The sequence below is a fragment of the Halichoerus grypus genome, chromosome X, assembly GCF_964656455.1.
Source record: "Halichoerus grypus chromosome X, mHalGry1.hap1.1, whole genome shotgun sequence".
Taxonomy (NCBI): domain Eukaryota; kingdom Metazoa; phylum Chordata; class Mammalia; order Carnivora; family Phocidae; genus Halichoerus; species Halichoerus grypus.
The window spans coordinates 4,632,010-4,776,188 of NC_135727.1; the positions used below are offsets into that span (position 1 = coordinate 4,632,010).

Below are 144,179 nucleotides of genomic sequence, written 5' to 3' on the forward strand. Positions count from 1 at the left end.
GTGGACAGGCCTGCAGGTGACGAACTACTAGTCAGCTTGTTTTGAGAGTTGTATTATTCCTACCACAAAAGAAGAAGGATAAGCTTCATTGCATTATCAAAAGTAGATGAGAAAGTGCTAGGACCATAGTTAGGGAAAACTATTATATTATCAAAAATAGATATGATTCCAAATTATTTGAAGGGCTGTCCCAGGAAGAGAGATTCTTCTATTTCATTCCCGATGGCAGAGCTAAGGCTACTCACTGGGAACTCGAGAGACGCAGAATTCAGCGTGATGCCTGTGCACATTTGTTTCCACGACACTCTCCTGGGCTGCAAAACAGGGATGCCGGAACGCCACAGAGCCCATGAGGCTGCAGGGAGGACTCAACACAGCAATGTCGAGGAAGAACCTTGGCAGAGTATTTCAAATACTCAGAGTTTTCAAAGATACACTTAATCTTTTAAGAGTCCTATTCAGATTTCCAAAAAATGGTTAATTTTAGTTTACTGCTAGAACTATTTAGCATTCTTAGAATGCACATAATTTCCAACCGGCTATACTATTCGACAACAGTTTTGAATTCTTACCGCAAGAGACACCGACTAGGGCTTACTCGCGCCAATGTCTCAGCCTCCCTTAACGCCGGCCGCTGTGGTCCGCAACCAGAGTCTGAAGTCTCACGTCTACGCACCCTGGCTCTTCTGCGGAAGCTCTCTGGACTTTAAGAAAGACAGCTGTGGCTTAAAATTGGCACTGTTAATACACTTAAATGTCCCATGTTGTTGAGTTTTGGGAGGGGCCTGCAAGGTTGCTAGTAAGACAAAGAGCATGTGAAGTTGAGCCAGGAAAAGAAAAGACACCCAAACACCCCTCCCCCCCCACACACAGTTACACCCCTGAAAACAGAGTGCTATTTTAGTTAATACATTTATTACAGCAGGTCTTTAGTCATTATTGTCATGAAAACTTTTTCATGACATTTCACAAAATCCTTTAAGCTATTAGTATTAGCTTTTCTCTTTTTATGGAGTGACACTTTGTTAATTTATGAAATATTTACAGCGTTTACAAAAAGCAAGAGAATGTCTAATAAAATTTCTTATACATACAAAATTTATACACGATACTACTGTATTTGAGATGTCTTATTTGGTAGACCAATTAAGCTATGACATAAAATAATTTACAAAGATATATATTTAATCTCTTAATTCATTGAAAACAAAACCATATTAGCTATAAATAGTCCTTTACAAATCACTGTAAAACATTAATTGTTTTAACTCTAGCCTTAACTTTTACAAATATACTTAACTAAATGAATTAGTTCAGATATCAAATAGAACTGCATTTGAAACTTCATTTACCACTAGTACTATTACCAAAAACAAAAATAAAAACAAAAACAAAACAAAAAAAACTCCCCAAAAACCTGAAAAAGCAAACTGCCGGGTACATTTCAAGTAAAAATTTGTAGAACCAGTTTAATGCACGCTTGGGGGGAGGGGCATCCAACACCATGTAAATTGAAATACAATACTTTCAAGAATACGCTCAACAAATGTACATCTGCGGCTTTTATTTCAAAGAATGATGCTCCAGCAACAGCTCATACATCCAAGATGGTCAACCCCACACTTTGGCAGATAAGCTGGTCTGACTAGAGCGACGTTTGCGAAAACATTCACCAAAGCAGCATAATGCCCCCGACATCCTCAAACAGTGCTATATAAGGGGGTTTCCACAACCTGAAAATGGACCAGAATTTTAGGCAAGCTCATGGAAGAACTTAGAAAATAGAACTGGCAAAAAATTTTTAAAAAAATCATATTTGACTGGGCCCCATCAGTGTAATATAAAAATATGCTCCTCTTGAAAATTAGGGGAAAACACTTCAGATTCCAAAATTTCAAAATAACGAAAAACTCATCTACACAGCTATTTCTCTTTAAGCCACCACTTACGATGGTATAAAGTTTGGCAATTATTTAAACACCTTGCTTTTGGATGATACCTCAGAAGATGAGCTCGATCTGGTTTTGGCAATAACATCTTTCACATTTGGGCTCGTTTTACTCCAAAGCAACTATTAGAAGCAGCCTAAGGAAAATCTGGTTCACAAACATATTTTTTCACTTAAGTTTAAAATCATGTCATTCCAATTAAGCCCACAAAATACGTATTGTATACACAGTATTTCGAAGGAGGTAAATTCAATTTCAATTTTATCTTTCAAAAACTGTTCTTGAAAGGTGTCAGGATTTTCCAAAACCCCATCTTGGCTCCTTTCTTCTGATTGCCCTGTAGACACTAGTTTTCTTGTAATATGTATTCTAGAAGGCACATATTCAAGAGTTTAAGATTATGTTAGTTCAAGTTCTACACGGAGGCAATTATTTTAATCTACTTTGTACAGAGGCCCTAAATGAACGTCAACCATCTCCTTTATTCAGAGCTCTAATGCGGCACCGGGGTTCCCTCTCAGAAGTGAGTGTGCACGTGGGGCATCATCTGTGAAGGACCAGAAGGCGAAGTCGAGGGATCGGAGAGCTTGGCCGAGCTGGCAAGCTGCAGTTCCTCGAGCCGCTGTATGTATTCGTCGCGCAAGGCCAAGAGCTCCACGTACCGCTGCTCCACTGGATTGGGCTGCTAGAAAGAAGCACAAATGGGTGTTACAAGAAACCCTCGTACTGACCTTTAATGTACAGACGCCAAAAATACAGAAAAGTTCAAGGGTAAAACACCCAGCTCTTCGCCACCAAGAAAGCAGCTCCTGTACACGTGGGCTTGCCATCTTTTTAAGGTTTATCAACCCAGACACGGCTCCGGTCTCCTGTGTCCCCCGGCCCCAGGCCCACTGCCCTCTTTCGTTCCCAGAGGCAACAACTCTTCTCAAGTTGGCGTGTGGCCTTCTTTCCTGTGCAGATTTATGATACTTTTCCTATACATGAGTATCTGGAAACAAAATACGCTATTATTGTCTATGTTGTGAAAGTTACATTAATGGTGGTATTCTGTATTTATCACCTGGCATTTTCACCCATGTTTCTGAATTCGATCCCGGTTGAGTCCCACTGAATGAATAAAGCACAGCTGATCTCTGCACTCCCCCAGTGACAGATACCCGGGGATGTCCAGTGCTCCCCCTACTACGCGCAATGCTGTGTTGTCCTCGTGCACATCCGCTAATGGTTCTTGAAGGCAGTTTCCCGGGGGTGGGGGTGGGGCCTGCTGGGGAGGACAGCATGGTCTCTTCAGCTTTATCACATGCTGCCGAACGTTCTCTGAGGAGGCGGTATGACCTTACACTCCGTCACTAGTGATGTCTGGTGCTCCACGTCCTCATCAGCGCTTGGGATACAAGAGTAATTGTTTTCTGGTTTGGGCCAATCTGGTGACTATAAGGTGGCATCTCAGGACAGCTTTACTTTGCACCTCTTTTCACGTGCCAACTCATAGCTGCGAGCTGCAGGGCCGACGCCCGTTAGCTCAGGGTCAGTCTCGGGTCTGCCTCTTACCAGCTGCAGGACTTAACCTGGATGCCTCCATTTCCCCACCGCTGAAATGGGACTAAAAACGGCACAGACCTCACGGGATTGCTGGGAGAGCGAGGGCAGCCAATACGGTCAGTTCTGCTTCATTGATGAATGGGGGGTCTCGCGGCGGTCCGGAGGTTAGAAGTCAGGTTAGAACAGAAAGTGATGCTCCCGAGCGTGCGGACTTTTTACACCTTTGTACTGATGTATGAATTACAGACAGGAATGTGTACAAAGCTTAAAATGTTCAGCTCAGTGAGCCTTTACATAGACATACACTAATGTGATCACCCACCCAGGCCAAGATACGCGATAGGACAGCCCCCGGAAGACTCCCTCACCAGCGTGTTTTGAGGTGATTAAAGGCAAGCTCCTAGAAAGCTTGAGCAGTATACGAAGACATTAAGAAAAAGGCCAAAAGTCTACGGAAGTGCATTCCTTCAGCGCTAGTGGCTTCTGGAACCATCCTGCTTTCCACCGCGTTAGGCTATGAGCCCCAACATGGAAGCTGTGGAGACAACGCACTGATGAAGCAGGCCGCACCCTGGCCTGGGTCCGTAATGTGGAGGAGAGCAGGCTGCACCAGAGCCTCGAGGAGACAGCAGGAACCCTGGGGGTTAAGACTGTGTCTGAGCTTCCTGGGGCTGCCATAACAAATGAACACAAAACAGGGGCGGGGCGGGGAGTGCTTAACACAACAGATAATGTATTTTCTCACAGCTCTGCAGGGCAGAAGCCTGAAATCAGGCTGTCAGCAGTGCTGTGCTCCCTCTGGAGGCTCCAGGGTAGGCTCCTTCCTCTCCTCTTCCAGCTTCGGGGGGGCTCCAGGCTTCCTTGGCTTGTGGCTGCATCCCTCCCACCTCCTCTGTTTCCACAGCGCCTTCTCCCCATAAGTGTCTGTGGCTCAAATCTCCTTCCGTTTTCTCTTGTAAGGACACCTATCACGCGATGTAGGGCCCACTCCAAATCCAGGAGGATGGCATCTTCAGATCCTTAACTTAGTAACATCTCTAAGGACCCCTTTCCGAAATAAGGTCACATTCCCAGGTTCAGAGTGGACATGTCTTTTAGGGGGACACCATTCGACCCACCACAAGCTGCCAAGGAGTGGTCGACAGAGGCCAGATAAAAATGCCACAGACATGTGACGGTGCCCGCGTTTCTAGTGGCACTGGTGTTTCTTTTTCTTTTCTTTCTTTTTTTTTAAAGATTTTATTTATTCATTTCTGAGAGAAAGAGAGCGAGAGATAATGCACACAAGCAGGGGGAGCAGCAGAGGGAGAGGGAGAAGCAGACTCCCCACTGAGCAGGGAGCCCGATTCTGGGGCTCGATCCCAGGACCCTGGGATCATGACCCGAGCTGAAGGCAGATGCTTAACCAACTAAGCCACTCAGGCATCCCTTTCTTTCCTTTCTTTTTTTAAAATTGTATTTTTAAGTCAACTCTACATCCAATGTGGGGCTCGAACTCACAACCCTGAGACAAAGGGTTGCATGCTCTCCCGACTGAGCCAGCCAGGGGCCCGCACTGGTGTTTCCATTAGAGCTCTGGTTACAAATGTCCACAGGTTGGAAGAGGTCTCCTCCTTGCTCCTAATCCTATTCTTCCTGTAAGCCCTGTTTCTTTACTGTGACTGCAGAATGTGAAGTTTTTCAGAAAGGCACATGTGGCATTAGAACAGGAATGCTTGGGGGCACCTTGGTGGCTCAGTCGGTTAAGCGTCTGCCTTCAGCTAAGGTCATGATCCCAGTGTCCTGGGATCGAGTCCCGCGTCGGGTTCCCTGCTCAGTGGGAGGCCTGCTTCTCCCTCTCCCTCTGCCCTCCCTGCGTGTGTGTTCTCTCTCTCTCTCTCTCTCGTGCTCTCAAATAAATAAAGTCTTTAAAAAAAAAAGAACAGGAATGCTTGGTAGAGTGTGTGACACCCAGTGGATGCTGTGCACAACCTGCTAATGTCTTTTGTCCATTTTTCTCTGTATATTCAGCTGAGGGCAGCCACTGTTCTGGGCACTTGGGATCCATCAGTGAACAAAGGAGGCCCAAATCCCCATTTTTATGGCATTTTCCTTCCAGCAGAGGGAGACAGACAAGCAAAGAATACCACAAGTCTGAGTTCCAGGGGGTGTTCAAAGGTGAGGAACATTCTGGAAAGGAAGCAGACCAGGGTAAGAGGTGCAGGACTGGTGGGATGCCGCTCAGGCCTTGGAAACCACTGCAGGGACCTGGGCTTTGGTGCCGGGTGAGATGAGCAGCTCTGTGGACAGTTTTGTGTGGAGGGGCGGTGGGATGCGGGATGTACTTTACAAGGATCGCTCTGGCTACCATGTTGAGAACACACCAGAAGGAAGGAAGGGTGGAATTCAGGCGTCCAGCTAGAAGGCGAGGCAGCACCAGGCCGGCAGCGGGGGGACTGGTACGGAGGGTCTGGGGTCACATGGGCTTTGAAGGCCGAGTCCAGCAGGCTCTGCCGACAGACTGCAAAAGGGGTGCAAGAGAGAAGGGAGTCGAGGAGGGCTCCCCGGTTTCTGGCCAGAGTGACTAGGAGGGAGTTGCCAAGAACCAACATGGGAAAGATGGCAGGAGGAACAGGTTCTGCGGGACCAGGAGCCCCATTTTAGACATGTCCACGTTGATCTGCTGTGCGAGGCCAGTTTACCATCGCCGGTCCTTCCCTCTGCCCTCTGCATCAACCTCCCGGGGCTCCCCCCGTGCGCAGTCCGCTTCTGGGCTCGACCCCTGCAAAGAGCGGGGCAAGCTCCTCCTCGATATCCTCCTCCGAAACTGTCCTGGCTATTTTTTAAATTTCCCTTTTTTCAGATGACTATTAGAATCAGTTTGTTATTGTACCAGCAAGGACAATTAGACAAGAAAAAGGAATCAGAGGTAAAAAACCATTTCTGCAGATGACAAGGCTATATAATTAGAAATCTCAAGAGAGTAGACCAAAAAATGATTCGAAATGAAGAGAATTCAGTCTGGTGATGGGTACAAAATATCCAGAAGCCATTAGCCTATAGACAAACACAAACCACTGAGAGGCTACAAGGAAAGAGTCCAAAAGGCAAAATCACAAGAAATGAAGTTTAAAGTCAAGCGGCTGCAAAAGCTACAGCCCGGCCTCTCCCCGGGACCGAACGCAAGTCCAGAGTGTGCTCAGCGCAGCACACGACACGGGCTATGGAAGTATCTCGGCCTTCAAACAGCTTTCAGAGTCCCACTCCTTTTGGCGTTCCCCTCAGAAATGACTGAAGCACCACACGGGTCAGCCTGTTCCTATCTGACTGTCCCTGTTCCCATCCTTCGGCGATCACTGTGCAAAGATGTGAGCTCGCCGGTGCGGGCCTGCTTAACCGCTACCGGAGGGCGGCAGCTGCTGAAGGATACATAATAGGAGGCGCCCCGGCAGCCCAAGGCCTCATTCAGGCTTATAACAGGACTCATGGAACACTTTTGCTTCCGGCATGAGCAATTCCCTCACCTTAATACATGTACCAAACGGGCTTCCCGATAGCTCTTCAAATGTAAGCACTGCTCTTTCCGTCCACTCCGCTCAGTTTTTATGTCACAGCAATGGTTGGTGGTTTTTGCTTTTAAAAAGCACACTGACCCTGCCTTCTTCTAGGCCAGAGCTCATTAGAGGGACGGGCTGTGTCTGCTAGTGTACTGCAGGGCTGTGAATGCGACAGGTACCCAGTAATGGTTTGTATACCAACTGGGCCACACAACTGAACAACAATTTAACTTTTAAGTGGTTAAGTATATTCCTTGAGGTTTACTAATTTAAAAAGTCCTATGTGATCCGATTTAAATCTATTTCTGAATGAAATAATGTTCTACAGGAGATCTTTAAGGAAATGTAATGCATTTAATTCACACCTTCCATGATGACATTTCTCCCCGAGCACTACCATCACCGGCTTATGTTTTCTAGGCACCCCCATCAGCCTGGGAGCTCTTAATCTGTGTGTTCCACAGCCCCTCCCCTCGCCGCCCTGAAAATACAAAGATATGTGTAGTACCCTCCACGTTCAGAAAAATCTATATAGAAAGGATAAGTTACTTTCTTTTTGGAGTAAATTTCACAGATCATAATACAGACCAATTACTGTCTCAAAATAGAAACCTCTATCAAAAAATGTGTGTTCCTAACTGGCCCAGTTCCATTTCGCTAACCTCCATAAAAATAAGGGGGTAGATACACTCTAGTAAGTTATTCTAATAATGTTTCTTCCTATTTGACTTGTCACACAATTATTACCTTTATATGTTCAGAAATGAATTGCTCTAAATTCCCTGTATTTTAAGAATTTCTCCAAGTACAAATGGGTGAGGGGAGATTAGAGAATCTATACAGAAATTGGTGATACTTTCTAATTACTAATGTTTTAAAAAAAGTCACAATAAACACAGAAAAGGGTCAATTTATAGGAGACACTGCACATTTACATGGTGTTTTTTTTTTTTTTTTTTAATTAGAAAAGGAACATGTCCTCTGTAACAGCAGTTAGAACCCTGGCAAAATTCCCATTTCCTCTTTACTTGATATTCCAAAGGCTAGAACTACTGCTAAATAAATTCCCTCACTGTGCTTCTCAAATCTCAAACTAAACAAGTGAGTGTTCTCAAGCCCTGGACTCTGTCACTTTCCGAGAGATTACACGTTTCCACCATTACTGAATTGCAGAAGCCTTCCATGCGATCAGCAGAGACCTTGAAACGAGAGTGCCAGCTTGAAGCAGGCATTCCCCAATGCACAGCCTGGCGTGCAGCCAGCTGCCTGAGTGGGATAAACAATCTAAGAGACAGAATGCAGCACCCGGGCCCTGCTGTTGCCCCGCGATTTCGAGCGGGATTAAAGCTGGCGCTTATGCAAGACTGGCCTGTGAGAACAGGTAGTTGGCCGTCCAAACTGCAGGAAAATGTGCAAACCTTTACAAAAGGGCAATTGCAAATACTGAATATTTATAGCCCTGAAAACACATCACAAACTGGAGGCACTTCCGAGCCCTTACACACAGGCTGTGTTTCTCTTCTGATTTTGGATAGAGTGGAGGTGGGAGAATGGAAAGCCCGAGTGTGTCCTTAACAAAATGGGGACTCTTTTGCTTCAAAAATCATTGTTTCTCTTTTTGATTGATAAATGGCCAACTGAATGTACTATCCACTGACGGATCAATTATCTTTATTTTAGAAGTAAATATCCTCAGTGAAATGCACTCTGATGTTAGCTGACCCGGTACATACAGAAGAAAATGTTTTTTTTTCCTTGAGGATCATCAAAGTCTACTCACTGGAAAGAATTTTCTTGTTATGTGTAACAATGTCCACTAATTGAAGGAAATCCTTAGCAATCAAGACTCAAAAATTTTCCAGAGCTTCCAATCATTTTACATTTTAGTAAAAAAAAAAAATTACATTATTTATAAGAATATAAGTTTAACACCAATCAAAATAAGTAGCTCAGTAATTAAAACAATTTTTAATTAAAGTTGCATTTGAAAGTGTGATTTTTTTATTTCCCCCCTCATAATATGAAAAAAACAACAACAACAAAAAACCCACTACCGAGTAACATTAATCTAAATCCAGAAGTCATAATCAGTAGACATCACTGCATTTTAATAATGTCACTTCACTTACTTGTTGCTTGATTCTGGGGTTCCATCTAATGTAGTAATTCACCCAAAGTTCCAAGTGACGCATACTGGCAACTGGATATAAAACTCGATTGATTTCTTTAGTATAGAAGGGATTTTTGAATTTGTCCTTATTACTGTTTATCAGTGACCATAAAGATACTGTTCGTTCTGTAACTTTCTATGGAGAAAGAGAAAGCGGAAAGCCTAAGTAAAAACACACAAGTACACAAACCATTTTTCAGCCTCAACTTGAATCACACATTTACATTATCCCCATAATAGCTCAAAAAGCCTCATGGGCCAGTGAGTGTTCAGCAGCCACTTACTGATATTTGCATAGATAATGGCCTAGCTTGAGAGCCACTATGCCATTAAATGCAATTCACTGACCTAAGACGACTATTCCTGGCTAGGTAAAAGATTTATGAACAGATGGGCAGTATGCTCTTTACAATTCAGCAGAAAGAAAAATTATCATAAGATCCCATCGGCTTTCTTCATTTTTGTATTTGTTAGAACTGTAAAATCTTAACCTGTGCCTGCTTGACAGTAGGTATCTAGATATAAAGGTTTTTTAATCAACCACCCAGATGTTCGCTCTCTATCATGCCAACGTGCAGATATTTGAAAACACCTGGATAACTTCACTGAATCTTTACTTTCTCATTTCGTGTCCATCAGCTCATACAGATATTCACATTTTCATTGTTTATTAGAGATTTTTACCAATTTTGAGCGTAAACTAGAAAAAAACCCCAAAGCTTGGGAAATAAAAGGTACAATTATTAAAATTACCGAAGGCAGACTTTGAAACTCTTCCCAGTAATGACTTCGATAAGAAAGGACCAATAAGCTAAACCTGGCCGCTAAAAAAGAACAGCTTAAAATAAGTGACTGAAGAAATGTCTTTAACATACATATTTCATTAATGTGAACAAGAAATACGGCAGCATAAATTTGTCTTCCTTGGAATCCACCTAAAACTTCATTCACTTGTACAAGCTATACTGTGGGGAGTTCATTTGCATGCTTGCTTTTATTTTTGTACACAGACATAGTTTAAAAAGTCAAATAGCCTGGCCAGGTTTGTTATGAGAAAAAACCAAACCAAACCAAACCAAAAACCCAGCTATCTCTCACCTCCCCACAAGCAACTGTGTTTGATTTTTTTTTAATTGATCTATTTGGCTATCTGGTACTTAAGCTCCACATCTCTAGATAATATGCCTTCCTTGCTCCAGGCACTCACTTGGTCTGTCCCGCCTCATACTCCCAGCACGCACCATAGCTCTCATGAGACTGACATCTAGTGCCTGGATCCCTATGATGAAGCAAATGCTACTCTCAGGCAGGCCCCGCAGTCCCTTTCTGTGATTTCTTCTCCCGCACGAATTTTTTTGTCTTCCCTCGATTTAACAACTATCTGTTCTGTGTGCGAACTTTTCTTGGCATTTATCATGAATTCACCCCCCAACTCTTCCTTCAACGTCTCAAACTTGTGTCAAGACCCTCAGCACCTCTGGCGCCCCCAGTTTCTTCCTCAGAGGAAAACAAGCCACACTGCTGGCCCCCGCGCCTCGTGCCCGGCCTGCACCTATGATCTCCTTTCCGTTTCGCCCTGAGCATCCCCTGTTGCCTCTCTCTCCTAAGTCCCACAGTCTTCTTTTTTTTTTATTAAGATTTTTATTTATTTATTTATTTATTTATTTATTTATTTATTTATTTATTTATTTATTTGACAGAGAGAGACACAGTGAGAGAGACAACACAAGCAGGGGCAGAGGGCGAGGGAGAAGCAGGCTCCCCGTGGAGCAGGGAGCCTGATGCGGGGCTCGATCCCAGGACCCTGGGACCATGACCTGAGCCAAAGGCAGACGCTTAACCACTGAGCCACCCAGGCACCCCCCCCCCCAGTCTTCTTTCTTGTTTGCATGGAGCCGACACTCCAGCAGCTTCCAGAGAAAGGGGTTGGTGTGGGAGGGAACTCTTGATGCCACGCATATCTGAGAATAGCTTTGGTCTACCTAAAAGCCTGGTTGACAGTTTGGTGGCTAGAAAACTCTAGGTTGAAACCATTTTCCTTTAAAATTCTGAAGGCAATGCTCCACTGACTTCCAGCTTCTGATACTGCTATTGAAGATTTTACCTTCTTGATCTGTTTCTTTGCAAACGGCCCATTCCTTTTCTCTCTGGAAGCTTGAAGGATCTTTTCTTTGTCCCTGGTGTTTTGAAACTTCACAAAGATGGGCCTTACTTAGCACGGGCCTATTTTTGTCCACCATGCTTGGGCACGCGGCAGGCCTTTCAATGTGGAAACTTACATACTTCAATTCTGGGAAATATTCTCAAATTATTTTGGTGATTTCCTGCTCTGGGGTCTCTCCAGTTTCTCTCTCTAGAAGCCCTATTATGTGGATATTGGACTCTAGGACTGATCTAGTTTGCTGATCTTTCCATCTTCTACCTCTGTTTCTAATGCTCTTTCTGGGAGATTTCCACTTCATCTTCCAACTCTTCTTCTGAGTTGTTTTGTTTTTTTGTTTTTTTAAAGATTTTATTTATTTGACAGAGAGAGCACTAGCAGAGGGAGAGAGAGGGAGAAGCAGGTTCCCTGCTGAGCAAGGAGCCCGATGTGGGACTCGATCCCAGGACCCTGGGATCACGACCTGGGCCGAAGGCAGACGCTTAACCGACTGAGCCACCCAGGCGTCCCTTCTTCTGAGTTTTTAACCTCTTCTCATTTCAAGTTGTTTTCTGATCTCTACATATTCTTTCCAAACAACATCCTGTTGTTATTTCACGGTACCAATATTTTCTTATCTTTCTTGGCATATTCGATGCTAGCTGCCTGTCTACGTCTCCCCCCTCCCTACCTGGTAACCATTTTCTCCAAGCTGCTTTTCTCTCTCCTGGCTATCTGCTATTATTTAAGAGTGGAGCACTGAAGAGCCGACCAGAAGCTTTGGGATCACGAGGCTCACTGACATGAGCTTCACTGTGGGGAACCCTGGGTGTTGCTATCTTTCGGTCCTTCCTCTTGGGCTAGTCGGTTTCCCCAGGGATGATTTTTTTAAATTGAGGTGGGGTTCACGCACTGTAAAATTCACCACTTTAAAGTCTACAATTCAGTTGTGCCACCACCACCTCTCTCAAGTTCCAAGAGCTCTTCATCACCCTCGTACCCACTAAGCAGGCATTCCGCATTCTCCCCTCCCTCCAGCCCCCGGCAAACACTCATCTGCTTTCTGCCGTGATGGCCTTGTTATTCTGGACATTTCCTAGAAATGGAATCCTGCCATCTGTGAGCTTTTGCGTCTGGCTCCCCTCGCTGAGCATGTTTTCAAGGTTTGTCCACGCTGTAGCACGGGTCACAACTTCCTTCCTTTTTACGGCTGAATAATAGTCCAGCGTACGGCTAGGCCGCATTGTTTATCCTGTCATCAGCAGACGGACCCTGGGGTTGTTGCCACCTTTTAGCTCTTTGAACATCTGTGTGTGATTTTTTGTTTCATCTCCTGTTTTCATTTCCCTTGGGTATGTGCCTACGAGTGGCATTGCTGGGTCACAGGACAAACTCTCTGCTTAGCTTTCTACCACAACAGCAGCGTATGAGGGCTCCGTTTTCTCCCCCCACCCTCGCCAACGGAGAAGGTTCTTCCGTGCTCCCACCCAGAACATAAGGACCTGTTGCCAGAATGCTGGGAGTCAGTAGGGAGAGTGAGCTCCTGTCTGTTCACCTCACCCCCTGATGACACTCAGGTCCCCAGCCCAGAGAGCCACTCTCATGCTCTCTCGAGAAACCTCTGTCAGAGTCATCAGCTCCAGAGAAGAGGAGACAGGGTCTGGGGAAGCTAACTCCTTATTCCAAACAGAACTGCAGGTTGCCTTATCTTTCCCCCTTCGCCCCAGACCCCGAGTCATCTGGGGCTCTACGCGATGCCAGGTGGGGCTGCTTCTCAGCTTCCCCGCTGCTGGTTTGAGACTCCGTTTCTCAAGCTAAGTCATCTACAAACTTTTCGGCTTCCCAAATTTGGTTGCTATGTCTCCTTTCTCATCTTCCCTGTTCTTAGAGGTTTATGCCTTTAAAACAATGCCCTTTCCTGACGTTTTTATGGTGTTTTGGGAGGGAGACCTTCCATACCTTTAAAGTCATTCCTACTCTCCGAAGGCAAAGTCAGTGTCTTACCCCTGCAGTAAATGCCAGACACTCAACAAACCCTCTGCATTTCCCACAAACCAAGCTATATATATATATTTTTTTTAATTCATGGAAGACTAGACACATTCAACTCAACAGATTACCATTTCCACTCACCTGTTTTTCTCGAGCAGATTCACAGTTGTATAAGAAAGTACCAAATCGGCAACTATACAGATGATCCAAAATTGTAATCAAAAATCGTTCGTTGAATTCAAAAGCTGTAGGGAACTAGACAAAAACACACCAACAAAGAATGAAAACTTGGGACTGATCTTTTATAGACTGAAAAGAGGTGTATACATGATGCCCCCTTGTAGCCTTTCAGGAAGGCCAGCAGAGGTTGCTACCCGCACACACCCTACATTTCTTGGTGCTCTGCACAGGACTGAGGAGTTTGAAGGAGTGTCAAGTATAGGAATCAAAGGAAAACAAGTAGATTTTCTGGGTTCTCCTGAGCGTACAGGGTAGTTTCTTCATTGACGGTGTCCTATGTGCAATAAGCCAGTACAGAGGGAATGGAAAAGACGACTTGGGACTGTCAATTCCATTAGGAGAGAGGATGCAGTGAAATATTTAAATTTTAAAACATTATGGAAAATCCCAGACATAAATAGCAAGAATAAAACCGTAAACCCCATGTACCCATCACCCGGCTTCAACAATGACTTACATAGGGCCAGACTCGTTTCACCTCTATCTCGGCCCTGTGTACTGTGAGGCAAATCCCGGACATTAGATCAAAATACTTAAACGTGAAATCAAATGTATTTTTATCCTGTACATATCCCTTACCTGTTTCGACATCTGCCATACACAATCAATAAACTGGAGAAAAATAGGAGATCGGTCAGCGTCGGCGTGGTTTTTATCACCATGACCTATTCTCTGAAATGAATGGATGAAGACCATTTGTTTTCATTTATGGGTACAAAACTGAGAAAGCATATATAACCCACAAAATGTGACAATACAGCTCATCAATCTGCTTTCCAAATGCCAAGTTTCTCAGAGAGTAAATGGTATATGTTTTTCCTTGGCAATATAGAAATGTGCAAAGGTTTTGAAATAATGGAAATCCAGTATAAACATCTATAACATCCCAATGCCAACTGGCAAAGCATCATTACATTCACAGCTATTTCTACCAGCAGCTGCAGGTAGACTGGGCCAGCTCAGCCTGCAGTTAGGTTAGCTAGTGCTAAGGGACCAACCCTCAAGTCTGAAGCCTCGAAACGATGTCCAAAACAGTGTGATTATTAGGAAGTGAAGTTTTTTCTCTCTTAAAAACAAGACAAAAGCCTCACCGTTTATTTTTATTAACAATGGTTCTTTCTACTTGAAAATGTTATTCACACTACTTAGGAAACATGGATGAGGATCATCTGAGGGAGCTTGTTAAAAAGGCTTTTTCAGGGGCACCTGGGTGGCTCAATTGGTTAAGCATGTCTGACTCTTGACTTCGGCTCAGGTCACGATCTCAGGGTTGTGAGATGAAGCCCTACATTGAGCTCCACGCTCAGTGGGGAGTCTGCTGGAGGTGCTCTTTCTCCCTCTGCCCCTCCCCCTGCTCGTGCGTGTTCTCTCTCAAATACGTAAGTAAATAAATCTTTTTTTCTTTTTTTTTTTTAAAGGCTTTTTCAAAGTATATCTGGAAATAAGACCTGGAAATATGAATTTTAATAGGTTCTCTCAATTTTCAAAAGGTGCATCAGAGAATAGTAACAGTAATAATAAAACCTCAAATAATAGTCTAGCATCTCTGTAAAATGTATTTGGTTCTAATGGCTATAATAGCTGAGAAAGAACGGTCATTCTACCTTCCTTCTTTCACATAATTTCAATTTTAACATTTCCATGCAGGCTCCTGGCATGACTTTCGAGTCAAAATGTAAATAGTGCAGATGGATAAACCTGTCTCCTAAAACAACTTTCACTGCGCCCCCAAGGAATCACACACACTTTTCATTTGACTCCTCAGATTTTCTTTTCAAAAGCAAATACATAGCTTAACAACTAGTCTAAATCTCAAATGGCAGTGATGTGACATTTAAGAAATCGACTTTTTTGTTCACTTACAGATGCAAATTTGTGTCCAAAACTTATCCATTCTTTTTGCACCAATATTTCAAACCCGTCGATGCTCCGATAGAAGCTGTCCAGCATGAGCATGGCCAGGGACGTGAGCTGCGCGGTCCTGTCCCAGCCGTCGCTGCAGTGCACAAGCACCGAGCTCTTCCCTGAAGAAACTTTGTCTGCTACTTGAATGGCTCCCGTCAAAACAAGCTGGCAAAGAACACGCGATTAGTAGGTAGCTGTAAGATACTGCTGACATTTGAAATTATCGTTTTTAACCCCAGAAAAGGTCATGTTTTCAAAAAACTGCTACTGTCTAGGACAGAAAGCCTTCTGCAAATGGAACAGCAGGAGCTGTGGGGCCTGCTGCTCTTCCTCTGGGGCAATGGCATTCTAATGAGACTAGGTTATTAAAAAAAAAAAAACCAAACTCAATGCACACAAAGCCAAACTGCATTTCAAACTCCTTTAAAGTTCATGTGATTACATTAGAGTACTGAGGGCTGTCATTGCCAAGTACCACAGCCTGTGGCTTAAACAACAGGAATGTATTATGTTGCTAAAAGCCAGAGACCAAAGTGTGGGCAGGGCCAGGCTCCCTCTGAAGGCTCTAGGGAAGGACCTGTTCCAGACCTTCTCATAGCTCTGGTAGAGTTCCTTGGCTCGTGGCAGCAAAATTGCAATCTTCACACGATTTTCTCCCTGTGCCTGTGTCTCTGTGTCCAAATTTCCCCTTTGAATAAAGACACCAGTCTTCCTGGATCAGGGGCCCACTCTACTCCAGTATGACATCATCTGAACTCATTGCATCTGCAAGGACCCTAGTTCTAAAAAGGTCACACTCTGAGGTCCTGGGGGGTCAAGGTTTCAATAGATGAAATTTTGGGGGGACGGGGTTCAATTCAACCCATAGCAGTGATCATTTTAGAAAAATCACTGGCCCAACAGGTCTAGTCTAGACCTTAAAGGCCTGACACAAGGGAAATCACCTTTTAGCCTTTAAATTGACAAAATATGAACTATTCTGTGGCTTGGAAGTAGAATACCTACGTCAAGATAAAGTGACAGCCTTCTGGTAAACGTTTGAGACGTAGAAATACTACTAAATTTATGTATACAAAGAGTTATTGCTAGGATGTCATTTTTGGATGATTTAGGTATTTATGGAGTTATCCTTTATGAAGCATGGAATTTACCCATCATGAGTGTGCAGTCTGATGAGACGGCATAAATGTATACAGCTGCGTGGGCATCAGCGCAATCCACTTGTAGAGGGCTTCCATTGGCCGCAAAGTCTCGTGTGCCACCTGAGGTCAATTCCTGCTCCCACCCTCAGCCCCCGGCAGCCATGGATTTGCTTTGTCTCTATAGTTCTGCATTTACTAGAAATGTCATCTAAATGGAATCATATAATAGGTGATCTTTCATGTCTGGCTGCTGTCGCTTAGCATCATGTTTTTAAGGTGCATCCGTGTTGTAGCCTGCGTCCGTATTTCCTTCCTTTTTATGGCCAAGATGTATTCCATTGTATGGACCGGTCATATGTTACTTATCCACTCCTTAGCTGATTGACACTTGGTTGTTTCTAGCATTTGGTTACTATGAATGACGCTGCTATGAACTTTCGCACCCACAGATTTGTAGGGACTTAAGTTTTCATTTCTCTTGGGTAAATACCGAAGAGTGAAATGGTTGGATCATACAGTAAATGTATGTTTATTTAACTTTTTAGGAAACTGCTAAGCTGTTTTCAGAAGTGGTTGGACCATTTCACATTGCCACTGTCAGTGTATGAGGGCTCCATGTTTTCACGTGCTCATCAGCCATTCACATACATGATGCCATTTCTGGAGCCCCCCAAATCCTAACAGCTCTGCAACAGTCATGTATTATGGTCATTTTCATGGATTCAAGGCAAAATCAGACTAAGTGAAAGATCTAGTATAAAGAACTTTAAAGACACGTACTTTCTGTTATTTTTTTAACTTGATTTACTTATTTTTTTTAAGTAAGCTCTACGCCCAATGTGGGTCTTGAACTAATGACCCCGCTATCAAGAGTCCCATACTCCACCGACTGAGCCAGCCAGGTGCCTCTGAAGCTATGTACTTTCATTATTTTGACATAAACAGTAACTGCAGATAAGTGGACAAAGTAGTGCCGAGAAGGACAGGTGAGGGGACCTGACGGCACATCAATTATTCGTACAGAAGTCATCGCTTTTAAACTGACTAGAGCAGCTTTAGTTCTTCAAGCATTTTAAGTATCTCCTCAAAATCCTGTTTATAATTTTAATTTGAGGCACTTCTGAAGAAAGGGCTGTTGAGCAGCAACAGAAATATAGCAGATTACTTGAATTCAACTTAAGGAAGCTGAGCTTCTGCTGCCCTCTTACAGAGGGCGACTTCACTCCAGACACTTCCCTTATGAAAAGGGGATACAGTCTCAGCCCGTCATCTTTAAAAATATTAGATGTTTTCCAATAAAGTATGAATTCCCACCATTGCTTCTCAACAGGAATGCTGCTAGTTATCTAGTGAAATGAAATCAGATTTTCAAAAATACCACTGGAAACTGATAATCAGATGGATTTGTGACTGACGGGGAGGCAGTGTATGGCACGCTGGCTCAATGGCCTGGAGGCCTGGGTTTGAAACCTCCTTCCACCACTTTTGACATGTCACCCACTGAGCCAATCACAGAACCGTGGTTCCTTTCTCTCTGAAGCGAGGGGAGAAATGGTATCCCCACCACCAGCTTGTCTTGGCCTAAAAGAAAGAATCCCCATAAAGTGATGACATGGGGCATGGGTTCAAATGAATGTTGGCTGCCGGCTAGCCACATTCTAAGAAACACAAAATAACAGGAAGGGCTATCGGGCAAGAGTGTTGAAAAGGACAGAGAGAAACTGTAAGCTCCAGAAACCACAGAGACATTCTACCCTGCTGGGGCTCCGTTGATGGACTAGGATGAGGATATGGGACATATGCCAAGGTGGTGGTGGTCTCCTCGCCTGCAAAGCTTGCCCTGTTTTGCACAGAGTGGTGGGACCATTTCACCTGAATGCAGGTTAGTGGTGGCCATGCCATGTATCTGTCAGCAGTCCTGGGGCTGCAAAATAGTGTGCGAGGCTGAATAATGGGTCAACCAAAGATGTCCCGGTCCTAGCCCCTGGAAATCTGTGAACACTGCCTTGTATGGTAACAGAGACTTTGCAGATGTTATCAAGATAATGACTCTAAGATGGAGAGATTATCCTGGATTATGCAGGTGGCCCTAAATTACATCCCATGTATCCTGATAAGAAGGAGCAGAGGGAGATTTCACAGAGAGCAGGCAATGGGATCACAGAAGCAGAGAATGAAGCGATTTGGCCACAGCCAAGGAATGCCAGCAGCCACCTGAAGCTAGACGAGGCAAGGAACAAGACTCTCCCCCTAGAGCTTCCAGAAGGAGCACAGCCCAAATGTGCCCCCACCCCTGCTGATTCCCACTCGATCTTCAAGGTCCAGCTCAAGGCTACCCATATCTCTGCTCCCCCTTTTTTTTTTAATTTTTTTTTTTATTATTCTGTTATGTTAATCACCATACATTACACCATTAGTTTTTGATGTAGTGTTCCACGATTCATTGTTTGCGTATAACACCCAGTGCTCCATGCAGTACGTGCCTTCCTTAATACCCATCACTGGGCTAACCCATCCCCCCCACCCCCCTCCCCTCTAAAACCCTCAGTTTGTTTCTCAGAGTCCATAGTCTCTCACGGTTTGTCTCCCCCTCCGATCTCCCCCCCTTCATTTTTCCCTTCCTACTCTTCTTTTTTTTCCTTAACATATAATTTATTATTTGTTTCAGAGGTACCGGTCTGTGATTCAACAGTCTTACACAATTCACAGTGCTCACCATAGCACATACCCTCTCCAGTGTCTATCACCCAGCCACCCCATCCCTCCCAACCCCCCCACTCCAGCAACCCTCAGTTTGTTTCCTGAGATTAAGAATTCCTCATATCAGTGAGGTCATATGATGCATGTCTTTCTCTGATTGACTTATTTCGCTCAGCATAATACCCTCCAGTTCTATCCACGTCGTTGCAAATGGCAAGATTTCAGTCCTTTTGATGGCTGCATAATATTCCATTGTATATATATACCACATCTTCTTTAGCCATTCATCTGTCGATGGACATCTTGGCTATTTCCATAGTTTGGCTATTGTGGACATTGCTGCTATAAACATTGGGGTGCACATACCCCTTCGGATCACTACATTTGTATCTTTGGGGTAAATACTCAGTAGTATAATTGCTGGGTCGTACGGCAGCTCTATTTTCAACTTTTTGAGGAACCTCCATCCTGTTTTCCAGAGTGGCTGCACCAGCTTGCATTCCCACCAACAGTGTAGGAGGGTTCCCCTTTCTCCGCATCCCCGCCAACATCTGTCGTTTCCTGACTTGTTAATTTTAGCCATTCTGACTGGTGTGAGGTGGTATCTCATTGAGGTTTTGATTTGGATTTCCCTGATGCCGTGTGCTCCCCCATCTTCTAGCACAATGTGACTTATGCCTGAGAAACCCTGAGTCAGAGGTCACTAAGGTGTCTATCTGGGCTCCCTAGTTATAGCTGGCCTCGCCAGAGAACACCGACAGTTTCTTTCATTTCTTTCGTATCTCCCTCTCTTTGGACAAGCCTATAAAAACTTACAGGGGCCTTTTACAGCATTTTCCATATTCCATAGGTCCTAACTTCCATACTGCATCTTATGCAGATGGCCTTGACTCCTAATTTCCTCAGATACCTGAGCCATTGAAGAAGACCTACTTCTGACCAGTCTCTCTCCTGTCTAGCTCAGAGTAGGAGTCTACTCTTCCCAACTAGGCCTCACCCAGGCCTGTTCCTGGGCTTTTGTCCAGACTGCCTCTTTCTCTAGAATGGGTCCCCTCGTCCCTTCTGCTTTCAAGCCCCACCAAATCCCAAAGGCCCTGTTCCTTCCACATGTGCATGTCACCTCTTCAACCGTACAAACCTCTTCAAAGGCAGGAAGTATGTCTCATACCTTTTTCCATTCATAGGATCTAGCGTGCTGCTTTGCCTATAAAGAGTGTAATACTTTCTAAAAATAAATGTTTTATTTTAGAGTAGTTTTAGATTTATAGAAAAGTTATAAAGGTACTACATTTGCCACAACCTGTGAACCAATATTGACATGTTATTCAGTTATTAATAAACTTCTTAACTTATTGTTAATAGAGTCCATACTTTATTCAAGGCTCCTTAATTTTCACCCAGTGTCCTTTTTCTAATCCAGGATCCCATCTAGGACCCCACATTACCTTAGCTGTTACAATTAATTGGTTTTGCAATTCATTTTTGAGAATGACAAATTAAGAAAAAAGGAAGTTAGACAGGCCAAATAAAAATATGATTCCTATCAAGTTTGAAAGTAAAATTTGACTAGAAAACAATTTATATTAATAATGCACCTATTTAACATAGGCTCTTTGTTTGTTTACACAACAAAAAGGTACCTTCTAAAGGTATTAGTTCCCTCAAATAGCTTCAAGTACTTTAAAAGACTGGAAGTTTTTGATGCTTTTATCAAGATGAAGGATTGAGTATAATCTAAGCACAAAGTTCATTCTTTAAAGTAAGTCAATCTGAGATAAGTTTCAATAAAAAAAATCTCTCTTTAGGTCCTTGAGGGTCATACCCAGTAATGGTTGGATAATAAATTGGCTGTTTCTAAACAAACCTGCATGGAAGACCGAACTAACTTACTACTGACAAGATGGAAAGTGCCATCTCTACAAACTCTCAAACTGTTCTGGAGTGATGTTGTGAAATCTTTAACTTAAGGTAAGCATTTTATGAAGAGGTACAAAACTGTCAAATGTAGAACCCTATACAACAATTATTTCATCTGTCACTGCTCAATTTTAAAATTGAAGGAATTAGGGGCGCCTGGGTGGCTCAGCCATTAAGCGTCTGCCTTTGGCTCAGGTCATGATCCCAGGGTCCTGGGATCGAGCCCTACATCGGGCTCCCTGCTCCGTGGGAAGCCTGTTTCTCCCTCTCCCACTCCCCCTGCTTGTGTTCCCTCTCCCGCTGTGTCTTTCTCTGTCAAATAAATAAATAAAATCTTAAAAAAAAATAAAATTGAAGGAATTAAAAAAGATTCCTGTCCCACTAAACAATGACTTTCTTGTTTAGGTATGTACTTTTCTCAAAATATACTTGCCTTGATATGTTCTAACCAATGAGTAGACTCCAAACTGGACAACCAGTGAGATTCTTCCACATTAGGATAAACAATGTCTTTGACTTTTTTTAAAGATTCCCGCATGACATGAATGTTATGAATGTCTAAGAAGAAAAGTTCGGCGTTATGATATGCATCATCACTTTCATATCCTCCTCCTGTTGCCTGAGAAACAGCAAGACACACAAACAGTCAGTTGGGTTTTCTATTTCATCAGAAAACTTACACAAATATTTCAAGTTACTGGTCCTCCAAATCTCAACCTAAAACCTTCCAGCTTGGATGCAGTGATTGACGTGACCGGACTTCCCATCCAACACTGAGCCTCAACAACATCAGTCACACTCTGAGCTCGGGGAAAAAACAAACAAACAAACGAAACAGCAGGCTGGCAATTTCCTGGGGATCTGTATTTGCAAGAAAAAAAAAATCACTTCAAAATGTTCCATAATTACTAGCTCTTCTTCTGGATCTGGAAAGGCAAGAGCGGTTCTCAAGGGTCCTTTTCCCCTATGGGTTTTGTAGCAGTACTCTTCGGCAGCGGGAGAGGGGCGGGGCGCGGCGCTAACTCGAACAGCGCTCAGCTTCAGCCTCTCTTTGCTCTGTGATTTGAGGCAAAGCACTCAACCTCTCTGAGCCTCAGTGAGAACACTAGGTAGGCTAAACAGGATTAAAAGGAGTCCTACTCTGTCACAGTTAACACCAGCCACCATTTAGTGAGCCCCAGTGAAGTCCCAGATACTAAGATTCTTGCTTTACATCCTCTTATCTAATTCTTACAGCAATGCCGCTGGATAGGTATCACTATCCCCATTTTGTCAATGAGGAGAGATGCTATTTAACGATCCCCAAAGGTACATAGTAATCAATCAGTAGAATTCCAGGTGTCCGAGTTCAAGGCCCAGACCTTTTCTAGTGCACCATGACCACCTGTCTGCCATGCAAACACCAGGGACAGAGAGCTGCACTGCGCCGAGTAGGCCCTCAAAGAGCAAAAGGTTTCAAGAGGAGACAAGCTGGTCATCATCTGCCATGGCGTCTGTGAGGAGTGACTTGCCAGGACAGGCATCCAGACCCCTTCCCAGCATGGCGAAGATACCCATTTTCCATGTATAGCAAAAGAAATGGAATGGCTGCATTCTGCCTCATGTTTTAAAATGCCATGGAACATGTGGCCTCTGGCTCTTTAAGAAAAAGTTAAATAATTCAGAGACTTGCCAAGAAAGCAACGTTCTCCAAGCTGAAATGGAAGGGGAAGGCATTGGACAAATGTGCTGTTGCTACATTTTGCCTCTTTTCTTTTTATTTATAACAATAGAAAGAATATATAACCTGTAACTCAGAACAGAAGGGCCAATGCAGCCCATGGTTTTTTTCCAGGGTTAAGTCACAATGGTTTCCTGCAGGATAGAAGTAAGGCAACCACTTGAATTTCAAACCTAAAGACCTATGTACAAGCCAGAGGTCTTGGTCTTCCCAGACTCTAGGTAAGAAAATAGGTTTTATTTAGAAATATATTTTTAAAGCTTGTCACAAACAGCATCAGTATAAGTAGACAAAACACATTCAAACTTGTTGTTTTTAAAAAAGTTAGTAGCTAATGAATAAATAGACAGATGAGCCCTATTTCCCTCTTCTTGGTTATCCATGCCTCAGGGCACATAACACCTTGCGGCTCTGATCAGAGGCCGACAGAGGTGCCCCTATCCACCTGGCAGTCACTTTCGTAACCTGCAGGCACATAGCCTGGGAGCAAACAGCGAGCCTCAGTTTTGCCAGAGCTGCGAGTCTCTAATGCAATGACAAGTCACCCTCCCATGGATGACCTGCTTCTCTACCCATGTGGTTTTTAAATAGTTACAGTGATTTTCAAAGATTCTCAATGCTGGAGTTTCTTTCATAAATAACTGAAGATAATATGCAGAAAAATAAAAGGCAAAACAGACTTTTTGCCCCTTGCCTGGGTTTTGTTTGTTTACTTTATAATGGTGTAATGTTGATTATTACGTTGGGGGTGGGGGCTGTAAATTTCTAAATATCCACAAGGGAGGAACGATCAGGTCCAAAGAGAACAGAAGTCAGAAGGGTAAAAATCAATTAGCCAAGCATAGATTGAGTTCCCAAAAGTTCAAATTCTCCATCTCTGGTTAGTTTTGAAGTCTTTTCAGTTTCCTTCTCTTCAACAAAATGGAACAACCCTGATTATCTAGTATGACGACATAAAGGTTCAAGGGCCTGTTGCTATGGATATAGATGACTAGGGGAGAGACACAGCTGAGGGAGGAGGGAACGGGAGCTTGGTTTTTAAAGAATGCTGCAGAGATCTTCAAAGCCTAGGTTTTTTCCTTAATTTTTTCCTTCCCTTCATTCCAAGAGCACTAGTAACACAGGTATATTTCCTGAGTGTTAAAAAAAGGCATTCAAGAATTCTGCTTGGAAGCTGGGGGGGAAAAAAAGAGATTCTACTGCTATCACAATAAGCTTTAAAGTTAATATGATAAAGGTAATCATTTTATACATTTTCATATTTTAAAATAATCTTTCTAAATACCTCATTTTAATGTTACATCATATCTATTTCAGGTTAAATGTATACATGCAAATATTGCATTTTATACATGTTTTCAACTCCAAATTATATATGAGGGATGGAACAGAAATACCTAACATTACAAATAATGCAAGAAGATATTCATCTCTAGACTTAATTTCCTAAATGTTTTACTTCTACTTCCTAATTTACTCGTCAACAACACTCCCTGATTGCTTTACCTATAATTTCAAAATCATTTCCATTACTGAAACAAAAATCAACTGCAATAACAGATAGCTGGGCCAAGAGCACACAGGGAGCAGAAGGGACTCCGCAGATGTGAACGTGTAAGACACACAATCCGTGTGCAAATAATGGCGAGTGGAGCTGCACACGCATGCCATTTTACACACCCTTCCATTGAGGAAGCTGCTGCATCTCGCCGAGCTGCTTGAGGACTTGTTTTGCTTTCAGGGTCTTGTCTTGTGCAATGACTAATTGAAGATGCCAGAAAAGTGACCTCGGATAAGCAAAGTATTCACGATGATGACATTTAAGCCTATGGCTGATGAGAAACAAGAACTCTGAAAGGCGCAATGGCGGTGAACAGCCCAGGGCAGGCCCACTGTGGGCACTTGGCAAGTGACAGCTGGAAATGATAGGAGAGGGAAAAACGAAACAAAGAGGAGAAGTTGAATGTAAAAAGCATAATAACCTGGGGTTGCTCAGTGTACAAATGGCCTTATACATTGCGGCAGATTCTGTGGAAGCTTCTGAAAGCGACACTACCTAGTCACTGATGTTCACAATGATGACCCCGATCAACTTCAGGGGCACTCGGCATACTCTGCATACGAAAGCCAAGAAGACAATGGAGACAGATTTTCTTTGAAAACAATAACACTGTGTGCACATGACTATAAAATCCATGTACAGAGATCTACTCATTTCTTCAATTATCTTCTATAAATGAGAAGACCCATTCATAAGGATAGTGAAGAGACCGTCTGGATAAAGCTACAGATTGAGGATTTTAACAATTTTGGCTTCCCACAACTCCTCGTAGATGCTTCAGCAGTATATATATCAAGAGGGATCAAGAACAGCCTAAAGAGCTCCAAAGAGACTCCAACTTTTGCCAAAATTGAAGTTCATTACAGTTCTACACCCACCTAATTTACCTAAAGGTTATTCTCATTTGATCTTAATAGATTCGACTTTCAAGATACATTTTGTGATTAAAACTACTTCCTACCTCAGCAAACCAGTTTTCCCATTTCAACTAAGTTTAACTATTAATGTAAGCCCACATGTTGACACACTGTGCAGAAACATTCACATAAAGCATGGCATGCTAGCCGTAAGATAAGCATCTAGCGTGTCACTAAATATACTCACCTTGTTGGCCACCGCATTTACATTGGGTCTTGCATCATAGATTGTGAGTTTAGAAATTTGTCTGTTAGTCTCCCTGATAACATCGAGATACTTCTCATCATCTTTATTCCGTTTACCACTCATACCGACAAGAGGCTGACTGCAACGCACGATGACTGTCTTGTTTTCTGGATGAATCCATGACAGCACCTATGGTGAGTTCAGAAATTTTAAGCTATCAAGAAAAAAAACAAACCTCAAAACCGTTAGAAATATAAAAAAAAAATAATAAAGCACAAACAATCATGATGAAGTGAGTCTGATTTGGCCAGAAGAGAATACTTGTTTACGTGTGATATCACAGTGTGTGCACAATGAGGACTATTCAGAGACAACTAGAATAACCAATTGCTTTACTAGTCTTTTCTTAATTAGCACCACATCTCGTAGAGGTTAAATGCTTACCTAAAATAAAGTTCTATCACTTAAAGGAAATAAAAGGCTTCTGATACTACTTCAGTTCTGTAGCCTGCGCTGGATTTCTCAGACAGAAACAAGCTTTAGCAAGAAGTGAGACCTAATGGAAATCATCTCTGCTACAATGTGTTTCTATAAGACCAGCTCACTTCTACAGGTCATCTCCCCCACAGTCTCAATTCTAGAATCTCACATAGTGGGGAGAAAAACCCAAGGGAAGCCAAAAAAAAAAAAAAAAAAAAAAAGCTCTCAGGATGACCACAGAGCTGCCAGAGGTCCCACGATGAAGCTTGGAGAGCCGCACTTTGCACACAAGCCTAGCACGGGGGTTACCCGGTTTCTAAGCTTGCGGCGCAGGAGAAACACCACCTGTAAAAGGTAGCTAACAATGTAATACAATAAAAACTATAGAAGTGTCCACTTTAAGTGGGTGAGTTGTTTGGTAGGTGAATTAGATCTCAAAGCTGTTAAAAAAAAACAAAACAAAACAAAAAGGGAGCCAGGAGTTGACTGTGGTGGGCAACAGTGTGGGCTCTGGGGGAGGCACATCTCTGTTGTGGCTGTAACCTGGGCACGGAGCTCATAGCCTCTGTCGCTCCCCTCTCCTCCTTCATCAAATGGGGGTGGGGGAACATGACTCCACGGCCCTGCTGGGAGGATGAGCGAAGAACACATGTAAAGTACATTCGAGGGGCAGGCCAGGTGGCCTGTGAAGTCAGATAGGGAAAATTGTGAAAAGCAGACGCAAGAACTGAAGAAGCTCACTTACTACAAGGCCAAATGCGTTGTCATCTCTGAAGTCACCCCCTCCATGATGGCAAATGATAAGCATTGATGTTCATAAAAACTGATGTGCATAATAGTGACAACAAGTTAGTGAGAAAAGATTATACAGTAGCGTGAATGAGTACTCATTCACTGAGTCTTTGTGCCATGCCAGAGACCAGTAAAAACACCACTGTGGCCCCTAAGAATCCAAAGGCTCAGAACTGGGAAGCCCTGGGACCAGCACTGGTCTCCTGGACCTCCATTTTCCAACCAACAACGTGGAGGTGACACCGGCCCAGCCTGCCTCCTGTGGCCCTTGTTTCGAGACAGGTAAGAGACAGGAGATTCCTTTTATGCATGTATGTATGTATTTTTAATTTTTCAGGTTTACTGAGATATAAGTGATCTACAACACTGTAAGTTTAAGCTGCACAACATGTGGATTTGATACAAGATCACCTTTAAAAGAGCACACTGCTACACATACAAGAGGCTTGTTATTTGATAAACACCCGCACCAACTTTTAAATTTAAATCAGGTCCTAGGCAAGAAACTGCCGTGTGCCACCACAGTGCCCTCCCTCCCTCCATCCCTCCTCTCCCTGCCTGGGAGATTTAAGGCTGGAATCACCATGCCATTAAGAAATGCTACTCTTGTAAGCTGTTTTGCTTCTTTCTTTCTTTTTCTTTTGGGATCGCGACTATCCTCTTAGAAAGGATGCTTGCTGTTTGACTCACAGGTATAAAGAATGATCACTTCATAACACCAACTACCATGACTGCTTTCAAAGTATATGGTACTATATTAGGTTGTTCCGATTAAGGTTAGTATCTAGAAGCCATAGACAATTAAGGATGTACACACATATTTAGCCACCAAAAGATGTTGATCGCAGCACTGTTTATAATAGTATAAGATTAAAAGGAACCCAGATGTCTCACAACAGAAAACGGATATAATACGTCAGGGTACACCGAAACCCTTGCACACACTCATCTCTTTCCAAGACGATGCTACGCAGAGAAAGCGGACTGAGGCACAAATTACAGAATAATTTCATCTTTTTTAACAAAAATATGTCTGCATAGAAGGAAGTTTGGAAGAACGTAGACCAAAATGTTAACTGTGGTTCTCACTAGGGGGCAGACTCCTGTTTTGCTTATCGGCATTTTGTAACGTATCTAAAATAACTATGTATTACTTATATGTAAGGACTTCTGTAACTTTAAGACAAACCTGTTTGAGAACACAGGGATGCATATAAGAACAGATGTATGCATTAATGGGAACACTGATGCACGTGGATCATTTTGTTATTCAACAATATCTTATAATCGTTTATGTCCTATTTATGCACAAAATAACAAGAGTGCTTTCTCATCAATTCCTTTTGTATTTTTATATGGGCTTTTAAAAAAGAACTGAATAGCAAATATTAATGATTTCACATTAAAATCAAATACATTTTCTGGGGTATAGTCAAGAGTCAGGGGGTTAGAAGGTGTATCAGAAAGACTACATTATCTACTATTAAATATTCTTTTTTTTTTTTAAAGATTCTATTTATTTATTTGAGAGAGAGAGAATGAGAGAGAGCACATGAGGGGGGGAGGGTCAGAGGGAGAAACAGACTCCCCGCCGAGCAGGGAGCCCGATGCGGGAATCGATCCGGGGACTCCAGGATCATGACCTGAGCCGAAGGCAGTCGCTTAACCAACTGAGCCACTCAGGCACCCTATTCTTAAATATTCTTAAGCATGGTAATCTAAAAAGATATAGACATGATGGAGAGCTTAGCCTTTATTAGGAAAAATAAAGGCAGACTGGTGGCCATTATGAAGTAAGAAGGATCAATAAAATGGCTAAATAAGTAAAAAGTTAAGCATTCTATTGGCTCTACAGTAGACTTTCGTTCACTCAGGATAGTGGAGAATAGTAGGTCCACAGTGGACTGGGCACAGCTGTTTCATCTCCTCTCCTGCCCCAAATCCCATGAATTCACACACACACACACACACACACACACACGCACGACACGGTCGATGTTCAACTGAATGAAGGCGTGAACAAAATCGATCCACACTACCCTAGCCTAGTTCTCCTATAGGCGAGACAGGGGTGGAGTCTATAGCTATGGCATGGAAAAGTATGTCACAACGGAGCAGAAGAGGAGTAAGTAAACTTGTAACTCTAGCCTCGTTGGCACTACATTCTAGCAAAATGACCTAAAAAACATATGTTCAAGTATGATATAGATCATTAACATATGAACAGATACTCATAATTAGAGGAGCGAGTGAATTTTAAAAGTTGTGATTCCTATTATGTTGACATTATACAAAAGTTCCACACAAATGTCCTTTTAAGGACAAAAAATTTCTAGACTTGGAGTTAAAGGCAAGGTGACATTAAATCTTAATTTGTTCAGTCCTTATTTTTCCAAAATCTGTTATTTAGAAAACCAAAACAAAACAATGTACTTATTATGACATGTCCTGAAAATTAAGAGGGGAAAAAATTCTCTAAATTTTTAGTCAATAAAATTTATGCACACAAAGTAGACGGTATGACTCATACATAAATATTTAAGAGCCAAAGAGAACTTTGTGAACTAGGTCCAATGATACCGTAAGTATACTGTCTGGAATAATCTGCACTTGGCTCCAGTTTGCTAATGGCATTCAGGCAGCTTGCAAACGTGATGAGGACGAGCTAGACCTACTAAAGCCGGCACTCATGTGCTCTATTATAACAGAAGACAGGCAGCGTGTCGTTTCCAGTATGATTCAGCCGACGCTCATGGAGAGCCCGTCACATGTCAGGTATGGTACTACAAAAGTGAAAACCATAAAACCCCCGTCCTTCCTTCTTTCCTTCCAGCTAGCACTTGGTTGATCTATGCATTATTTATACCCTCTCTCATATGACAATTAGTTTACGCTCATTCTCTGACCTTGATTGTGAGCTATGGAAGATGGGTGCTGTCTTACTTCTTTTCCCAGTTGGCATAGTACTTTGCACTCAGAAGGCACTTAAAAATTATATGGTGGATTGAAATTCCAAGAGTGTTTCTCTGACTTAACTACTATTCTTATGGGATAAAAGGCAATCTTTGAGGGAAACTAACTGTAGTACTCACTGGAATTCGATTTCTGGATCTAAAAGTTGCAACTCTCCTGAGATCGTCATCTGAGGCACGATATGGAACCACCAAGAGAGCAGGGTAAGTGTCACAGAGTTCATAGCACTTATTGATAAAAGTTATTCTCCAGTGGTGATTGGGCAAGCCCTGTAGGAAAAAAGGAAGTCCAAGTCAGTACTGCACAACTTCATCTCTGGATTTGGCCTTGGCTCTCCTTCCTTCTTTCTAGCAGAATCTGCACATGCCTCTTTGACCACAGGGTAGGGACAGTCTACCATTTGTACTAAAGGGAGCCAGATCCGTAATCCAGACAACAGAAGAACACAAGACAAAACACTGGTGGTTCCCATAATTCTGAAATATCATTGGTCAATACAGATTCTCTTGAATTTGAGATCTTCCTTTATTTCATGTCAAACTATTTCTTACTACTTGTACAATACAGATAAACCCAAGTTCATCGCCCACCTGTGTACCCCACCCCCACCCCAAAGAAAAGTGCATCATGTAGTTTCAACCTGTGTCTAACTGATGGTAGAAAAGAGAATTGGGCTACTTCCTATCCCTACTCAAAACAGAGTGAATGCTTCAGTCTGCTCCAAAGTAGAAAGAGGTTAAGTTTATGAAGAAAGTCACAGAGGGGAAATAGAGGAAAACCCCTCTGGGGAGGCTCATTTCGCCACCTCCTAAAAGTTTTTTCAATCAAGTGGTTTGGGATCGGTGATCACTCTGTAGGTTGTGTGAGAAATACAGTCATCTGCATTCTAAGCACACTACTAATGTGACCGGGAGACACAGAGTACACCTCCCATCCTGTCATCCACCCACAAAACCGTATCTAGTATGGACAAGATCCAGAGGTGGTGGAATATTCTCTCCCCATACTCACAAATACACAAATACACACACAAAGGTGAGCTATGTGGGTGCTTGCTTTGGGGACAGACATTGTACCTTTTCCTTAGGTCTGGGCCTATAGACCACGGACCAAACAGGTGAGTCTGATGCTGAGTCCAATTAGAGAGTTTTAAGTCCCATGAGAAAGTTATAAGAAGAAAAGATGAAATATAATGGCAGTCTAAAACAAGATACCTTTCAATAGTTCGTATATGCATGCAATCTTAAACATGAACTGTCTTGTTTCAAGCTAGAAACATTGATCTAAAAACTAAGTCTTAATATTGTCAGCAACACTCCAAAACTAAGGTACAGATACTTAAATACATACTGCTACAGAGGTCTCCAGAACATGCAAAATGTTTTCATGGTCTTTCTTCTGCCTCAATAACTGACCCAGAACAGAGGTCATTAAAATGAGAGGTATATATAGCCTTTGAAAACTTAACAGTCTAAAGCTGCAGAGGATGTACCACCTCATGCATGTGATTTAACTCCTGCACCCTCATTCCTGAGCATCGAATCTGCTTACAAATATGCACACCACTGGTCAAGGCTAAAAAAAAAAATCAGCGCGGGTGCTTGGTAGTGGAGGTGGTGGCTAGAAGGTTCTTCTCAAGTCTAGGGTTCTAAGATTTTACTTTACATTCACTGCCTTTTCATATAAGGCAATTGGGCTTGATCTGATTCTCAAAGCTCACTCGACAAAAGTTCCCAATTATTTTAAGAGCTGTATGGGATGAGAACTGTGAAAAACTCCATCACGTAACTCCTTGCTGGCCTACAGATTTGGTTAAACCAGAGGTCAAGTTGTGGCTCTTGTACATAAAATGCACAGGCTCTTCTTCACAAAATGCCACAAGAGACCTTTGTCCCTGAACAGCAACACTGTATGAAGCCTCTTGCCTTTGTTACAGCACATAATCATGCACGTGGGTGAAGTCTACAGAAGAGAGCAATAAAAGCAATTTTAATATACATTCATCAAAGTTTTCTTGGAAAAGTCATCATTACAGGGAAACTGTTCTAATTCATTTCAATCTGCAAACCAGAATAAATATAATTTGAATCTAGCTGTCAGTGATAGTTCAGCTCCCGGATACGTAAATATATAGTGACATGAACTCCTAAATAGTAAGGTATAGAAGTTTGACTCTTCTAGACTCCAAATATTTGATTCATTTCATGAACAACATATCATATGGCTATGGAATGAGCTCATAAATTACAGAGTAATAGATAAAATAAGCTATAACTGCCATTTAAGCTAGACTTTGCAAGGATTTCACTGATGCTCAAAGAGCATGACCAACAACATATTGTCACCGGGCATGTTTGCGATTCACCACATGACTTACCTGCCTTCTGTATTCTTCGACTGGATTATAAACTGTCCACCCATCCACGTTAAACTTTTCTTCATTTAGAAACGCAAATATGGGCTAGAAAAGGCAAAAGGAAAAAAAGAATTTAAAGTTCCGTGTGACAGAACTAACAGTCTACTAATACTACGTCCTCCGAGTTTTCACCCACCAGGTTTGCCTACCATGAAATCACAATCCAAAGCGAGACTTTCAAAAAGGAGTAAGAGTGGAAAATACAGACTGGACTTAATGCTACCTTCTAGCTTGAGTAATCATTACTTCTGAGACCTCAATTTTCTATGGCTACAAACATCTCTTTTAATTTGTCCTTTTTAAAATGATGTTCCACAAAAATCAGGTTTCTAGACCAAAACACACCTATCCATTTTGAACAGTATTAGCAATTGATCAGGTAAAAGTCACTTTAAAAAAAAAAAAGGAAATTCAGGAATCATTATTAAACAGACGACTGTCTCAAAAGGGAACAATGACATGTTTATCTATTTAAAAAGGGACAGGACATTAGGAAAATTCTTAATTAATGGTTCTCTGTGAATTCTGAATCAATGCCCTGATCTCTGTGAAATGACAGGACCCAGACCTCTCTTCTCTCTCTGTGCTCACTCTGGAGGTGATATTGATGAATTTCACAGCTTCAAATACCATCTATACTCTAGTGACTCCTAAGTACCTATGGCTCTCCAGCCCCGACTTGGATCTGCACACTTGGCTGTCCAAGGGACTGCTCCACAACTCCAGCTTGCCTCCAGAGGAGGACTCCGAAGTTAACACATCCAAAGCCAAACCCTTGAACGCCTCCCATCCTGCTCCTCCTACAGCCTCCCCATTTCAGTACATGGCAGCCCCATCCTTCTAGTTGAGCCCAAAACCTTGGTGTTATCCTCATCAACTCACTGCCACCACCCTGGTCTAAGCCTCCACCATCTCCCACTTGCATCATTATAATAACCTCCTAACTGGTCCCCTACTCTCCTCTTTACCTCTAAAGTCAGAGTAATGGTGTCACAACCTAAGTCAGCTCAAGTCATTCCCCTGCCCCATATCCTCCTGTGGCTTTCCATCTCACTTGGAGTCAAAGCAGAAGTCTGTCCAATAACCTACATATGGCTGTCCACCCTCTGGCCACAGCCCCTATCAGGCCTCTGCTCTCCCATTGCTCACTCCACTCCAGCCACACTGGCCTCCAGTGCTGTTCCCCCAAAGCATCAAGCACAGACCAACATCAGGGCCTTTCCACCTGCCGTCCAGCTGTCTGGAATCCTTTTCCTCCATGGCTTTCCCCTTTACTTCTTTCACATCTCTGCCCAAATGTAACCTTAATCAGTGAGACTTATTCTGACACCCTATAGAAAAACTACATGCTATTCCACCCCCCCAGAACAGCACCCCTTATTCTCCTTCCCATTTTATTTCCCCCTATTACTTATGACCATCTGACAGATTATATGTATACTTGTTTGTTTACTGTTGGACTCCCACTGTCCCCTCCCCTAGACCAGGGGCTCCATAAAGACAGACACCTGCTTTGGTCACATCCTATATCCCCCGTAACTGGAACAGTATCTGGTCCATAGTAGGCAGAATACATATTTGTTGCCCCAGGGAAAATGTCAAGCCCGTACAGCCCCTGTACTACCACCTTCTCTGGAAGCACTGGGTTTGGGCACTTTTTCCTCTGTTGTCGTCCTACAACTGTGCATGCCAGAATCCCCTCCCCCACACTACAGAGCATTTCTGGAAAAGCCTTGTTTGGCAGCAACAGTTTTATGTATTCAAAAAGCAAGAGGTTTAAGAGACTGCTCTCTGGACTGTCTTCTTAAACTTTCTTTTTCTTTTTTCTTTTTTTTTTTAAAGCACAGGGCACCCTCAGCAGGTCTCAATCCAGGCAGTGGTAGGCCCCAATGCTATGTATTCTACAATGGGTAGCACACTGACCACATGATACTGATCTAGCTAAGCAATTCGTTGAGGCTTTAGACAGACATGGAATCCACAGCAATACTTAATTATTCCTACCACTTGGGAAACACGTGATTTCTGTTAACTTCAGTTTAACTCAAAGACAGGGGGACTTTTGATGGAAATAGCGCTAAAATGTACGGTGCACTTGTTTATCCCTAAACAGAATCCGTAGCACGTATCAAAGCACTGTCTTGGTGACATCTGAGTACTGGATATTATACTGATCAATTCTGCTGAATACTGTGCTGCTGACATATGTGTAGATGCCAGGTGGTTTAAGACACAGGGCTGTCATTCCCTTTAGAAGAAGACCTATAAGCTGCTTTCTTGGAAATGAGTTCCTGACCTCCACATTTGTTTTTTTTTTTGTTCATTTTGTTTGCTTGTTTTTAGTTATTTGCACCTTTCCCATGGAGCTCAAGTGAATACGGCAGCCTTTTAAAAACAAAGAATAAAATTACTAACTCAAAGGCCGGATAAAGCTTTCTCTCCAGAAAAATTGTCATGTGTGTTAATGCTATCAGTGTCCTTTGACTTGCCAGCAGCATTTTCAATGTAACTATTTCTCAGTCATGAATAATAAAGCAACTCTGCTCTTGCTTCACATATTCTCTTGTATCTTATATTAAAATTACTGATAAGTTTACAAAATTATTATCAGAAGATGAAAGTTATATAGCCCAAACCAAAATTATCTCCATAATTTCTTTAATATGTTTGCTTTAAGGGAACTCTGAATACAAGTAATATATAAAATTGTCATTAATAGGAGAGTGGGTACAACGTCCTCATGGTAGCAACATCTCAGGTGGCCTTTCTCGTGAAATCATTCTGGAAAAACACTTCACATTCTAAAGACATCCAGATGAACAGGATGAGTCAATGAACTGGCATCCTCTACCTCTGAAACATGCCTCTGAGAACTCTATGATGGAAACAACTCCCAGGTTAAGAGCTAAGAGCCAGACCTGGAGCTCAGATATTTCAGGAAAGTTTATGAATCACCCAACAGCCAGATAGTCCTGGTCATGAAATACACAGGAGCACATCTAATACTGAATTGGAGCTTAAGGTAAAAAAGACCAGGTGTTTAAACCAATATTTTAACCATCCAAATAAATTAGCTTACAATTATAAGGAAAAAATATATATATATTTAATATTTTATTTATTTACTTGAGGGAGAGGGAGAGGAAGGGAGAGTCTTAAGCAGACTCTGCACTGACCATGGAGCCCGACATGGGGCTCAGTCCCACAACCCTGAGATCCTGACCTGAGCCAAAACCAAGACTCGGATGCTTAACCAACCGCACCACCCAGGCGCCCCAAGAAAAAATATTTTTAAAAAGCATTACTTGTTAGTTTTTAAAGAAAAACACAATGTGAACGTGAAGTTGTCGAGACTTGGCTCCACTGAGGCAAGCATTCCAAAAGAACCAATGCGGATATTTTCTAAAGTTGGATGTACCCGGACTTATTTCCCAGATATTTTAATTTTAACCTTTTTTTTTTTTTTCCCTCTTAAAGATTCAGGTAAGAGAACGAAGCAAGAGTTTTAAAACACAAGCTCTCAACAGGGTAACATAAAGGTGGATTATTACAAAAAAACTTACTAAGCATTAAAGCAAGGCAACAAAACCCTTCATCTGTACCTCATTATTACAAAGTACAAAATTCATCTACAAGTGGTGACTTGTGACAAGTCTTAAGCTCCTGTCTGAAAACTGTTAAAACCTAAAGTTAACAGGTTACATGCCTTGAGATTTTTAGCTGTCATTTATTTTCTCTTACAGACAAATACATTTTTTAAGGCTTTGAGTCTTTTAGAACTTTATCAGCGGGTTGCCATTTCCAGTGATTCCTAACTCTATCCTTGGGTCGCTTGGGAGCCTCTCTTTGGGAAACCGAAGTGCCACGGGGAGAGCACTTTCCTTTCTGAGGATGGAGCGGGGAGTCGGGCGTGTGAGCCGGGTAATGATCAAGCTGGCTGCACGTGCCGGTCTCACAGTGACTTGACTTCACAGCATGGGGACCGCACATCAGGAGTGCGTCCGTCTGTCCGTCCGGGAGCCCCGGAGCCTCCGAGCCCAGAAGGGTTGTGCCCAATGGGGGCTTCGGGAGGCCCTCCACACCTTTCTTCCTGCTGGGGCCTGGTCTCTCGGGCCTGGGCTCTGCCTCGGGGGTCGGGCTAGGGCAGCGGGGGTGGGTGCCGGGGGGCGCTCTCCGGAGGTGCCTGTGGGTGCCTGGGTCCCACCTCGCCCCCCGGCTGAGCCAGAATTTCCGGGGGGTGAGGTGGTCGCCCTGATCCTGAAGGGCCTCGTGCCATACACGACCACACTCAGGAATACAGCCCAACGCTTCTGTGTGTGCGGGCTATCTGGGGGGCTGCTTCACTTTTTTTAAAAAAATAATTTTGAAATACTTATAGAGTCACAAGAAGTTACAAAAATGTACAGGAAAGTCCCATGCACCCTTCACTCAGCCTCTCCAGTGTGAGCACCGTGCATAGCTAGAGTACAGTATCAAAACCATGAAAGGACACACTTACGTGCTTACCCTGGCTTCAAGTGAGCAGGTTCTTCCTTTATTTGGCTCTATATTAGTATTTGGGCATTTCACCAATTCAGATTCCTACTAGTCAAGAGATACCATGCATGGAGACTTAAAAAAAAAAAAAAAAGCAATCATGTGCATTTTTTCCAGGATTAAAAATAGCACAATGTAACATTTGAAAAATGTTAAAGGACAAAGTTGAGATGAAAATCTCTGATTTCACACTAGGGATAAAAACAGCTCTGACAAAGAGAATGTAACTTGTCATTTAAATTTTCCTACATTTATCACTGTTGTGTCTCATGGGGGAAAAATCTGAAAGGACAACAGGTTTTAGATTTCATTTAATTAGCCAATATTTTAAAATGGCACCTATGTGAAGATGCACCAACTCACTTAAAACACCTAGATGGGATTTATTGCTATTTAATAGGCTCTATAAATGTTGAGCAACTCTAAGTTTCCTTCTTTGAGGTGGGAGAGTTGTCTGTCCGTGAATTAGAGTTTCTAGATCTCATGAAGCCCCTCACGGACAGCCTCTTCCCTCAAAGACTTGTCATGCTGTGTCTCACAACTGGATGTTGGAGAGTCATATTTGTAAAAATTAAGTATCATTCAAAAGGGAGGCAGTTACAGAAGAAAACTATTTTCATAGTACCCAGGGGAATGAACTGATAAGCTACGAAGATTTAATGGTACTTTCAAATGATGCTGCCACCATGCATGGACACAAGTTTTAGGAAGAGCAGACCCTTTTTAGGAAGTAAACAAACTATAACTCTGAATACCTAGCACTAAAAATCTAGGGGACTGTGCACTCACTCCTTCTTTCCTGATGGAATTTTGCAGTGTTTGAACAGGAATTTAAGTGGGCATTTTTTTTTTTCTAATTTGATTTCTGAAATTGAAGACACCTGCCTTTTTAAAAGCTTCCATCTACCATTTAAGGGTGTGGCAATGTAAAATCACCTCATTTTCATCTTTTAGGTTACACTTAAGAAACAAGACCTCTTCATATAAGGAAAAAAAAAATGCTTTCATTAAAGTTGGGGGGAAAAAAGCCAAACATTTTGAGAAAGAACCACAGGAGGTACTGAAACTTGGCAAAGGTTACAGTTCAAAGTAACATCTTTCATGTAACTGCATCAAAAGCAATTTAATCCAAAAGTCTGACAAAAGCCTCACAGGTCCAAAGTGGCTAGCACATAAATTACCATTTATACTTCCGTTGGCTTAAATAATTCTCCTAGTCCTCTTTCCACCACCTTTCCTGGGGAAAGTGGCTTCATATTTTTGGGTTGCCATCACCTTCATATATAAATGTACACATTCACTTATTCAGGAGGAGAAGACCCCAAAAGTACACTTGAAATGTCAGTTGAAACCATTGTGGAAAGAGTACCTTCTTTCCTACTTGTCCAAAATCACAATCATTTAAGGTGACATTTCTCAGGGTTCATGTGCCACACCTCCTCTCACTGTAACTGTCTCTCCTGGCAATTTTGGCCACATCGATGAAAATGCCATTGATCACACCTGGGCCCACCAAAGAAACCTTTTCCCGGGCGAGAGCTCCAGGTCTACGCAGCAACCTGCCTCGTACATGTCTATGTCTGGTTGTCCTACAGACACCTGCAACTCTGCATATCTGAACTGGAAGTCGCTGCCTCTTCTTCACTCCCCTCCTATATTCCCCATCTCAACCGCTGGTCCCACTGTCCACCCGCTTACCCAGGCTGGGTTCTTCCCTATCATGCCATCCCCCATCATAACTACATTCACATGATCAACGGATTCTATTGATCTTCTAGATCTTCCTCAAATCCATTCTCTCCTGTCCTCTCCATTATCCCATTTCAAGGACTCATTATCATGTACCTGGGTGAGTAACAAACATCGCCGGAAATAAACTCCTGCCCTGCTCCATCCAGTCCGCATGCTGCAGCCCAAGCAATCTTTTTGAAATCAAAATCTAATGTCACTTTCCTGCTTCAACCCCTGGAATGGCTCCCCTCCTGTTTAGATACAAAGTGGAATTTCTTGGTGGGGCATGGTAGGCTCCACAAGCTTTGGGGCCCAGCCTCCCCCTCCAGCACCATCTCTCACCACTACCCCCACATGTACACCAACTCACGTGTGGGTCCAGTCTGTGTCCAGCCTCTTCACATTTGCACATACTGTTCCTGCACTTGGCCAGGGCCATTTCTGCCTGGCTAATGCTCCTACTCATCTTCCAGGATTCACCTCCTCTAGGAAGCTGTCCTCGACACCAAGCCCCTTACTTCCCGCTCCCCTGATAGCCTGTGCACATGCATCTGTATTGTATGCATTTGTCTGTCCTCCTGGACAAGTGGGCATGAGCCCCAGCTCCCCACACCTAGCCATAAGGCAGGCAGGCATTGTGTAAATGCCTGGAGAGCAAAAACAGGGAGGAAAGGGATGAAAAAGAGGAGGAATGAGGACAGGCCTGCCCTAGGAGACCTTCCATTTTATAAAGCCTCAATGGTTAAAAGAATGTCGCCAGTACTTGAAGGGTGATTGATGCAAGAAAAGAAATATTCAGAAATCAAAACACAAAGAAGAAATAAGTGTGTGATAAAGGTGGTATTTCAAACGAATGGAATAGTCAACAAATGGTATTGCAACAACAGTGGAAGAAAGATTTGGATCCATATCTTACACAGTAACCCTGAATAAACTCCAAATTGATGAAATATTTACATTTTAAAAAAGAAACTGAAGTTTTAAAGGAATATTCTAGGGATAATTCTTCTATAACTCTGAGTAGGGAAGACATCCTTAACAGGGAATGTAAAACCCAAAAGCTATAAAAGAAAACTGCAGACAAGAGTTTAACCTAGCAGGCCTGGCTGCTCTCCTGAGACAGGTCTGCTTGTGAGGTTGGCCCTCAGCTGGACTCTGAGAACCTGGGTTCTCGGGAAAGTTCCCATTGCTCCCTAACTGATAAGAGGGATTTATGGTGCCTCAACCGTATAAACGTGGTTTATGTTTAACCCTAATCCCTGCTTTCCTTCTGAGAGGCAGTGATTTGGGTACATGCTAGGCGGAGGGTGCCTCATGACCAGCCTCCAATAAAAACTCTGGGTGCTGAGCTTCCCTGGTTGGTGACATTTCCCAAGTGTTGTCTCAACTTGTTGCTGTAGGAATTAAGTGTCTCCTGTGTGACTCCACTGGGAGAAAACTCTGGAAATTTGTGCCTGGTTCCCCCCCCACCAGACTTTACCCCATGTACCTTTTCCTTTTGCAGCTCTTCCTCCATACCTTTTTGCTATAATAAATCACACTTGTGAGGACGACTATATGTTATACCTTTTGAATTCTCCTAATGAATCATTGACGTCGGGGTGGTCTTAGGGACCCCCATCACAAAAAAATTGATAAAATACAAAGATTTAAAAAAAACTCCCATAGCAAAAGCCACCATAGTCAAAAGACATATGGGGAAAATATTTGCAACTCATATTATGAGTGTAACTATTACATAAAGAACTCCTACAATTGACCAAAAAAAAAAGACCAAAATCCCAAAGGAAATATAGGCAGAAGCCACAGAGAATCAATAGAAATACAAATAGCTCAAACCAAAAGATATTTAATTTCAGTCAAATAGGATAAATACAAAATAAAACTATGAATCCACATTTTCACCTATTAGATTAGTGAAGATCAAAAAATCAGAAAGCATCCTGGATTGCAAGTGCAGTTGGCAAAACGGACCCCCAAAGATGTCCATGTCCTACTCCCTGTGACCCGTGTCATTACCATATGTGGCAAAGAGGAATTAGGTTGCCAATGGAATTAAGATTTCTTTTTTTTTTTTTTAAAGATTTTATTTATTTGAGAGAGAAAGAATGAGACAGAGAACATGGGGGGGGGGGAGTGTCAGAGGAAGAAGCAGACTTGCCGCTGAGCAGGGAGCCCGATGCGGGACTTGATCCTGGGACTCCAGGATCATGACCTGAGCCAAAGGCAGTCGCTTAACCGACTGAGCCACCCAGGTGCCCTGGAATTAAGATTTCTAATCACCTGACTTTAAGACAGGAAGAGTACCCTGGACTTCCCAGGAGTGCCAATGTCATCGTAAGGGTCCTGAGATGTGGAAGGAGGCCGAATAGTCGGAATCAGAAAAAGAGAGTGATGATGGAATAAAGTCAGAGTAATTCGAAGGACTCGACCACTGCTTTGGCTCTGCAGATGGAGGAAGAGGCTGTGAGCCAAGGAACGTGGGTGCCTCTAGAAGCTGGAAAATGCAAGGAATGGACTCTCCCCTAGATTCCCCAGAAGACACACAGCACCACACACCCCCTGACTTTAGTCCAGCAAGACCCATTTTGGACTTCTGACCTCCAGAACTGTAAGATGACAGACTCGTGTTTTTATAAGCCGCCAAGTTTGTGGTCATGTGTTAGAGCAGCTATAGGAAATGAATAGAGCTGGAGACAAGCACTCTGACCCACTGCATGTGGGAGTGAAAGCCAGTACATCTTCTTTTAGGGATATTTGGTAATAGCAGTAATTCTACTTCTAAGAACTTATCCTACAACATACACGAGCACCTACAAAATGATGTATGTGCAAGGTTACCCACTGCAGTTTATGTAACAGCAAACGATAGAAAATGATCTCAGTATCCATCAAGAGAGGATTGAAGAAAGTATGGTACGGTCAACAGAGTACTGTATGGTCATAAATAGGGTAAAGAAGCCCACTCATCTGGCGATATCTTTGGTAAATGTAAAAGCAAGGTATGGAAGAGCACATACAGCTTACTCCCGCTAGGGTCAAAGCGGGAAAAGATGCCTAACAAGTTGCATGAATAGGCTTAAACTATCACTGGGTGGACAGTAACAGACTGAAAACACTGGTTGTCTGTGAGGAGGGGAACAGGATGGGTGAAGGATGCTTGGAGCGGGATATTTTTATGACATACCTGTCTTAGTTCCAGCCGGTATAACAAGTTACCATAGACTGGGTGGCTTAAAACAATGAACATTTACTTCTCACAGTTCTGGAGGCTGCAAAGTCTAAGGTCAAGAAGCCAGCAGGGCCGGGTTCTGGTGAGACCCACTTCCTGGTTTACAGAGGGTAGCCTTCTTGCTGTACTTCACGTGGTGGAAAGCACAAGCTCTGGTCCCTTCCTTTACCTATAAGGTCAGTAATCCCATCCTGGGGCTCCACCCTCATAACCTCATCTAAACCTAATCACCTCTCAAAAGCCCCACCTCCAAATACCATCACACTGGGGGGTTCGGGCTTCAGCATAGGATTCTGGGAGGACACAAACATTGAGTCCTTAACAGTACCTTCTATAGTTCCCGAATTTTCAATTATAGACATATATTAGCTATTGTCAAACTTTTAAAGTAGTGCTTGTTGAATAAATGCCCTTTCTAAACAGAATATTCTTACTGATGACTTGGTTGCTGCCGGTTCTTAATTCATTCACTCTACTGACCTTAGTATATTAATTCAACAAACATTTACCGAGGGCCTACCATGAACAAGGTATTAAGTAGAGAAAAAGATGAGTAAGACACAGGCACTGTCTTTAAGGGGTCAGAAATTCTCCAAAGGACGGTGACAAGGAGGGCACAACTACCAATCATGTAAAGAGGAGAGCACAGAGCACCTGGGACTCCAGAGAATACCTAGGTTATTTCTAGAGAGATGAGCCTGGAAGGATAAGATGACCTTGGACATAATAATAACAATGATGACAAAAAGGCACAATTGGTAGCCAAACTCAGCGAATACGAGGCCATCTGCAAACATGGCCAAAGTGCAGGAGGGGGTCGAAGAAAGTGGGGACAGTTGAGAGGTGAGGCCACACAGTGGGGGAGACCGAAGTCTGTATCTGCTGACGTTTGGAGGGCGTGGGGAATGAGAGCTGAGTCCCAGGGAGAGGACGTGCAGGGGTGGACTGGGTAGGAGACAGAAAGGAAGCAGGAAAACCAGTCCAAGTGCGATTCCACCACTTGAGAAAAGAAGAGAAGAAAACCCTGGATTCAGTAAACATTCAGGAAAAGGGAAATCTTCCAATGGTGGCCTTGATTTTGGAGGAAGAGAAGATACCACAAGAAACTGGGAACACAGAGGAGCAGGTTTAAGGGAAAGAGGAGAGATTATTTTAAAGGAACGTTCAGGGGTCAGTTGAAATTATGGAGCAGCTAAAGGGAAACACGAAGCGTTGAATCTGGAAGTCAGGTCAGATGGGCAATGCCGGAAGACAGGAGAGGGAGAGAAACTGTTGAGGGGATGGTATAGAGTGGACTTTTCTACAGGGAGACGCGTCTGGTATATAGATGCTCTAACTGAGCCTTCTGCGGAAAACATCTAGAAATGCTGGATAAAACAGAAACCTTTTTAAAAATGCTCTACTGAGCTAGCTAGGGAGGAACCAATACTCAGAAGCTAAACACTAACCACAAACAGGAATGTAGAGAGCAAGAGGAAAGCGCTGCTTTTACCTCCGGGCGCTCACAGAATGGATTCTCATGGCCTGTTGGGAGTTTAGGAGATAGAGGACATAAAGGCCCAGGCTCACCCAAGATGCCAAGACGGGCATCAGACTGGAAACCGCCTTCAATAGAGGTTGGCCTCCCAAGTGCTACAACCTCAGGGTAAGGACAAACAGGAAGTAACCCCCCGAGACTCGAAGGAAGTTACCTGTCCAGGTTATTGGTGTTGATCGAGGGAGAAAAAAGTCTCCACTGCTGTCCCCCACCAGGAATTCATAGCCACAAGGCAGCTCTGAAGCAATGTGTAGCCCAAGCTCATAAAACTTGGGTGGTCCGGAAAACATCAAGCAGGGAATCTAATTTGTAATTGACCCACACCGGGAGTGCCCTAAGATGCCTGGCAGAAGGAAACGTCAAACTGCCTTCGATCCTGGCCTCTGAGTATTCCCATAAAGGTCCGAGGAAGAGGAGGTCAGAAGCAAGAATCACAAAACATCCTGGGAAACCAGGCACCTCGAGCCAGCAAGTAAGAACTCAGCAGAGCAGGCCCGGCTGAAGAGCGCCGTGGTGGATGAAGTCAAAGACACAACGTCCCGGGAGCCAGAGGGACGCTGCAGGTATCAGACTTCCTCATACTTCACATGTGTTTTACAAACATCCTCTCGTGGCTACTCAGTAGTTTAAAAAACCTGTGAAAGGAGAGGTGGCTTGAGCAGTTGCAGGGTCTTGAGTCACATTCAAAAGCATAGCTCCCCTGGTGTGGGAGGGCGATAAGTGGGATGAGCTCTGAAGGGAGCGGCCGCCAAGCACGTGCAGGCAGGCAGTGAACACTGGGCTTCTGAACACGGATGGCCACGCGGGGCCAGTCCTGCTGGGAGCACGGTTCCAGGAGATGGGGAGCAGGGAGAAGAGAGAGACTGAAAGAGACCAAGGGCCAAGTCCTGGAGGTGGCAAGAAGTGTGATGAGACCCTCAGTTGGCCACATTTACTGCTTGTCCAAGAAAAAAAGAGTCCTAGCCAAGGAGAAAATGGAGAACTGAGACCTGCTTCAGTCCCAAAGCCACATCTAGGCTGAAAAGCAGGTGTGTGTGTGTGTGTGTGTGTGTGTGTGTGTGTGTGTACACACAGTACTGCTTCTCATTTCAACTGCCTTCTGAAAATGAGCTGTTTGCTTTTATCTATCCTGTGGTCAGCCTAGGAAGTAGGAGTCCACTAAATTTTAGTCTGAGATTTTTAAAATCTCAAAGCAATTTATAAAAATGTCCCCAATTCTGGACTGAAAAATGAAGGCCCAGGGAAAAGTGCCCTTGTTGTTAATTGCCTATTCACAGGATCATTTACAACTCTCATTTGAGCGATTGAAAAAGATGTGCACCCCCATCACCCGCTTTGGTAATTTTTGTGCAATCATTTTTACAAGCAAGTACAACTGGACTTGAGCCAGAGTGGACACAAGGTAGAAATGACACAGTGTTCAAGCCGTATGGACAAGTGGCAAAGACTCTGAGAAGCAAAGGCAGAAGTCACAAACACCTACAAATGCAGCCGGACCCTCTCCTGAAAGGTGCGGCCATTTCTAACACCTTGCTCCCCCCGTGCTGCCCATGGTAGGAAGTACCATGCCATCAGTCCGTGGAAGGCTGCTGGCCTCCCCAGAAAAGGTCCTGAAACCCAGCTGTTTCTCTCTCTCAAAAGCATAGGCAGCAGAGTCTTCTCTCCTGTGCCTAGTCCTACCACCCATATGAAGGTCAAGTTTACCAAAGCAAACAAAACACCAAAAACCTTTGCAACTACACGAGTGTTAATGAGTTCAGAGTACCAAGAGGCAGAAAACACTGTGATGCCCAAGAGCTTAATCCAGAACGGCGCAGGAAAGCACAGAACACAGAGGTACACACGCCCGAATGAGCTGCGCTACATTGGAAGCGGGAGGCCTGCATGGGGTCAAAAGATGGACAGAAAAAACAGTGGGAAACCTTTTCCAAAGACGATCACTGCTGCCCCTATTTCACATTTCTAGTTAAGATGCTTTCTGGATTTAACACACTGAAATTTAAGACTTTCAACTAATCCTTTATCCAAGTACAACCAATGGTTTGTTAATAAGGATAGTAACCTTATCCACATAACACCTTTCTTTTAAGGGACTTAAAGTGTCTCACATATTATCACAATCACTTTATTAATATTCTGGGGGGAAAAAAAGTGTGTTAGGGCAATCATCCTGGGAAACCTGCTTCTTTGCACCTGCTGGGAAAATGGCGCGCAACTGCACAGCTGACTTTCAAAGGGCACTTATTGCGTGCCAGGCACTTGTAAACAGTTTACGTTTAATTCTCACAAAAACTCTCTGGCGCAGAGAGGGTTATTATCCCCATTACAGATGAGAACGCTGGAGCACGTAAATATTATGTGGCTTCCAAAGTTGCCAAGCAGGTAAGCGACTGAGCACACACCAGCAAGGCTGCGTAAACAAGTCCTCTCTCTGACTCTCCCTCACCCGTGGCTGCCACGAGCCTGGCAACCGCGTCCCGGGCTCCACTCCTTCCAGCTCTCCACCTCCCTATGTGAGGCTCCACTCCATGACTTTTGTCAAAACTCAAGCCCTTCTCTTAAACAAAATTCAGGAAAGTCCATGCATGCCTATAGCTGTAAAGACAGATGTAAGTGACTTGACTTATGCCTAAATTAACTCGAAACCCATTTTATTCTATATATTCTACCTTTATCTAAAAGATTGTTTTTCAAGCTTTCTAGATCATGATTAACAGAAAACCATACACTTTGCACCATGACCACCTCCCTGTACACACACACACACACACACACACACCCCTGAAGCAAATGTTTAACAAAACCATATGTACCCATGGTACGTATTACGTATTATGCTCTTACTATTTTCTCTTCTAGTCCATTTAAAAATGCTGGCTGCAACCTAGTAAATGGATTTCATGACTCAATAATACATTGGGATTAACAGTTAAACACTCATCTAAAATTTATATTCTCTCTGGTTATCCCACTTGGGTGAAAAATGAGCAAACAATAAAGGAAATCAATGAAAGAAGAACTCTGGCATTGAACGAACCACCCCAACAATTAATTACTCTCTTCAATAGCACTATCAGGCTCTATTCAGATTTACACAATTTTTGTTCTTGCCTTTAAATAATTACGTCAGAAGCATTGTCACATTTCTTTTTTTCAAGATTTATTTTATTTTTTTTGAGGCGGGAGTGGGGGCAGAGGGAAAGGGAGAGAGAATCTCAAGTAGACTCCTTGCTGAGTGCAGAGCCCAATGCGGGGCTTGATCCCAGGACCCTGACATCAGGACGTGAGCCAAAACCAAGAGTCAGATGCTTAACCCACTGATGAGTCACCCAGGCGCCCCAGCATTATCATGTTTCTTATAAAAATGTATCATTTACCTAGAAGTAGCGTTGAGTTACAAGGTAGTTTGCGAAATTGGTACAAGTTCTAGTGTTTGTAAGGCAAAACAAAAATAAAGCAAGAAAATAAACACTTTGGCTGAAGTAGAAAACGTTATGGGAACAATGTCCAAGTCTGACTGAGCTGACATAATACGGGAACAATCAAATTAATAGGCTGGGGTCGACTCTGTGTGGCTAAACTGCTCAAGTTCAATTCAAAGTTTAAGTCCCAACTTGAACATGCTGAGTGGTGAAAATGCTAATGGGGAAGGAGGCCAGAGAGAGCCAAAAGGGTGGTCTGAGAGCAAAAAGCCCACTTGTACACCGTTCCCCCTATGGCTGGATTTGGAACCCAGCTCTCCTGGCCTTTAGACACCATTTCATGGATACAACAGCATGCTTACCTCTGACCTCAAATGCTTACAATAAAAAAAAAACCAAAACACTGAGATAATCTGCAGCTGGTTTAACAGTTTCAATAATATTAACAAAGTGATATTTTTCAAGCAGGGCCCTTTGTATTGTTCAATGCAATCAGGCTTAGATTAGGCTTCCAGGAAATCCCTTCCTGGCACACTCTCGCATTCCCCACTGTGGCAGTTTGAAAACTTTTCTTTCCCTCCTGTCTCAGAGGAATAATTGTTCCTTCGCCTTTCCAAAACTGCCCTACAAACTGGCTTTCGCCCCATCCCCCTCTGCCTTCCCCAGGATCCTGCTTCAGAAAGATCCCTTCTCTCTCTTGCTTCCTCTCCCCTCCCACAAATACATTCATTCACCTTTCTCAGCTTCAAATGAAACACAGGTTTTGTTTGGACTTCTCTGTTATACATCAGGGTTACTTAAGTAACTAACTTAACTAACCTGGGATCGATGGGCTTCAGAGGGGCTGAAACCCTAACATTTTATGTAAAGTTTTGTACATAAGTGCATTCTTCAGGGGATGAGAAACTATAAATTTGTATCATATTATCAAAGGAATCCATAGCTGCAAACAGATTAAGAACCACGATTTCAAATCTACATCTCTAGACCCTTTTCTGAGGAGCAGACCTGAAATCGCTGCCGTCGATTCTGTCAAAAAGCCACAGTAATGCTAACGGCCACACGAACAAAACAGAACTCCCCACTCCTCCCTCCTTGCCCTGTCTTCCACCTGTCTCCTCAAACAAAATCCTTTTCTGACCTCCCTGCTCTGTCAACGGCACCCCACCCTCCTCATCACTCAAGCCGCAAACCCTAGAGGGAAGGATGATTCAGCCTTCCTCGCTGTCCTCTCTCACCAAACTGCTGCCCAAGCTTGTCATCCTCCACCCCGCCCTGGCCACCTGCACTGCCGGGTCCTTGGTCAGGCACTCTCACCTGGCCTCTGACTCCCCCTCCCAGGCTCTGTGAGCTCTCTGCTCCTGTCTAGTGTTCATGACCTTGTATTCAGTTCTTTCACTTATTTCAAAACCTTCCGTAGGTCTCCACCACTTCCCCAGGTATTAGCTCCTTCCCTGGCAACGCCGTCCATCACGTGAGCCCAGAGCTCCTCTTGCCCACGCTCTGACCAAACAGCGCCTGGCTACCCTCATAAACACTTCACACTGCTTCCAGCTTTCCTTCTGCTGTGTCGAGGGTCAGGGTCTTGCCTCTGCCTGAAACTCCACTTCCTCCAACGGAAATGATAACCATCCTTCAAGTCTCAACCCAAATGACTATCAAATTTCATGCAGGCTTTTCCATGTAGGTTGGACATGTTCTCTTCTTCCTGTGAATCCCCAGTAGACTTCCTCTGCATTTCTCTTACAGCACGAAAGTAACTGTTCCATATCGGAGCCAGACACATGTGTCCTATCACTTCTGTCACATCCCCGAATGGGGCTAGGTATCATTCCTTCAGCCCATACTCCTCCTCCTCATCTGCCCTCCCTGCTCCCCGACACCACCCAACACAGTACGCCGAAATGAACTTATTTACAAGACAGTTGTACATGTTGACTTGAATAGCAAGAACAGATGTTCCAAAAGCCATGGCAATAGCTGATCTGTTCTTATCTGCATCTTGTATTGTTTCAGTGATTGGTTTAACTTTTTTTTTTTTTTAAAGATGACTTTGAGTGGTTAAAACTTAGGGAATGTAATTTTCCAAAACTTTGTATAAGTAATCCGGCTGACATTTTTTCTCAAGTTTGTCACTTCCCAAAGAAGAAGTAGGGATTTCTAGTGCCAGCACAAAAATTAAGGCCGAGTACCACAGACGAGAAATCAACCCCTCTGTGGACTACTCCAATGACAGCAACCCGGAATCCCAGGCTCTGATGCTAGATCCACAACATCCAGAAATTTGTCCCATGTTTCCATAAAATGGATTTTTCCTTCACTTTCTACTTAACCTGAGTTCAATAAAAAAAGCCATCATTATACAACTCCCATGCAGAAGTCATTACGGTGAAGTGAGAGAGAGAAATAATGGCGGCTCCCTGCATTCATAAGCCCATAATATAGCAGGAGGCAGGCAATTCCTACATAATTATTATGTAAGGCAGGCTGAGGTAAGTGCTCTAATAGAGGGACCTGCAAAGTCTAACAAGTGAGAGGCAAGACAACCCCTACGGGGGGCGGGGGGGGGCGGGGGGTATACACAGATGGTATATAGAAGGACTTATGGCTGAGCAAGGTGGTGGAGGATGGGCTTTAAAGAGACAAGGGGCCTACAAGTAAAGGGGATAGAAAAACCAAAGACTCTGCTCTGAGAAAGTTCTATGTGTATTGGAGGAGCACAGGGAAGTCCTGTGTGCTTGGAATGTAGGGTATAAGCCATGGGAAGTCACTGAATTTGTTTTTGTTTTTGTGGAGAGTGGGACATAGTGACATGATTGTAGTTCAATTAAAAAACCACTGGCAGCACTCTGTAGAATAAATTGGAAGGAGAGAAACTGAAAGAAGAGAAGCCAGTTGGGAAGCATGGGTTAAAATAGGAAGCCCAAGTAGAAATGGGAAGAAATATGTGAGAGTCACTAATAAGTAGAACCTATAGGATTTGGAACAGATGTAGCTATGGGAGGCAAGGCACGGAGAGAATAAGACACTTGACTTCAAGTTCTCAAACCTGAGCAACTGGGGATCCTCCTCATTGAGGTGCATGTAGGCTAAAGAGCAGGTTTGGTGAGCTGTGAAGAGGTTGGGGGAGACAACAAGCTTGTGATGCTCAAGGACTTCCAGAGGAAGATGTTTGAGAGTTAGGCTGGTTACATTCACTGGAGGCCAGTGTCGGGGCTAGATTTCGAAATCACCCATATGGCAATGACAGCTTATGTGATGGGATGAAACGAAACCATCAAGGCAAAGTGAGTAACATGAGAAGGCAGCTGAAGGGGGACCACCACAGAGATGGTCCACTAAGGAAAAGACAGAGGCAGTGGAGACTGGGAAGGACAGTCAAGGTGGCAGAATAACACACAAACCAGGACTTGCTAGAATGGGGTGCTCCAAACCGCTGAATGCTGGGGGAAGAGCAAACAGAATGAAGACTGAAGTGAGCCATTAGATTTGGCCAGTAAGAGGGCCTCAGTTCCGGGAAGGTACCTACAGTAAAGGCGGGCACTGAAATGGGTTGGAGGAATGAATAAACTGGAGACGAGAACAGACTAGCTTGTTCTTTCCAGAAGTGTGGATGGAGGCGAGAGATGGGCCAGTAGTTTATTTTATTTTTTTTAAGATTTTATTTATTTATTTGACAGAGAGAGACACAGCGAGAGAGGGAACACAAGCAGGGGGAGGGGGAGAGGGAGAGGGAGAAGCAGGCCCCCCGCGGAGCAGGGAGCCCGATGCGGGGCTCAATTCCAGAACCCTGGGATCACGACCTGAGCTGAAGGCAGACGCTTAACGACTGAACCACCCAGGCGCCCTGGGTCAGTAGTTTGGAGAAAGCTGGTCTAATACTTGACTTTTTAGGGGAGTAAACCCTAAAAGAGACAAAAGATGGCAGAGAAAGGGGATCTTACAGGAGATGGACTGGGGCCTCTGCTCCTTCAAACCTACTGTGTGAGCCGTTCTTCAAATTTCTGATAATTTGGGGCCAGATACGCAAAGCCCAAGATAGAACATGTTCCCTAACTGAATTTTCGTGGATTAGACTTACATTCTCACTTTCATAAATATTCCAAAGATGTGTTCTTATAAAACTTTTTGCCCTAATCATTAAAGAAATTGTTTAGTACTGAAATAGGTTTTACATCACACATTTAATCAAAAACTGAGAAAGGACTGAAAATGTGTTCAACTCTATATCATTACATTTGTTTTAAAAGCATTACATTTGAATCTGTAATCAACACATGACTCATGAGGAGTACTTTATGAATCTCTCTAGACCTCCAGTCTTTGTATAATTGTCCCTTCCATCAACTGTGAATTTCCTTTGCCCGGAACAACTCCTGATGAAATTTGGGAAGAGAGAAACCTTGTCTCACCAGAAAAAAAAAAAAAAAAAAATCCCAGGCTCTTATTGCCAAAAAACCTAAAAGACAGCCTCAGGGAGAAGGGCTACATTACAAATGATCTCCTTCAGTCCACACAGCGGCATACTCATCCTAGACTCAAAGTAAAGGCATATATATATATATATATATATATATACATATTTTTTTAAGAATTATTTCCTTGCTTTCCCCTTAGCAGGTGCTTGCCTCCAAGTCTGTTTAGAGCTGAGCAGAGGAGAAGGAGAGGGGAGTGAGGATGCAAGCAAGGCCTGGTGGCAAAAGGAAGGTGCCCACAGACCACCTCCCTGCCTCATGCCTTTAAGGAGGACGAGCCAAGGCCGGGGGCGCACTGGGGGAGGGAGAGCACAGACCACCCTGGGTGACACTTCAGTCACCTGGGGCGGGCCATCCCACACAGACTAGCAGAGGAGAGGCCTGCTCCTCCTGGGAACGCTTCAATCACCTTTAATAAACACCCTGGCACACCCAGCACGCCAGGAAGCACAGACTAGAGAGTAAATGAAAGGGGAGACACCCGAGAACCTCCAGGTGCTGGGGAGAGCCCTGGAATTTACCAGACTGTGGGCCAAGGGAAAGGCGTATCTTGTGAGGATCTCAAACATGTCCCTTCTGCTGTGGCCTTCCTGTTTCAGCGCGAACCTCAGGTTTCTCATGTCCTGGGGGGGGGGGGGCAGAGAGATTTGACAGTTCAGTCTTCAAATACAGTGACATTCCTCAGCAAAAAAAAATCTCTTCAACTAAAGGAGTGGAAGATTCACTTACCTGAAAGGGCAGTTAATCTAGATTACTAAGAAAATCACTTTGTTTTGTGTGACATTTTGAAATATCCAGTTAAGAATACCTCAAAATACTCTCATCGTAGTCACGAGTGTAAAGACAAAGCAACCAGTGCTAAAGAGAAGACAGAGCTAAAGTCATTTTATAACAAGAAAAATCAAACCTTGCCTTGCACACCATCTACGGTGTCTCTTTACTTCAACCGGTTTCTGCAGTATTTTCCCTATAAAAGAGTATTTTATTCACAGTTTTTTTTTTTTAAAGATTTTATTTATTCATTTGAGAGGGAGAGAGACAGAGAAAGCACAAGCGGGGGAGAGGCAGAAGGAGAGGGAGAAGCAGACTCCTGGCTGAGCCGGGAGTCCGACGTGGGGCTCGATCCCAGGACCCGGAGATCATGACCTGAGCAGAAGGCAGATGCTTAACCATCTGATCCACCCAGGTGCCCCTTCACAGAACTTTTCAAATGTGTACCTGCTATCACATGTAAGCTCAAAATTGTCAAACATGTCATGAAAATACGGAAGCTCTCTGCCTCTCCCTCATGCTCCTTTCAAGTCTCATTCTAACAAATCAGGAAATGATTGGCACTTTAAGCTCTCATACAAGTAATGGAACATATTCTTCCCATCAAGTTGACTTGCACAGTGTTCTACATAGACCACAGTTGAGTACCCCTGTGCTTTCAGGAACTAAACATTAACTCTTGAAACTGGATTTTAAAAGGGGCTTTCAATACATATCTTTTTGCTAAGCAAGAAAACCTTGTCATACACCGAAACCAAACCAAAAAAGCTCCCTTAAATATCAAGTTGTATTACCTATCAAATATATAACATTCTGTCTTACTTTCAAAGCTAGAGTTGTTTCGCTTGTCTCCTAAATCAATCATTGTGCTGTGACCGAGTGGCTGAGCACTCAAAACACCAATTCAATTCAGAAAAACGAGCCCCGTGCTGGACCCTGGGGGGACGTTAGGAGGCAGCCAGCTGAGCTGGTCCCTGCCCTCTTGGATGTCATGATCTTTACATTTTTTCAAAGTGCTTTTTCATTTAGTATCTCAGGAGCACACTTAAAGCTTCCTAAGTCTCTGGAATGAAGGACTAGCAAAGGCCTTGCCATTTACAGGACATCCCAGAATGCCCCTGGCAGCAGAGGCGGTATAAAGAACTAGACCCGAAGACCTCTACTGAGTGACCCAAGACTGCTCAGTCTCTATACAGATGGCATCTACTGGGCCTTGCCAGCTCTAGGATTCCGTGCTTTCACTTTTAAAAGCACAGAACTGAATAAAATCCAAAACCCAATTCACAACATATTCCAAGAAAACTGGGATATTAGTTGTTGGCTCATGATGCAAAGCAGTAGTCAAATAAAAGGGAATAATCATTTCAATGAGATGACATGCCTCGAAAGGGTTTACAACTGAGCCACGAGCACAGCACCAGATAGCCGAGGATCTGTGGGGCTCAAAGACCTGTGCAGAACTTTCCTCCTAACAGCCTGGGGTCAGCTGATAACTCCGTAACATCACTGTTCTTAACCACTTGGCCAGAATTTAGACCATTTCTACATAACCATTTATTTTGATCCATCAGTGATTCCAACAACTACTTCTTGTTGCCATCTGATTCAGATGTAATTAAAGGACAGAAAAAATTACTACCTCATCTTGCCAACAAGAAAATTGAAACAGAAAAGGCAAATGACTCACAGGCGGCAGCTCACCAAATCTACAGCAGAAATATGAGCATATCCTAAGTGGTAAGTTCCACCTGGTCTCCTTAGAGGCTGAGTCGTCAGGGGAGGGCCCCTGAGAAAGAGCCTTGTGGCAGAAGAGCCTCACAGCCCCCCCTCGGCCTGTCTGATAAGTGGGTCACGTGGCGATGCACCAAGCCTCGCTATAATAAATGAGTCCGAGTAAACACATCCCCGGTGCAACAATACCAAAAGGGCTGATTTATGGAGACATCATTTCTATAACCCATCTCTAGAGAAACAACACCCATCGCTGCTGACCTCAAAATACCACAGTCTTTAAAGCGAGTAAACAGGGGTGAGGCATGGAAGGAGAGAGGAGGTTTTGCAGTGGTTAAGGCTTGGCTTTGGCTTTTTTTTTTTTTTAAGGCTCCAAGTTGTCAGCAGGGGCTGATGTGGTGCCTGTGGGTAAAAATTCACATATTCAGAGCCACCTTATCCTGTGCTGGGACTTACACCCCCGGGTGAAAGCAGAAATCCCCGTGCACAGTGCTGGTAGGCCCAAATCCATAGGGCTTAGAATGACCAGTCTCCCCAGGGCAACACTGGGGCTGACCTGCAAGACGGGAGAGTCCACCTCTCCCCCGCCACAGCAGGTTCCCTTTCTATCACCTTCCGGTCTGTTCCTGAGAACATGGGACTTGACTCTCATAACATCGCAGTTCTCAGGGAGATAACGGAATGAAGAGGCTGAGCTACAACACTGTTCTAGGCCATCATCTTTGGGCTCAACGCGAATTCCAAGAAATCTAGATATGTGTAACATTTGCGAGTGATGCCTGGTGAGTTGTCCCTAAGCCCCGTTTTTATAATAAACAGTCAAAGGGTAAGAATGCGCTTTATCTTGTTAACTCTGGGGGGACTGATATTAAAATACAAATTCTTCCTATTGACAAGGCAACAAACAGGACTTTAAAAAATTCTATTAGAACTGAAGTCACTTTCAAAGTCATCAATATTAGCAACCCAATTTTCCCTCGAGTACTGTAATATAACACTCTACTCCCATGGATTCTTTTATGCAAAAGGCAAAAACACTTCCTTAAAAGTAAATCCCTGTATTTCTAGGCCCCAAAGTGAAGACAGTAGCTGGGATCATACATAAGGCATTTAAGGTAGCTTGGATTAAAACAAAAACCAAAAGAAGCCAAGGTGGGCAGTGATGGAGAATTTCAGTTCAGGCCTAATGACCACACAATCATTTGGTTTGTGATAGAGTGTACTAGTTAGTCTTCATCTCTTATAAACTGGAGACAATAAAGCAAACATACCATATTTATAACCAAAACACAATTATAGGAGATTAGTTTTAAGAAATCACAGTGCCTGAGCAAAGGTCACATCTCCCAGATCTAGCTGTGAGAAGCACTGGAACAGATGAGCTCCAAGCCCCTTTGAACTCTTTCTGGGATTGGACATTACTCTATTCTATTATTATTCTACTTGGATTATAACCATCTGACACTTAATACCTGGAAAGGAAGTTTTCTTGCCAGAAGGTTTAGCCTGTTGTCTGCAAAATGATCATCTCACTGTATTTGGATCCCAACCTTGCCATTTGTTGGGTAATCTTAGCTCAGTGACCTAACTCTTCTTAGGCTTAAGGCTTTGTAATGATAAAATGGAGATGCCACTGTCCATCTCAGAGGGTTGCCCTGAGGACTGAATGCAAAGCACCTAGCATGTGTCTGCACCGACAGAGATGCTCAATAAACAGTTATTATTACAGCTGAGTAAATGTTATTAACATTAAATCTCTGTCACCCACCATGCCAAAGCAAAATGTTAGGCAAAATGTTACCTCTGAAAACTAAGCAAAAGTTACAAAGGTTGTTAGAGGCACATCCTGTTCACAGAGGGTAAAATCTCTCACATTTCTCTTTCCTTTCACGGTGTGAAGATGTCTAGCTGGTAACACATCACATAAAGGGACACTAGGAGCAGACTCAGGCAAAACTAAAAAGTGTGAAAATTCTATCTATAAAGTTTTCTTCCTATCCAGTCAAGCTGACAGAAGGACAGGTCTGAGTCCTCACAGGTCTCTTTAATAGGAACTATTTCCCCAGGAGGTTTTGGAAGCCTGATCACAAGGGAAGAACCACTCTTGGGACTTAGATGAAATAGGGTCTTTGATTTTTTTTTTTTTTTTTTTTTTTGGTAAACCCCCATTAACTGTTACTCAGTATTCAACACTAATGTGTCTTTTTTCACAGAAGAAAGTACTGAATCTCTTACTTTACAAGTAATATCTAGACCATAGGAATTTTCTCCTCTACTTGTCGCGCCTCCCATTTTTTCAATTCTGGAGATCACACCCAGAGGAACATCAAGTATTAGAGCAGAATCCTGTAATGGACAAAAATGCAAAAGTCAGTATTTCTGCCAGTATCATTAAAACATAAAAACACTTTTAAAAAACCATATGCTTTAGGGCACTTTTACCTTGGCCATTTTTGCCACTTTCTATGAACGAAAATATGATACAGATCACACATAAAAGAGCAAGCATTACAACAGCCAGCTAGGCAGCCAAAATGCATCCCCAAACACTTGCCATTCTGCAGTGCCTACAGAATAAAGACTAAACTCCTAGGGACACAATTCAAGGGCTCCGTGGTATCACTTCCAGCTGGTCTCTGCAGGCCTTTCTCCCACACCAGTCTGCACTCCAAACTACATGAAAACCTTCCCCATTCCTCAAGCACGATCTACAGTCAGGCCTCTGTGCTTTGTGCATGGTGCTCCCTTTGTCCAGGCTGATCTAGGTTTCCCCAACTACCAGATGTTTTCCCATGGCTTACGCCCTGGCCCAACAAACGTCACCTCTAACAAAGCTCCGCTTCCTAAGTAGACAGAACCGAACTGACCACTCCTTCGTCTGAAGTTCTACAACGCTTGGTTCAGACTGCGCCGCACCGCTTGTTTTACCCTGTCTGCCAGGAACGCGCAGGTCTATATTCCCCACACCAGAAACCGAACATCTGGAAGTAGCGCCTAGCTGAGGCCTGGGTGCGTCTCCCTCAGGAGAAGGGCCTGGATGCACAGCGATGCCGCTCCATCATTCCTCATCCCAGTGCTGGGTGCAAGGGGGCCGTACAAGTGCCGGCGAGCCAGGATCGCATGCGTGGTGTCACACCAGTCATCACGAGCTGTCAGCAGCCGCTACACACGGAGTCAGTCGTCTGTGCCAGGCGCTGCCGTGGGGGCTCTGCACGCCTCATCTTTCTGATTTTATCCTCCCAACCATTCCGGATGTTGGTGTAGTATTCCCGTTTCCTGACGTGGCAATCAAGGCTTTTGAAAGCTTCCGTAACTTGCTTGGTAAATATGGGGAAGGTCTGAGATTTGAGCCAAGGTCTAGGAACACACATCAAAAGAGCCAGACAAATGGTCCTACCCTTTTGCCTCCATAACTGCATTCTTAAGGGCTTATCTTACAGCTATTGCACAACACGACGAACAGTTACATGTGTGAAGATGCTCCGTGGAGCCAGAGGGGGACGTCAGGGTGGAGAAAATGACCGTTAGTCAACTTGAAGGACTAAGCACGCAGCTCCGAAAAGAATTACAGTACATGGAAAAACAAGCTTAAGTGGAAAAAAGCAGCATACAAACTACACTGACTACAGTAATGTAAGATATATATTCATGTGGCCAAAGATAGGGAGGCCTACAGAAATTTGTTTAAGTCCAATATTTTCTTGAGTGCTGTGATTACTTTGATAATAAAGAAAATATTTTAAAGCTGTTTATTGAAGTTTTGTCCTTTAGAAGATGTTCCTTTTGGGGGATACAAATAAAGTTTAAGTTTTACCTGAAATCCTTCTCCTTTGTACAATACAAAAACAAAGCATTTCTTTACAGAATATAAATATAGCTCATGGGTATTCTAGAAATTCAAAAAGTATAAGAATGGGGTGCTTCCATGCCGTAGAATACTACTCACCTACAAAAAAACAAGGAACTATGGATGCACACAACGACATGGAAGGCTCTTAAAAGCATCATGCTGAGTAGTAGATAAGGCCAATTTCAAAAGATCACGTACTGCAGGGAGTCCATTTATGACACTTTTGAAGTGACAAAATTAGAGAGATGGAGAACAAAGAAATGGTTGCCAGGGGTGCGGGGAAGGAGAGTGTGACTATAAATGGGCAGCATCAGTTGCAGATCTTGATTGCTAGTACGTGGTCCCATGACTTTATACATGGGATCAAATGTCACAGAATTTTATGCAGAAACCTATGAAAAAGTGAGTGCATGAAACACTGGTGAAGTTCAAGTACAGTCAGAGTCTTAGTGAACTGTATCGTGCCATAAATCTCCTGGTTTTGATCAAGCAATACAGTTATTGGAGAAGCTAGGTAATGCACTAGTTTTCCAAGTTCTTGAGCGTTCATAATTATTTCAAAATAAAAAGCTAAAGAAAGCGTAAGAGCATGGTTATCATGGTGTAGACAAAAGACTGCAAGCTCTTACGTTGGACAAAATTGGTTCAAACGGAGTTTTGACATTTATTAGCTGGATAACTTGCACAGGTTACTGCACCTCTCAGCCACATTTACCTGTAAAGTAGGGATGATTAAAGATCATGGACTTAAGCACCTGGCATGGTGCCTGTCACGCGGTAGCTAGGAAACAATGGAATTTATTATTATCACAAAGAATATCTTAGTATTTGGAAGATGTAACTGTGCTCTACAAATGTAGCGGATCTTGCAAGCAGCCACATACAGGTCTTTTTTTAGTTGTTGCCATGGGGTGAGACACCTCACATGACTAAAATCCAAATGCCTAGAGAAAAAAAAGACACTACTCAGTAACTGTGTACATTCACAGCTGCATATTATAACATGTTTACTTCTCAATACAGTCTAGTTATTAAAAACACACCATCAGGGAAGCTGTTCTGTTTGGATTGAGATTTAGGAGTGTCCAAGTGTATTCCTAAATGTCAAACTTATACCTAAAAACACATAGATTAGACAATAAATAAAAGTCTGATACTCTAAGATCAACATGGAAGCAAGAATGTAAACAAAACAGATGAGATCTTACTGTTCTTTGTCCTTGTATAGAGGAAATTCTATAGCTCTGATCACCCTGATCCAACACAAAACAGAAAATGGGACAACTGAGGAGAACCAGCCAGTTCCTGACCATAGGTGCCCAGTTTAATGAGGCTACTTGCCATGTTCTCCCCGAATGACAGGTTCAAGATCAGATAACCCAGCAGGCCAAACTGGAAGATCCAGAAATAGGAAAATTAACTCTGTAGAAACCTGAGTTGTTACTATCTGAATATTGTTAAATATTTAAGAATTCTCAAAGGTCCATTCTAACTCAAAATTCTATACCTCTAAGGATCTAAAATAGTTGAGAAGTAAACAGAACAATCTAAAAAAGATGCATTCATTTACCATCTCTCTCTTGAGTGCATACTGAGTAGCAGAAACCGTACTGGACGCTAGGAACCACAGAGATAAATAAGATGCAAGTGTTGCCCTGATGGGAGATAGGACACATGTGCCCAAAGAGCCACAATGCCATCACAGCAAGACAAAACCCACGTCCAGACTAATGGGATGAGAGGTCAGAGGAGGGCAGAACAATTTCCTATTGACTGGGTCTCATGAAGGTTCTGTGCAATGGCAATGTTAAAGATGATCCTTATAGAATGGAATAACAGCAGATGTAGATTTACCTTCCAGAAACAAGTTAACAGTGACATTAGCTACACGTGTGGAAAAGTATGGGGATTTTATATATGAAAAACAAAACAAAACAAAAAACAAGTGGATCAGGTTTAAAACAGGACGGCAGGGGAATTCCCCGGGGAGCACCCCAGGGCTTGGATCAGGGTGACTGGGATCCATGGAATGTGTTTCTCTGAAGAGGAGCACAAGGACAGAGCGGTGCTTTTTAAAGATTCCTTTGGCAGTCCTGAGCACTGTGCGGTAGCAAGGAAGGGACTATGCCCATTCCTTGGGACTCTGGAAGCTAATGATTTAGGGCAAGCTGAGAGGGTAGGAGAACCCGAGAGTGGAGTGACCTAGGTGGGAAGCAAAAGAAGGAGAAAATGAGCCACTGGGGAAGCATCGGCAATGACTCTGATTTAGACCCAGACAAGAGATGTGAAGAACCCAGAAAGGGGTTTTGGAGAAAGATTAACACTGTCACTTTGAGATACACAGGCTTGGAGGTTATGATAAATTAATCAAGTACAGATAAGCAGGAGGCAGCTGGAATTACAGAACTGGGAGAGATTCCAAAGGCCCCTCAAACTCAAAATGTCCAGAACGAACCACATGATGTTTCTCTCTCCAAATTCCATCTTCCTATCTCAGTGGCTGGTGCTCCATCTGCCCAGTTACAAAAGCTGGAAACCTAGGAGTCCTCCTTGACGTCCCCTTCTCTGTTATCCCTCATCCAATCTTGCACATTTACCTCTTAAATCAATCTTGAACCTGTCGAGCCCTCTCCAACTTCTCTGGACCACTGGAACAAGCACAGCGGTCTCTCTGATTGGACTGCTGCTCCCCCAGAGCCTGCCCTCCACACAGCAGCAGAGGTGATCGCTGACAAAAGTCAATCTGATGCTATCATTCCTTTGCTTAAATCATGTCCAAAACTTCTCACTGCTCAACTCCAAACACCTCCATCCTGAACAGGGACTACAAGGCCTTAGTCATCTGGGCCCACCCTCCTCTCCCTCCTGCCATTCCTCACCTTTCTCCTGGCCCCAACCCAGCCACGACTGGCTCATCCTTTCATGTTCCCCTTGGTCTCCGTGCCTCTCGCTGTTCCCTCAGCTGATTCTCCCCACCCAGCCCCTGCCAAGCATCCAGGTAATTCTTATTCATTCTTCAGACCAGGGGTCAAACATCATTTTCTCAGGACAATTTCCCAGGCTCCTCAAACAGCTACACCCCTGTACCACTTGCTCCTGGGTTACTCACGCTCGGCACAACTTGCTGTTATATACCCAGCATGATTATCTGATCAGTGTCTGTCCGTCCCATCAGAACGAAAGCTTCATGAGGGAGAGACCATGTCTGTCGTGCACACCACTAGATCCAAGTGCCTGGCACAGTGCTCAGCACACAGCGGCCTCTCAAATGGTCAACGAATAAAGAATGAAATGAAGTCTGGTAAAGAAGGGGAAGAAAGAGGATGGTACTATCAGGGAGGGGGGTAGCAGAGATCCAAGACACAGAGACTTGAGCAGGTCTGCAGGGTGGGGTGGGGACAAAAGAGCCATGGAAATCACAGATGGAAGACGCAGAATGACCGAAGGGGCACTAAGGCTCTGAAGGAAGTAAAAGAGGAAAGGAGACAAGGCTCAAGTAGAGGAATTTTGTTTTGGAAAAAAGGCAACCAGTCCCTTCCCCTCAGATGAGAGGAGGAGGAGAGCATGGGTGAAAACAGACAGTAGCAGGTAGTGAGGGGGGCGGTTTCTGGGAGCTTAGGAGGAGGGGTTTTAACTGTTCAGCAGAGCAAGACAGGAGGTCAGCTGAAGAACATGGAGGGTTGGCCAGTGATGCGGTGGGGGATGGAAGGAGAAGTCAACTAGATATTAAAAAGAATTGCCCAAGCAGGGGGAGACCCTGAGGTCTGAAAGCCTGCACTTGTAAAGGAACTAATGAATTAAATCTATGTGACTTGCATAGCAGGGCCCAGTCACCCACAGACCCTCAAGTTTGGGGGTTGGCAAGTTGGGAACAACATGGCAATAAGGGGCAAGGGAACCTAAGGTTCAGTGGATATTGTTTTCACCTGAAAACAGCACTCATTTTGCAGCAGCAATATAAGGAGATGATTCAAGACTGAACTTTAACAGAATACCTATAGTATGGATCTTATGTTCCCACTGAAGTTCTACTTAGACACATGAGGATGTCTTATTATAGTCTTTTTAGCATTATTTCAGCTCCCTTGAAATGAAAAGAGGTGCTAAATCTACTAGACTGAAGAACCTAAAGAAGGACAATCTCAGAAAGTCTCCATTATATTTTCACAAAAAGAAAAATACTACAGGTATCCTTGTCGGTCATCCTCATAATGAACTGGATGGGCCTTCCCTCTGGGAAAGAATACAGATCTGGCTCTGAATGTCCATAACGGGAGAGGGTAGTGTTCAAGGCTCACAGCTCCATTTGCAGCCAATGAGAGAGACCATGGAAGCTAAGCGCTGCCATACTTGTTAGATGCCCAGCTACTAAGTGGCATGATACCTAGCACCTGCTCAAAGCTCATTTCAGAACCGAATATTTCAGAGACAGTCTGATTGACACACAAGCCATCCATCCATCTTAATTCTCCAAGCCCTGTCTATACACTGATAAGCCATCAAAAAGCTAAGTAAACAGACCTCATTTTTCTCGTCCCTCAAAGAAATACCTTTATGAACTACAGGTGAATGTGTGTTCCATCTTTATAGAGGGTCTTAAATGGTACTAAAGAATCTTTGGGTAACATTCTGCCTAAAGAATGGAATCATTATGTTCCTATCTTTTAGAGAGATTTCTCCTTGAATTGAATCCAGGAAGAACACACTGTTTCTGGGGCGCCTGGGTGGCTCAGTCGTTAAGCATCTGCCTTCAGCTCAGGTCATGATCCCGGGGTCCTGGGATCGAGGCCCACATCGGGCTCCCTGCTCCGCGGGAAGCCTGCTTCTCCCTCTCCCACTCCCCCGGCTTGTGTTCCCTCTCTCGCTCTCTCTCTCTCTCTGTCAAATAAATAAATTAAAAAAAAAAAGAACACACTGTTTCTGACTTACTGTCGGAAAATGAAAGGTGTGTGCACAACACGTTTCTCATCTCATCAGCATCACTCAGTTGGAAGGCCTAAAAGCCCCCATTCCTCTAGCTACCACACATCTGCCACAGTCCCTTCTAGTTTAGGGCTGTGTGGAGTGACGGGGAGTGAGAAATACCAACTTTCAGATGGGATTACCTCTGGGGTAAAGGGGAGATGGGGTTTCTTCAGCTGGGTGGTGGATCCACAGATGTTTAGGTTATTCTTTATAAACTTCCTATCTTAAATATTTCAAAATAATTTTTCAAATGGGGTGGGGATGGATGGGTGCTCTAGGCGAAAAAAAAAAATGACCTGAAGAAAGGTCCGGAGGAGAAAGCACAGGGCTTCGTTAGGGGTCAGTGAGTAGGACACCTGAGCCAGAGCGTGGGGTGGGCACACAGGAGAGAGGTGGGAAGGTGCCACGTCCCTAACTCCCTGGCTAAGGCATAGGACATGAGGGAGGAAAGGAGCCACGGAGAGTTTCTGAGCACGGGGATGGTGCAACTATAAAGAGGACTTCAGGAGCCAGAGAGAAGGGAGTGGGGAGAGGCTGCAGGCAGGGAGGCCAATGTGTGGCCCCTGTGATGGCCCAGGACAAGACCTTGGACTAGGGTGGGGCACATGTGAAGACTGTGGAGAAGGAGGACGGGGCAGGGATCCCAGGGCCACTGGGAGATAAGCAGCACCAGCCCGAGAAGTAAGAACACCAGAAGAAGGGACTGGGAAGGGAGAAAGAGCTGAAGACTCCCACCTTGGCCCACACATCTGGGATGGGAGGCAAAAAGCCCAGGGTCTTGAGCAGGCAGTAAGAAAGGAGAAAGGGGGGAGGCGCCTGGGTGGCTCAGTAGGTTGAGCATCAGACTCTTGGTTTCAGCTCAGGTCATGATCGCATGGATTATGGGATCGAGTCCTGCGTCAGGCTCCATGCTATGTGCAGAGTCTTTTTGGGGATTCTCTCCCTCTGTCCCTTCTCTCCCTCCCCCCCCACCTGCTCTCGCTCTCAAAAATAAATAAATCTTAAAAAAAAAATGAGAAAGGGGCCAGAAGAAAGGCAGCCCTTGAAACCCAAGAAAGCCCAGGGGTGACTAGGGGATGGCTCTGTCAGTTGTGGCCAGATGGGGGACAGCGTGTGGAAAGGAGCGCGGCCAGCATGCAGCGTTCTCCTGACAGAAGAGACTGCTGCCGGGGAGCAGAGGAAGCCCTGGGGAGGAGCAGGACTAGAGAGAAGCGTGCAGACCCCTGGGAGGTGGAAGGAGGAGCAAGAGACCAATCAGACTGGCGTCTCCACTGAATGGGTTCCCACAGGGGCTCCCAGTGACCTAATGACCACCCTCTGTGGCCTCTGCTCATTCTCTATCCTGCTGAGTCTTGCAGCATTTCGTCCGTGGTCCCCTCCCTTCTTTTCTGAGTCTTTTCTCTTCTACCGACTTCCACCAAAGTCTTTGCTCAGATTTTCTCCTGCTCCCACCACTCCTGCTTTGTCTTCTCAGTTGGCCCTGGGGCTCCCCCCCACCCCCCCGCCCCGGGAGAATGTTCGTGTGCCTCAGTGCACATCTCCTTGTCACATCTTCTTCTCAGGTAATCGCATGGATGTATGCGGCTTTCACCAACACTGATGTGCTAACAACTTCACGAGCTTCAGAGTCACGTTTCCAAATGCTTCGGAGACTTCTCCACTCAGTGGCTGTATAGTTATTAAGTCCACATGTTCCGAGAATCCCCAGGGACTCATCTCCGACGTGTTCCTTCTCCCGTGAGGTCCATTTCAAAGGCAAAGGATCACAGGCATCATTCTCGACTCGAGTCCTTCCTCTAACTCCCGCCTCCAAATGGCCACCCCATGCTCCTGAACCTCCTGTTGCAAAGACAACTGTGCGAGGCCCTGGCTGCCCACCTGAACAACTAACTTTTCCACTGCTCTCCCTGCCTCCAGTCCCCCTCCCTAATCCATCAGCCACACTGCAACTGGACGTCCCTTCCAGAAACCCACATCCAACATGTGGTCCTCCCCATAAGGTGTGCACTGCTGACCCGTGACTTGCGAGACTCTTGGGGCGGACTCTTCTTCCGGCTTCATCTCCTGCCACCCCACTCCCCCTCCACCCTGTGCTCCAGCTCCAACAGACCACTCAGCTGTTGCCACAGTATGTGGTCTTCTCCATATCGTCACACAAGTGCGAGGGAAACGCTCTACCTGATGTGCTCCTCCCTCTCTCCCCTCCTGTCCAGGAAATTGTTACCATTCTTCAAGACTCGGTTCAAATATCACCTCCTCTACAAAGCATGCTAGGACCCATCACTCGGCTAATCACCGTCTCCCTCATAACCTCACAGTGTTACACAACCACAGCAGGCAGTTTTAAATAATACACCCCAATTACTCGCCTCTGTGTCGTTCACCAAGCTCGGTGTTAGTTCACCGTGCTGCTTGCTGAAGGTTCCGGAATAAAGTTATGAGCACATGAACGAACAAAGGGTTACTTCGCCTTTCTCACCCACTATAGCAGCTGAACCCAAAGTGTTCCTGGAAAGGAAGCTGAAGCAGTCTTCCCCCTGGTAGTCTACAGATTACAGGGTATTACATGCCTAAAGTGCCCCCGCCAAATTCCTGAGCACCCTCAAGGTCAAAAGGGGGCTATGACATTTCCAAACTCCAGAAACACGGTTGGTATTCGAGATGCCACAATTTAGTGAGGTCCACATGGCAGTCAAAGCACAGCGATGAAGCCTGTCCCCTCCCAAGTTCACTCACAGAACACGTTTTTACTGAGTGCCTACTGTCTACTGGACCAAAAGGACTCAGCATTAGTAAAGGCCAAAGACACATGGCAGCAAAGAAAAAAGACGAGAGTTCCTTCGTTCAGCAGCCCGCCTGAACTTCTTCAATGTGCCAGGCTCTGCCCTCCGCACTGAGGGGACATGGGGGTGGGGGGTGGGGAGACAGACAGACAAGCATCCCTGTCCTCAGACAGCCAAGGAACAAGATGAAGCAGTGACCTATATAAAAAAGGAGGCGGAGGCAAGTGCTCAGGAGAAACAAACAAACATGGAAAGGAAAGAGGGCGTGTTGGTGGCGGGGGGCGGGGTGCTCACGAGCACTAAGCGCTAACGGAGAGGCGTGGGAAAAGGCTGCGGGGACACGAAGAGGGAGGGGCTCCTTCACGGGAAGCTGGAGGAGGCTCGGAAGAGGGCATGATTGTTGAGGTGGGTTCTGGACAAACAGCATGGGCAGCAGTGGCGGGAGCTGAAGCAAGACAAGTCACAAGGATTTTTATGCCATGTAAAGGACAGTGGATTTTATTCTGTGGGCCACAGGGAGCCAATGAGAGTTTTAGACTGGAGAAGTAAGCTGGCCGGCCTAGTTCTAAGGAGGATCACTCTGGAGGCAGCATGCAGGGCAGAGTAGAGGGGGGATCACCACGCAGGAGGGCCACAGGGACAGTCTAAGGAAACAACCACTGTGCTTCTACTGTCCTGGGGAACGGGGCGGGCAGGAAACCTTGCCCTTGACACCTCAACGAAGTGGGACTGTGGACTCCCGTGTCAGACCACGCTCCTGCAGCAGTGTTTACCTACCTGAAACCAACAGGTGTCCGCTTCAAAATGCCAATAAGAGGACAGCTCTTTGTCAAACACACAGTGTGCAGCAGAATCCACAACTGATACTCTTTATTTAGGGTTTTAAGAAACACTATGATGACTATGTTTTGAGGCTTCTGCATAACCACTTATGTGGCTTTCTTTAAAGGATGTTTTCTGCCATTAGCTTCTTGCTTTTATACTTGGACTAAATGTTATAGCCGATTGGTCAAAATGTTTATGTAAAACAGTAGAAGAAGAAACAAGTTAGTAGTCAGTGTCCAATGGGCCTTTTATACACCCATTCGGTGCTAATCCCCACCTTCTACTATGCCATATGAAAACCAACTAAAGCTTGCTAAGTGCTTCCCCAATCAATTACAAAAGTCCCACGTGCTCATTCCAAGTGGAGAGGAGAAAACAGAGCATGCATAAGTCCACTCTCCAGATCTCCCAAGTACTAACATGCCTGCTGTTATTTCCTTCCGGCCTCTTTTCTACAGACAGGTTTTGCTTGGTTTATGCAGTTGAGATCGTACAATCTTGTCATGGCATCACAGTTTTAAAAATTTCCCCAGTTCATCATCAGTGACAGCATAAAATGGAACCGGGCATGCGTGGCCGGCCAACAAGCCAAGAGTCTCAGAGGGTAAAGGCACCGTAACACTTGCTTTAATTCTCATTTTTGATGACTCTTGCATATATTAGCATAAAATCTCTCAATCTGTCTCAATTTGACCCTTGGGAGCCATACAGGATGAGTCTGATCCCTGCTCCACAGAAGGCACTTCAGACATTCCAAGGTAGCTCTGTCATGCCTCCCCCTTCCGTCTTCTTTTCTTGAGATGAATCATCAACACTTATTTCAATCATCGCTCATATTGCAGCCCCTTCACAAGCCTGGTTCCCTCTGTCTGAACCCTCGCTGGTTTGCCAATGTCCCTCTTAAAACATGGCACCTGGATTTGAACACGACACTTCAGATGGGACTACAGTCTCATTTTGCTGGCCATTATACTTTTGTTAGTTAAGTCTACGGGGATATTAACTTTGTCATCGGTCATGCCCAATTACTGGATCAAATAAGCTTGAGCCCCTATTAAGACAGACCTGACCTCCTCCATCCTTTGTTGGTACAACAGGTTTGTATAAAGTAAATGTTATCTACATGAAATGTATCATTAGTTTCCTGCCAATATCCTAGTCCATTAAGACGGTTTCAAATCGCAACTGCGTAGTCTAGCACATTGGCTACTTTGCAGTCTTTCACATATGGGACATGCATACTTCCTATGGGTTCAACTGCATTGCATTAGACACACTGCAGAGGAGGGGTCCTATACAGCAAGACATTCGTTACCGCCCTTCCTGGTTGGTATCAAGGCTTTAATCCAGTCTGTAACTCCATCTAGATGTACCACCACCATTTGGCCCATGTTTCTTAGTCATATGCCTCAATTTAATCAGGACAAGCTGTCAGTAACACAGTCCTAAGGAAATTATGGGGTAAAAGCAATGACACAAAAGCTACATTCCCCCAACATTCTTTACATCTCCTGTGTATAAACTGCTGTTGGGCTACTCTTCCACATACCCTGGACCTATCCATTCTTCCTTGGCCCCAAATACAGCTGCCCCTTCAGGCTGTCCTGGACAATGGCGACCCACTGTATGCACCGTAGGTCCTTCGGCGACAGCCACGCAGCTCTTCACTCATCCCTTCCCTTCGGGAGCACCTCGTCCCCATCTCATTGTTCCATCAGTGCTACATGCCTTGAAATGCTATGGCACACATTTCACGGCCACGGAATGAAAAGGTAGATTGGCACTAAGCCACACCATTGGCATCCTAGTGCTAAACCGCTGTCTAGTACTTTGTGATTGACCACTTGGAAAGTTCTAGAGCAATGGGCCTTAACAAGGGATTCGCATCAGCATCCTCCTCTATGAAGTCTTAAAACTTACGACTATACCTGGACCACAGGCCTGGACACTGTGACGCAGGACATCTAGGGCATCTGTAGTGTCTGTTAAGCACCCCAGGTGGTTCTCGTCTGTGCTTCTGGTAAAGAACCACTGTTCTCTACTAATTTCTCCAAACTAGCGAATGGGTCCAGTTACCAACGCCTCCCCTATGTTCTGAGGGCTAAAACTTCTTACTTTTTAAATCCACACTATTCCTATGTACACAGGTGTTAGTGGTAAATGAGCTTTGCATAAGCCAAAAATTAAGAGCCGAGAAAAGCAAATACATCCCCCATGTTAATCTGATCCACAGGCAACGTTTAGCATTATCTTTAACAGTTAGGGTCATCTTTATGGTCTTAGATTCTACTTACCATTTCCAAACTTCTTAAATAAAGACGATAATTTGTGATGTAAACTCTTCCCTTAATGGGGCCATTGAAAGGACATATGTAAATAACTTCTTTGTCTATTAAGATAAAAAAAGTACCCTAAAATAATGGAAATATATACCAAGATACACAACAAATGGCACTCATTTAATATCAACTACGTGGCTAAGAATAACTACAGTAAAAAAAGATCCCTGGAAAGGTTGAAAGGCGGGCACTGGCCACGTTTCTACATTACCGTGCCAGGTCAAGTGGGGCCACAGGTCACCTCCAGGTACCAGCATTGCTTCCCTGAGCTTAACCAAAATGCTGGCACCACCGAGGGCAAGGTGGTAATAGCTAGAGAGCAGAAGTGAAGGTGGGGACTGCTGCCGCTACCCCCAGTGGTTGTAAAGGTAACTACGGAGCTACTTCAACTAGAGGATGGCCGTTCAGGCAGGAGAGTCTCGTGGACTAACCGCCAGATAGGGTTTGAGGTTGGCCAACCTCTAATCATGCAAACATCATGATGTTTTAAATAAACAAACGTCAGTGGTAGAAATATTCCTACAGTCTATTCTTTCTAATAGTCCAGAGAAGAGTTTTTAGCTAGACTCATTTCGATCATTTAAGGGACAGAAAACAGATGGCCAAGAGAATAGTACATCTTTAGTAGACTCAAACATAAGGAGAGACTAAATCAGGAGACTTAATTTATTATCATAAAAAGATCTTTCTGTTATCTTTCAAGGATGTCCTTGAATGTGTTAACGGCTTTTAATTCTTTTTAACAATTTTGAAATCCCTTTCTCCTCGGGTGCTAAATGAAAAATACCCAGTAAGGTGACTTCATGCTAATTCAATACAGGACTACCTCAGTTAAGCTTCTGATGCTGATGCAGAGCACCAAAATTTCATATATGAAGGCCACCCAAAGTAAGCTATCCTCTTTGCTCTTATCCAGAATTTGGGATGGACACATGCCACTGGCTTTCAAGACTAGCATCGTGTGCAAGTCTGTGGACACAGAAGAGTTTCTCATGGTGCATGGCTAACTAACTCACAAAGGCACCATGTCTTATACCATGTTTTAGCCATTGAAGCTAAACAACCCAGACCTTAGTGAACAAACCAAAAGGTTCCCTGAAACAATGGTAACTGTATCACCACCAAATACATGGTAATCTGAGGCAAGGGTGTCAGCCCTAATATAAAATGTGAATGCCCACAACATCAGCATTTGGCTTAGAAGTTGTCAGATGCTCCTGTATTCTTAAGCCAGAATGACCTGGCCCTTCCAAAGTAGATCCCTTCCTCTTAGTATGAATTTATCATGAAAAAGACAAGTCTACAATCGAAATACTCCATCAATATTACTAACTCCAGTTATCGGACAAACAAAAGCTATCATAAACCAGTATGGTCTCCTATATTTCAAAGAGAAGACTATTTAGACGTTAAGTCTTTAGGTTGATCATTTTAAGGCATACAACCTAGGCTGGAAAACCTTACTATTACTTGGTTCTTAAAACCTCAAACCATGAGAGCTTAGAGCTCCAATAAGGACATTCGAGAGAGAATCCACTTTTTTTTTTCTCCAAAATAATTCTCAGTCTTGGGTACAGAGGGGAAAATATGACTATCCTGGATAGCATGAAACTCTTCAAAGAACTCTGATCAAGAAACTAATGCAGAGTTCTCCTTATGTTAACACTTTTAAACAAAGCTAGCCTATATACCTAAATCTGAGTTCTAAAGAGAAAGAGGGATTGAAGCCACCTGATCCTGCTGGGACTCTCATCAAGTAATGCAAATCCTAACTTCACAGGACCCTTACCAGTGATGCGAGTTTCTCCTGGAAGTCGAGGAACAGCCTCACTGAGGTCCCGATTAACTCCATCCCTAGAAGTCTGGAAACGAAACAGGGCATCAGAGGAATGACATTACATTTGCAGATTTTTAAGCAACCTGGAACACAACCAACCAGAAATATACTTTGTAAAGAAAAAAATTAGAGTGATATTTATCATTATAGAAAAGTGGCACAGAAAAAAACAAACGACCAAAAAATACAACTTAGCATCAATATTCATTAGCTGTGTTAACTTTTAGTCTGTAAATAACATTAGCACACTTTTCAATATTGATTTTTAAATACCCCTTCCAGGAGCTTTACAGTGAACACTGTTCAGAAAAGTGATAAAAAGTCAATATTAAGCATATTCTATAGACACACGCATACTTTGGCATTTTTTTCCATATTAAATATTTAGTCATCTTATGTTAACAGCAGAAATGAAAACTTCATTTCAAGGGGGCCTTAACTGAACAACAGTAATTACAGAATCTTCCCATAATGTCAGAATCTTCCCATATGTTACTTCTTAACGTATCAGGTTTCTTATTTTACTGAGATCCTTCCTCGCATAGGTCACTATATAAAGAGGAAAGGGCGGTCAAGCATTTTAACTAGGAGGGCAATCATTTCGTGTGCGAAGTTAGTATATACTTCCCACAGAGGGTTTTTGTGAATATTAAGTGAAACAAAATGCACAAGCACACTTCTGTGAATTATCAAGGCCTATGCAAATGTAAAGTATTATGCAATAAGAGAACTGTGAATTGTGTATTTAAGTAAGATATAAGTTGTCAAAGTTGGGTGCTCTGCTGGATTTTTAATGGTTTTATCATTTTTATTCAGGCACAAAATGAAAATTCCTAACCATTTTTCAATGTTTTAGTACTTGTAAGCTAAGCATTTTAACTAGGAGGGCAAGACCAATTGTTGCCAGCCAGGAATGCCTTCCCCCATGGGGAGCGAAACCACACAACTTATATAAATGGTAAGACTGGAAAGAAATCACCAGCATCCTTTAACGCTGCCCCTCACTAACTAAAAACAAGTATAACGAGCAGATGTAATACTCAGTATACCTTTTAAGGGCCACAGTTCGGGGTCAGGAGAAGAAAGTACAATTCAACCACAAAATTAGGGAAACAGATGTTTGATTAACACGGATAACATGGGATTAACATAGGATATACTTTATATTAGAGTCAAGGACTTACAATTAGCTCCACGAAGTAACTCTTGTGTTTAGAACTGATCCTTGTACCATAATGATACCAAATACAATAAAAACTTATAAAATCTTGGGGATGAAAAAGGTCGTTGTAGACATGACACCCAAAGCAGAAAATATGAAATACAAAAAGACTGATAGATGTGATCACATAAAAAATTTAAACCTCTATATTTCAAAATCAAAATGCCACAGATATAATTAAAAGGCCAATGATAAGCTAGGAAAAAGACCTGTAATGTATATTATAAAGAGTTGATTATCATAATATGTAAAGAACACTTATGAATCAATCGAAACACACCAAAAAGCAAACAGGCAAAGGACACGAACAGCCACTTCAAAAAAGAAATACAAATGGATAATAAACACTATTTTTTAAAAAAAGGTCACCCTCATTAGTACTCAGGGAGCTACAAATTAAAAAACACTAGTTGGCTCCCTTCTGATTGCTTAGGCATCCCTGTACACTGCTGGTGGGAGTGTAAATGAACCTTTCTGGTGGATAATTGGTAAATGTATCCAAGGCTTCAAAGGGCCATGAATAAAGCTTATTTTAAATTCACCCCTTCCTTTCAATATATGTTTCAAAATCATCCTCTAATTACACAATTTTCTCCTCGATACTTTGAACAATTTTTTCTTGACGCTGTATTCGTTTCGCTCATACAACTATTTTATCATCATATTAGAAAATAAGGCCAATATTTAGGAAGGTGTGAGAGCCTGCTCAGTGGGCCTTGGCCTTCCAGTATCTCCTTCAGAAAGCTTTTAAGGCCCAGAGATTGCCTAGTATCTTAAATATAATGTCTGGCAGCAGTTCACAAAACAAAGGTTCTCAAAAATGAAGTTACGTGAAAGGATTTAGAAATGCAAAACTTACTTAACACATATATGGCATTCTGTCTTTTCTGGAACAAAGTAGGATATTAAAGAAAACCACATATATTGAAGAATGTACATTATGTGAATAATGAAATTAATAATTCAATAAGCCCGAAATGACCACCTAATATGCAAATATGAGAAGAGAAATGCAGAGAAAGGGGTACAAATTAAATCTGAAAACTTACCCTCTTAATAGACTCATTCTCCAAGGAGTGTGAATTATACTTAGAAGTTGGTGCAGAAGCCATACTGGAAACTCTAGCAAAAAAAGACAACATTCAATATCAGCAGATTTTGTATGCAATTTCCAACAATGCGGCATCTGAGATTTAAATATTGCAACTGAGAACAAATGGTACTACACTCAACAGGCCCCATTTCCGTAGTAGTCTCCAGGGGGAACGAGACACACAAGGGACTCACCACAGCACAGGTCACGTGAAAGAGCTCCAACAAAGGTATAGGGAACTGGGCAAGAACAGAAAAGGGCAGCTAAGTGCACTTGGGGGAGCTCAGTGGGAGACACTACACATACCCCCAGAATGGTTATTCATAGCGTTCAAATTGTCATCTCAAAAAATGCACTGTTTAGTAATTGTGCACCAGTCCTCAAATTTCCACACTTCTTAATTTTTAAAGATAATTTAGAAGCAGCCAAGCAGATTGGTAAAAAGGGTAGACAACTGAACTCACACTCTTTTCGCCTTTAAGAATTCAGTCTTCTCCAAATTGAGGCAATTTAAAGTGGCATGGACTTGATGGAAATCAAATTAGCAAGACTTGATTTGATCAGTATTTTCCAGGGAAAGTTTATACTTCATTTAAATAATGCATATTCATCACAATTCAGGCATAAATGAAAGCATCGTATTCAGAACATACACAATATTTTAATGCAAGGATTTAGACTTGTGAAGACTATTGCAACAACAGAAAACTAAGTGATGCTTTAGTTATTTTATTTCTCAAAGTTAATGACACAAAGAGATCTGTATGAAGTCACTGGGAGGTGAACCACATCAACTAGGTGACTGTGGATATTTATGGGATCTTTTTTGCCAGGCTCATTAAAAAAGCAACCACACAAAAGCTGGCATGGCTAATATTAACACACCTTGGCACAAAACCTAGAGATCTGACAGCTGCACAGTGCCAATCACTGTCCATAAGTAAGGCCCAAGAGAGGTGACAAAGATGCACATAAAGGTAACCACCAGGATAACGAGGCAAGGATGGCTACATGAGGACATTCTTACAAGATTAAGACTGCCAGGCTTCCCCCAGCAGAGTTCAGCTCACCAAGGGCAAGGCTGGGCATCCATCTAGGTCATGGCTGGCACTCATAACTATTTGGTCAATGAATGATTATGTACAAGATACACAATATTGTGAAACATGATGGGGTGAGCTAGTACCTTGGTTCACCAAATCCTAAAACAATGGACCTAGGGTGCTACCCTGAGGCTTAAAAATTAAAAATTATGGCAAAATAAAATGCTTCTTTATAAACTTAAAACCTGCAACTATTAAGAGGTAGCACAATCTAAAATTAGAAATAACTTTTTAGAAAAATTAATGAATAATTTAAACATGAGTGAAATTCAGATAAAAGCTTAGAAAAAATAGCTTCAAAAGACCTCTCTAACCTCAAGTTCAAATCCAAGCAAAATAACTCATTATTCTCAGAGACAGCAGAATGGATGAGACAGACTAGTGAGAGCAAGTCAGATGTTTCTGCCCTGAAATTATTCTATGCGCTAAACAAGATTATATACTTGAGGGATTTTCTTCAGTAACAGATATAAAATTACTTTTTAATAATCAGATACTATAGTATTTAAAACATTTTAATAATATAAGTCAATGTTTTCAAATAACATTAAATTACTACTGTCAAGTCAATATAAGAAATTCAAAATGCTGGGGTATACAGTCAATTCAGTCTTCACTTTCCTGTTCATGTTTATAAGTCATAAAAGGAAGAGGAGTCTTCCTATATTTTTCAATCCTCGTTTAAAAAAACTTCAATTTAGGGGCACCTGGGTGGCTCAGTCAGTTGAGTGTCCCACTCTTGATTTTGGCTCAGGTCTTGATCTCAGAGTCATGAGATCGAGCCCTGTGTCGGGCTCCTCACTGAGTGTGGAGTCTGCTTGTCCCTCTCCCTCTCCTCTCCTCTCTCTCTCTCTAAGTAAATAAATAAAATCTTTAAAATAAGAGAGAAACTCTGTACCCATTAGTCACGTATCACTCCCCATTCCTCCTGCCCCTAAGTGACCACAAATCTGCTTTCTATCTCTACAGATTTGCCCATTCTGGACATTTTATATAAGGAATCACATACAGTTCACCCTTAAACAACAAAGGCTTGAACTGCGTGGGTCTACTTACACATAGATTTTTTTATAGTACTGTAAGTTTATTTTCTCTTATGATCCCCTTAATAACATTTTCTCTAGCTCACTTTTATTGTAAGAATACAGTATGTAACACAGACAACATAAAAAATATGTGCTAATCAAATGTTTACACACTTATATGTGTATTTTCAACTGCGTGGGGGGGCTAATGCCCCTAACTCCTATGTTGTTCAAGGCTCAACTGTAATACGCAGTCTTTGTTCAAGGGTCAACTGTAATATGTCTAAAGTCCTGATATTTTAGAGTTGCACCAGAAACTGCTATTATTAAAAGTTGGATCAAGCACAAATCTGAGAAATCCAGGGGTCCAAGTAACATGGGTCAGTTCCATGAGGTTTGCTTTAAAATGTCATAGGTGAACCTTTCTGGTGAATGGTTCCAATTGATCCCTGATGCACAGAAGCTGGAACAGCATGATGATGGAGAGCACAGATGTTAGAGCCAACTCCATTCAAATCCTGACTCTGCAACTCACTATTTGACCTTGGGTGGGTGATTCAACCTTCCCACTATTCAGGCCTTCGGCTGCTACTATCTCTGTGTTTTTGCAGCACAGATGGGCAAAATGAATAAATACATGGGACAGGCTCAGAACAGGGTTCTGGTATATACATTAACAAATTATTAGCATTTTTTTTCAATTATGAAAGGATACTTATCGAATGCTGACACTGTAACAAATTATTCTACAAATTAGTCTTGACCCTATAAATACTAGCTAGAAAGTTAACTAGCACAGGGATAGTGCATGGCCAGCGGTGACCTAGTTATAAAGCTTCTCTTTAAAAAGTACATGAAAATACCCTTTTGGTTACATTTTGCCCAGCACCCCTAAAGATCGAGTTTTCATCCTTTTTATCTAAAAAACATTGAATTTGGGCTACCCTGGCTTTAAAGTGAAATTGAAACTTAATTCCTATATCTATTTCTATCTATCTACACACACACACACACACACACACACACACATTATAGGAATCTAACAAAAGGTAGATATCTCTCATTTTTGATCCTGAAAAAAAACTTCTGTCATGCTTTCAGCCCAATCCTCTCTCTATGACAGAGAAGATGACCAGAAGAGCCCAGAGGATGTGTGAAAAGGACCGGTGCAAGTTAATGGCAGGTCAGCTCTAGCCTAGGCCTCTGCACTAACACTGGAGTGTCCTTTCCACCCAGGGAAAAATGCTTCCAAGTGTCTCTATTTTGAAGAAACCACGTTGGATGTGACTGGTGCCAATCCCAGCAGAAATGGAGTTTTAGACTAAGAAGCAGTTAGGAAAACTCAACTCATCTAGGCAAACAATCATTAGGGGCCCCAAACTCCTTCAAATAAAGCTACATAAAGGTGGCATTATTTAATAAATCAAATGTGAAAGTCACAAGATGGTCTTAATTGGATCTCACTTTACATTCAAGACAACTAAACTCAAAGGTCTCATGGTGTCACTCTCTTTGCCCCTCCTACACTGTCCTCCTCAACTCTCTTCCCCGTCTCCGTCTATCTCCCACCCTCCACCCTTCTTTCTCTGCCTCTCTCTGTCCATCTCTTCTCCCTAGCACCTGCCACCTTTCAGATAATCCGCTGTTACTGCCTGCCTCCCCCCAGCAGAAGACAAGCCTCCAGCAGATGGGGATTCTGGTCTGTTGTACTTACCGCTGCAGTTACAGCAGGTACTCAGTGAGTGCTGGGTAAATGAATAAATGGACTGGGCAATAAAGAGCTGGCCCAAGACCTGAACCGTTGTTCACCCAATATTTCATTTAAGCCAGAAGTTCGTGCAAGCTTAAGAAAATGGTAGAACAAATCCTTGGCCAATCAAGATGCTCACGGCAGGATGGCTCTGGGTAGCAGAGTGGCAGCATTAACTTATGCTGCTTTGAAGCAATTTGCACCACCAAGAACTGGAGCGCTGCTGGCCTCCACTATAGACTTTTCCCCTGAAACAGACCTTCCAAATTCAGGTGGGGAAACCTCTTCCCCCATACCCTGCTTCCAGACTAAGAACCTGTTCCCCTCTCTGTTGCATATGAAAAGCAGAATTCCACAAAACACCTGCAGTAGACATAACTATAAACACTTTCAAACAAAGGTGGGCCATCTTTGCCCTTATTATATAAATCTAAAGGCAGTAGAATTAGAAAACAGTTTTGACCTCCACCCCATAGGGCCTTTGTAAGCAAAATCTAAACTCCAAGGGAAGCTCTAGTTCCCATGGTCACCTGACTGGAGATCAATGGCCCTCCATCAGTGGTCTAGGAACTTTCCATGTACAAACAGTGATAAAAGGTATGCAGGCCTTCTGTTTGGATTTTACTCAGTGTGCTTTCTTACTCTGTGTTGACGTGTAAATGAAGTTTAAAGAGAGTTTTTCTCTGGAGGCTCCCTTGAAAGCTGTGGAAAGCTACCCAGTCTGAAAACCCACTTCTAAAGCCTGCCAGTGAGCAAGAAGTTGTGCGTAAGCAGCCTCTGGGTCCAGAATTACAAATCTTTCTGAAGGCGCTCTCTTTACTTGGAAGCCTGTTTTGAAAAAAAAAAAAAAAGCCACATACTTAGGACAGTGCTGCTTAATACCACTAGACCCAATGCTCCCTTTGTTATTAAAGCAAATTCCCGTAAAGCCCTCTTTGCTAGCCTGAAATGAAAATCATAGATATTATCAACCTAAACACAATTTCAACAAATAATCAATATAGTGCCTAAATTCTAGTATAAAGGAGAAACAAAAGGACAGTGATTTATAATAAAATAATGCATTTTTCTTTTTAAAAATTTTATTTTACTTTAAGATTTATTTATTTATTTGAGAGAGAGAGAGGGCATTGCACGCGAGAAGGGGGAATGGCAAAGAGAGACAAGCAGACTCAGGGCTCGATCCCAGGACCTTGAGACCATGACCTGAGCCAAAACCAAGAGTCGGAAGCTCAACCAACTGAGCCACCCAGTCGCCCCTAAAATATTTGTTTAAATAATGTATTTTTCAATACATTACACTAAAAATAAAAGCACCCCCCATTTCCAATTTGGCCTCTAGGGGGAGTGTCACCCCCAATGAGAAGTACTCAAGAATTCCCTTAGGTACCTGGAGTGCTTGTATACACAGAATTTACTAAATTAACTTATTCTGATTTTTGCATTAAAGTTGCTTTGACTACAGACCACCTAGGAGGCAAGAAAATGAAAAGGATGCCTTGAGAAACCACTCTGCACAAAAGGGAAATGTTCCTATCCCAGCCATTTTGAGACCAGGTACACTATCAATTCAAGTTCCGTATGTGCTCGACCCACATGAAAACAAACGATGCTCTGTAAAACTACAAGTTTATTTCATTTTTATACATCTTCCTTCACACAGGGGTTGGCAAACTTTTTCTGTAAAGGGACAGACAGTAAATATTTTAGGCTTTGTGGGCCATCTGGACTCTGTTACAGCTCCTAAACTCTGTGTTGTAGCATTAAAACAGCAAAAGGCAGGGTCGCCTCACTGGTTCAGTGTGTGCCTGTATTCCAGTAAGATTTTATTTACAAAGACAGGTTGTCACCCTCTGCCTTAAACGGTTAAAATAAATGATTTCCAAATGAACTTTCTTTGCCCAAAGTAACAATCGTGCCCTTTTAAACTAAAATATAAGCTATTAGCCACCCCCCATTCGTAGCTTATACCTTATAAAAATGCACTATGACCAGCTGCAAAACCGTGTGATAGGGTTGAAAAAAGAAAGGGATTCTGTATTCAGACCAGTTTGTGTTTCAAATCCCAACGCTGCGGCTTGATTAATAATAATAGTTATGCCCCGTTGGACAAACTACAGTTCCTGGTCCGTGAAATGCACATGATACCACCACAGCAGAGGGCAAGTCTCCTCCTCCTACGAGAGATGTCTGATGAACTCTAAGTCATTCCTCAAACTGGTGCTAATACACTTGGCTGGATTTTCCATAAAATACATGATGTCTAACACTGCCTAACCATCCTGCACACACACTTTCTAAGATGATCCACCTGATCTTGGCGAGGCTCTGAATAGCTTTAAAGTAGTTTGTCCTTAAAGCATGCCGACTTCCATGAAAAAACAGAAAAACAGAACACTTGACTCCTCACCCAGGGACACTTTCCACGGGATCCCTAACATGAGGACCTCACCTCATTACCTTCTATTTTGGCTCAAGGATCTAGAAATATGCTAGAGGTTTCTCAGAGTAAATCTCTGTTTATCCCACAACAGTACCTGCCCCCACAACAGTACCTGCCTGTCAAGGCAAGCGGCTTATTGTTCAAATAGACACATGCCACACATATGCATCACAGCTCCTCAATTTGTCTCAGCCACATCAAATCTCAGGGCTAAAGGGGTTTCATTTTGATGATTCTTCTTTGGAAATTACAAAGTGTTAAAAAGTATTTCATTTAGAAACTCACTCTTTGTATCAGTTTGATATTTACTATTCACTTTATTTTTTAAAGATTTGAGAGAGAGAGAGAGAGAGAGAGAGAGCAATAGAGCATGAGCAGGGAGAAGGGCAGAGGGGCAGAGGGCAGGAAGAACAAGCAGCCTCCGGCACTGAGCCCGAAATGGTGCTAGATCTCACAACCCTGAGATCATGACCTGAGTCGAAATCAGGAGTCCGACACTTAACCACTTAACCGACTGAGCCACCCAGGCACCCCTACTATTCATTTTAAGAACACAATACACTTACTTCTACTTCTTTAAATGCTGCAAAGACCTTTGGCTAAAAGCAATACAATTCAGATCCAGTGTAGAATGCTTTTTGAATCATTTTTTCCAGTGGTTAGCAATGGATTTGAACTGATCCACTCTACTTGGTTCCCCTCATGACAAATGGCACATCTTCAAGACAGCTGATTGGCTTCAGCAGCATGAGCGGTGGCCATGGAACAAGGTAACTTTCAAAATGCTTCCTGAATTGAAATGGTATGCTATATAAACTCTTAGAAAAATCAACTACCATCAGGTTCACTTTTTTTAATGTAAAAAGGCTACCTAGTAATATCACATACACTTAAACAAATCATTGAATCCACCAGTGGATTTTGTAACTGTCAAATACCTGCCAGTAAACAAAGTTTTAAAATAGGAACAAGATCAAGTTCCCCATCCACCTGCCAATTTCAAAACTCATGAACCCAGCTAATGTACTCCATGATAAAACTGCATTTTGTTGAACTACATTTCCCTGTGAGAAACTACTGCAAAAAGTCCACTTTAAATTTGTAAGTGAAAAGTACCTTCTTAAGCAAAAGTTAAGACCGTAATTTTCGAAGGTAAGAGTAAACATACGGAAACAGTCACAACTACAGTAATAATGAAGGTGCCCGTCCAGAACATCTCGTTACTCTCCAAGGACCTTCTCAGACTGGCGTTCCTGACAAAGATTCCTCCAACTAGAATCAGTGGTGAAGAGGGAGGGATGGAAAGAACTAAAGAGCAGATGTGCAGTTTCCAGAAAAATAGGGAGAGGATGAAAGGCCGGAGATGATAACCTTCCACTCAGACCAATTCCTCCAGGCACTTTTACTGGAGGCGGCGCAGGAGCCTTGTTGGCCCTGGGTCCTTATTTACCTGCTTCAAGATACAGGAAGCGTTACCCGACTTCCCCATGGGCACGCGTGCGTGCACACACACACCTTGCTTCTCCGTACATTGTACAGATTTCTAATATTTCACTTCTCAGGCTGTACTGTACTTATCCATTGACACTGTGTGCTGTTCGATCTGCGCTTCCTAAGGGCCAGGGCTATTTCACCTTGTGGCACCAGCACGCAACAGCCTGGGCACTCAGTCTATGAATCAATGAATATAGTATTACCTTCACAAACTTTCATTACTTTGGAGACATTAGTCTTCAGCTATTAAAGGTACCCCACCCTCCCTCCTTAGGGCTGATTTTTGTGTTTATCACTCCTTTGCATATCTGTGTCATTTTTCATAAATATAAATATCCCTAAGTGATGTTGCTTTCGTGTGGTTTTGGCCTTTTATACATAAATGGAATCACGCCATATTCTTCTGCCCGTTGTTTTGCTCACACAGCATGGTTGGGAGAGCCATATACGTAGACGTGCGGAGCTGTGTTCCACACATTTTCACTGCTGCATAGAAGTCTGTTGTTCCACACCACGGCTTCCGATCTGGTTCCAGGTTTTGCTATTACAAACTGTTCTGCTACAAACAGTTGTAGGAGAACTGCAATGGTATTTTTGCGTCAGATTTCCCAATACCTTTGTCTGATTTGCTGTAAATATATTTTTTAATTATATGGAGAAGATGGATAATGGATGAAAATATAGGCAAACCAACCACTGGAGATGAAATCTCAGGGTTATCAACACTCTAATTCAAGCAGCAAGGGGGAAAAAGGCAAAATAATGGATGGCAATCTCTGAGTTTCCTGAGGCTACTCTAACAAAGTACCACAAACCAGAGAGCTTACAAGAGAAATTTCTTCTCTCAAGTTCCAGAGGCTATGAGTCTGAAATCAAGGTATCTGCCGGGCTATGCTCCTCTGAAGGCACTCAGGGAGGATCCTTCCCTGCTTCTTCCGAGCTTCTGGTGGTGGCCGGAAGTCCCTGGCATTCCTTGGCCTGTAGCTGCATCACTCCGATCTCTGTCACACAGAGTTGTCCCCATATGTCTGTGTCTTCACATGGTCTTCTTCTCTCTTATAAGGACGTTGGTCATATTGGATTAAGGGCCCACCCGACTCCAGTATGATCTCAACTAGTTATGTCTACAATGACCCTATTTCAAAGTAAGGTCCCACTATGAGGTGCTGGGGGCTAAGCCTAGCAACATATCTTTTTGGGGAATGCGATCCAACGCATAACAGGCAAGAGATTAGCTGCAGAAATTAACAATCTACAGAATGGTCATGTCAACATATGGTTACAGTCAGAATAATTTAGTCTGTCAAACCGTCTATAAGGATTCACTAAATACCTATTAAATTAACCAGCACTAAAATATTAATATAGCTTCTGAGAAGAAATAATGAAATGACACCAGGCTAACTATTTCTGAGGCACTCCTTGCTCAGCATATGTAATTATTTCCAAAGAGGTCCAAAATCAGTTAATAAATATATACTGGGCAACTACTCTGGACCACAGTAGGAAGTTCTAAAAAAAAAAAACTGAGATATATCTTCAAGGAGCCAGCAACTGAGTTGGGGAGATGAATAAATATAAGTGAAATAGCAATGAAGATAATGAATAGATAGAAATTAAATAGTAATAAAGCCAAACATACAGGTGATACTACACAGTTAAAAATCAAAACAGAACATCTGCTCGTGGATAATGATCATGGCTTTCATTTACTGACCCCCTACTATGTGCCAGGCATTGTTCTAAGCATAGATGAACTCATTCGATCCCCCCACCCAACAACCTTATAACCCTACTATTACTATCTTCATATCAAAACACACAACCCCAGGGAATAGGAAGGTTAAAGAATGTGTCCGCTAAGAACTGTCAAAGCTAGAATTCAAACCCAGTCAGTCTGACCCTCTTGCCCACTAACAGATATTTGTGGCTCTGGTTCTCTGGTAGATGGTCAAATGAGAAATGAGGAATGCTTCATGCTTTCACAGCTGAATACAAAAGGTTTTTTTGGGAATGCCATCTCTATGTGATAAAATTGGATGGTCACAAACAGGAACTCTAGCCTCCATTTAACAGACGAGTAAACAAATAGGGCCTCTTCTCCCCACATCCATGTTTCGGAGGCACTGAACCAAGTATACCAAAAAGATGGAAAAACTTCATTATTAGTGGACAAAAATCAAATACAGACCCCATGAGGTACAACTGTGATGTAAGGGTGCCTTTGTTAAAATGCCTAGCAAAGCATATGGAGCCGGGGTTCTTCAAAGCAGGCCCTTTTGGTCATGTGCACTTATTCCAGTAACACTGCTACTATTCAAAGTATTTTTTAAAAGATTTTATTTATTTATTTGAGAGAGCACACGCGAGAGAGCATGAGTGGGGGGGAGGACAGAGGGAGAGGGAGAAGCAGGCTCCCTGCCGAGTGGGGGCCCCGATGTGGGACTCGATGCAGGACTGGATCCCAGGACCCCAAGATCATGACCTGAGCCAAAGGCAGACGCTTAACCGGCTGAGCCACCCAGGCGCCCCATCACCATTCAAAGTATTCTTCCAGTTCTTCTCTTGAAACTGCCTTTAGAGTTTAGAGCTACATAAAACATCATCTCATGAATTTTATCACATCTCAGTTTTTCAATGAAAAATAATGCTTCCCACTGCATGGGTGCCCACTCTATTTAACAGATGAGCCTCATTTTGGCCTGAAGCCAAATGCCCAGTCCTCACTCAAAGATTTGACACCACTGAGGATATTTTTTAAAAGGTGCCTGAGGGCAATTCCAAAGAGTTCCAGAAACGGGCTGGATAGTTTTATAGAGTTTCCTGTCCCTTCCCTACATGGGCCAGAAGGAAAAAGCAGCAGGTGAGGTTTTTGAATGTGGCCAACTGCTGCAAATGCTGGGCATGATACATCTTTATTAGTCCTAATTTACAAGAGCAGGTTGACCTTGAAGGTTAGCAGAAATCAGCAACAGGACTACCTAGCCTGCTGAATAAGCAATTTGCCATAATAGTTAAGAGAAGTGTGCAAAGGGATCTCTAAAGATTGGCTTCATTAGATGCCTTGGAGATTCAGAAAGAGAACGACATGCAGTGACCCAGAGTAGGGCAATCAGTCATAAATACAGTGGTCAATCACCCAAGCCATACAAGAAGGCGAAGGACCGAACACATGAACACACACACACACACACACACGCACGCACACACACTTCTGAAGCTTGGCACTATTAGCAGGGAGAAGGTTTTCATAGATGTGAGAAAATAATCTAAGGAAAAAGGCAGAAATAAAAAAGGCAAGGAGATGAAGAGGAACCAAAACGGGTGTCAGAAGATGAAGAATTGCCAGTACCATAACAATGACATATACGCATCTGAGAGAGAATTTCCACGGCTTTTGAAGGAGCAATATATGCTGCTCCATAGAAGAATAAAAAAAAAATTCCCATGCTCCAGATGGAAATTCTGTTATCAACAGGAGGAAAAGCTGGATAGTGGTGGTTGGTAAGGGATAGTAATGTGGTGATTATGTCAAGTCGACAAGGCTATTCATGACGTATACTATCCTCCTAAAGATTGTATCTGAGACATGGCTTCTACAAACATAATTCAACATCTAATCATGATTTAAAAAAAAAAACCCTCAGCAAACTAGGAATAGTCAAGAGCACCTATGAAAAACCTATAGCTAATATCATACTTAATGATGAAAGATGGAATGCTTTCCCACTAAGTGTGGGAACAAGGCAAGGGTGGTTGCTCTTATTGCTTGCATTCCATAGCTCTTAGAGATCCTAGCAAGTTTAATAAGGTAAAAGAAATGAAAGTCGTAACATATTGGAAGTAAAATCGTATTCGCAGACAACATGGTCATGTATGCAAAAAATCCCAAGAATACTGTACAAGAACTACCAGAACCAGTAAGTAAATTTAGGAAGGTTGCAGATATTCAGGTCAACATAAAAACCCATGATATTTGTATTGCTAGCAATGAACAAATGGACATGAAAGTGTAAAAAAAATCACCTGCATAATATAAAAAAATGAAATCTTTAGGGATACATTTAACAAAATGTATACAAGAACCATGCATGGAAAACTATAAAACACTGCTGAGAGAAATTAAAGAAGACCTAAGTACATGGAAATACATATCCCGCTCAAGGATCAGAAGACTCAATATTGGTATGATGTCAATATTGATCTAGAGATTCGATGCCATCCCTATGAAATCCTAATGGGCTTTGTTGCAAAAATTGACAAGACGATTCCAAAATTTATATGGAAAGGCAAAGGACCAAGAATAGCTGAAACAACCTTCAAGGGGAAAAAAAAAAGTTGGAGTACTTTCACTATCCAATTTCCAGACTTACTGAAAATGCCTCAATAATCAAGACTGTGTGATACTGGCAGGACTAGTTAGCCTGCCCAGCAGGCAGCTTGCCATAATAAAAAACTGTCCAAAGGAATTGCCAAAGACTGGCTTCAGGATGAGACCCATCTTTTGGAGGTCCTAGCAACAGCCAACTGATTTCCAACAAAGGTACCAAGGTAATTCAGTGGGAGAAGGATAGTCTTTTCCACCAATGATGCTGGAGCAATTTGATATCCATATAAAAAATAAGTGAATATTAACCCTTACTTCATACAATATACAAAATCAAGTGAAATGAAGCATTGAAGTATTAGTTTTAGGGGCACCTGGGTGGCTCAGCCGGTTAAGCATCTGACTCTTGATTTTGGCTCAGGTCATGATCTCAGGGTTGTGAGATGGAGACCCATGTCGGACTCCACACTCAACCCGCAGTCTACTTGGGATTCTCTCCCTCCATCTCCCTCTGCCCCTCCCCCTCCACTGCTTGCACGCGCTCGCTCTCTCTCAAATAAATAAATCTTTTTAAAAAAGTATTAGTTTTATATTACTGCATAACAAACTTAGTAGCTGTAAACAACATACATTAATCATCGTGCAGTTTCTGTGGGTCATGGGTCAGGAGTTGGCACAGCTTAGCTGGATCCTCTCCTCAAGGTCTCACAAGGCTGTAAACTCAAGGGAAGGGGATTATATAGGGTATGAACCTGTGGGGGGGCGGGGAAGACATAAGAGATCTAAACATAAATAAGTACTAAAACTACAAAAGTCCTAGAGGGAGACACAAGGGAAAATCTTTATGAACTTAGGTTAGGCAAAGATTTCTTAGAACACAAAAAGCATAAACCTGAAGAGGAAAAAAATGATAAACCTGACATCATCAAAATTAAAAACCTTGCTCTTTCAAAGGCACAATTAAGAAAGTGAAAGGGTAAGCTGTAGTCTGAGAGAAAGTATTTGCCAATCATAGATCTCATAAAGGTGTTATAATCAAAATATATAAAGAACTCTTAAAATTTAATAAGACAGGCAATCCAATAAGAAACAGGCAAAAGATTTGAACACTTCACCAAAGATGTACAAATGGCTAATGAGCCCGTGAAGACATACTCATTGCCCATCATTAGTCATTGGGAACATGCAAATTAAAATCACAGTGGGCTACCATTACACACCCACTAGAATGGCTCCAATTTAACCAGACAGACAATAACAAGAGTTGAGGATATGGGCCCAAGCAGAACTCTCATACTTTACTTTGCTAGTGGGAATGCAAATTGGCACAAGCGCTTTGGAAAATAGTTTGACAGTTTCTTGTAAAGTTAAACATACACTAAGCATACCGCCCAGCGATGCCCCACCTAAGTATTTACACAAATGAAAACACAAGTCCACACAAAGACTCGTAAGCAAATGTTCATAGCAGCTTTATTCACCATGGCCAGAAACTCAGTCAACTCAAATGTTCATCAACTAGTGAATAAACAAATAACTGTGGAACACTGCTCAACAACAGAAAGTCACCAACTGTGGATCTGTGAGCCAACATGGATGAATTTGAAAAGCATTATGCTAAGTGAAAGAAGCCAACCACAAAACACTATATAAACCTACCCTCAACACATCCCAAAGACCTGCTGGTATTCAGACCACAGTCCCTAACCATAATGCAGTGAAGTTAGAAATCAGTTCTAAAAATACCTAGAAAATGTATTTGTAAATTTAAAAATATACTTCTAAACCCATAGGTGAATGAAATAATCACAATAGAAATGAGGCTATCCTAGAACTAAATAATAATAATTCTAATGTTTTGAAACATCCAAACCACAAAATAAATCCAAAGAGAGGAGAAAATGAAGAGTGATTTCCAGGATATATTTTAAGTGGAAAAAAAAAAAAGAGAGACTGAATAGTGTATGTAATATGCTTTTTTGGTGTAAGGGGGGAAATGCAAATGTGTGTGTGTGTGTGTGTGTGTGTGTGTGCGCGCGCGCGCACTCACGACAAAAGAAACAGAAGAGTGCTCGATTCGGCAGCACATATACTAAAATTGGAACGATACAGAGATTAGCACGGCCCCTGCTCAAGGATGACACACAAATTTGTGAAGCGTTCTATATTAAAAAAAAGAAGAAGAAACAGAAAGATAAACTAAAACCTAATAATGTTGATTACCTGGGACGGGGTGGGGGAAACAGAATGCCTGGCAAGAGGCAGGGATGGAAGTAAGGTTTCTCGGTAAAACACCCTGATGTAAATTTGACTTTAAAATTATATAAAGGGGCTCCTGGGTGGCTCAGTCGGTTAAGCATCTGCCTTTGCCTTTGGCTCAGGTCGTGATCCCAGGGTCCTGGGATGGAGCCCCGAATTGGGCTCCCTGCTCAGCAGGGAGTCTGCTTCTCCCTCTCCCTCTGCCCCTGCTCCCCCTGCTTGTGCTCGCTCTGTCAAATAAATAAATAAAATCTTCAAAAAAAATAAAAATAAAGTTATGTAAAATTTTTACTCATTAAAAATCAAAAAGAAACTGGAGAATATAATTATGTTCATTCATTTCTACATACTGACAAACATACTGCATAACCACAACTGACAAACCTCTGGCAAGACTAAGAAAAAAAAAAAAAAGAAGGCACAAACAATATTAAGATTTAAGAATGAAACGACAGGGGCGCCTGGGTGGCTCAGCCGGTTAAGCGTCTGCCTTCGGCTCAGGTCATGATCCCAGGGTCCTGGGATCGAGCCCCGCAGTGGGCTCCCTGCTCGGTGGAGAGCCTGCTTCTCCCTCCCCCTCTGTCTGTCGCTCTGCCTACTTATGCTCTCTATCTCTGTTAAATAAATAAATAAAAATCTTAAAAAAAAAAAAAAAGAATGAAAAGACAGGGGCGCCTGGGTGGCACAGTCGGTTAAGCATCCGACTCTTGGTTTCGGCTTGGGTCCTGACCTCGGGGTCATGGGATTGAGCCCTGCGTCTGGCTCAGCACCAAGTCGGCCTGGGAATCTCTCTCCCTCTCCCTCTGCCCCTCCCGCTCCTTCTCTCTCTCTCTCAAATAAATAAATCTTAAAAAAATTTAAAAAATGAAAAGACAGACATAACCACAGATAATGGCAGATATTAACTGGTAGTTTAACATCTTCCCACACCAAATACACCAGGCCCAGGTGGCTCTGGGGGCAAGTCCTACCAAACATTCAAGAATTCAGGTAATTCTGGGGCGCCTGGGTGGCTCAGTTGGTTGGGCGACTGCCTTCAGCTCAGGTCATGATCCTGGAGTCCCGGAATCGAGTCCCGCATCGGGCTCCCTGCTCGACGGGGAGTCTGCTTCTCCCTCTGATCCTCCCCACTCTCATGCTCTCTCTCATTCTCTCTCACTCTCTCAAGTAAATAAATAAAATCTTTAAAAAATAAAAAAAATAAAAAAAAAGAATTCAGGTAATTCCAATCTTACAGGAACTTCCAGATACCAGAAAAAGGTAATGCTCTCACTCACTTTACAAGGCTAGCAAACTGACACTAGGCAAAGATAGTAGAGGAAAGCCAAATCTCACTCTCAAATACAGATGTAAAAATCCTGAAGAAAATACTATACCAATCAAGTCCGGCAGTAAGAAACATGCTGGTTTCACCCCAGCAGGCAAACCGGGTTAATGCTACAATGTTGTATTAGAAAATCCCTTAAAATACCCCATCAGCTTAACAGGTGCCAAGGGGGAAAAAAACAGAGCTCCATAAAGGCAGAAAAGGAGTTTGATATCATTCAACATCCACTTAGGCCAAAACAAGTATGCACTAGAACTGTGCCTACACAAAACCTAAAGTAAACCTAATACTTCGTGGTGTAATACGGAAAACATGGTGCTTTCTCAAGTACAACTCCTGGGCCCCACCCCGCACCCCCTGAATCAGAAACTCCAGGCTTGCCGCCAGGGAACTTGTCTTTTGGGAAACGCCCTCAGGTGATCCCGAGGCAGCCGGCTACCCAAAGTCAAAGTGCCAGTGACAGAGCCTGGGAGCTCGCCGCAACTGAAGCCGGCTCTCCCGCCCGGCAGACCCACTGAGTCGGAATCTGTTTGGACCCGAAGTGCGGGTCGTTCTCGGCTTACCCAGGTTGGAGACACGCTCCTACAGCAGCTGTTCTCGAGCTGAGCGGCAGGCGGAGCACTGCACAAAATGCACACCTTCGATCTCCCCCAAGATTAAGTACATCTGAACGTCAGTGGGTGGGGCCTGAGCAGCAGGTCTTTAAAGCTCCCAGGTGATTCTAATGAGAGCCAGCGTGGCAAACCACTGATCTGCAGTATTCCAGCACATTCATTTCTATTCAAATGGGATGTGCATAATCCCAACGGGCAAAGGGTTTGCCACAGGTTCCACGGATCGTTAATGCAAGTTATTACTGAGGCGACCCCGGCTCTAACTGCTCTTCAGGCACTGACAGCAAATCTGATGACATCATCAGCAAATCAAGGCCAGGATGTATCTCTCAAAGCTGCGCTGTCCAACACGGGGGCCACTAGTCCACGTAGCCCCCGCACACTTGAAATACGGCTAGTCCAACTTGAGGGGCGCTGTAAACGTAAAGTATGTGCCAGATGTTCACAACTTCATACAAAAAAAGGGGAGGGGAGACCACTCACTAATCATTACACTGATTGCATGTTGAAATGACAGTATTTTGGATCTACTAGGTTAAATATATTATAAAAATTGACTTCATCTGTTTCTCTTTCAATGCGGCTATTAGGAACATGGGTTACACATGTGGCTCGAATTATCTTTCTAATGGACCACAAGGTCTCAAAGGATCATGGGGAAGCCAGGATGTGAACTATTACTTAAACCAGCCTTTTCAAACTTTAATGTACATACAGATCACCTAGGGGTGTCATTAAAATGCAGATTCTTGGCTGGGTAGACCTGAGGGGCCTCAAATTCTGCATTTCTCCTAAGCTCCCAGGAGCCGAGGAAGGGCAGGAGCATCTGGACAATTAGTAACAAGGAAAAACTGTTTTGTGGCACAGAGGTGATGGGGACCTCTGGAGAAATGATCATGTCATGTCAGAGCTGGTAACAGTAAAGAAAGGAAATGGCCAGCAGGGTTGCACTCAGCCTCAACTTTAAAAACTCAGCTGTTCGGCCTCACAGCAAGAACTACAAAGAGGTGAGGGCCAGCTCCAATTGCCCTCCATCTAGGGACTCCCTTTCTCTCTCAGATGTGGAAGTATCAATGTGGGCAAGGAACACGTCAGGACCAGAAAGCTCAAAACGGAATGTCCACTGAGCTTTCGCATATCCTGCCCGCCACATAACTAGTATCAAGGGCAGTGGTCTCCTTGGGTCTCCCTGAAACCAAGTGCGGATCTTCCTTGTCACTGTGACCCACCCAGTACTACTGACAAGCATGGCTGGGGGTTGCTGTCCCGCAGGTGCATTTCTTCTTTTAGCAAAACAGCTCAGGTCAATTCCAGGACTGCTGGAACGAACCCTGACAGCACAGTCCCTGTTCTCCTGAGTCCCCACCTAAGTCATCTCGGGGCCGAAAAGGAACTTAAGGCTCAGACGAGGGCATTTCAAGCGCCACCATCTGATGCCACGAATCCCCTTTATGGCCACCTCGGCCTCAAGAGCTCCCCTGAAGGGGAAAGCATGGTGCCGTGACATAGCAGCCCGTTCCGTTTTAAGAGGCTCTGGGAAACAATGCTTCCTTCTCACGGAAAGCCCAAGGACATGATATCAATATAGAACAATTATCACAAGTTAATGAAAGGACATCACTGTGTTGTCAAGGTCTGTAGGCAAGGGAATGAGAACAGAATGAGTTACAAACAAGTTACTTTTATTTTTACTTTCAATTATTACCCTTCAACTTCCCTTACCCCTTCCCACCCCCAAACATACCAACAAGCAAAACAAAAATGAACCTATTCTAAAACTGCTCATGACAATAGTCCAAAAATCCAGAGGCTGGGAATGCAACATGTAAGACCTCTCCCATCACTGGACTCAAAGAACTTTCTTATTCATCTGCTAATTGACCACAACAAGGAAGGCTGAGCATGAGCTCCATTTCATCTTGCAGTCAGGGGATATGGTCTCTGTACATACAACTGAATTTGCTGAAATGGACACATCCAAACAACTCTGAACTATCCCTTCCTTGTCCAGCTCAAGTCAAAGAGCATGTACTAAATGTCTACTGTGTGTGGAGGGCCATGTTAGGTTTCACCTGCCCAGGAAAAAACGTCTCCAACCTCAGCCCCTTTCTGCACAAGCTTGGAAGATGAAACAAGTAATGCTGAAATATGCAGGTATTACATATCAAGACAAAGAGGGGAGACGCAGCAGTACTGGATGAACATGAGTACATGACATTTCAAAGAGCTACTTATGGAGTCATTTCAAGATACTGAGAAACAACTTCAAATAATGAGAAAACAGCACTCTGTTTTGGTTCTGTTGGAACAAGAAAGGCAGCATAGACCTGGAGAGCAATCAAGGCCCTGTATTTCTTCCCATCCTAAGCCCCTGAGTAGAGCATCCAGTCTAGTATGGATGCAGGAGCTTGGCAGGGCCTCAAGCTGCACTGAGGAGCTAATGTAAGGTGTTGATTTGAAAAAGGAAAGATTTTCATTCTGAAACACTTCAGAAAAAGGCAGGCAATATTCCCTGGTGCAAGAGATTGCCTTGCTATTGCCCTGTCATTGTTGGTTATGCGGTACTACCATTTTAGGAATCAATAAAATGGAAGCTCGTAAGTACCAATGGCTTCAGGTCCATTTGAGAGAGGCAATCAAACACTTGCATATTTCAATGCTGACAGAAGAGGGAGAGCAAGGCAGAGAGGCTGCACCTACAGCCATGGGGGAGGGGGGCCAAGAACAGGAAGGACCCTGCTCTCTTACACCAGTTCTCCAAATAGCGACGGCCTATATAATACATGAATGCAATAATAACGCTGCACAGCCTACAAAGGGGTACTGATGTACATTTGATTCTCTGGAAAGCTCTGGGAGCTTGGCGGGGCTCACTGCTCTGTCTTACAAATGGAGGAGGCAGCAGCAGTGAGGTAAAATGACTTATCCAATGTCACAGAGTTAAGAAGGGGCAGAAATGGGACTTGAACCTGGCTTCCGGAATCCAAACTCAGGAAGCTTTCGGCCACCTCACACAGACAAAGGGCTCCTTTACCATTTCTTTTTCCTCAGAAACAGAAAGAAAGCGCTAGTGCATGATGCCAATGTTCTAAACAGGTGCCCGCTGCATTCTTAAAAAGAAAAGGATGAGACTGTCTAGGTGCTCAGGTGGAAAAACACACTGTAAACATTTAACGTGAAAAACTGTCCTCCAACTACAGGATGGCAACTGGATCTCACCTGACTAACTCCAACTGGGTCTCCTGGTACCCTCCTGCTTTCAAAGCAGAGGAACTGGAAGAAGGCCTTTCTTGCTCTAGTCATGTTTGTAGAAACAAACAAAATATGGTCTCAAGTAATTTCTGAGTCCAAATAGTAAAGGGAACTTAACACTGCAGGAACTGTGGACACTGATGCCAATGTCACCTGAAACTAAAAGCTCGAGTCAACCATGAAATGCAGAGAAATGGCTAGAGAAAAATCACGCTTACTGGACGTCCAAAAGTGTATTAGGACATGTCTAGAATCATTCTTTTTCTTTGAAAGCAAACAAGGGGGGGGGCCCTGGGTGAAGTGTCAGACTCTTGATTTCTGCTCAGGTCATGATCTCAGGGTCCTGGGATTGAGCCTCCTGTCAGGTTCCACGCTCAGCAGGGAGTCTGCCTGGGATTCTCTCTCTCCCTCTCCCTTTGCCCCTCCCCCTATTTGCATGCTCTCTCTCTCTCTCTCTCTCTCTCTCTCTCTCTCTCTCTCTCAAATAAATAAATCTTTAAAAGCAAACAAGGGAGTTCCATGTAGTCCTAGTCAGTAACAGTTAACTTTTCTTGAGTGTGTGCTATGTGCAAGACACTATTCTAAGCACTGGACATAGATTAGCATTCACTCTGGCCAACAACCCTTTGAGGCAGGTACTATTCGTATTATTATTTTCATTTTACAGGTAAGGACACTGAGGCACAGGGGTAAGTAACTCACCCAAAGTCACACAGGTAATATTAGAGCCAGGATTCAAATCCAGGGTCAATACCTTACAGGCAAATGGCAGCCCCTGTCCCTCCCCCATCTGCCAAAAAAGAATAATGAACTGAGAAACTAGAAAATAAAGAAAGCAGAACTTCAAAGAGGTCAGATGCAGGGAAGGGAAATTACTAAAGAATAATGAAAGCAACCTCTTATTCTTCTATAAAATGAAAAAAACTTTAGAAATAACAAGAAACTCTGGCCTTTGAAATCCTTTGGCCACCAGTTCAAAATGTTGCCTACTAAGCCTTGAAGAGGCTCTGCTTTTCTCTTGATTTTGGAGCCCTCAATAAGAGCAAGAACCACATGTTCTTTCAGTGGTTTTTAAAGTAACTGCATTTTGTTAACCCTCCTTTCATTTTGGAACAAAGAATATTTGAGTATTTGTTTATAAGTTTAGTCATTTTTTAGAACCTGTAAAAATGAAAAAATTTGCTTTGAAGCCATTGAACATACAGAATATGAGAGAAGAGGTACTAAACAGATGAACTTGTATAGTAAGCCACCATGCATGCCATTTTACTAGCGCTTTAGTTTTTAAGAAGTTGAATGCTTCTTTACGCTACAGCTAACATCAAAATGAACTCGTTTCTTTACAAACCACACAACCTAAAGACTGACAATGGTTTCAGATGGTAGGTTCTCAGTACAAACCAGAGTGCAGGAAAAGAAATCTCTGCATAAGGTAGCCTGAGGCAGGCAGACACTGGCATGAAATCAACAAGGAATACTGACCTCAGCAGAGCCTTCTGTAGCTAGAGTAAGGGAACTACTGAGACAGGGAGTGACTAGAAGACCACCTCCCTAGGTGTTTGAAAGCACTTATTGTTTGCATGTAAGAGAAAAAAATGCAAGTAAAAATGAAGCTAGGATGAATTTATGATCCAAGAGGCAATCGCCAGAGAAATGATGACTCCATAGAATCTCTTTGATTTAGACAGATTTACTTTTGGATTTCATTATTTGCTTTAATGGAGCAGCAGCTGACACTCTTAAAACTAACAATTCAATGTAATTCCCAAGTCACTCTCAAACATGCCAGCCTGTTTTATTGACATCATAGAGTTTCAGAGCTCTATTTTTCCGCATAGTGCTCATCTCCACTAGAAAATATATCATTGCTTTTTTTTTTTTTTTTTTTTATTGTCTGCTTCCCCACACATAAGTTCTGTAAGGCAGGGACTTAGTGGTGCTGTCTGTTGTCTTCTCGGTGTTTGGGACGCCGCAGGCACACTATGGGCATTCTGGGTATAATGGGTAAATGAAGCCGCTGACAACCTGATAAATATAAGTTAGAACTTTAAGGTAAGGAGACCCAACTGTTTAAAAGCATTTAATAACTAGAATCTAAAAGCCCCAATGAATCTTCTCTACTTTCACTGGTTTGAATCTACTCCATGGTGTGGAATCTCTCAAGGATAGATATGGTTTTGTGAAACTGCCAAAAGTCATTGAGTCAAATCTGGTGAGCAATAAGTGATCGTGCCTAAAATATATGTTGGATGAAAGCAAAATGTGTCTATAAATTAACATGCCTAATTGCCTTATTTGGCTGGTAAACTGGTTTTGAAGGAAATTCAAAATGGTTTGAACTAAAGCAAAATCACTGGCTCGATCTCAAGGCTCTAAGGTGGATACTTTACAAGGAACAAAACTAAGCTGTGATCAAAAAAAAAAAAAAAAGTACCCGGGTTAGGCAGAGGCCAAGATACTCCCCAGAGACCTGACTTGTGATGTTAGCTTTGCCATTAGGTTGCCCCAAATCTTGGGTCATATTATTACAATATTATACAGCGTTACACTCTCTGGGCCTCAGTTTCCCCATCCTGGAAACGAACAACTAAGAACTTCAAGGTCCCAGTCAATTCTAATATGCCACGATTTCATTCTTGTGAAGGTCTATTATGTCTATTTAAAAACCAGTCACAATTCACTACACCTCATACTTAGTATGCGTCTATAAAGCCCATAATATAATCTTTGCAGCAGATTCATTTCATATTTGCTTAGGCAAAAACTAAAATTAGTTTTCACTTCCTGAGCGCAGCAAGACAGTTAAGGGAGGCAACCCGGCAAAGGGCGCTTGCTCGTGCCTGTGCACACTTCCGACTGCGTATCAGGGAACTAACCGTTCCCTCTCAGATCTTCTCTCAACTGTTGCAAAAGCAGATAAACCTCCCGTGCGTGACACCGAAACTCTGTTAGAGAGACCCCATGGGGCTTCCCGGCCAGCGCCGGGCTGCGGCCGCTCCGCAGGACCCACTGGGGATGCGGCGGGCACCCACCCCAGGCGGAGGGCCAAGGCGAGGACCAGCCGCGGCGCGTCGCCTGGGAGGCAGGACGGCCGCCCAGCCGGCTCGCCGCTCCAGGACGGGGAAGCAAAGTCCGGGGAGCGGCCGCGACGCCCCCAGAGTTCCCCCCTCGGCCCCGATCCCCGTCCCGACCTTCGCCCGTCGCCGGCCCGGGACCTTGGGCGGGGAGAACAGGAGGAAGCCAGAGGCACCTGCCTGCGGCTGCCCGGCCTCACTCAGCCCTGGCCGGCAGGGACAGCGAGGCGCTCGGGTGAACCCCCCCCCACCTACACCCGCGGGTGCAGCGAGGACCCGCCGGACCCGTCGGCCCGGGGAGTCCCAACTTCCTCCTCCCGGCTCTCCCACCACAGGTCCCCGCAGCGCCCGGCTCAGAGCCAGGCCAGCCGCGAGCGCGCACCCACCTCGGGCTCCGGGCACCACCGCCGTTGCCAGGCTGCTCGGCTCCCGGGCCCCGCTCCGCCCCCTCCAGGGCCCGCCCCCTGCGGCCTCCCCGCCTCTGGCCACCGCCCGCCGCCCTCCTCCCCGTGCCGGTTGGTGGGGGTGCATCACGTGACATGGGTGAGGCGGGCGGAAGGCGCCGGGAAAGCCTCGGCAGCCGCCCCGAGGGGCGGGGCTCTTCACCCGGGAGGCTGCTGGGAAGCCCTCTTTGAAAGGTCCGGCGCGTGGAGGCATCTGGAAGTTGTAGTTCTAAATACGATGCCAGTGGGCAGGGCCCAGATGCTAGGAGCCGCCCCTGTGAGGGAAGTTGGAGTAGAAGCCGGACGGAGGCCGCTGGGAAGCGTAGTCCCAGGACTCCTCTGTGTCCCATTGTTTTTTTCCAATAAAGGGGAAGTACAGAGGGAAAACTTCTCTAGATAAAACTTTAGCGGATGTCACTAAATGGAGCTGTTATTGGGCACATAGGGTGGGCTGCGGGAAGTTGAGATACTATAAGGGAAAAAAAAAGAAATTTCACTGACTCTGGCACAGAATCTACAATTCACAAACCTAATGAACAGCTGAGGTGTACTTCGTGCTGTGCCAGCATCTTTCCAAGAACTCTCTTGAGACTTAGTGAAAGGAAACATTTCAGGACGAAGTTCCTTCTGCTTTTCTGAGGTTTGGGGCAGGCGACCATTAGCACAGTAAAAAGAAAGGAAAAGGAAAAAAAAAAAAACGGAAGACATCTTCAAGAAGAGAATTCCATGTGTAATCAAATAAAACAAGCTTAATGTGACACATAGAAGAATAGGTGTAATATTCCTTGTGCTGCATAATAATTATATATATAATATATAATATATATAAGCAGTTCAAGTAAATGAAGGTAAATAGGAGCACTTCAACATCTTTTTTTTCTATTTGTTAGTACTCCAGCATCTAAAAAAATTGTTTTACCTGATACCAGTGTGTGTATTCATATGTATTTATATACAATCGTATATCACTATATGTATACACACTATACACACAAATGCACACACACACACACACACACACACACTAAACCTACTGCAGAGTCCAGACTTCTTAAATGAGTAACAGGCCCTTCAGACTCCAACCCACCTACTCTCCCAATGTGCCTCTTCTCTCTCCTCGCCCCAAATTCTGGTCTAATCACAGAGAACTTCTTTCTCTTCTCTGGATGCACCATGTTCTTTCCTCCTTCCAGCCCTTTGCACTTGCTGTTTCTTTCTCCTGGATTGGCCAAACTCCTGGAAGGGTGGCAGAATAGCACTTATTCCTGGGCCAGGAAGAATTAGCCCTCGCAGAGCCCTTCTCATCGCCCTGATGTCATCATTTGCTTACATGTCAGCCTGCCAATTCCCCTCCCCAGACTGTGAACTCCTTTGAATCACATTCACTTTTGTGCTGGATTGCAAAGAGTGCTCAGTAAATGCTTCTTGATTGCATGCATTGCATGCCGGAGCGGTTCCCTTGGGGGCTACTGAATAATCTGTGAGTCTTGGAGCAGAGGGAGAGGGGAAAATGTGGACTGAGAGAGGGCAGCAGCTGGGAGTGCGGGAGACCTTGCATGCTCAGGCACTGTATTCGAGGATGAGGCTGAAGCCCTCTGCTCAACCAGGGGATGGGAGCTGCAGAGCAGAGACACTTCTCATCCTAAGGAGGTTAGCCCAGCTCCAGCTCTGAAGGACACAGCTCAGGCAGAAAGGCCCAGTAAAGAAGACCAGTCTCTGGCCTGTGGAAGGCAGACAGTGGCCCCAGCCTCACAGTGTAGGTGCGAGGATCAGGTAAAAGAAGAGGTGAAAGCACTTTGAAAACTGTAAACATTGAGCGCTACAGGGGAGTGGCCACCTGGCCATGGGTGAGGTTGCTGTATTCTTTTTTTAAAAGAGTTTATTTATTTATTTATTTATTTATTTATTTATTTATTTAGAGAGCACATGTGCGAGCAGAGGGAGGGTCAGAGGGAGAGAGAGAATCTCAAGTAGGCTCCCCGCAGAGCACAGAGCCCGAAGTGGGGCTCGATCTCATGACCCTGAGACCATGACCTGAGCTGAAATCAAGAGCTGGATGCTTAACCAGCTGAGCCACCCAGGCTCTTAACCCCTCCCCCGTTTGAAAAAATATGTATTTATTTGAGAGAGAAAGAGAGAGAGAGACACAAGCAGGAGGAGCAGAGGGAGAGGGAAAGAGAAACTCAAGCAGACTCTGCACCAAGTGCACAGCCTGACATGAGGACTGATCCTAGGACTGTGAGATCATCAAGACCTGAGCTAAAATCAGGAGTTGGCCACTTAACCAACTGCACCACTCAGGCGCCTCAGATCCTTGTATTCTCAACCGAGTCCTGCGCTCTCTCAGGCCGGAGCTGCATCTCATAGTTCGAAGTATGTGTGTGAGTATCTGTGTGTGTGTGTTGGGGGTTCTTCAGGCTTCCCTGCATTTTACACACACACACACACACACACACACACACAGAGTCAGGCACACACATACACGGGCACACACACACACACACCAAATGCAGAGGAACCTGTGGGGAGATGGCTGGCTCTGGGACAATAGGGAAGGGACAGCAATAGATGTGATATAATGCTGCTTCTTTGATAACCTTTCTGGGCAGGACATCCTTCACCCATCCTCCCCCCCAGGGTCCTCCAGCTTTGGCTAAGGCACAAACTGGAGGTGCCTCCTGTCCCCTGGGGATTCATCCTGTTCTCCCAAGTTCGGGCAAGGGGAGCAGGCAGGACCAGGAGGGGTCTACATCCGTGGCCCGGCTAGGTGTACCCTCACCCCCACTCCCAGCCTCCTGGGTGAGAAGCAGGCCTGAGGAAGGCAAAGTTCTGTTTCCTGATTCTCTCCCTTAGCATCCTCACACATGGGCCCAATGCTGGTGCTCTACCCTCCCAGTTCTCACTCCCATTGCTGGCTGGGGACTGCGACCACCTTGTTCTACCAGGTTCATTACACTGAGCCCAGGGTGGAGGAGGGGAAGGGGCATCTTTATAAGGAGGAGGCTGTTGGCCTTGGGAAAGTTACTTCTAATCATTAGCTGCTGCCTCTGATAAAAGGAGTCAAATGCCACTTCTCACGGTCGCTGTGTCCTAGCATAGTAAGGATCCAGGTGAAGGTGGCATCTAGAATGTCAAGGCAGTAGTGTTCCTAAGCTGACAACTTGGCTGATGGGAAGAGATGTGGGAGAGGGCAGGAGCAAGCTCCTGGGCATCCCAGCTCTTCCATTTGTTTGTTAGGTGTGTGACTTTGGGCAAGTACATCTCTCTAAACCTCAATTTCCTCATCTGGGAAATGGGGATATTAAGTATCTACTTTATAAGCTTATTGTAAGTGGCTCCACCACCCTCCTCCTTACCCCCACTCTTCTTTCTTTCTTTCTTTCTTTCTTTCTCTTTCTCTTCTTTCCCCACTCTTTTTATTTAAAAAGTAGCCTAAGCAGAAGGATGCAGCCACTTTGGAAAACAGTTTGACAGTGATTTATAAAGTTAAAAGTACACAGGACCCAGCAATACCACTCCTAGCTATTTATCCAAGAGACATGGCAGTGTATGTTCACAAGAAGACTTGTATGCAAATATTCATAGAAGCTTTTTAAAATAGTAGTCAAAAAGATAAACAATTCAAATTCCCATCAGCTGATGAATGGCTGAACAGTGATATGTGCGTACGATGGAATACTACTGAGCAATACAAAGGAAGAACCATTGATACATGCTACAACATGAATGAAGCCCCCAAATCTTATGTTGAATGAAATAAACAATACACAAAATATTACATACTGTATGATTCCATTTATATTACATTTGGAAAAAGGCAAAACTATAGTGATAGAAAGCAGATTTGTGGTTGGCTGGAACCAGAGATGTGGGAAGGGTATTGACTGCAAAGGGGCAAGAGGGAAGTTTTAGGGGTGAGGGGAATGTTCTATATTTTGTGATGGTGATTACGTGACTGTATACAATTGCCCAGACTCATTAAACTCCAAACATGAAATGAGTGAATTTCATTGTGGGTAGGTTATACTCGATATAGGTTATATTCGATAAAGCTGAGGTTTAGAGGGGTGTGGGCAGGAGAGTGAGTAGCCTCTGGTAAGTTTGCAGAAACTGCCCAGAATTGTCAATCTGTTTGTGTTTGGTTGGTTGGTTGGTTGGTTGTTTTTATAGGCCCAGGATTTTGAAGGGGAGAAGGTGGTGAAGCTTGCCCTACACATACCAAGGGTGTGCTACAAGGTAAGAGATTTGTTGGAGCTAGGGAAAAGCCCCACCAGGAGAAGATGGTGGTCAAGCCCCCTGGGTGGGGGGCCAGGAGTGCTTACCTGGGAGCCAAGTCTGGACAGTGGGAGCACAACACTTGTAGACTCTAGAAACCAGAAGTTTCCCCCATCTTCTCTCTGGAAAATGCCAGTGACCTATGAGCACGCACACGGAGGGGCTCCAGAACACCAAGGGGTCAAGCTGGACTCTGTTCATGTGCAGATGAGAGTGCTATTGCCTCTTGCTGGTGTTTCCCTTCTACTTTATCATAGAGCTCAGTGTTGAGTTTGGGGCCTCTTGGAGAGGTCCCGCTAGTCAGCAGGGTCTATTTTCCCAGGTGCTGGGTGGAAGTTCCAGCCAAGTAGTGGGACATAAAAACACACACAAAGAGAAATGCAGATTTTTAAAATTTTTTCTCCCAGGGCCTCTTGGACACAGGGGCCAGGCATGCAGAGATTATTGTTATGACATCACAGTATTTCCAAGGGCCAGGTTCGTTTGTCTCCCTCATCACTAGATAAATGTAGGGTGTTTAGGGATGACTTTGAGGTCTAGTCTACAAGCAGTCTGGTGAGAAAATTGCCCCAGGCTCCAGTCATATTACAAATCAAACCAAAGCAACTCAGAAGAAAGACCAGCTCACAAGATGCCCACCCCCGTCTCCAATTATGAGGTTTTTTTAAATCTCAGTTTCTTACACTAAAAATTTTTTTGAGGAAGGAAGCCCTATGAGGAACTGTTTCATGATACATTCGAGTGTGTTTTACTCAAAATAGATTTTTAAAAAATTCTATTTATTTGAGACAGAGAGAGGAAGAGAGACATAGAGAGCACGAGCAGGAGGAGGGGCAGAGGGAGAGGGAGAAGCAGACTCTCCGCTGAGCAGGGAGCCTGATGTGGGACTCGATCCCAGGACCCTGGGATCATGACCTGAGCCAAAGGCAGACGCCCAACCGACTGAGCCACTCAGGCACCCTCAAAATAGGTTTTTAAAAAGAGCTTTATCTTTGACTTTGAGGGGGCTGCCTGACTCATGTTGAGGTGAATAGTATGCTACTTCGCAAACTCTGAAAGATTTAGAGACCCAACATTAAACTTGAAAGAGAATATATGAGAAAGGGAGAAATGAAAGGAAAAAACCTGAACGTCAGCAAATATTTGTAGAGCATGAATGACATTTTGTTATTTAGATTAATCAGTCAAAAAGAATAAAATACTTAGGAGTAAACTTAACCAAAGAGATAAAAGATTTGTACACTGAAAACTACAAAACATTGCTGAAAACAATTGAAGACACAAATAGATCAAAAGACATCCCATGTTCATTGATTCAAAGATGTAATATTGTTAAAATATCAATACTACCCAAAGCGATCCCAAGATTTGGTACAATCTCTAACAAAACCCCAATCGTGTTTGTTTTGCAGAAATAGAAAAATCCATCCTAAAATGTACATGGCATCTCTAGGGTCCCCAGATAGCTAAAACAATCTTGAAAAAAAAAGAAAAACGTTGGAGGTGTCACACTTCCCGATTTCAAAACTTATTACATAGCTATAGTAAGCAAAACAGTGTGGTACTGGTATAAAGAAAACATATAGACCAATTGTACAAAATAGAGAACCCAGGAATAAACCCTGACATATATGGTCAAATGATTTTTGATAAGGGCACCAATACCATTCAATAGAGAAAGGACAATCTTTTCAATAAATGGTGTTGGGAAAATTGGATATCCACATGCAAAAGGATAAAACTGGTTGCTTACCTGACACCATATACAAACAATTAACTCAAAATGGAGTAAAGACCTAAATGTAAGAGCTAAAACTGTAAAACTCTTAGGAAAACACTGGGGAAAACCTTCTTGACATCAGATTTAGCAATGATTTACTGGCTATGACACCAAAAGCTCAGGTAACAAATGTAAAAAAGAGATAATTAGACTACATCAAAATTAAAAACTTCTGTGCTTCAAAGGACACAACCAACAGAGTGAAAAGGCAACCTATGGAATGGGAGAGAGTATTTGCAAATCACATATCTGATGAAGGATTAATATCCGGAACGTATAAAGAGCTCTTACAACTCAATAACAAAAAAAATCAAATAACCCAATTTAAAAAACCACCAAAGGGGGCACCTGGGTGGCATAGTCCGTTAAGTGCTCGACTCCTGGTTTCCGCTCAGCTCGTGCGTGATCTCCGGGTCGTGAGATAGAGCCCCGCTTTGAGCCCCGCGTTGGGCTCCTTGCTCAACATGGAGTCTGCTGGAGATTCTCTCCTTCTCCCTCTGCCCCTCCCGCTCTCTCTCTCTCTCTCAAATAAATAAATAAATCTTTTTTTAAAAACCCAGCAAAGAACTGAAATTGACATTTCTCCAAAGAAGATATATAAATGGCCAATAATCACATGAAAACGGGCTCAGCACCACTGATCATTAAGGAAGTGCAGATCAAAACTACAGTGTGATACCACCTCACACCCATTAGGATGGCTACTATCAAAAAAACAAAACCCCAAAACTAGAAAATAACAAGTGTTGGTGAGGCTGAGGAGGAATTGGAACTGTTGGTGGGAATGTGAAGTGTACAGCCACTGTGGAAAACAGCATGGTGGCTCCTCAAAAAATTAAACATAGAATGACTATATGATCCAGCAAGTCCACTTCTGGGTGTGTACCCAAAGGAATTGAGAAAGCGGAGTTGCAAAGAGGTATTTGTACACCCATGTTCATAGCAGCATTGTTCACAATAGCCAAAAGATGGAAGCCACCCAAGTGTCCATTAATGGATGAATGGCTAAACAAAGTGTGGTCTATCCATACAATGGAATGTTATTCAGCCTTAGAAAGGAAGGAAATTTTGACACATGCTACAACATGGATGAATCTGGAGGACATTATGCTCAGTGGAAGAAACCAGCCACAAAAAGATAAGTATGGTATGGTATGATTCCACTTATATGAGGCACCTACACTAGTCAAATTCATAGAGACAGAAGAATGGCTGTTGCCAGGGCCTGGAGGGAATGGGATGGGAACTTGTTTAATGCGGACAGTGTTTCAGTTTTTCAAGACAAAAAGAATTCTGGAGATTGGTCATACAACAATGTAAATGTACGTAACACTAGTGAACTATAGACTTAAAACTGGTTAAGATGGTAAATTTGGTTATGTGTATTTTATCACAATTGTTTAGAAAGATTAATTAAGCCTCCACAATAGTCTGAACTAAGAGGACCAAAAACCTGGACTCCGTAGTTCATCTCAGATGTGATTATACCCTGCAAGCGGTCAGCCTCCACCTAGGACAGAAGGTCTCGTGTCCCACTTTAGAAACAAAGCCTCCTCCAGGGAGTCAGAAGTAAGCAATCGCCCAAGTCCCAGAAAAATGAGGGAAGCTAGAACACGGGTCTTTTCCAAAATAAACACTACCACCTCTTCTTTGTGTCACTGCCAAAAACTCATGGGAGTTGTTGGGGAGGTTCCTTTCCCAGCATGCCTTCCTAAACCCTTCCTCTCCACTCAGAAGAAAACATCCCCGAAAGAGCTGGGGTGTGCAGGGGAGCAGAATGCAATGGAATTGCCCTAGAAACTGCCTCCTAGGGGCTCCTGGGTGGCTCAGTCGGTTAAGCGTCTGCCTTCAGCTCAGGTCATGATCTCGGGGTCCTGGGATCGAGCCCAGTATCAGGCTCCCTCCCCCTCTGCTCTTCACCCCTGCTTGATCTCTCTCTCAAATAAATAAATAAATAAATGAGCTTAAAAAAAAACCCTGCCTAATAAATAAATAAATGAGCTTAAAAAAAAAAAAACTGCTTCAAATAAATAAATAAATAAATGAGCTTAAAAAAAAAGCTGCCTAATAAAAACACCCATCAGAGGTGGGGAGTTGGGGGCGAGTTCTTTCCAAATATGCCCCAGGGAGAGTCTAGAGAAAATGTTCCCTTTCCAGTTATAGCCTCCAGGGATCACTTCAAAGAAGTCATCCACTGATAGAAGACCTGTGCACCCACCCAGAGAAGCCTATTAATCTTAGGAGTCTTCCGGATGGAGCCTTGGCCACTTCTCCAACTCCTAACCCCTGCCTCTGTCAGGCCCCGAGGGAATAAAATACTTGATGTTTCTAGCGGCATTGTTTCTAGGGACAGCTGCAGACCACTCACCTGCCCTTCCTCAGCCATGAAGCTCATGGGAACAAAGCTGAAGTGCCTGGGAGTGAGAGCGTTGGCATCTTTTCAGACAGCTAATGGAACTCCAAGAAAACCTTGGTCTCAGTGCTGCCTGGGGAAGCCCGCTTGGGCTAAGCTCCTCCTCCCCAATCCTGGACCTTCATCCCCTTTGCCCCTGCCCCCCAACACAGAACATTGCCTGTGCTCTCTCTCTCTTTTAATAGCTTCATTGACATAGTGTGTATACAATAAAATTCACCCATGTAAAGTGTACAAGTCAATGGTTTTTTTTTTTAGCATATTCACAGAGCTGTACAACCACCACCCCTATCTAAATCCAGAACATTTCACCACTCCCCAGAGAAACCCCATACACAGGAGCAGCCATTCCCCATTTGTACCTCCTGACTATCCCGGGGCAACTACCAGTCTACTTTCTTTCTCTATCGATTTGCCTGTTCTGGACATTTCATCTAAGCGAAATCCTACAATATGGCATTTTGTGTCTGGCTTCTTCCACCTAGCATCACGTTTTCAAGGTTCATCCATGTTGTAACATGAATCAGTACTTTGTTGTATATATACCAACATTTTGTTTATCCATTCATCCTTCAGTGGACATTTGGGTTGTTTCTACCTTTTGGCTCTTATGAATGAATAATGCTTCTGTGAACACTCATGTGCAAGTTTTAGTGTGGACCCATGTTTTCATTTTTCTTGGCTATACGCCAGTAAAATTGTTGGATCATATGGTAACCCTATGTTTGGTGTTTGGAAGAACTGCCAGACCATTTCCCAAAGAGGCTTCCAATGGCTCCACGTCCTCACCAACAGTTTTTAATTGTCCTTTTTATTCTCGCCATCCTAGTGGGTGTGAAGTGGTACCTCATTTTGATGTACTTCTGATGACTAATGACGGTGACCATATTTTCATTAGCTCACTGGCCATTTGCATATTATCTTTGGAGAAATGTCTATTCGGATCTTTTGCTCATTTTTGAAAAACGAGTTATGTGTCTTTCTATTGACGAGTTGTAAGAATTCTTTATGTATTTTGGATTCGAGCCCACTGTAGAGATATGATTTGCAAAAATTTTCTCCCATTCTGTGGATTGTATTTTCACTTTCTGGATGGTTTCTGTTGAAACACAAGTGTTTTTCACTTTAATGAAGTCTACTTTATTTATTTTTTCTTTTGTTACTTGTGCTTTTGGTGCCATAATGAGGAAACCGTTGTCAAACCCAAGGCCATGAAGATTTACCACTGTTTTCTTCTAAGAGTTTTATAGTTTTAGCTCTTACATGGAGGTCTGTGGTCCACTTTGAGGTAATTTTTGTGTATGGTGTGAGATAGGGGTCCAACTTCATACTTCCACTTGTGAAATACACAAAAATTACCTCAAAGTGGACCACAGACCTCCATGTACCATTTGTGGAAAGGACTGTTCTTTTCCCACCAGATAGTCTTGGCACCCTTGTTGAAAATCAATGACCACATGTGTGTGTACTTATTTCTGGGCTCTCAATTCTATTCAATTGATTCACACGTCTATCTTAATGCCATTACCATACTTCTTTCTTTTTCTTTTCTCTCTGGGTTTATTGGGAAGACCATCTTGGAAGGCCCCTAGTATATCCAGTGCTTTCAAGTTCTCCAACCACCCTCAACCCCTCTTGTTACCTGGTCTACATAACAACCTTCGGAGACAAATAAATAAAGTGATCCTCTCTCGTTTACAGACGAGGAAACCAAGGCTCAGAGAGGCTGCGGGGAGCTCAACGTCACTGTACTGGTAGGTGGCAGAGCTGGGCACACAACCTCAGTTTCCAACGACAAAGCTCCCTCCTGGACAGTCACCGGTGTGACTTTGAAGACATGCTGTTTGACTTTTTCAAATAAAGGCAGCTTCCAGCACTTCTTTCCCTGCCCCAGCTAGTTCATAAAGGTATTGGTGTAGCTCATATAAAGAAAAACCTTTTATAAATTCTCAATGACTGAATACACGCGAGTAGTTATTCGTCGTGCATTTCTACAATCATCTGGAAATCATCTGGATCAGAGGTTGAAATAGGCCATTTCCCACATCTTCTCTGACATTGCAGCTATACTGAACAGGAGACTACTCTAACAATATCATTTCTCTTTCCCAGTGGAACAGTCACTCTGAGAGGGGTCGTCGTCCCAGTTGTGTTTGTTGTCCAGAAAGACCCCAATATCATGTGGTATCCCTTCAAGGAGGGACGCAAATACAGTATTCTTTTTTGACTCATAATATTGTACAGACACTGAGTTATGTTCCTAAATTAAATTAAACACTCTCAATAGCAGGCATGGAGCACCTCTGATGTTCTAAGCACAGTATGAGGTGCTAAGGGGTGACCCAGAGAAGATGAGGACACAGCCGAGACAGGCAAGAATTGACAGCTTTTTTTTTTTTTTTTTTTTTTTTATTTATTTGAGAGAGAGAGTGAGAGAGAGAGAGCACAAGAGGGGGGAGCGGGAGAGGGAGAAGCAGACTCCCCGCCGAGCAGGTAGCCCGATGCGGGACTCGATCCCGGGACTCCAGGATCATGACCTGAGCCGAAGGCAGTCGCTTAACCGACTGAGCCACCCAGGCGCCCCAAGAATTGACAGCTTTAAAAGGGACGACAAGCACTTAAAGGAATGTGCTTTTTCATTCAAATTGTGTGCCAGGACACAGACATGGTCCCCGGCACCACAGGTTAGGAGTGAGTAATAACTTACCAATGGATATGAACTCCCCCAAATAGCTCATCACAATCAGACTACAAGCCATGAAGGAAGGAGCATCCAGGACTCCTACAGCAGTGACCAGGGCACTGGGTCAGTCAGGCTGTTGGGGAGGTGTCCCTGAGCTGCCATGATGTAGTAACGAGTATTGTGGTCCAGATGTATAAACTCCCTTGGGAACCCAGAGGATGCATGGATGAAATCTTGGAGGAGGTGGGATATGTTTCACAGAGGCAGGGATGTTTGGGCTGGGCTTTGACCAACAAGTAAAAGTTTACCAGGTAGAAAAGGTGAGGAGGATCCCTCGAAGCTGGAGTTAGCACAGACAAATGCTAGGGTGACCACGGAAGACACGGTCCCCACCGGGATACTTGTGAAAGGGGGCACTATTCATTATTATGCTGGGACAACAAGCAGAAGCTTGGACTGTCCCTGGTAAACCTGGATGCAGGATCCCCCCCAGCCAAAGCACATAATGCCCAGTGTGCAGAGAGTATTTAGGGAACAGAGCAGTTAGAGTGTGGGATGGGGGGTGGAGGGAGGGATCAAGATGGAAGGTGAGTGCATTCCTTTGCTCCAGGCTGCCAGGCTGCCATTACAAAGTACAACACACTGAATTGCTTAAGCAACAGAAATTTATCCTCTTACAGTTCTGCAGGCCAGAAGTCTGAGATCAGGTTGTTGGCAGGGCTGTGCTCCTTCTCAAGGTCCTAGGGAATGAACTGTTCCGGGCCTCCCTACTAGCTTCTGGTAGTTCCTTTGCTGGTGACAGCACAACTCGGATCTTCACATGCTGTTCTTCCTATGTGCTTGTCTTTGTGTTCAAATGTCCCTTTTTAAATGAGGACACCAGTCATATGGGATTAGGGTCCACCCTAATGACCCCATCTTAACTCGATCATCTGAAAAGACCCTCTTTCCAAATAAGGTCACATTCACAGGTACTGGAGTTTAGGACCTCAGCATCTTTTGGGAGGACACAATTCAGTCCTTAACAGTGAGGCAGAAGATGGTGACAGCTGCCAAAAAATGCCACGTTAGAGGGTCTAGATTATCCTGTAGGTCACGGGGAATTACTACCAGTTGGCAACCTGGCACGCAGCATGATCTGTTTCAAAACAGTAACCCTAGCAGCCCAGCCCTTCAATTTAGTCCAATTAGACATGGACAATGCTTTTTCGGCCTTTTTTTTTTTCTTCTCCTCGCAGTTACAAAAATACCTTTTTTAGTATTGCACTTCCCTCTTGGAAATCAAAGAAAACAAAATATGCATCCGGAAAACAATGGGGTCCCTTTAATAGAAAGGGTATTTCCTCGCTCTCAAACATTTTCACCACCCAGCTTGCAAGACAACAATTGCACTCTCTATTAGAACACGCAGTGTAGGCTGACTCTCAGTAAATGCTTGTGGGGTGGAATAAAAAGCTGTTTAATTTTCTGGAGTGAACTTTAGGGGTGGTTGTCAATGCCTTGGTGCTATGTGTGATGTATCACCAGCACTTAAAAATTTCATTTGCCTGGGGCACCTGGGTGGCTCAGTCGTTAAGCGTCTGCCTTCGGCTCAGGTCATAATCCCAGGGTCCTGGGATCGAGCCCCGCATCGGGCTCCCTGCTCGGCGGGAAGCCTGCTTCTCCCTCTCCCACTCTGCCTACTTGTGTTCCCTCTTGCTGTCTCTCTGTCAAATAAATAAAAATCTTAAAAAAAAAAAAAAAATTTCATTTGCCTTTGATTCTGACCTACAATACGGGTTTCCACATGGCTCCTGGTGCCCCAGGATGTACCCTGGGGACTGGCGGAGGGTGGGCAAGGCAGACCAGAGGGGCTTAGCTCGGACTGTTTTTATACTTGTCAGATTTGTCTGAAAAATACTCTTTTTGTAAGAAGTTGGGAAAACCTAGGACTTTGTGCCCACAGCCAGCTTCTCTCAGCCAAAGGGCAAGTCCATTTGGCCACCAAATGAATTTCATTATATTCATTGATCCAACAAATATTTATTCAGCACCTACTCTGTACCTGGTACTTTTCTGGGGACTGGCAGAGAGCAGTGAGCAGGGTGTGTTTCTGTGGTTATCCCTTCAGAGGGGAATTTGGTGACAATGGAAGCTACTTTTTTTTTTTTTAAAGATTTTATTTATTCATTTGAGAGAGAGAGAGAGAGAGAGAGAGCGAGAGCGAGAACGAGCAGGAGGAGAGGGAGAGGGAGAAGCAGACTCCCCGCTGAGCAGGGAGCCCAACACGGGGCTCAATCCCAGGACCCTGAGATCATGACCTGAGCCGAAGGCAGATGCTCAACCGAGTCACCCAGGCGCCCCTGGAAGCTACTTTGAAGCACATTTTGCTCAATCAACAACATCCTCCTAAATAATATCTAATAAAGATCATTTCTGAAATGTCTACATTAGTACAGAATTCAGTTAGGAGTGTGTAGTGGGTTGAATAACGTCTCCCCAAAATTCATGTCCACCCAGAACCTCAGAATCTGATCTTATTTGGAAATGGAGTTTTGGCAGATGTAATTAGTTAAGGATCTTGAGATGAAATCCCCCTGGATTTAGGGTGGGTCCTACATGCAATGACTGGTGTTCATAGAAGAAGCAGAGAGGACCCAGAGACACACAGAGAAGACCATGTGAAGATGGAGGCAGAGATCGGAGTGATGGGGCCACAAGCCAAGGAGCACCTGAGGCTACCAGAAGCTAGAAGAGGTGAGGAAGGATCCTCTTCTGAAACCTTCAGAGACACCATGACTCTGCCATCACTTTGATTTTGGACTTCTAGCTCTAGAATCGAGACATGAAGTTTCTGTTGCTTTGAGCCACCCCATTTGTGTACCTTGCTCTGGCGGCTCTAGAAAGGCTTTCTATCAAGGCTTTCCAGACCCTTTATTTAGCCTTCTCTCGGAAGAGGAGGGACAGACCACAGCAATTTCCACACACCTCAGGACAAACTCTAGCACCAGGCCTGCCGGAGCAGAGAAACTGGCTGCTTTCTCACTTCCTCGTCCTTTTTCTTGGCTTCTCAGCAAGGGCAGGCCACGAGTGCTGGAGTCCCGCAGCTCTAGAACACCCTTCTGTGTACCTTGGTGGATGAACATGAGCCAAAGCAGCCCCGTTCCCCTCTTCCCCCACCACGCCATCCATTCTGCACCCTCTACCTCGAGGCGGCCAACAGGCCAATGGGAAGTGGGGTGCAGTCAAGCCCATGCCAGGTGGGTCCGGGTGGTTCTAACTGGGGAGCCACTGTTGAGAAACCCCTTTTGAGAAATCTGCCTCAGTGACATGCGAAGAGTGAAGAGCGCTGTGTGTACCAACTGCCTCTAGCCCGACTCCCACTGCTTCCTGTCTGAGGGTCATTTATTTGCTCTGATTCTGACAAGAGTGTCCATTTCTTGAGCCCTGAACCTATCTTCCCATTTATCATCTTATTAAATTTTCACCACTCCCCTGCAAGGTTAGGATGATTATTACACCCGTTTTAGAGATGAGGAAATGGAAGTTCACAGAGGCTTGGGGGACCTTCCTAAGGTCACATGACTCTAATGAGGAGCCCACAGCAACTTGAACTCAGTAGCTGCCTTGTTTGTTTGGTCTTGGTGGGCTTTTTAAAAGCGTTATTTATTTAAGAGGAAGGGCAGAGGGAGAGGGAGACAAGCAGACACCCCGCCGAGCAGGGAGCCCTAACCAGGCCTTGATCCGAGAGCCCTGAAATCATGACCTGGTCCGAAATCAAGAGTCAGACACTTAACCGACTGAGCCACCCAGGTGCCCCGGTCTTGGCCTTTTTCACATTCACCTTTAAGACTGATGGGCTGCTTCCCAAGGCCTCCAATTTCTGTAGTGAATTTATGGGACCTAAAAAGAAGAACCTGATTGCCTCAACCATCCTTGGGGATGTGTCTACTTCAGGAGAGATCTGGACCTTTCCAATAATTTCCCCCGAATGCCTCAAACTTGTGAAAAAGCAAACAAAATCCCTGCTAGTTTGTCACTTCTTCCTGTGCACAGTGGTTAGCATTTTTATCTTAGGCCAAGTTACGTGGACTATGTACATTTGTGTGTCCGGCCTTGTATAACCCGCGTCCAGAGAACATCGGTGTCCACTGAGCCATTTCCCGCGATTCTCCGGGTTTAGATAGCTGCTGGGCTGGGTATGTGGTGGCCGCCATGCTTCACCGGATGTAGTTGGTAGATCCTCAGCCAAGGAGCCCCAATATGGGAAAAAGCCCTGGCAACTGTCTTTTACAGGTTCAGTTTGCACTGCAACCCGCAAAGGGAGAGCTTGCAGGAAAAGCATGCCAGGTTTTCCGAAGGTAACCTTGGAGAGAGGGGACCAGAAGACGCACAGGAATGGAGAGTGTGACCCAAGGGCAGAGGCTTAGGGTGTCAAGAGGGACAGCCTCCTCAGGCGCTGCTGCGGTTCCTGGGGCCACACCTGCACCCCGGAAGCCCTGAGTCCTTGTCAGGGCAGCACCAGTTCACACTCCCCGCCCCTCCTGGACCCAGAGCCTGTTCCCTCTAGCGCTACCCTTCCGCTCCCTCCCTTTTTCATCGGTCACCCCCAGGGGGAAGCAGACCGGCGGCCGGTGAGAATAACAAATTCCACACTTGGAGTTCTCAGGGCACTGTGCCTGGTGTGGGGGTCTGGAGCCCCTTTATTTATTTATTTATTTATTTATTTACTTGTTTATTTATTTTAGATTTTATTTATTTATTTAATTGACAGAGAGAGAGAGAGAGAGACAGCGAGAGAGGGAACACAAACAGGGGGAGTGGGAGAGGGAGAAGCAGGCTTCCCACAGAGCAGGGAGCCTGATGCGGGGCTCAATCCCAGGACCCTGGGATCATGACCTGAGCCGAAGGCAGTCGCTTAACCAACTGAGCCACCCAGGCGCCCCTGGAGACCCTTTTAGAAATCGTTCTGAAAGCATCTAGCCCTCAGGCCTCTATTCCTTGGGTGGGACTCATCTTACTTCCTCTGTTCCTTCCTTCCCCTGCTGGAGGCTGCCCCTCCTTTAGCACGCAGGGTGGAGCAAACCACAGGCTGGACGCCCATCAACACTTGCTCCAGGGACCCAAGACCCAGGGGAGACATTCAGCTGAGGGGGGCACCAGACTGGGGACTCTAATCAATGCCCCCATTTCCAGACAAGGTCCCTTGGGGCCATGCCCATACCTCATTCCCCAAAGTTCCCAGATTTAGAAAATAAAAATACAGGTCACCTAGTTAACATTTGAATTTCATGTACACAACGATTATTTTGAGTATAATAAGCATATCCCATGCAATACTTGGAATATACTTACACCAAAGATGATACTTTTGTTTGCTCATTCATAATTCCACTGCGACCGGACGTCCTATTGAATCCACCATCCCGCCACCCCATCCTGCAGCCCACTGACCCACATCCCTGCGGCGGTAGCACAGGGCCGCCAACCAGGCTCTGGCCTGCTCTGGGGAACGAGATGACCCGGGTATTAGTGAGCAAGTATGAGCTTTCCCACCCTTCTCAGTAAACGGCTCTGCTCCGGCTCTCTGCAGAAAGCAGCACTTACTGGCTTCCAGTATTATTACGGGTTTTCACGTGTTGTTCTCGCCCTGGCTTGGAGCTTCTTGAGGACTGGTTGATCTTGCTCTTGCTCCTCCACTCTCTCCCCCTCCTTCTGGTGCCCAGCAGCATTCGGGACTCAGGGCAGGGTGACCTCAGTGATGGCGTAAGGGTGGAACAGCCGCCTGGATAAATGCCTCTGATCACAACGGGGTGACTTGTGGCCGGAAAGGCCTGGGGTGTCTGGCTTTATCCACTAGAATGGCTGGTCCCTAAGGGCAAGAGCTTACCTGTTTCAGTCCCTACTCTGTCTTCAGGGCCTGGTATGGGTGCCCAACACCCAGCAGGTGCTCAGTAAAACCCTGTTGCCCGAATCAGCGGTTGGGTTCCCGGTGACTGAGCCCCACCTCCACGAACATTTCCCAGCCGCCTGGCCCCGTCTCCCATGGAAGGGGTGAGCTGGGGTGCCAGTGACCGCCTCCAAGGGCTGAGAGGGAGAGGAGTCCGCGGGGCACGGAGCATGGCAGGGCTGTGGGCGCCGGCTGCGGGGAAAGGAGCCGGGCCCACTCGGAGGGAAGCGAGCAGTGGCTGAGCCCGGGGGAGCGATCCGGGCCGTGTGCCCCGGGAAAGGCCCGGCGCTGGGGGAGCTGCCCCGTCCCCGGTCCCCGTCCGCGTCCCGTCCCGTCCCCGCGCGGGCCAGGGCGTGAGGGTGGGGGCTTCGCGCCCGCGCCTGCGGCGGGACCGCGGGGACTCCGGCCGCTCGGTCGCCCGCTGGGCCGGCGGCCGCACACGTGACCCGTCCGACCAATAGCGAGGCGGCGGGGGCCGCGGTCAAGGGCCCGGGGTGGCGCCGAGGCTCGCAGGCCGTGGACCCGGGGGCCTCGGGGGCCGCTGGCAGCCCTCGGAGCGGGGGAAGGGGCGTGGGGGGCCGCGGCCGCGCGCCCGGGGCCTGCCCGCCTGGCACGAGCCCCAGCCCGGGAGGGCCGCTTGGTGGGCGGGGCGGGCACGGTAGCGACTGCCCCGAGCCCGGCGGGGACTCCCCCTCGAGCCAAGGCCGGAGCGAACAGGACACTCCCTGGGCGGCCCCTCGGACGCCCGCCTGCCCGGGGTGGGGAGAACTCAGCGGCGGCGCAGGCCTGCTCCCCTCACGCTGCCCGCCCGCCGGGCCCCCGCCGGCCTCCCCGTCGGGGGAGCGCCAGGGGCAGCTGCTGAAGCCCCCTCACCTGCCTCACCTAGCCGGGCCCTGAAAGAGCGGCCCGAGGGAGAGGCACCCAAACCCTAGAGGACAGTTAGTGAGGGAGCCCCGCCGGGGTTCACTGTCAGCGCCGCGAGGGCCGGATCTCTCACAGCACACCTAACACCTCACACCTACTAGGTGCTTCGGCAGTGTTTGGTGCTGAAGAAGCAAAAGAAGGATGGAGGAAGGAAGGAAGCCTGGCAAGTGTTGCTGAGGCTGAGGACTGGCCGCTCCACGGATGCCTCCCCACGGTGGGGCTCCCCATCGGAGGGCCTGTGACCATTCTCCAGTGCAGTGTGGCTGAGCAACGTGATAAAACAAATCTCAGTGTCCTCTCCTTCCAGCATCACTGTCCTCCCGCAGAGCCCTGGCACTCTCTGCTCTGGGAGTGTGCCTTGGGTCCCTACTTCCATGGACTGCCACACGGGCAAGGTCCTCCAGGTCTGCAAGGGCCTTGTCATCTAGAAGCCCTCTGCCTCCTGCTACCGAGGGCCACGGAGCCCTCCCTCCCCAGGATGTCCCCCGAACACTGTGCTGTGGTTCCACCCTCTGGGCACAGTCCTGTATCCTGGAGTCTGAGAAACCTGGGCCAAAATCCTGGCACCCCCACTTTCTAGCTTGTCTTTGAGCCTCTTTATCTGTAGCTATAAAATGGGATGACCATAATAGCACTAGGATTATTCCGAGGCCCGAACGCAGCGTCCCCTGTAAAGTGTCTAGCGCAGAAGTGGTCCTCCGAATGTGGCAGTCTTCAGGCTCCTGGAGGGTAGGGACTGCACCTTTGCTCCCCACTCTCTCTAGCTCTGAAGCCTCCCAGACAGCCTGGTGCAAGTAGGCACTCCAGGAAAATCTGTTGTCGCCCTGCCTTGCCTGACCACGACTGGTTCCCAAACCAGGCAGGGCCAAGTTTGCAGGCTGCTGCCGGGGCTGGGAGAGGGAGGCTGACCAGTCTGGCACGTAGTGGCTCCAAAAGGACGCACCGCTGAGACCGAGTACTCTGAGAACTGGGTGCGGAGAACTCCCTTCAGCTGCGACCGTAGCGCAGCACAGACAGGGGCCAGCATGTTTGGCTGTGTCCCTAGTTCAGTGCCATCCCCAAGATGGCTGCTTCTGGAGCGCAGGCAGGCTTCATCCCCCGCTGCAATTTGCCTAGTGACCTAGATTTGTGGCCAGGCGCCGGTCTAAACTCCTGCCTGGTTTAGCTGGCGCGAGGGTTTCCAGTTTTAGCAAATAAAAATACAGGATGCCCAGTTAAATTTAAATGTCAGATAGACAATGAATAGTTTTGTAGTAGTATAAGTATGTTCCACGCAATCTTTAGGACATACTTACACTACGAAATTGTTTGTTGTTTATCTGAGAATCCCATGTAACTGGACTCCCTGCATTTTCCCTGGCAAACCTAGCTGGAGCTTGTCCAGCTGCTGGGGATTGGAAGGGACTCAGCCTTGGGGGGTGGAGTGGGAGGGGACAGCTCCCACCGAAGACACTTTGAATTGATGTCAGAACAATGGCATGGGTTGTTCTGTTTTTCTTTGCATAGAAAAAGAGCATTCCATGTCACTCAAAAGAAAACAGAACGGTGAATTTCAGCTCTCTGCCTTGCTCTATTGATGTTGACCCGGAACATGCCTGGACTCTGAAAGGGATATTGACTGGTAGACAAGTGGCCCTTTCATTTGTCTCTGCAACGCTCCTTCCAGGGGTTGGTGCCCACTCCCCTGTGGCCCGTTTGGCATACACCCGGGATGGGATGTGCCGTGGCCATTTGCCTCTCCAGAGGTCCCTGTTCTGCTGGGCTTTTCTGATGCTCCAAGCACAAAGGCCACTTAATCGAGTGGCCTGAGCCGCAGACTAAGGTACACATACAAGAAAGGAAGGGTTGTTCAATTTCCCCAACACCTCTGAAGCCTTGGGCCCTTTACGTGGCACAATGTTGAATCCTCACAACTCTGAGAGGCCATGTTATTCCCACTTTACAGATAGCTAAACTGAGGCCCAGAAAGAGAAAATGATTTGTGTGAGGTCATACAGCAGGTGAGCGCTGAGGCCGCGGTTCAGACTCTGTTCTCTTTGAATCCAGGGCCTAAACTCATCCCTATTGTCCTGCTGAGTGACCCTTGTGCCCACCAGCTTGCTCAATCCCTGCTCCAGGCCTCAGTTTCCCCATTCATTAAATTTGGGGGGGAGGAGATAGACGAGGTGGTCCTGAGATCTCTCCCAGTGATTCTCTTTTTAAAAATATATTCTTTTAAATTAAGTAAATTCTACTCCCTACATGGGGCTCAAACTCATGAACCTGAGATCAAGAGTGCATGCTCTACCGCTTGAGCCAGCCAGGTACCCCCAGTGATTCTCTTTTGATAGAGATCACCAAAAGGATGAATTCACTCACCATTTTCATGCATGTGCTTGTTGCAAGCAAAGAGACTTCTGAGGATATTCTTTGCCTCAAAGCAAAAGGCTGACCAACATTCAAATTGCAAAGCTTGGCCAGCACCGTGTGGGCTACCTGTTCCCTGTGGCATGGGCCTGGTGGCTGTACGGAGGCGCTGAAGGGCAAGGGCTTACAGCACTTTCTGTGCACGCCGGGGGCTACTGCATGGAGCTCTTGGTCTCCAGGCCTGAGCAGGAACGGGGCATTAGGATTAGCTACGTGCCAAAAATACATGTGACATACTTGTAAGTTATGAAACGCAGGCCCGGCCTCTGCATCCAGACCCGACACTCCCACAGACATCAGGAGAAAGGAGGAGAAGGCAGGTCTGAAAAGGCTTGCTCTGCTCTTCCCTCCCAGACGTGCGGCGACCCAGCAAGTGGCCAAGACTCCCCATGGATGCCACCGAGAACCTGCCCAGCAGCAGCTCAGCGGTGGCACGAGCAAAGCTGGCTGGGGCCAGGGTTGAGGACCTGGAGGATGCTCTTTCCGAGGAGGGGTGGCATCACAGTTTCCTTGTTTATAGTTTCCCCTTTCTCCTCCCCTGTCCTTGGCTGCTCACCCAGAGGGTCAGTGCCCTCCTGTGAGTCCCACGACACCCGGCACCTGACACTCTCTCGGCCTCTGTCTCCCGCACTGGGCTGTGAAGATGGAGTCCGAATCCTTTTCATCTTGTCACCCTGGAGTGGTCTTCTCCCAGCTCTTGTGCGACAGGCTCATTATTTTCAAGTCTCAGCTTAAATGTTACCTCCTCAGAGAGGCCTTTACTGACCTCTCTGGCTAATACCCAGCCCCACCGGGTTATTCTCTCTCGATGTCTACACAGCACTAGTCACTGCAGAAATCAAATCTTGTCTTTGTTTTTCGTTGAGATGAAGTTCACCGAACACGAAATAACCATTTTAAAGTGTACAGTGCAGTGGCATTTAGTACATTCACAATGCTGTACAACTATCATCTCTATCTGGTTCCAAAATACTGCCATCACCCCAAGAGGAAAACCCATAGCCATTAGCAGTCACCCCCTGAGCCCCTGGCACCCACTAGTCAGCTTTCTGTCTCTCGGGATTTGCCTCTTCTGGACATGACACATAAATGGAATCCTACAGTCTGTGGCCTTCTGTGTCCGGCTTCTTTCACTCAACATCGTGTTGTTGAGGTTCATCGATGTGGTGGCGTGGTGTCAGTGTTTCATCCTTTTCTGTGGCTGAATGATATTCCACTGTGTGGCCAGACCACATTTTATTTGTTCATTCATCGGGTGATGGACGTTTGGGTTGTTTTCACTTTTGAAACACGCGTGTTCAAGTTTTTGTATGAATGTATGTTTTCATTTCTCTTGGTTATATACCTAGGAGGGCAATTGCTGGATCAAATAATGACTTTATGTTTACCTTTTTTGAAAAATGGCCGGACTGTTTTCTACAGCGGCCGCACCCTTTCACGCTCCCACCAGCAATGCACAAGGGTTCCAATTTTCCACATCCTTCCCAAGAATCGTTATCATTTGTCATCTTGATTATAGCCATTCTAACGGGTGTGAAGTGGTATCTCATTGTGGTATTTGTTTTTATTTCTTCTTGTTGTTCCTCCCTGAATGTGGGCTCCAGGAGACCAGGGGATCATGTCTGGCCTATTCTTTGCTATATCGAGCACTTACCATTGGCACATGGTAGGTTCTCAACATGAGGAGGTCGAGTCAATGCATGAGTGAATTTGTCCTTGCTGCATCCTCGGCTCTTAGCCTAGGGCCTGACACGGAGAAGGCCTGGAGCATCTGTATGTCTTGACCCCTGGGATGTGGCCCGGCCCCTAGGGCAAGAGGCTCTCAAGACCGTGCAAAGGGAAGGACCCCAGCTACATGGGTTGGGGCTCAGAGCAGCAGTCCTGCCCCCATAGGATCTGGAGTAACAAAACAGGGGCTCAGCTCATGACAAGGACACCTGCTTCGGGTGGGAATTTAGAGGGAGGTGAGCAAGCAAGGCCAAGGCATGCGCCAGGAGCGCAGGCTCACAAACCAACAGCTCCTCTGTGGTCCCCCTTTGTAATTCTTCCCACTGCAGCCCCTTGGGAAGTTCCTTCTAATCTGGCTTCCTCATTTCATTCTGCCCCTTTGGGATTTGGAGACCAGGCTCTGGGTTAAAGGCCTGGGGACTGAACCTCTTCAGATGCAGCTCCTGGTAACTGGCCCTCAGTTGCCACCACAGTGGCAGGAGGCGGGGGGCGCTCCTCGTACTATCTGGTCGGGGAGGGAGATAGTTTAGAAGGAGCTGGTGGTGCTGGGGCTTTTTCTAGCCTGCCAGGCCTGACTCTCCCATGCTCCAGGATGGGGCATGGTTGGAGCCTACGGGCAGCTGATCCTGGGTCGCTTGGCCCCACACCGCCCACAGATGCAGAGGCTCTGCTCCCTGGGCACGGCAATAGGCATAGGCATCCAACGGGCTTTTCCAAAGGCAGTCCTTGCAAAACACTGGCGGTTTCTCCGAAAGTCAGGCACACGGAGTTACCATGTGACCCAGCAATTCCACTCCTGGGTCTACACCCCAAAGAATGAAAAATAGATGTTTGAATGCTCACAGCACCATTTCTCACAGTGGCCAAAAGGGGGAAACAACCCAAATGTCCATCAATGGATGGATGCATAGAATGTGGCATTGTTGTACAAGGGGATGTTATTCGACTATAAAAAGGAATGAAGTATCAAATCATTATATTGTACACTGAAACTACTATGATGTTATATGTCAGTTGTAACTAAATAAAAAAAAAGAATGAAGTACTAATATGTTCTACAATGCCAATGAACCTTGAAAGCATTATGCTAAGTGAAAAGAATGAGATACAAAAGCCATGTATTGTATGACTCCATTTATATGAAATACTAAGAATAGGCAAATCCACGGAGACAGAAAGCAGATTACAGGCTGCCAGGGACTGGGGCACTAATGGCTTGACGGGCAGAGGGTTTCCTTCTGGAGTGGTGGAAATGTTCTGGAAATAGGTGGAGATGTTAGTCGTACAGCACTGTGAATGTATCCTGTGCCACTGAATCGTTCACTTCAAATGGTTAATTTGATGTCATGCAAACTTCGCCTCCTCTTCTAAAAACAAAAAGCTGCCTTCTCTGCTTAATGTCCCTTTAGGTCTCAGGACTGCAAGTCCTCCTCAGGGTTCAGTTTCAGGCCAAAGCAGGAAGATGGTAGGCAGCTTCCCGCCAGGAATCACTGGGCTCGGCCATTGGTGTCACGTGGTTCACATGCGTGCCCACTGTTAACCTCCTGCCACTTCCCCTAGGTATTCTCACGCTTGAGGGGGGGAACGAAATCAACGCATATTGTTTGCACCCTTTGTGGGCCAGGGTCCACAAAATACGTACGAGGTTAGGGGCCTCTATGGCTTTTCACACCTGGGTAACCCCCCAGGGACTTCTGGGGCTGACACACAAAGTATAGGAAGGCTCATGCTCAATTTGGCAGAAGAGAATAGCAAGAGGCAACCTCTGTTGGGGGGTGAACATAGTTCCCTTCGAGAACAATCTCTGCTCTGGGCCCGCAGCATGTGGAATTATCCAGAAGCATGGTCTTGACTAGTGGGCAAGTATTCAGATGAATGTCACTACTGTGCTAGGCCCTGCTCCTCCCTAACGCCTCCGGAAGTGCAGGGAACCTGTAGAAAGCCTCAGGAAGAACAATTAGGCTTTTGGGGGCCACCTTCCCTTCCCAGGGCAGGTCCCAGGGTATACAGGCCGCTGCAGAGCTCACAAGGTCACCTTCGTTAGAAACCAGAGCCCAGCCGAGTCCTCAGGTCAGCCCCGAGCTGGGATGTCCCAGGGCTGGGCTGTCGCTGCCCACCTGCTCAGCCCCGCTCAGCCCAGGTCTGCTCTGAATCTGGAACACTGCTACGAATTGTTTGGAAGCACACAGGGACTAGTTTATACATTGATTAACATGTCTCATTAACATAGCCTTCAATCATACCTCCTGATGCGAGAGAGATCTTTGTAAAGTACAGATCTGAACAGTCTAGCTCTTGCTTAAAACTCTCCTAGGCCTCCCCATTGCCTTCTGGATCAAACGCAAGCTCCCCAGCCTACGTTTCGGAACATCTGTAGATCCCAGGTTCACCTGGGCTCTAGCCTCTTACCCCACCACTTGCCCAACACTCTTCACCCCCTCCTCTTTCCAGACTCAAGCTTGATAGTGTTCCATCCAGAGCTTACACGTCTGGAGTGGAGGGCACAGGGAGCCAGGTGCCGGAGCCGGTGAGGGCCCAGGGAGCCAGGAGCCGGAGTCCAGAGGGGCCGGGGAGGCACGAGGCTTCCGAGAGAGGCTGCCAGTCACACGGAAACATAGCCTGGACCCCAGGACAGCGGGCTGGGTCACCGAAGCCAGAGCTGGTGTCCAGGTCTGCCTTGAGCTGCCCTCGGTGGACTGAGAAGAGGCTTCCTGGCTTTTGCTTTGGTAGCATCTTAAACTTGCCACCCAGGCCCTGTCACATTGCTAACAACTCAGCCCCGTGGAGCCTTCCGGACCACAGCTTCCTGGCCTTCGTCCATCGTCCCAGCTTGCAATGTCCTTACGCCCACTTTAAAAATTTAAACAATAAGGAAAGTTATTCACTCATAACAGGAAGTCCAAAGGTGGGACAGGCCCCACGATACCGTCAAGCGCTCAGATTCTTTTCTGCCTCTCTTCGCTGTCACCCACAGCACTCATCCAAAGGCCGGTTCCCCTTGGGTCCCTAACACGGCTGCCAATAGCAGCTCTGGCCTGTGAGATTCCTTGTTTGCATCCACTGGGCGAGAGAGCCAGGAAAGGTCTTGATGGGCCCACTAAGTTCACAGGTTCACCTCTGGATCCGTGACTGTCCCGGGAGGAAACACCCTGTGCTATTTGGCTTGAAACCTAGGTTCTCACTTGTCACCCTGAGCTGCGGAGTGGCATGTGTCACCAGCACCCCGTCCCCGCCAGGGCTACCCCAGCCCTGTGTTTTTACCGTCAGCTCTGAGAGGACAGGGGCAGAGGGCTGTCCTGGGCGCTGTGTGGCCCCAGGGGCTGCTTTGCATCATCTGTTGAATGAAGGCGAGGAAGAGAGAGCGAAGGGGGCAGTGTCTGAGCAGGGCGCGTGTGGGGCGGGGAGGCTTGGAGCGGAGCAGAGGGAAGGCCGCCCCCGGGCAGGTGCCCACGTGTCAGGCCAGAGTCAGAGCGGGATGTGCCGTGTGTGAGCTGCAGCCACAGGGAGCCCCGGCTGAGCAGAGCCTGGCCCGCTGTGGCTCCTTTAAGTAGCTGGGCCAACACCAGGGCTGGCCCACCCTTCCTCCCCCCACCCTGGCCTTTCCTGGCCACTGACTTCACCCCTCTTTCTCCTGCCTGTCCTTGTCTCACCCTCTGGATTTGACACACACACACACTGGTGCCCTCTGTCTGCTTTTTAATCATATTCAAGGGTCGTGCTAACAGTGCCCGTTCCCGGGGTTTCTCAGCGCCAGGCCCCGCACAAGGGGCTGCACCAGGCGCTGGATCCCCCACCAGCCGCACGGTGACCTGGAAGTCATCACGCTGACCCCCAGAAGGCTGCGGGCTTGGGGTGCTGCCTGAAGGTTCGCCGGGAGAGAAAGAACCCCAGCTGAGGCCAGCGCCAGTGTGCAGTGCGGGGCGAAAGCAGTAGCTGCCTGTGTCCAGGGAAAGCCCAGGTGGGTCCCTGCGGAAAGATGGATCATAGAGGACCCGCTGGGCGTTGGGGACAGGAGCCCCGCCTCCTCAGCTCCCCATCTCGTGCTCAGTGGATTCCCAGACAGCCTGGGTTCAAATCTCAGCTCTGCCACTCAGAAGCTTGGTGCCCTGAGCGAGTGGCCTCTCTAAGCCTCCAGCATCTTGTCTGTAGCGAGGAGGCGGAGAGCAGGGAGAGTCCTTGCCTCAAAGGATTGTGGTGAGCATTGCACGATCTGCTGCAAGGTGAATGAGCCCGTACGCCTGAAGAGCTTAGCACCTGCCTGGCTGCGTGCTCTGCCCAGGTACTCTTGCCTACACCATCCATGCAGCCATTTATTCATGTGACAAGTATCTGTTGGGCGCCTACTTGTACCGGGCACCGAGCTGGGCCCTGAAGACCGCCCTCACGGAGCAGTTGCGATCATTCACAGTCAGGAGAGCTGGGTTAGGGAAGCGCCCTGCCTGAGTGCCATGGGACACACGCATTCTCATCTTCCCAGACTCCGGAGCAACAGAGGACGGGGGCCCAGCCCCACGGCCCCCACGCTTTCTACAGGGGTAACCTCCTGATACTGTTGGGAGAGGGCAAATGAGGCCTGCCTCCTGCCCCCCACCCCCCGCCAGGCCGGCGCCCTCAGCAATGTGGTCATGGAGCGGACACTTGTGCTGGCCAGTCCTAAGTCCGGGAGGCCCTCTTGGGGCCAGTCTGGGTAAACCCTTCAGGGCTCAGTTCAGGCAGCCGCAGAAGCCCTCCCTCCAGTGTGAACCTTAAATTCCTTAGAATCACAGTCGTGGTGGCCGAAGGGAAGAGAGCATGGGATCTGCAAAAATCCCACCTATACATGTCCTGCAGCCTCGAGCGACTTTCTGGGCCCTCTGGGGTCTGCTACTGTTTCAGTCCATTCAGGCTGCCCTAACAAAGCGCCACAGCCTGATTTCTTATAGTTCTGGAAGCTGGAAGTCCGGGATCAGGGTGCCAGCACGGTTGAGTTCTGGGGAGGACTCTCTTCCAGCCTGGACACTGTATCCTTACACAGAGGAGGACAGAGAGGGGAAGCGGGCTCTCTCCTGACTTTTATAAAGGCACTAATGCCATTCATAAGGCTCCACCCTCGTGACCTCCCGTAATCCTACTCACTTCCCAGAGGCCTCGCTTCCTCATACCATTTGGGAGGACAGGACCATTCAGTCCATCCCAGGCCCCTGCCCCTCCAGTGAGACAGCCACACCCTGTCTTCTTCACACAGAACCCTCCGCCTGGGCCAGCGGGGCCCTGCTGTGATGAGCTGGGTGCACAAGCTGGGCTGGGTGCACGAGCTGGGCTGATGTGCTCACAGGGGCTAATCCCGGGATGCCAGGCCTGGCAGCCTTGGGAGCATCAGAACACTCAGGGAGGCACTTGGAGATCCCTAGCTGAAAAGGGCAGTGGGTTCTCTGCTTGTCAGAAGGTCAGCACCCTGGCAGGAGCACCTGCTGGTGGCTTCATCTGGGATGCTCTTCCTTCCCCGGACTCCTGGGAGGGTTTTCGTGCCTCATCATAGGCCTCACTTCCTCCAGGAGTGACACCTCCCTCTGCACCCCTGCGCCGGCCAGGCTTGGCCCCCTCCCTTGTGGTTTCACTGCCCGCCCCCCCGCCCGAGCTTCCCTTGGCCAAGATTCTTTTTTTTTTTTTTTAAAGATTTTATTTATTTATTTGACAGAGAGAGAGATAGTGAGAGAGGGAACACAAGCAGGGGGAGTGGGAGAGGGAGAAGCAGGCCTCCCGCGGAGTAGGGAGCCCGATGCGGGGCTCGATCCCAGGACCCTGGGATCATGACCTGAGCCGAAGGCAGACGCTTAACGACTGAGCCACCCAGGCGCCCCCCCTTGGCCAAGATTCTTACCATCCTATAGTCTCATGTCCTTTCCCCCCCCATGGCCCTGTGACCATAGCCTGTTGTCACTTACGCCCCAGCTCCTGGCCAAGTAGCTGACATACAGTGAATGCTCCAGAGGATGAATGAGTTAGCCATCTTCTATCAAGAATATCTTCAAGGGCAGGAGAGATGGGCCATATAGATCCCACCAGATACCTCTGATCTCCTAGGCTCAACCCCGGCCTCTCAAGTGGTGGCAGGCAGAGCCTGTCGCTGGGCACTGAGGACGCGGAGGAGGCTGGGCTGTTTCCGGCTGAGATGTGCAAGGCCTTGAGTCCTCCCAGGGGCAGAGAGCATACACAGGGCCGGCCAGGGGCAGCAGGGGGCTGGCTGGAAGAATAGGGTACCAGCTCCGGGAGGGGGAGTGAACAAGCCCAGGAGGGCTGGGGGGAGCCGTGACCCTCTTGATCTGTGTCCTGAGGGCAGTGTGCGAGGAGGCGCCTCCGGCTCCCTGGGGAAGGGGACAGCGTGAGCATGTGGGAGTACCGTCGAACGGCAAGCTGGTAGAACAACAGGCCTTTCCAGCTGGGATCCCTCCAGCCGATGACCTCTTCCTGGAGGGTCCATTTTACTCTCAAATTAGGGGCAAATAGTTCCTTTAGTTGGTAAGTAATGCAAATATCATTTTATCATATTTAAACAAACATGGATGTAGTATGCCCTCGAATGCAACCTTCCTATGGATTTTTGATACCTATAACATAAGGTATCAAAAGGGCCACTTTAGGCTGTGCCCCCAGACCACCCTCGGGGGCTGCATCTCATTCCCTTCAGTTGTTAGGAAGACCCAGTGGGAAAAGTCAAGAAAGCCAGCATATTGGGGGAAACTTGATTTCCCATCCCACTTCCCTCCATAGCTCGACCTCCCTGTTGATAAGATTGCTAGGACCTTGAGTAGGCAATTCTGATATTTGGGGTTGATGATACCTGCCTTAGAGACTGGCATGAAGAAGACCAGAGACTAAGATGGGGAAGCAGGCCCTGCTCAGACCCCTTCCCCGGGCCATGAACCCGACAACTGCCGAGACAGGGGTGGGTTGGATTGCTGCTCTCATTGGTGGGGACAGGGGTGTTCCTGAGCCTATGTTGGGTCAGGCACCGGGCTGGGCGACTTAGCCCCACGATTTCTGCCATCTTCCTGCCAACTACATGAGAAGCCGGGGCCTGAGGGCCCGGGAAGGCTCTAGTTTGCACACTGAAGCCTGCTTCACTGCACCCCCCCCTTGGAGAAGCACCCTCCTCCTCCTCTCCATGGCCACCTCAGCTTCTGGATCAGCCTTCCCTGGTCTGGCCTCTCCTTGGCCCCAAGAGGTAGACTGACTCGGCCTGACAGCTCCTTCTGCCCCCTTGGCCCACTACCGGGTCTCCGCCTGGGGAGATCATCAGTTCCTAGGCCCCGCAGGGGTCTGAGCAGGGCCTGTGTTCCTAGTCCCCAAGTATTTGCATCACCTGCTCAAGGTCCCAGCGATCTTCTCATTGGTGATGTCTGGCTAGGGAGGGAGGTGACAAAATACCACAAGCTGTAAATAACAGGAATGTACTGCCTCGTAGTTCTGGAGACTAGAAGTCGGAAATCGAGGGGTCAGTAAGGCCGGTTCCCTCTGAGGGCTGTGCAGGAGAATCTGTTCAATGGCTCTGCTCTAACATCTGGTGGGTTTTTTTTTTTAAGATTTTATTTATTTATTTGAGAGAGAGAGAGTGTGACAGAGCACGAGCAGGGGGAGTGGCAGACAGGAGAGGGAGAAGTAGGCTCCCCACTAAGCAGGGAGCCCGATGCGGGGCTCCATCCCAGGACTTCAGGGTCATGACCTAAGCCAAAGGCAGATGCTTCACCGACTGAGCCACACAGGAACCCCAACATCTGATGGTTTGCTGGCAGTCTTTGGCGTTCCTTGGCTTAGAGAAGCATCCCTCCATCGCCGCCTTCATCTTCACGTGCTTGTTTTCTCCCCGTGTGCATGTCTGTGTCCAAATGTCCCCTTCTTATGAGGACCGGGGGGTATTGGATTAGGTGCCCACCCCACTCCAGGATGACCTCAGCCTAGCTTACCTAATTCCATTTACGACGGCCCCGTTTCCAAGTAAGGTCACATTCTGAGGAATTGGAGGTCAGGACTTCAACATACAAATTTGGGGGGAGGGACAGAATTCAAAGCATAATAAAAGCAAAATGGAAATTCAGGTTCATCTGATGCCAAAGGCCACCGTTTATCTCAACATGCTGGTGCTTCTCACATTTTGCCCCCGAGTCTCCCTAGCTGCTGAAGGGAATGAGATTCAGTGTCTCACTCGGCATCCTCCGGAGGAAATGAGGAGAGGGATACTGAGCGATCACTCCTGGTACTGCCCTCCCAGGATATCTTTGCTCAGGATCACCTACTAATGTTTCTCCTGCCTTGGTCTCCCAATGCCTGGAATCTTCTCACCCCCACCGCCGCCCCAGGCAAGTCCAGGGTTGACTTAAACCCCCCAATTTGTCCTGGACTTCTAATCTTGGTATTCCAGCCTTTCTTCCAGGCGGGAGGACTGGGAGTTCCCACGCAGGGAGGATTCCTGCTGGTCCACTACCCAGAGCCCCAGGCCGTCCCTAGTGGCTCCCAGGTTAGTCTTCCGTGGGCACCCTCACTGCATCTCACGGTCCCACAGTGAAATTTCCAGCATTCTCTAGTCTGGGAGAGATGTTGTTGGGGCCCAGGCTTTGGGGGTGGCTGGAAGCCTCCAGACTGCATCTTGAAGAGCAATTACTTGGGGGACCAGGTGGAACCCTTCCCTGGAAAGTGGCTCCTAGCTTGCCGGGGGCTGTCAGTCAGAGCCCGGGGCTTCTCTGATTGCCATTTCTGCATGCTGGCCGCACATTTAGTTTAGACTCATCTCAGGAAAGCACGCTCCGATTTAATGCCCTTCAGCACACTTTCACACTGCTCAAACCTGTTTCTATTTCACAGTGTGAACACCAAAGTGCCTTGATTAGAATAATCAATTCTGTATCAAGACACAGTCTCCCGGGCAATGCAGGCTCCCGCCAGGTGCCCAGATGCTGAGAAAAAGAGTCCTGTCTTTGCAGCCACATTCCCCCGGACCTCAGGACAGCTGTGTGTGGTGAGCTCACCAGTCCCCGGGGCCTGCGGAGGGGAGAAAGGAAATCAGTTTTGATCTCGTCCTTCTCGAAGGATTTAGTGAGGGAGGCGGCCCGTCCTGCATAGCAGCTTCAGGTTTTAAGTTTGTCCATGTTCTTAGTGATCCCGTTGACAGTGGGTGCACTTAAGGACAATCAAGGCTTTGTGATAATAAGATGCTAATAGCTAACACTCAGGGAGCAGTGACCACGTGTCAGGAGCCGGGCCAGCGACTTCTCACGGCCACCCTACAGGGCAGGACTTCTCATTGTGTCCATTTTCCTGATGAGTACACTAGGGCTCGGAAGAGGTAAGTAGCTTTGAGAGAATGTAGTTAGTAAGTGGCCATGGTGGCTAGATTCAACCCCACGTGGTCTGGCTCCAGAGCCCAGAATAGACTCCTGCTGAGCTGAGTGTTGGCCTAGAAAGGTGTGAGGGTTTGATTCAACCTCTTCATCTGTAAGTGGGGAAACTGATGCCCAGGGAGGGAAAGGAACCTGCCCAAGTTCCCAGAGCAAGTTGGAGACAGTCCAGTGCGATTTCATGAGTCACCACAGTGGGGGCAGGAGGCGAGCCCCTCAGAGATGGGAAGGAGGGGCCCCTGCCTTCAGAGTTGTCTGCACGCTAAGCCGTCCCAGATCTTGTGAGTCACCCCTCAGGCGTCCTGGTTTCTTCGAAAGTGAGAAAACCTCAGAAAATCAATCCTGGGCTTACTCAGGAATGAAAGTCTTGCAATCTTTACAGCTGTGCATTTATTTCCCCCTTCAAATATTTATTACATGCCTAATAGAAACACCAGTGAGCAAGACAGACACAAACCTCCACCGTCGTGGAGTTTACACGCTAGTAGGGAAACAACAATAAACTGGGGGGAAAAATAGGATCCCAAATGGAGAACCACTGCGCTGCGCTGCGGTAGAGAAGTAGATTGGGCGGTCAGGAATGGCCTTAGCAAGGGGACACGTGAACTGAGATCTGAATGCTGAGAACAATCTAGCCATGGGAGGCTATCGAGGAGCGTTCCAGGCAGAGGGACCAGCGGCTGCAAGATCCCGTGTGGAGAGGAGCTTGGTGTGTTGAGGAACAGAAAGGAAGGCCGCATGGCTGCAGCATGATGAACACGGGGCAGTGTGGTGGCAAGGAAGGGTGACGCCGGGTGCTGCGGAGAAGGGGCTGGGAGTGGGCAGCAATCGAAGCACGGAGACCAGTTTGGAAGCTGTACTGGATTAAATGATGTCCCCCCGCCCCCATATGTCCACCCGGTCTCTGTGAATGTGACCTTATTGGGAAAAAGGATCTTTGCAGATGCAACTAAGCCGAGGCCCTTAAAATGAAGACCATCCTGGATTACCCGGCGGGCCTAAATCCGAAGACAAGTGTCTTGACGAATCAAGAGAAGCTAAGAAGGCAGGTGCAGATGGGGTGGGGGAAGGCAGGGACTGGAGTCATGTGGCCACAAGCCAAAGAACACCTTGGAGCCACCAGAAGCAGGAAGAGGCAAAGAAGGATTCTCCCCTAGAGCCTTCAGGGGGAGTGTGGCCCTGCAGACACCTTAATTTTGAACTTTTGGCCTCCAAACTGTGAGAGAAGAAATTTGTGTTGTTTCAAGTTACCTAGTTCGTGGTAATTTCTCTTTCTTTCTTTCTTTCTTTCTTAGATTTTATTTATTTATTTGAGAGAGACAGAGATAGCGAGAGAGCATGAGCTGGGAGGAAAGGGGGAAGCAGGCTCTCCATTGAGCCCGGAGCCCAACTCGGGGCTCGATCCCAGGACACTGGGATCATGACCTGAGCCCAAGGCAGACACTTAACCGACTGAGCCACCCAGGTGCCCCAGTTTATGGTAATTTCTTTTTTTTAAAAGATTATTTATTTATTTATTTGACAGAGAGAGAGAGAGACAGTGAGAGAGGGAACACAAGCAGGGGGACTGGTAGAGGGAGAAGCAGGCTCTTCGCCGAGCAGGGAGCCCAATGTGGGGCTCGATCCCAGGACCCCGGGATCATGACCTGAGCCGAAGGCAGACGCTTAACAACTGAGCCACCCAGGTGCCCCTGTTTATGGTAATTTCTTACGGCAGCCCAAGGAAACTCCTACAGAGGCTATTGTAAGAATCTGGGTCGAGGTGATGGTGGTTTGGACCAGGGTGGTAGTCACAGAGCTGGAGAGGTGTGGATAGGCTTAAGATAGGTTTTTAAGGTTGAACTGGTATAGGACTTGCTGATGAATGGATTGTGGGGCATGAGGGAAAGGAAGGAGATTCTTAGCTACAGATCTCTAGTGAGCACCCCACACTACCTGGCCATCCCAGGTGACTCTCTGGATTTGCTCCTTGAGTAATTGGAAGAAGGGCAGTGCCAGGTATTGAGGTGAGGAAGACTGGGGGTGGGGGGAAGGCTTGGGAGCAGCCAATTGGCAGTATGCTTGGCCAGGTTCGCTTTGAAGTGCCTGTTAGACATGCAGGCAAGGTTGAGGTGGTGGCCAAATATTTGGATATGAAAGTCAGGAGGGGACCTTGATGAGGATGGATAGATTTAGGAGGCTATAATTGGGGCAGCCGCTGTGGAAGTTGTCAGTGGAGCTGTCAGTGTAGAGATGATATGGGGTTTTTTTTTTCAAATTGTTTTTATTGTGGTAAAATACATATAATAAAAAATTGACCATCTTAACCACTTTTAAGTGTATAGTCCCGCAGTATTAAATACATCCATAATGTTGTGCAACCATCACTAACGTCTGTCTCCAGAACACTCTTTTTCACCTTGTAAAACTGAAACTCTGTCCCCATTAAACAGTAAATCCCCATTCTCCCCTCCTTTCAGCTCCTGGCAACACCATCCTACCTTACGTATCTATGATTTTAACCACTCTAAGGACCTCATAGAAGTGAAATCATGCAGTATTTGTCTTTTTATGATTGGCTTGTTTCACTTAAAGTCCTTAAGGTTCATTTGTGTTGTAGCTCGTGTCAGCATCTCCTTCCTTGTTAAGCCTGCATCATATTGCATTGTCTGGAGAGACCACTTTGCTTGTCCATTCATCCACAGATGGACACTTGGGTTGCCTCCATGTTTTAGCTAATGTGAATAATACTGCTTTGAACATATGTATACAAATATCTCTTTTGAACTTTGCTTTCAATTCTTTGGGGGTATATATATATGGAAGTTGAATTGCTGGATCATATGATAATTCTATTTTTAATTATTTGAGGACCCTCCACACTGTTTTCCACAGCGGCTGCACCAATTTACCTTCTCAACAGCGCCCGAGGTTCTGATTTCTCCACATCCTCACCAGCACTTGTTATTTTTTGTCTTTTTAAAAAAATAGTAGGCATCCTAACGAGTATGAGGTGGCATTTCATTGTAGTTTTGATTTGTGTTTCCCTAATGATCAGTTCTGTTGAACACTTTTTCATGTGTTTAGTGGTCATTTGAATATCTTTGGAGGAATGTCTGTTTAAGTACTTTGCCCATTTTTGAATAGGGTTGTTTCCTTTCTGGTTGCTGAATTTTGAGAGTTTAGAGATGATATGTTTTGCTAGTCATAGACTGGGTGATGCTATCTAGCAGGGGAATGTGGGCAGGAAAGAGAAGTCTGAGGGCTGAGCCCTGGTGCATTCAAATGATTAAAGAGTGAGTTGGTGAGGAGCCAGCAAAGGGTCAAATGCTGCTGACAGATCAAAGAAGATGAGGACCCGATATAGGTCATCGGTGACTTTTATGGGAACTGTTATAGAGGCGTGATGAGGATGGAAACCCCACCGGTGTGAACCGAGGAGGCAGTGGGAATAAAACATGGGAATAGCCTGTGTGGGTAACTCTTTCAAGAGCTTTTGCTGTGAAGGGAAGTGAAGAAGTGAGGCAGATAGCTCCAGGGAGATAAGGAGTTCGGGTGGGGGCGCCTGGGTGGTGCAATCCGTTAAGCGTCTGACTCTTGGTTTGGGCGCAGGGTCCCAGGGTCCATGAGATCGAGCCCCATATCAGGCTCCACGCTCAGTGGGGAGTCTGCTGGAGAGTCTTTCTCCCTCTCCTTCTGCCCCTCTCCCCAGTCGGGCTCTCTCTCTCTCTCTCAAATAAATAAATAAATCTTAGAAAAAAAAGGATGCTCCAGAGAAGGGAGACGTGGATGCCAGGGCGGTGAAAGGGGACAGCTGTGGGAGCCAGGATCCATGCTGAAGGGCACAGGGACGTGTCTTCTGGGCTGACATCAGGGAAGACAGGACGTGGGTACAGATGGGAGGACTCAGTAGGTATGGTGTGTGAAATCGTTGTTTAGGGAAGTGGGAAAACACCTGGACTCGAGGAATGTGGTAGGTTGCTGGACAGTGCTGCGTGCTCACATGGTATGTAGTGTTACCATTATGTGAAGCTGACTTAGATAATTGCAGGTCTGAGCATCACTGCTTGACAAGGGCTATCATGGGTAAGAGCACTGACTTTGAACATTTGTTTCTTGGATTGGCCCTCCCTAACCGGGGAACTTTGACTGAGTCACTAAAGTTGCCCAGGATCGCACAGCCAAAAATGGACGGAGCTGTGGTTTGAACCCAGAGCCTCCAGCCTTCCTCCTGTGTGATGTGGCCTCTGTTCACCTGAGAAAATTGCAAAATATCAAGAAATAGCTACAACGCTTTTGCTGTTAAGATACTGTTTGGGAAAATGTGATTGGGGTGGAGGAGGCCCTGAAGTTTGCCACCTGCTCATTTCTGGTTATTCCAGCCTGGGTTTGAGAGACTACGGATGGAATGCTCCGTGGGCTGCCCCTGCCAGGTTCCCAGGCTCTGCCTCTCTCCTCTCCCCAACCCTTGGGCAGCTGGTCCCTGGCACTTACAAGCCCCTCTCTTAGGGCCTGGAGCCTAGCCCAGTCCAGCTCAGCTCTGTGCATCGAGAGGTTTGAAGAGAGGCAGGCTTTGTCAAGCTCTGTGGGATCCTTCCCTCACTTTCCCAGAACTGAGGGGAGCCAGGACTGGGACCTTCCAATGATTAAACAGCAGCAGCAGCAGCAACAACAACAACAACAACAACACACTGCTCTGAGGATCTTGAAGAAACTGGCAGAAGGGCAAGGCTTTCTAGTCCCGCCCCACCGGGCACCCATTAAAAATGCTCAGCCTGCTGCCAGATGTTCACCGAGAAAACATAGCAAGCCACTAGGCTTGGTGTTAAAAGGAACTTGAGCGGCAAAGGTATTCTGGGCCAAAGACAAAAATCTCTCTCAGAATTTTTGGGTGAAATCTTCCGTTTTTTTAAAAAAAATGTTGGCCATGAAATCATATCAGAAACACATCATCAAGTGCCCCAGACCCTTGTTCTTGTCATAGCTTCTTCCTAGCTCAACATGAGTCTTTTTGGTAGATGGGAGAATATGGCCACCAAATGCCTCACAGAGGGGTCTGGGTGACTTCATGGGTGAATTAAAAATTTGTTTCATTGAGGAGCAGTTTGGGAGATGATGACAATTCTGTTCAGCGGACATTCCTGAGCATGGTCCCCGCACCACATTGTGGATTTGTCTGCTAGGGTTAGAACAGGAGTCCAATAGCCATCAACACTGGCCATGCATATAGGCTTTGTTTCCGTCCAACAACAATGTCCTTGAGCAAAGGCATTTAACAAAATGGATCAAGTTGGACTGCTGGGACTTGGCAACCCCACCCCCTGACCCCACATCTTGTTTTGTGTCCTACCTGGGCAGCCTCCAATAGGAATACTAACAAGCTGGGACTATCCCAAAACCACCATCCCCAATGGTAGGTAAATATTACAGAAGGGCTGTTATGAACTGAATGTTTTTGTTCCCCCAAATTCATAAATTGAAGCCCTAATGTCACTGTATATGGAGATAAAAATAGATAGAGGTTAAATGAGGGCTTAAGGGTGGGACCCTAATGTGATAGGGCTGGTGACCAATAAGGAGAGGAAGAGACACCAGAGCACTCTCCATCATATGAAGACACAGCAAGATGGCGGCCCTCCGCAGGTCAGGAGGCCCTTACCAGGAACTCAGGGGAACCTTAGCCTTGGCTCTTCAGGCCTTTCAGCTGATTGGATGAAGCCTGCCCCGGTTATGGAGGCCAATCTCCTGGACTTCAAGTCAACTGATTACAGATATTAACTACAGTGACAAATACCTTCGCAGCAACACCCAAATCAGCATTTGATGAAATAACGGGACTAGAGCCTAGCCAAGGTGACAGGAAACCGACCATCAGAAGAACGAAAGGAATTTAGAAGAAACATCTTTTCTCTGTAGATAAAGCCTGGCTTTCAAGACCATTGTCTAGTCGTGGACACAAAAAAATCCTTTTTGGGTATCAAAAGCTGACTTTATCTTTCTTATTATATTTCTTGTTATGCTCTTCCTGTGATCAGAATATTGTGGGTAGAATATCACCCACAGGAAATGTGAATGAGAAAAACACATGAATAAATTTTTCGTGCGACGTTTTGCCCAAGGAAGGACATTTTGTCTTTATAGCCACAAATCATCTCATTGGAGAAGAAAAAGAAACAACTAATGAAACGAGCAAGTTTCCATTTGAAAAAAAGCGTGAACAGGGCAGGTGGTGGGGCTTGTCCCCAGTTGTGGTGGGCACAGAGTGTTGGAAAAGCACCAGGAAGGCCGAAGCTGAGGAGACAGGAGGCAGGGGGTGTTCTCGGCAGTGCCTGGTACTTGGTGAACCCAGAAGGGATGGGCCTATTGCCTTAGGAGGCCGGGTTCATCTCATCAGCTGCTAGAGGCAGTGAGTTCAACTCAGTTCCTAATTTACTTCTCATCCAAGACATGATCTCACACCACAAAGGGCCCAGCTGACAACATCACCAGCTGGTAAGGCGCGCCTGAGAGAGAGGGATGAGTGGGGGTCCCCAGCTGCCCGCAGGGACTTGTGATTCCAGGCTCTGGCCAGTCCTGGCTCATGCTCCTGAAAGACTTGAGGAAGAAGCAAGAGGGAAGAAGGTCGATCTGTGCCCAGTAAACTTGCGCTTCATTCCGGAGAATGTAACGAAGGTTTTCCCAACCCTGGACGCACACTACCTTCTCCTCTCTTGATCCTCACAGCCCAGCCAGTGCCAGGCCATGCCCGGGGGCGGGGGGTGGGCAGGCACTTGGGCTGCATTCAAAACAGTGGAAAGGTGGGCAGCTGGGGTCCTGAGCACCATTCTCCCGGCCTCACACATGTTGATGCTTCATCTTTCAGTGTAATTCAGTGGGAAAGGAGAGTTTATTTTATTTTGATGAATAGTTTAACATTTTTGGTTTTTTAAAAAACAGTTTTGTGGAAAAGCGACTGGGTGGCTCAGTCGGTTAAGTGTCTGCCTTCAGCGCAGGTCATGATCCCGGGGTCCTGGGATCGAGCCCCACATCGGGCTCCCTGCTCAGTGGGGAGTCTGCTTCTCCCTCTCCCTCTGCCCCTCCCCCTTCTCATGCTCTCTCACACGCACTCTCTCTCAAAAATAAATAAATAAAATATTTAAAAAACAGTTTTGTTGAGATACAATTCATATAACATACATTTTACCCACTTAAAGTGTGCGATGGCTTTTCGTCTCTTCACAGATCTGCACACCGTCTCCACAGTGAGTTCCAGGGTATTCTCATCACCACAGAGAGAAACCCCGCACCTTTAGCTATCATCTCCCGTGCACACCAGCCCCTGGCAACTACTCAGCTACTTTCTGTCTTTATGGATTTGCCTATTCTGAACTTTCAAATGAATCGAATCCTATAAAATATGACCTTTGATGTTTAGCTTCTTTCATGGGACAATGTTTTCAAGGTTCATCCAACTTGTGGCACTGATCAGAATTTAATTCCTTTTCATGGCTGACTAATATTCCACTGTATGGAGAGACCATGTCTTGTTTACCCATTCATCTGTCAATGGACATCTGGGTTGTTTCTGCTTTTTGGCCATTGTGAATAAGGCTGCTATGGACATCTGTGTCCAAGTTTTTATGTGGACATTTGTTTTCATTTCTCTTGGCTATTGCCCAGGAGTGGCTGTGGTAACTCTATGTTTAATCTTTGAGAGACTATTGGTTCTTTTACTCTGCACAACAGCCCAAGGGGGTGTAGGTGCTATTAATATCTTCATGTGGCAGATGGGGAAACTGAAGCACAGAGTGGCTAAGTGGTCTGCTGAACTGTTCAAGGTCCCACAACTAGCAAGTGGTAGAGCCGTGATTTGAGCCCAGGGGCTCTGGCGCCAGAGTTCCAGGGCTGACGGCAGCCCTTTTCTGCCCCTTGGCTCACAGACCATGTCCAAGTCCCATGAGGCTCTGGGGCAGCCAGGTCTTTGACTTTGGCCGGCGTCCACGCTTGCCAAATCCTCCCACTGCTGTTCGCAGGCCAGGGCGGTCAGTGTGCCAAGCCTGTTCCCTTTGTTCCCAGAGGAGCATTGCAGCCATGGCCACTCAGAAGGAGGCCAGGTTCTGGGCAGCGTTGTGAAAAGCTCACACATTTCCTCATTTTTGCTGACTGTGGGCCATGTTACTGAGTACAAGGAGATTGATTTATCAAATCCAAAGGCCAAGCGGTCCAGAGAACAGGAATGAGGATGCTGCATTTCCACGAAGGCTCCAAGCCCCATACCTTGCATCTTTCATGACCAGAAGAATTTCGTTCATGGACAGCCAGCAGATGCTTCAGTGGCCATGATGAGGCTCCAGATCTTCCAAAGGAGAAGCTTACACCTATGGCCACACTGGGGGAGGGGGTTGGAAAGAGAAGGAGTAAAATCTAGTTTAGAAGAAAAGAAATGGAGCTGGCCTGTGCCCATGGGGGTGGCCTGAGGGCTGGAGCCCAAGTGGGGCAGATGGGCCAGTAAGAGTCTTCTGCAGTCTGAGACTTGGAAAGACTTGCACTTGAATCACCAGCCCCAGTGCTGTCTCAGGCTGAACGCTTTTCAAGTGTGCGCTAGGTGACTCAGGGGCAAAATCAACCTGCTGGGGGCAGAGCTCCCCCATATCAGAAACCACAACAGCAAAAAGCAGGATTCCCGTTCTCCCTGCCCCAGGGACAACCGCTGGTGACTTCTTTGGGTGCCTTCCTCCTGATGGACAGACCGGGTTACTACAGGTGGTAAGAGGTCTCTTGAAAATATCATTGTATGTGTGTGTGCGCGCATGCGTGTGTGCGTGTGTGTGCGTGCGTGTGTCTTCTCCTTACAATCTTCCTACCCCCAATTTCAAGCAGGGATCCTGGCCTGGCTTCTTCAGGCTCCCCCATCTCAGGGAGGCTAGAGGCCAGGCCGTAGTCCCATGAAGCCCACTTTCCTTCCTATCATTTGAAAAGCAATGGGGCCCCTGGATAGCTCATTTGGTGGAGCATGTGACTCTTGGTCTCAGGGTCGTGAGATTGAGCCCCATGCTGGGCGTAGAGCTTACTTAAAAAAAAAAAAAGAAAAGAAAACCGAATTGAGGAGCCAGTGCAAGGAGAGAGGTGGGCAGAGCGGGGAGAGGTGAAGGGGAGAGAGCTTGTGATGCCCTGGGCATCAGGCATGGGGGGGGGGGTGTCTGCTGCACACTTTTTTAAAAGCAAAACTGAATTGTAATGGTAGTTTCTTTTAAACACATTTATTTGGCACTGGAAATTGAGACAATTGGTGTGGAGCAGAAAACTACTTACCTTATTGCAATTGTGTTTTGCCGAAACAACACAATGTAAAACCACCGGTGTCTACTTCCACATCTCTTTGCCCCAACAACCTTCTGCTTCATACTCTTAATACTGGGTTGCATCTTGTCATCGACTTTAGAAGTTGAAGACACACAGGCACATGCGATGCGCCAAAGGAATGTCCAATTATGCTAATGATCATAAGTCTTTAGCATAATTCTGCATCTTGTTGCTACCCGCCCATTTCCCCTTGTTTTCAACTCCCAGAAAGCCTCTCTGCAAGGCAACATGGACATTCACACCTGTATCCAACCGGATCTCCATCCCACGTGCAAGACAAGCCTTTATTTTTTTACTATTATTATTATTTTTTAGAGAGAGAGAGTGCAAAAGAAGAGTGTGTGAGTGGGGTGGGGAGGGACTGAGGGAGAAGGAGACCGAGAATCCTAAGCAGGCTCCACACCTAGTGTGGAGCCTGATGCTGGGCTCAATCTCACGACCCTGAGATCATGACCTGAAATCAAGAGTCAGACACTTAACCAACTAAGCCACCCGGGCGCCCCAAGAGAAGCCTTTAAATGTGAATGAACTTAACCAAAGAGTTAAAAGATGTGTACTCTGAAAGCTATAGAACACTTCTGAAAGAAATTGAGGAAGACAAAAAGAAATGGAAAAAACATTCCATGCTCATGGATTGGAAGAACAAATATCGTTAAAATGTCTACGCTACCCAAAGCAATCTATACATTCAATGCAATCCCTATCAAAATACCATCAGCCTTTTTCACAGAGCTGGAACAAACAATCCTAAAATATGTATAGAACCAGAAAAGACCCCAATTAGCCAAAAGAATGTTGAAAAAGAAAACCAAAGCTGGAGGCATCACAATTCCAGACCTCAAGCTGTATTGCAAAGCTGTAGTGATCAAGATAGTATGGTATTGGCACAAAAACAGACACATAGATCAATGGAACAGAATAGAGAACTCAGAAATGGACCCTCAACTCTATGGTCAATTAATCTTCGACAAAGCAGGAAAGAATGTCCAATGGAAAAAAGACAGTCTCTTCAACAAATGGTGTTATGAAAATTAGACAGCCACATGCAGAAGAATGAAACTAGACCATTTTCTTACACCATTCACAAGAATAAACTCAAAATGGATGAAAGACCTAAACATGAGACAGGAATCCATCAAAATCCTAAAGGAGAACACAGGCAGCAACCTCTGTGACCTCAGCTGCAGCAACTTCTTGCTAAACATGTCTCCAGAGGCAAGGGAAACAAAAGCAAAGATGAACTTCATCAGGCTAAAAATCTTCTGCGCAGCAAAGGAAACAATCAACAAAACTAAAAGGCAACCTATGGAATGGGAGAAGATATTTGCCAATGACATATCAGATAAAGGGCTAGTATCCAAAATCTATAAAGAACTTATGAAACACCCAAAAACCAAAAGATCCAGTCAAGAAATGGGCAGAAGACGTGAACAGACATTTCTCCAAAGGAGACATCCAAATGGCCAACAGACACATGAAAAAAATGCTCAACATCACTCGGCATCAGGGAGATACGAATCAAAACCACAATGAGATGCCACCTCATACTGGTCAGAATGGCTAAAATGAACAAGTCAGGAAATGACAGATGTTGGCGAGGATGCAGAGAAAGAGGAACCCTCCTACACTGTTGGTGGGAACGCAAGCTGGCGCAGCCACTCTGGAAAATGGTATGGAGATTCCTCAAAAAGTTGAAAATAGAACTACCCTACAAAGCAATTGCACTACTAGGTATTTATCCAAAGGATACGAACATAGTGATTTGAAGGGGCACATGTACCCCAATGTTTATAGCAGCAATGTCCACAATAGCCAAACTATGGAAAGAGCCAAGATATCCATCGGCAGATGAATGGATAAAAAATATGTGGAGTCTGTGAGTATACACGTGTGCGCGTGCACAAACACACACACACACACACACACATACACACACACACACACACACACACACACACACACTGGAATATTACTCAGCCATCAAAAAGAATGAAATCTTGCCATTTGCAACGACATGGATGGAGCTAGAGGGTATTATGCTAAGTGAAATAAGTCAGTCAGAGGAAGACAAATACCATATGTTTTCGCTCATATGTGGAATTTAAGAAACAAAACAGATGAACATAGGGGAAGGGAAGGAAAAATACAATGAGAGGAAAACAGAGAGGGAGGCAAACCATAAGAGACTCTCAACTATAAGGAACAAAGTGAGGGTCGCTGGAGGGGAAGTGGGTGGGGGGATGGGGTAACTGGGCGATGGGCGTTAAGGAGGGAGCTTGATGTGATGAGCACTGGGTATTATATGCAACTGATGAATCACTAAATTCTACCCCCGAAACTAATAATACACTATATGTTAACTAAATTCAATTTAAATAAAAAAATTTTAAAAAAAGAAAAAAAATAAATGCGAATCTCAAATGCCTCGGAGTTTCTCTATCGCGGAGAAACACCAAGTCCCATTTCTGCTGCCTTTTTGGCTGGATCTTTTCTTCTTTGTCCCGCTGCTGGAACAACTCTTCTGGTAGGTGGGAGTGGGACTGATGGCCAAGTTACTGAGGCCCTTCACTGGCATTCGTGAGGACAGAAAAGAGGGTGTTTCCTTACTGTAAGATTTGAAGAATTAATTCATGAAAATCAAATTCAAATCTCAATCGACTCTGATAAAGTAAACGCTGAGTGAGGGTTAAGTGCTAACAAGAGCTCCCTATTTCATTAGCTTTTCATCATCCAAGGCAACCATGTCTGCTCTAATGGCATCTTTTGTGCGGTCTCTTCTCTACTGTCCTGCGCTTGGGGCAGCCAGTCTGGTGGGGGGGCTGGGGAGTTGGTACCAGGGCTGAGGGGCAAGTTAGTGGAGCCCTCTATCAGCATTTCTGAGGAGGAATGATGAGAAGCTGCTGTATCTTCTTGAAATTTTCTTTTGAAGACATCTGGGCAAACTCCGGATCCAAGATCAGGTTGAACTTCTGTGGTGGCTCCATGGAGGTCCGGTCACAGCTTGAAGCTCCTCTTGGATCATTGGGTCTGAAGGGGAAAGTGATGCTTCAGGCTCTCGAATTGATATAAGTTGGCCTGGAAAGAATTCCAGCCGAGTTTGGGCAGTGGAATCCAGACTTGCAATAAATAGGAAGCCTGCGTGCTTTTCCACAGCTACATCATTGAATGGCTTTAACCAGTCTCTATTTTGGACGCTTGGGTCGTTTCTAATTTCGGTTAGGTCAAACAATGCTGTAATCAGCGGTTCTGCACACACATCTTTGAACGCTCGTGCAAGTTTTCTCTGTAACAGATTCCCATCACATTGAAAGCCTAGCCAGTTATCCTCAATCGTGGAGCTTTAAATACAGATTCCTGGGCTTTCCTCTAGCCCCTCTAAATGCTACTCTTTGAGGTCAGGGCCCACGCAGATGTATTTATTCCAAAGCCCCAGGTGGTTCTGACTTACAGCCCAAATTGAAACTCTCCCGAGAATCGCCAAACTGCCCCCACAGCGGTTGTGTGCGTTGCCCTCCAACCCGCGAAGGTGAGAGAGGGCCTGTGTGGGCCATGCTCGGTCTACACCGCTGTTATCAGTGGTTACCTCTGGGGCCCATCTGATAGAAACGACATGACAGAGCATCACCGGTGCTCCTGTCATCCCTGGCACCCTCTCGGTGTTGACTGGCAATTTGGATGTCCTTTGCTCATTTCCTCCTCATTGGGTACCTAATTATTTTCTTACTGATTTGGAAGAGCTCTATTTTTATGTTTTATGTAGTACCTACAAAGGAATAAGTGTTTATTAAGGTAAATAACTAAGAAAGATGAAAACGGAAAATTTTACAAAGAACAATCTCAAAAATGCTGAGAACACAGACAATTGAGGTGAGTAAAACAGGCGAACAATGGTTTGAGCGAGGAGTTTCTGCAACATGTTGTCACGATAGGGTGAGATAAGACAAATCTGTCTAGTCCTTTCATGTAGCAAGTGGCTCTGAGCTCCCTGTGGTTTTGTATTAAGCTGTACCAGCTTCCGGAAAAGAGGCTGTAGGAAAATCAGGCACCATTCCCCTTCCCCTCCCAAGTATAAACTTGGTCTCTGTGGCCTTTTTCTTCCACCTCAAATTGCTATATTTATACTTAAAAAACACCTCTGTCCTTTAAAAAATTATTTTCCCTGATGTTTTATTATGGAAATTTTCAGGTAATCGGAAAAGTTTGAAGAGATGTACATTGAATCTTCAGAGACCGCCTCCTAGATTCTATAATAAATACGTTACTCTATTTGCTTTACCATATCTCTCTACCCATCCCCTCTATCCATCCATCAATCATCATTTTTTGTGTGTGTTTCCAAGTAAGTTTCAGACATGAGTACACTTCGCCCCTGAGTGTTCCAGCAGATCATTAATTAGAGTTCAATATTTGCTTAAGATTTTTCTATTTTAGGTAAAATTTACTTACAGTGACATGCCCAGATCTCAAATGGAACATTTTCTGAGTTTTGGCAATGCATACACCCATGTAACCCGCATCCCTGTCAAGATAGAGAATTTACCAGGGTGCCTGGGGGGCTCAGTCGGTTAAGCATCTGACTCTTGATTTCGGCTCAGGTCATGATCTCAGGGTTGTGAGATCAAGCCCTGCACCTGCCTGGGCTCCATGCTTAAGATTCTGTCTCTCCCTCGATCTCTGCCCCTCCCCCCAGCTCTCCCTCTCTCTCTCAAAGGAAAAAAAAAGAATCCACCATCACCCCAGAAAGTTCCCTTGTGCCCTTTTTCAGTCAAGCCCCATACCTGCCCCAAGGATTCCCTGGTTCTGATTTTTTTCACCATAGATCACTTTGGTCTATTTTAGCACTTTATTTTTAAATTTTTATTTATTTATTTGTTTGTTTGTTTTTTGGTGGGGAGGGACAGCGAGAGAGGGAGAGAGAGAATCTCAAGCAGGCTCCACACCCACTGCAGAGTCCGACGTGGGGCTCGATCTCAAGACCCTGAGATCAGGAGTCAGACGCTGAGCCACCCAGGCACCCCTGTTTTAGCACTTTATACAGATGGAATCAGACAGCGCATATGCTCTGTGTCTGGCTTCTTTCTCTCAGCATAATGCATTTGAAGTTTATCTCAGCATAATGCATTTGAAATTTACGTTGTAGCTTGTTATTGGTGTTCGTGCCTTTTTATTTCTGAGGACTATTACTTTGTGCAGATGAGTATTTCTGAGACCAGTTTGTTTACCCATTCTCCTATTGGTAGATGCCCAGGTTGTTGGCAGGTTTTGGTTACTGCGAATGAAACTGCTATGAAATTCTGGTATCTTTCTTTTTGTAGACAGTTCTACTACCTTTATTTGTAAGTATTATGTATATCAGCCTTTGTCATGTGTTCCAAAAAAATTTTTTTTAATTTGTCATTTATCTTTTGACTTTCATGGTGTGTTTTTCTGTATGCAAGTTTCTATATTTTATGTGGGCAATTTCATCAGTCTTTTCCTTTATGGATTCTGGGTTTCATGTCATGATTGGAGAAGCTTGAACTACTCTATATTGTAAAAATATCCACCCTTGTTTTCTTATAGTGCTTTTATGGGTTCTTTTTTCTATGATAACCTTTGAATCATCTGAATTTATCTTGATGTCAGGAGTGAGGTAGAGGATCCAGATTTATTGTTCAAATGTCTAGTCAATTTTTCCAACACCATGTGTTGAGTCTCCCTTACTGATTTGAAATGCTACCTTCTTCATTGTCTTAATTCCCATGTATGTTTCTATTTCCTTTCTGCTGGCTCTTCTGTCTTGTCCTGTGTCAAGGGCCACATTGAGAGAGAGAGACAGAGAGAGAGAGAGACAGAGAGAGAAATAATTATATACAGTTGACCCATGAACGACACTGGGGTTAGGGGGGCCAACCCCCTGTGCAGTTGGAAAACCCACGTATAGTTTTTGACTCCCCCAAAACCTAAGTACTAACAGCCTACTACTGACTGAAAGCCTTGCTGATGACGTCAAGTCTGTTAACACATATTTTGTATGTCATATGTATTCTATACTGTATTCTTACCATAAAGTAGGCTAGAGAAAAGAAAATGGTATCAAGAAAATCATAAGCAAGAGAAAATATATTTACAAGACTGTACTGTATTTATTGGGGAAAAAAATCTACATATGAGAGGACCCACACAGTTCAAACCTGTGTTGTTCGAGTGAAATGTGTAGAGAATGTTTAATTTTATGTGTCTCCTTGACTGGGCCATGGGGTCCCCGGATTAAGCCTTGTTTCTGGGTGTGTCTGTGAGGGAGGGTGTTTCTGGATGAGATCAACATTTGAATCAGTGGACTCAGGAAGCAGATGGCCCTCCCCAACGTGGGTGGGCATCTTCCAATCTGGTGAGGACCTGAATAGAACAAAAGACAGAGGAAGGTGGAATTAGCCCCTTTCCCTGCCCCACTCCTTGAGCTGGGACATACCATCTTCTCCTGACTTCAGACTGGGATTTACACAAATGACTCCCCTGTTCTTAGGCCTCAGGCTCAGACTGAACTGGAGCCCTGGCTGTCCTGGGTCTCCAGCTCGCAGAGGGCAGGCTGTGGGACTTCTCAGCCTCCAGAGTCATGTGACCTGATTCCTTGTAATAAATCTGTGTGTGTGTGTGTGTGTGTGTGTGTGTGTATCCTGATCCATCTATATCTATCTCTATATAGAGATAGATAGATATATCTCTCTATATAGAGAGATAGATAGATATATCTCCATCTTATTGGTTCTGTTTCTTTGGAGAACCCTGACTAACACACACAGCCCTGACATCTTCAGAACCCCATGTTCACTGGCAGATCCCCCTGACTTCCTAGGCCGAATGGCAAGTGAGAGATATTACCTTATCTACAGACCTTGGCCCTGGGGCATCCAGGGGCCTGAGCCTGCTCTAGTGAAGGAGGGAGGCCCTGGGGTCTCACAAAGCTACCTGGGGACTTCTAGCATTTTCGTTGGGGTTGGCCTCAGAGTTGGGAGGAGGTGATAGGATAGGGTATGGAGGGAGTGACTGTGGTTCTTTTTGTGCTGCTGTGGGAAGGCCTTCAGGTTCTGGCCTGCAAGCTCCTCAGGGAAGGACTTGTATAGGCCAGGGGCCTCTGAGGGACTCTGACCAAGGGTGCTGTTTTCTGAAGCAGGATGAAGGGGAACTGTCTTCTCGGGAGGCATCCAGAGGACTCTAAGCTCTTTCACTCTTTTTTCAAGGGGCCTAGAGGGTTTCAGCCGAATGCGGGAACCAGTCCAGTAGCATTCCCCTGGGGATTGAAACTTAGGGCCTAGCCCGGATACACCACACTCTTCTTGACCAGGCCACCAAGATGCTGAGATGCTGGGATGCTGGGACGCAGGCTCAAAACCCATTTGTCTGCCCAGGAGAAGGGCGGGAGAGGGGGAAGAAGTCCTACCCAAGTGAGAGTGAGAGTGAGAGGAAGTAATGGAAGGAGCAGCGTCTTCCCGTACAGGGGCAGGACAGAACAGATCTCAGAGGAGGAGAGGGCTAGGCTGCAGGCCAGAGGCTCCCAGGAGCTAAGGGACAGTGCTTTTCTGGAAGGAGGGAGAGTCCAGTGCTGCTGAAGGGGCAAATCCACTGAG

General features: G+C 45.3%; 1 protein-coding gene and 1 non-coding gene across 4 annotated transcripts; one reads left to right on the forward strand and one right to left on the reverse strand.

Moving 5' to 3' along the window:
- Positions 1-893: 893 nt before the first annotated feature.
- Positions 894-95,755, reverse strand: MTM1 (myotubularin 1). Of its 3 annotated transcripts, none has more exons than XM_036102384.2 (15): positions 95,686-95,755; positions 72,588-72,660; positions 70,269-70,341; positions 68,435-68,529; positions 55,953-56,063; positions 51,737-51,838; positions 32,244-32,327; positions 29,986-30,135; positions 25,622-25,810; positions 21,670-21,855; positions 15,436-15,642; positions 14,152-14,244; positions 13,474-13,587; positions 9,160-9,336; positions 894-2,634 (listed from the first exon to the last, which is right to left on the reverse strand). In XM_036102384.2, the coding sequence occupies exons 2-15, from the start codon at positions 72,648-72,650 to the stop codon at positions 2,467-2,469; spliced, it is 1,812 nt and encodes a 603-aa protein (XP_035958277.2). In that variant the 5' UTR covers positions 72,651-72,660; positions 95,686-95,755; the 3' UTR covers positions 894-2,466. The 3 variants fall into 3 exon arrangements, with proteins under 3 accessions (XP_035958277.2, XP_077920897.1, XP_077920898.1); XM_078064771.1 differs by having other exon boundaries at positions 894-2,631; positions 95,686-95,747; XM_078064772.1 differs by lacking the exon at positions 51,737-51,838 and having other exon boundaries at positions 95,686-95,747.
- Positions 86,842-86,945, forward strand: LOC118542318 (U6 spliceosomal RNA). The gene has a single exon (XR_004920529.1). It is a non-coding gene; the product is annotated as a U6 spliceosomal RNA (small nuclear RNA).
- Positions 95,756-144,179: the final 48,424 nt, after the last annotated feature.

Bases quoted from the DNA above. Each gene is read 5' to 3' on its own strand.
- MTM1 (XM_036102384.2), bottom strand. From the start codon at position 72,650: ATGGCTTCTGCACCAACTTCTAAGTATAATTCACACTCCTTGGAGAAT. The intron at 68,530-70,268 runs GTAAGGGTCCTG...TTATCTTAATAG, and splicing joins AGGAGAAACTCGCATCACTG to ACAAAGAAGTTATTTACATA. The intron at 15,643-21,669 runs GCAAGTATATTT...GTTCTTTGCCAG, and splicing joins ATTGGTTAGAACATATCAAG to CTTGTTTTGACGGGAGCCAT.